Raw genomic sequence first — 136,393 nt, 5'->3', positions numbered from 1 at the left:
ACAGCACCACCATCATCAGGGCCCCGGGCTTGCTCTCAGAGCAGAGTTCTGGCCATGTCACCGCAGAATTTAATGAGCCCTTTCAAATGCTTGCAGAGACCTGAGTGCCACCCAAGTGACTGCGCAGACGCTGCTGCTGTTCCTGCAGAGCACAGTGAGCTTGGAAAGCCTGTGAGTGTGTGGGACTGAGCCCCAGCCGCCAGCACGCCCTGAGTGCTGGGACAAGGGCTCTGCTTGCAAAACAAATCCGTGGGCCACAAAACCAGAACAAGCCCAGTAAGCTCAAGGGTTGCTGTTTCCTTCTGGGAAACTTCTGCCAAATTCACCAGCTCAGAGGCACAATTTCCCCTTCTGGGTGACTTGCTGCAGGTTTTTCAAAGCGGACTTTCAACTCCAGGCGGGTGCACTTGTGTGTCAAGTGGTATTTAGGGAGCAGTTGCATTTTCCAGGATGAAACCCCCTTTTGATGTTTAGGACTGGGAGTGAGGGGACTTTGCCAGAGCTGTGGCACACCGTGAAGCACAGCCCCCACGCGTGGTATCCGTCTGTTCCCTGAGCTGGGCTCGCAGACATGGATTGGGTGGCCGGCTGTTCCTCCAATAATCCCCTCTTGTCTTTAGCCAAGTGCCCAAGGATGTGGCCTGCTGCCTGTGCCAGGAGCGTCCCCTCGCCGAGAGCCCGTGCAGGACCATCCAGTTCCTCTGCGAGAAGCTGTGCAGCACCAGCGCCCCGCAGTGCGGTTGGTGTCCGGAGGGACTTGGGGGGAGCTCACATCTGCCACTTCTCTTGAGCCTGGGGAGGTGCTGCAGCACTGCCCCGTGCTGGGGCTCCTGGCCTCCCCTTGGAGTCCAGGACTTGCACAAAACACCTTGGGTTGAAAAGTTCCTGGGCATTACTCATATCTTGTGCGTCAAATACTGTCTGGAGAAGGAACAGCTCACTGGGCCACCCCACTGCCACGTGCAGGAGAGAGGGCAGGGACCCCGATGTGCTCTGCAGGGTGAACACCGAGCACCGTTATTCCCTCCTTGGCCTGTGCAGGGGGAGCAAAGCACTGTCCTGCTCTAGCTGGGCACAGGGGAGGGAACCTCCTCTCCACAGCAGGGCCAGGCTGGACTTCTGCAAACAGACACAGCCAGGTTTCCAGGCTCCCCAGGAAGCTCCTTTCTCTCACTGCCTCAGCCCCACGTTTCCCACGGCACAGTCCCAGAGCTCCGGTGCCCTTCAGGAAGTTTTTCATGGTGTAACAGCTTGAGCGGCTGCTGTTGGGAACGGCCCTGGAGCAAAGCAATCCCTGGGCTTCTCTCCCGTGCCAGTCTGTGCCTCCGCTGCAGCGCTGATCTTTCCTCTGGGCTCTCTGGCTCTTCACTGGCTCCTGCAGAGCGACCCAAGCCTGGCTCCTCTGGAGCTGTGGGAAACTCTCTGACACCAAACCCATTCCCCCAGCATGTTTCCCTCCCACCCAAACAGAGCCCCGGGAGAGACACCAGCCAAGAACCAGCTCTCTGCTCTGCCCTGAGGGGATAATGGCATGGCTGGAAGGGAATCCTGTCCACGACACATCCCCCACTCTGCTCCCTGGCCTTGAGACGAGCTCCTGCTGCTCGGGGTAACCTCTGAGCCGGGCTTTGTGCCGAGCTCTGATCTGCTCTCTTGGTGTTCTCCAGCTCACACAGCTCGTCTGCTTCAGACACAGGGAGAAATAATGGACACGCAACTGCCCAGAGAGCTGAACACCAGCCCAGTGTTGAGCCTCAAGCCCAAGGAGCCTTCCCTGGGAGATCATGGAACCGTAACATTTGCGGTTGCCCTGACCCTGAGCACTGAGGGTGATGTCAGCAGCCTGGCCAATTCCAGAACAAATTCACATCCCCCTCAGCACCTCTCAGGGCATGAAGGCAAAACAAGCGTTGATGACCTGAGAGCCAAGCTCGAGAAGAAGGTGGACAAGGCTGAAAGCATCAAGACTGTTAAAAGCATTGTCCCACACCAGCCCCAGCCCGCCAGGCTGAAGGATGTGGAGGAAAAGACACCCTCAAGCTGGCATCACAAGCAGCAGGACTCCCGTTTGAACTGGCAAGCATTAAACCCCTGGGATGTAGCTGGTGGGTTAAACCTCAGTGACGATGCCTCTATCGCTGGACACCACAGAGATGAGCAGCAAGATCCAGCTCCAAGGCAGAACTTCATTATGACTCACAATCAGCAACAGGACAGACAGCACAAGGAAATGGACTCAAGGCTGAACTGGCAAGCAATAAACCCCTGGGATGTAGCTGGTGGGTTAAACCCTAATGATGATGACTCCAACTTTAGACAGCACAAAATTGAGTGGGAAGATCCAGCTCCAAGGCAGAACTTCATTAGGGTTCACAAACGGTACAAGAAAGAGGACAGCCAGTATTGGGTTGGACATAATCGGCTTTTCTACCAGGTCATGGGCCCTGTGAAAGCAGAGGGATATCCCAGAGCCCCCACCAACAAAGCCAAGCAGGGTCTAAACAGGAACCTGGATTTTCTCTCTGACCCGTTGGTTCAGAGCCGCCCCGCTGCAAGCAGCAGGGGAGAGGCCACGGCTGAAGAGGGGCAGTCCTCTCTGCGCGGGCACCTCCTGATCATCCCTGACTCCACAGAGACACACTGGAAGCAACAGGAAGAAGGCTCCAGGTTCCTCAATGAACCTTGGAGCCCCCAAGGCCCAGACCTTGCGCTGGTTCCAGGAGAGTGCTTGGAAACCACGGTCGATCGTTTCCTGCGCTTGCTGGTGCCGGACAAAGGCCTGCAGACGTTCATGGCCCACGTGGAGCAAGCCCTGAGGACAGACTGCAGCCTGCCCCAGCTCCAGCTGGCCTGTGCCAAGATGGTCTCAAAGACTGGGCTGCTTCTAAAGGTGCTCAGTGAGAGGCAAGAGAACCAGGGAGCCTCTGAACGCATGGGCCAGTGTCGTCTGCAAGTGAACATCTCCAGACGCACAGCTTTGGAGGAGGATCAGGAGCCCACAGGGAAGGTAGGAGAGCTGCTGGGCACTGCTACATGTGTTCCTCTGGGCAAGAAAGAATGGAAGGAGCGATCCTCATGCTCTTTGTGACCTTTCTTCTAATCCCAGCCAAAGCCAGAGACCATGGATGACACGATCACATTTGTGGTTTTGCTGTCTGTCTTCGTTATCATTGCTGTGATGCTGAAGGGTGTCTTCCACGTAAGCCAATATCTTGTTTGACTCCAGCTGTCTGTCTTGTAGCTGCAGTGCCCAGGTGACGAGCCCCGGGTGCCGCTGCAGATGCCCCTGCACGTGCTGGGTACCACAGGAGATGCTTTTCCAAGCCTGCAGCATGTGGCAGCATCCACAGCACCCAGCTCAGCGGGGTTCAGCCTGCCCGGGGGAAGCTTGGCCTGCCTTCTGTCCCAGCTCTCCACAAAGCTTTGCTTTGCTCTCCTGCCTTCAGCCACGCAGCAATGAGATTGGGAGCTCTGGAATTTTGGAATGTTCTGGAGGGAGAAAGAGGAAATTGGGAAGGAAGGACAGGTTTTTTCTAAAATCGTTGCTGCTGGCACAGACTTGCACGTGTGTAGAACAGACTGGGTTGGATGAAGGATGTTTTGGTCTCCCATGTTCTGTAGAGTATGACAAGAGAACTCTGGCATTACAAGTCTCTCTCCTTCCCCAGGTGTGTTCCCAATGTGCTGCAGTTCTTTGCCGACAGCTACTCAGCAGGAAATCGTGGCTGAGAAGGTAACTGCTCCCTGCCCGTGCCACTGCTGTGCCACCAAGAGTCTTTCCTGTGAAGAGCAACTCCTCCCCGAGCCCCGCGGGTGCCGCTGCCGAGGACTCACCCGGCTGTGTTTCAAACCCGTCGCGTTTAGGGGAGCCCCGGGAAAGGGGCTCCCGAGCGAGAGCGCTGGGCACGCCTGGGAGCTGCCAGCCCTTCCCACGCCACTGCTGGGATGGATGTCTTGGGCTCCAGTGCGGTCCCAACTTTCTGTGAGCGCGAGCAAACGCCTCTCTGTTCCCACAACAGTCTCCTCTGCTGATGGCTCTGCCCTGTTTTTCCCCGCTCCGTCCCCACAGCGGCTGGTGAAAAACTCACTCCCATCCTCTCCAGTTGCCCTTTGCATGCAGGCCTCATTCCCAGCTCCTCCAGGCATTGCCATCCCTGCTGGGGCTCCCCCTCTTCCTTAGGATCTGCTGACACACCCCCCGAGCAGGGAGAGGTGCTGGCACCTGCTGCAGCCCTCCCTGGCCAGACCTCACTGCTGATGGCCCGGGAACAGGGACTTCTGGGGATGTGGTGCCAAAAAGCCTTTTTTCTCCCCATTTACCTTGCACACACTCCATTGGTTTGCAGCGCTGGGAACGCCACTTCCCAACTCCTCCAGCGGCTGCTTCCCAGACAGGGCAGAGCACAGGCAGCGCTGCTGCCCTCAGCCTCCATCACCAGCTGCCTTCTCTTTTTATCCCTATTCTCCCTTTCTGGTTTTTTCAGGTGCGGTGTAAAACTGCCATGGAAAGGGAAGAAGGAGTGCAAGGAGGCACAGGATGTAGAGCAGAAAAGGGCACGGAGCTCCTCCCAGTGTCACCCATCTGCCCAGACTGCCTGCTCATCCTCACCTTTCAGAGTCCTTCTTTTCCTCACCACGTTCAAGTGCTTTTCACTGTTCAGAAAACCTGAATTGGCATTGGTTCAATTCATCCCGGATTCCTCTGAAGCTGACAGAAAAGCAATCCAGGAAGAGACATAATGTGAAGAACCTGCATGACTGGAAGAGGTTCAAGAGGTTGAAGAAGTTAATGGGATTCCAACAACTCTTCGCCTCTTGTTCTACTATAGGAACTGCTGAGGCTCTCCTTGGATGCTGTTTCATTTGCTGTTGTTATTTCCTTGGACGCTTTTTCCTTGACTGTTATTTTCCTTCTGTCACTGCTGAGGGAAGGCCAGAGGGTGCTGTGGGTGCTCGGGACACCCAGAGGAGACATCAGTACCTCAGGGTTCTCCTCATCCCTTGTGGCAACGTTTCCCCCTGCCTTCAATAAAAATTAAGATTGTTCTTGTTCCTCCTGGTGTTGCTGATGTATTTGTAAAAGCCGTTTCTGTTCTCCCCTATGGCATTGGCCAAATTCAGTTCCAGCTGGGCCTTTGCCTTTCTGCCTTTCTCCCTGCATCTCCCAACGACATCCTCGCCGTCCTCCTGCGGTGCTGCCCTTCTTCCAAAGCTGTAAATTCCGTGTTTGCCCTGAGTCCCAGCCAAAGCTTCCTGATCAGCCGCTCTGCTTGCCCGCCAGCTCGTCTTTGGGCACACGGGCACGGCCTGTTCCTGCCTGCGCCTTCAAGGATCTCTCCTTGCACAATGTCCAGCCTCCCTGGACTCCTCTGCCCCTCAGGACAGCGTCCCAGGGGAGCCTCTCGACCAGCGTGGCTGGACTGACTCACCCTGGGCAAGCGCTCCCACCTGGATGGACCTTCGTCCACATCGTCACTGTCCCGTTCCCAGAGGCCCAGAGCCTCCTCCCTGTTGTGTAGAGGGAGCCGGGCAGCTGAGATGGACCAGGAGGGGATTCTCCTGCTTCCCCGAGCAGGGACCTTTCTCCATTCCTCTGTTACCTCTGCCAGCCCCAGTGCCAGTTCTCGGCTCTGGGACTCCCAGCAGCCCAAGAACTACATGAGCTCCCTCTGGGTCACCACGTACCATATTTTGGCTGTGGCTCTCTGAACAGTGGAAACCACAGCTGCATCCTCATCTGGAAGGCTGATGAGAACAAAGCCAAACTCTTGGAGGAGGAAACTCTCTGCCTTCCTGCTTGTTTCCAGCTTGGATATCTCATCTCAATCTGCTTCCCTCGTGCCTCAATTCTTTGGGGTCTTTCCTAGATCCAGAGGTGCATTCCCACAGCTGCTGCTCTCCTTGGCCACATCTGTGCCCTTCTGTCTGCCTGTGCGCAACAGCTGGCCCTGGACTGGTAGTGCAGGTACAACGAGCATCACCCGTCACCATCAGCCACCTCCCCATTCCTCAGCACTTGGGTTTCCCTTCCAGGCCCCTGCTTCAGCTGCAATGCAGTTTCCCATTCCAACGAGGCTTTCCTGGATATCTCTTGGGATATCAAAATAAGAGGCTTTGCAGTAGCGCTTCTAAAGCATCCCCAGGCTGCTGTGATGCTGAAGGGTGTCTTCCACGTAAGCCAATATCTTGTTTGACTCCAGCTGTCTGTCTTGTAGCTGCAGTGCCCAGGTGACGAGCCCCGGGTGCCGCTGCAGATGCCCCTGCACGTGCTGGGTACCATAGGAGATGCTTTTCCAAGCCTGCAGCTTGTGGCAGCATCCACAGCACCCAGCTCAGCGGGGTTCAGCCTGCCCGGGGGAAGCTTGGCCTGCCTTCTGTCCCAGCTCTCCACAAAGCTTTGCTTTGCTCTCCTGCCTTCAGCCACGCAGCAATGAGAGCTTTTGCCCTCTCCTCTTTGGCAGAATATTACAGGAAAACTGATGCTAACAAGTCTCCCATTCTCCATGCCCAGATGCGCTTCCTGTCTCATGAAGCTGGTTCCCAACCCCACCACACCAGGACTCTCTGCCTGAGAAGGTAACTGCTCCCTGCCCGTGCCACTGCTGTGCCGCCAAGAGTCTTTCCTGTGAAGAGCAACTCCTCCCCGAACCCCGCAGCCGCGCGGGTGCTGCTTCCGAGGACTCCCCCGGCTGTGTTTCAAACCCGTCGCGTTTGGGGGAGCCCCGGGAAAGGGGCTCCTGAGCGAGAGCGCTGGGCACGCCTGGGAGCTTCCAGCCCTTCCCACGCCACTGCTGGGATGGATGTCTTGGGCTCCAGTGCGGTCCCAACTTTCTGTGAGCGCGAGCAAACGCCTCTCTGTTCCCACAACAGTCTCCTCTGCTGATGGCTCTGCCCTGTTTTTCCCCGCTCCGTCCCCACAGCGGCTGGTGAAGAACTCACTCCCATCCTCTCCAGGTGCCCTTTGCATGCAGGCCTCATTCCCAGCTCCTCCAGCCACTGCCATCCCTGCTGGGGCTCCCCCTCTTCCTTAGGCTCTGCTGACACACCCCCCAAGCAGGGAGAGGTGCTGGCACCTGCTGCAGCCCTCCCTGGCCAGACCTCACTGCTGATGGCCCGGGAACAGGGACTTCTGGGGATGTGGTGCCAAAAAGCCTTTTTTCTCCCCATTTACCTTGCACACTCCATTGGTTTGCAGCGCTGGGAACGCCACTTCCCAACTCCTCCAGCGGCTGCTTCCCAGACAGGGCAGAGCACAGGCAGCGCTGCTGCCCTCAGCCTCCATCACCAGCTGCCTTCTCTTTTTATCCCTATTCTCCCTTTCTGGTTTTTTCAGGTGCGGTGTAAAACTGCCATGGAAAGGGAAGAAGGAGTGCAAGGAGGCACAGGATGTAGAGCAGAAAAGGGCACAGAGCTCCTCCCAGTGTCACCCATCTGCCCAGACTGCCTGCTCATCCTCACCTTTCAGAGTCCTTCCCTTCCACAGCACGTACAAGTGCTTTTCACTGTTCAGAAAACCTGAATTGGCATTGGTTCAATTCATCCCGGATTCCTCTGAAGCTGACAGAAAAGCAATCCAGGAAGAGACATAATGTGAAGAACCTGCATGACTGGAAGAGGTTCAAGAGGTTGAAGAAGTTAATGGGATTCCAACAACTCTTCGCCTCTTGTTCTACTATAGGAACTGCTGAGGCTCTCCTTGGATGCTGTTTCATTCGCTGTTGTTATTTCCTTGGACGCTTTTTCCTTGACTGTTATTTTCCTTCTGTCACTGCTGAGGGAAGGCCAGAGGGTGCTGTGGGTGCTCGGGACACCCAGAGGAGACATCAGTACCTCAGGGTTCTCCTCATCCCTTGTGGCAACGTTTCCCCCTGCCTTCAATAAAAATTAAGATTGTTCTTGTTCCTCCTGGTGTTGCTGATGTATTTGTAAAAGCCGTTTCTGTTCTCCCCTATGGCATTGGCCAAATTCAGTTCCAGCTGGGCCTTTGCCTTTCTGCCTTTCTCCCTGCATCTCCCAACGACATCCTCGCCGTCCTCCTGCGGTGCTGCCCTTCTTCCAAAGCTGTAAATTCCGTGTTTGCCCTGAGTCCCAGCCAAAGCTTCCTGATCAGCCGCTCTGCTTGCCCGCCAGCTCGTCTTTGGGCACACGGGCACGGCCTGTTCCTGCCTGCGCCTTCAAGGATCTCTCCTTGCACAATGTCCAGCCTCCCTGGACTCCTCTGCCCCTCAGGACAGCGTCCCAGGGGAGCCTCTCGACCAGCGTGGCTGGACTGACTCACCCTGGGCAACCGCTCCCACCTGGATGGACCTTCGTCCACATCGTCACTGTCCCGTTCCCAGAGGCCCAGAGCCTCCTCCCTGTTGTGTAGAGGGAGCCGGGCAGCTGAGATGGACCAGGAGGGGATTCTCCTGCTTCCCCGAGCAGGGACCTTTCTCCATTCCTCTGTTACCTCTGCCAGCCCCAGTGCCAGTTCTCGGCTCTGGGACTCCCAGCAGCCCAAGAACTACATGAGCTCCCTCTGGGTCACCACGTACCATATTTTGGCTGTGGCTCTCTGAACAGTGGAAACCACAGCTGCATCCTCATCTGGAAGGCTGATGAGAACAAAGCCAAACTCTTGGAGGAGGAAACTCTCTGCCTTCCTGCTTGTTTCCAGCTTGGATATCTCATCTCAATCTGCTTCCCTCGTGCCTCAATTCTTTGGGGTCTTTCCTAGATCCAGAGGTGCATTCCCACAGCTGCTGCTCTCCTTGGCCACATCTGTGCCCTTCTGTCTGCCTGTGCGCAACAGCTGGCCCTGGACTGGTAGTGCAGGTACAACGAGCATCACCCGTCACCATCAGCCACCTCCCCATTCCTCAGCACTTGGGTTTCCCTTCCAGGCCCCTGCTTCAGCTGCAATGCAGTTTCTCATTCCAACGAGGCTTTCCTGGATATCTCTTGGGATATCAAAATAAGAGGCTTTGCAGTAGCGCTTCTAAAGCATCCCCAGGCTGCTGTGATGCTGAAGGGTGTCTTCCACGTAAGCCAATATCTTGTTTGACTCCAGCTGTCTGTCTTGTAGCTGCAGTGCCCAGGTGACGAGCCCCGGGTGCCGCTGCAGATGCCCCTGCACGTGCTGGGTACCATAGGAGATGCTTTCCCAAGCCTGCAGCATGTGGCAGCATCCACAGCACCCAGCTCAGCGGGGTTCAGCCTGCCCGGGGGAAGCTTGGCCTGCCTTCTGTCCCAGCTCTCCACAAAGCTTTGCTTTGCTCTCCTGCCTTCAGCCACGCAGCAATGAGAGCTTTTGCCCTCTCCTCTTTGGCAGAATATTACAGGAAAACTGATGCTAACAAGTCTCCCATTCTCCATGCCCAGATGCGCTTCCTGTCTCATGAAGCTGGTTCCCAACCCCACCACACCAGGACTCTCTGCCTGAGAAGGTAACTGCTCCCTGCCCGTGCCACTGCTGTGCCACCAAGAGTCTTTCCTGTGAAGAGCAATTCCTCCCCGAACCCCGCAGCCGCGCGGGTGCTGCTTCCGAGGTCTCCCCCGGCTGTGTTTCAAACCCGTCGCGTTTGGGGGAGCCCCGGGAAAGGGGCTCTCGAGCAAGAGCGCTGGGCACGCCTGGGAGCTGCCAGCCCTTCCCACGCCACTGCTGGGATGGATGTCTTGGGCTCCAGTGCGGTCCCAACTTTCTGTGAGCGCGAGCAAACGCCTCTCTGTTCCCACAACAGTCTCCTCTGCTGATGGCTCTGCCCTGTTTTTCCCTGCTCCCTCCCCACAGCGGCTGGTGAAGAACTCACTCCCATCCTCTCCAGGTGCCCTTTGCATGCAGGCCTCATTCCCAGCTCCTCCAGCCACTGCCATCCCTGCTGGGGCTCCCCCTCTTCCTTGGATCTGCTGACACACCCCGCGAGCAGGGAGAGCTGCTGGCACCTGCTGCAGCCCTCCCTGGCCAGACCTCACTGCTGATGGCCCGGGAACAGGGACTTCTGGGGATGTGGTGCCAAAAAGCCTTTTTTCTCCCCATTTACCTTGCACACTCCATTGGTTTGCAGCGCTGGGAACGCCACTTCCCAACTCCTCCAGCGGCTGCTTCCCAGACAGGGCAGAGCACAGGCAGCCCTGCTGCCCTCAGCCTCCATCACCAGCTGCCTTCTCTTTTTATCCCTATTCTCCCTTTCTGGTTTTTTCAGGTGCGGTGTAAAACTGCCATGGAAAGGGAAGAAGGAGTGCAAGGAGGCACAGGATGTAGAGCAGAAAAGGGCACAGAGCTCCTCCCAGTGTCACCCATCTGCCCAGACTGCCTGCTCATCCTCACCTTTCAGAGTCCTTCTTTTCCTCACCACGTTCAAGTGCTTTTCACTGTTCAGAAAACCTGAATTGGCATTGGTTCAATTCATCCCGGATTCCTCTGAAGCTGACAGAAAAGCAATCCAGGAAGAGACATAATGTGAAGAACCTGCATGACTGGAAGAGGTTCAAGAGGTTGAAGAAGTTAATGGGATTCCAACAACTCTTCGCCTCTTGTTCTACTACAGGAACTGCTGAGGCTCTCCTTGGATGCTGTTTCATTTGCTGTTGTTATTTCCTTGGACGCTTTTCCCTTGACTGTTATTTTCCTTCTGTCACTGCTGAGGGAAGGCCAGAGGGTGCTGTGGGTGCTCGGGACACCCAGAGGAGACATCAGTACCTCAGGGTTCTCCTCATCCCTTGTGGCAACGTTTCCCCCTGCCTTCAATAAAAATTAAGATTGTTCTTGTTCCTCCTGGTGTTGCTGATGTATTTGTAAAAGCCGTTTCTGTTCTCCCCTATGGCATTGGCCAAATTCAGTTCCAGCTGGGCCTTTGCCTTTCTGCCTTTCTCCCTGCATCTCCCAACGACATCCTCGCCGTCCTCCTGCGGTGCTGCCCTTCTTCCAAAGCTGTAAATTCCGTGTTTGCCCTGAGTCCCAGCCAAAGCTTCCTGATCAGCCGCTCTGCTTGCCCGCCAGCTCGTCTTTGGGCACACGGGCACGGCCTGTTCCTGCCTGCGCCTTCAAGGATCTCTCCTTGCACAATGTCCAGCCTCCCTGGACTCCTCTGCCCCTCAGGACAGCGTCCCAGGGGAGCCTCTCGACCAGCGTGGCTGGACTGACTCACCCTGGGCAAGCGCTCCCACCTGGATGGACCTTCGTCCACATTGTCATTGTCCCGTTCCCAGAGGCCCAGAGCCTCCTCCCTGTTGTGTAGAGGGAGCCGGGCAGCTGAGATGGACCAGGAGGGGATTCTCCTGTTGCCCCAAGCAGGGACCTGTCTCCATTCCCCCTGTCTCTTCAGTCCCCTCCTTCTGCCTGCTGGCAACAGCCTTGGAGATCCTCTGCTTCTTGGGACTTGTCCATCTGGGACATTTGTCCAGTGGCTGCTGGAGAGTGACTCCACCAGTCCCTCTCCCTCTCCTACTCCCCCAACACTCCTTAACTTTCCACTTCCCCCTTCAGCTCTGCCACTGGGCTGAGAAGAGCATCCAGCTGGCCATACCTCACACTGGTGTTATTTCTGCCAGCCCAGTGCCAGTGCCCCGCTCCAGCACTCCCTGTAGTGTTTTCCCATGCCAAAGAGGCCTTCCTGGATATCTCTTTGGATATCAAAATAAGAGGCTTTGCAGTAGCGCTTCTAAAACATCCCCAGGCCCCTGCAGCTTTCCAGGATCAACACTTTTCTGTTACAAATGTCTCCTGCGAGCACAAGAGCTCCGGGTGGTGGGTGGGAAGGGGAATGGCCGGTGTCCTCCTGCAGAGGCCACGGCACTGGTGTCCCCGTGGTGCTGGCCTGGAGCTGCACAAGCAGCATTGTCCCCTCTACACCCCTGAGCTTTCCTCCTCCTTCCCTTTGCCCTCCCTCACACCCGCCCGGCTCCCAGGCTGATGGTTGCACTGTTTTCATTCCTGATGCCCCCATGCACCCTTGGGAGCTGAACTGAGTGGTGGCAGAGAGGGAACTCTTGGTGGCTCTGGGAACCCCTGAGACACAAGCAAAGTGTTCGGGGATTCTCTGAAAATCTGTGACAGAGAGGGATGAAGAAGTACAAAAATGTAGAGCAGGTGAAGTCAGGTACCATGTGTGTCCCGCTCTTTCTCACCTGTCCAAATCCTTCCCATCCACTGTTCTTTCCAGGGCCTGCCCGTTTCCAAGCACTTAAGTCAACCCTAGCGTCTTCCCAGCAAGTTGAAGGGTGTAGGAAAATCTCTTCCTCCACATCCCAGTACTCTGCATTGCACAGCTCAGCCAGGGATTCATTTTCCTGGCAGATACTTTTGTACATGCAATGCCTGCTCTTTTTCTTCAGCTCTTGTTCTGATGTAGGAACTGCTGAGGCTTTCCTTGGATGCTGTTACTTTGGTGGCTATTTCCAGGCTATTTCTTTGGATCCCAGTTCTTCAGCTGTTGTTTCCTTGTCATTTACTTGCTCTTATTTCCTTGGATCCTACTTCCTTGGAGGCTACATTCTTGGCTATTTCCTTACTACTGTTTCCTTGACTATTTAATTTAATTTCTTTCACTGTTATTTCCTTGCCTTTATTTCCTCAGATGTTGTTTCCCTGCAGTTATTCTGGATGGAAGTAGCCTGAGGAAACGCTGTTACCCAGAGACAAGATGCACCCCAAGATCTGCACCACTGACTCCATGACCCCTCTCCGCAGAGGAGGATGCTGCTGGTGGGTGCCGTGCTTAGGACACCCCAAAGCTCCTCCCTGACGACTGGGAACAGGGGGAATCCAAGCAGTTACCGCAGCCCAGCCTCCGGAGCCGCAGCCTTCCCAGGGCAGTGACGTTCAGGAAAGCTGCGCGTGTGACAGGGTCCATATGTGTCCAAGTGTCTGTCCATGTGTGTTCATGTGTGCGTCCAGGTGTGTGTCCAGGTGTGCCCATGCGTGTCCATGTACATGTCCAGGTGCGTGTCCATGTGTGTCCCTGTGTGTGTCCGGGTGTGTGTCCATGCGTGAACATGTGTGTCCGAGTGTGTGTCCCGGTGTCTGTCCGCGTGTGTCCAGGTGTGTCCAGCTGCGTCCATGTGTGTGTCCGGCAGTGTCCGGCAGTGTCCGAGTTCCCGCGCGCGCCTCCGCGCGGTGCTCGCGGGGCGCGGCCCGGAGTTACCGATCCGCCTCGCTGCGTGATGACGTCATGCGGGGCGGGGCGTGCGCGCTCCCGGCGCTTCCGGGTTCCCCGGCCGGAGACGCGGAGCCGGTGAGCGGGGGGGGGGGCACCGGGGGCGGTGGGGCCTGACGGGAGGTGCGGGGTGAGGGGGGCCCGTGGGGTGCGGAGGGTGCGGGTCTGACAAGGGGTGCGCGGTGGTGGGGGTGCAGAGTGACGGGGGTCTAGCAAGGGGTGCAGGGCGCCCATGGGGTGCGGGGTGCTGAGGGTCAGCCAGGGGTGCGGGGGATGGGGTCTGGCAGGGGGTGCAGGGTGGTGCAAGCGAGCGCTGCTCCCCCAGCTCCCCACGGCCGCTCACCTCTCCCCAGAGCCGGGCAGGCCCTGATCCCTCCCCAGCCACCCGGATGCCCCCACAGCCACCCCGGGCAGCCCCCGGCCTGCCCGTGCCAGGCCCCACACGCCTGGGCTGGGCTGCGCTGCCCAGCCAGCAGCCTTGGCCCCTCATTCCTCCTCTCCGTGTCCCCCGTGGGGGGGACAGCAGGTCAGATGTGCCTTTCCATGGGGCCCCGCTGGGGGTTGGTGTCTGGTCCTCAATTCACTCTCTCCAGCGCTGACACCCCAAGTCTCTCGGCCTGTTCCTCCCACCAGCCAGAGATCCCAGCACCTGTGGGATCCTTACAGCTTTCCCTGACTTATCATGTGTTACATTCTCGGTAAATCACGTAAAATGAGCAGTTGCAAACAAGCTCTGGGTAACTCTTGTGTAAAACACAGAGATTAAAAAGCCTATTCCTCATTGCCTTCCTCACAGCGACTACTGTCCCCCTGCCAAGGGATGCGAGCCACCCGCCCAGCCGGATGGCACCACAAACATCCACGGGGAAACTCCAGTGCTGGGAATCCAAAGCAACACAAAAAGTGGGAGTATAAACCTGGGAACATCTTGCCTCAACACGCTGGGGCTTTCACAACCTGCTTGGCCCATGCATGGCGGCTCCAGCAGCTGCAGCACCACGGAAAATCAACCCCAGCTCTCCCTGTGGCTCCGGCAAATTGTAGCCTGGTGCAGGAGTAGGTAACAGGCTGAAGGAAATCCCCTGTTTGGAGTGTTTGGAAGGCACAGTCTCACATCCAGGCTGGGAGCCCAGTGGCTGCCCTTCCTCCCCCGGCTGCTCCTGGGCCCCCACGGGGCAGAAGCTGGACGGGTTCATCGTTGGTGATGCTTCTCTGGCCACCACCAGGTTTGTCAGCTGTGACAAATAGGGACGAGGGTGGTGTGATGGTCCCATCCTCACTCCATGCTTGTGTTCCTGCCCTGGGAATCACAGCGCTGCTGCTTCAGGCTGGGCACAGGGAAGGAGCCAAAGTGGGACCATGAGGGTCCTGCTGGGGCTCTGTCCTGTCCTAACCCTCGCCGAGCTGTTCCCAGGGGTTTTATCCTCATAGCAGCCAATCCCCATGCCATGACACTGGCTTTCCTGCTCCTGGGCTGCCTCTGGGCCCAGCTTGCACTCAGCTCTGTGTGGAAAGCAGGAGCTGTGTGGGAGGAAAGTGCTGTCCCCACAGTGGTCCTTGGACCCACTGTGCCACCAGAGCCCCCACGTCCCCAGGTCGGAGGGTGACTGGCACAGCACTCGTGTTTGGAAAATGACTGGCTCCACGTTCAGGCCTTGAGTCACCGCTCACGCTGCCATCGTGGGCTGTTGTTTTCCATCCCAGAGCACGGGCAGTGACCTGCTGTTTATTTATAACTCCCAGAGCGTCACTTCTTGGGAGACCGAGGAGCCGAGCTCTGGGACAGGGGCTCTGTTCTGCTGACAAGAGCCTTGATTCCAGCTGTTCTCAAGGAATCTGGCTGGTTTGCAGCAGTTTGGGAAATCAGCAGCTCTGCCCTTGCACCGTGACTCTCCTCGTGGGTAGGTCGGACTCCCTGCCTGGAGTTGTTCCTCACTTGTTTGCTTTGTGTTGTTTCACCCTGGGAGCTGCTGGGGTGGTGACTGCTGGGAAATCCAGTGCATTTTCTCTGCTGTAGCTGTGCTTGTCTCTGTGTTTGCACATCTGTCCCATCTCTTATCTTCTAAGATCACAAGGATCAGCCGTGGCTTTCCAGGATTTGCCTGGAAGTGCTCCAGAGCCCTCTGGTTCTTTCTAGACCCAGCACCAGGGCTGCTGTTCCGATTTCCCTGTGTTTCACCAAGATTTGTTAGATGAAATCCGCCTCAGAGCTGCTTCCTTGCACTTGTTATTCAGGAAAATGCTATGCCGACAGAAGTGGTGCCATGTGGATTCATGGCGCTGGAACAAACTGGTTGGACTGGTCGTGGTGGGAGTGGAGAGTCCCATGGTGAAGGTGGTGGGTTGTCCTCCTCAGCTCTCGCCTCCTGCAGGCACTGGGAGAGGTCATGCTGGCAAAGGAGAGTGTTTGGGGGGGAGTAACTTTGTAAAACTTAGACCAGGTCTTTGTAAAACTCAGGTGAAGTCTTTGCAAAACCTCTGCTGTCAGCCCTTTCCCTGCAACCAGCTCGGGACTCCAGGGTGGTCCTGGAGCTGGAACACCTGTGCTGCCTTGCTGGGCATGAGAAATGCCACCCTGTGCCCCCCGTTGGGTCTCCCACCCTTGGGTCTCCCCCCTCAGATCTCCCACCCTCAGGTCTCTTACCCTTGAGTCTTCTCCCACACCTGGGTCTCCTCTCACTCCTGGATCTCCTGCCCTTGGATTTCCCACCCTTGACTCTCCCATCCGTGGGTCTCCCACCTGCAGTGTCTCGGGGATGATGTGTCTCTTGTCCTCAGGGAGGTGGTGGGGAAAGGGGCAGAGGCTGCCCAGCCCTGAGGAACCTCCTGGGTGGAGGGCAGAGATGGGAGTGGCTCCCTGTGGTCCTTGTCAACCACTGCTGCCACTTCAGGGGCCCCTCGTTCCCCCAACCACCCAGCAGCCCCTGAGCCAGAGGTTAACTGTCCTGTAGTCCCTGTGCTCCCCCCATTTCTGTGTTGCAACACAAGGAGAGGAAATCTTATGACAAGTCACAGCAAAAACAGTTTCGTTTTCTCTGAAATCATCTGTGAACCCTGGAAACACTGAGGGTCCGTGCTGAATTTGGCCCCAAGGAGCTCTTGTCCTACTGCTCTCAGCAGGGCCAGCTGGGGTGGTACCTGCACAGGATGCTCTGAGTCTGGGATGTTCCAGGTCTGGGATACTCTGGATTTGGGCTGCTCCAGACTTGGGCTACTCAGAGTTTAAACTGTTCCAGATCTGGGCTGCTCCAAACTTGGGCTGCTCTGGGTTTGGGCCACTCCAGAATTGGGCCACTCTGGGTTTAAACTGCTCCTGATTTGGACACTGCTGCCTTCAGGACTGGCTGTGGCCATGCAGGAGCTGCTCAGCAAACCATGGTTCTGCCCAGGCTTGGCAGGAGAGGGGCAGGTTGATACTGTCAGCTCTGCTCAGGGAAAGCTCTGGGGATTTTGTGTTGGCTTGCAAATAAAACCTGAGACATCAATGCCATTCCAAGCCTTTTGGCAGATCCAACCCTGCGGCGAACAGCTGGGCTCTCCTCCTCCATTTGGATGGCGAGTGATTCCAACTTCAGGGAATAGCTCAATAGGACAAGGTGGAATGGTTTCACACTGACAGAGGAGAGGATTAGATGGGATATTAGGAAGAAATTCTTCCCTGGGAGGGTGGGGAGGCCCTGGCACAGGGTGCCAGCTGTGGCTGCCTCTGGATCCCTGGAAGTGTCCAAGGCCAGACTGGACAGGGCTTGGAGCACCCTGGGACAGTGGAAGATGTCCCTGCCCATGGCACGGTGTGGCACTGGGTTGTCCTTAAGGTCCCTTCCAGCCCAAACCATGCTGGAATTCTATAAATAAATTCCTTCTCTAGCCTCTCATATTCTTAGGAAGCTGTGAGCAGTAGCAGATGCTGGAGCAGCTCTCGGACCCCATTCCATGCCAGGCCCTGCTGTGTTTGGTGAGGGATGGGGTGAGGGATCCAGCCATGGGTGAGAGATCCAGATGTGGTTGATGAGGGATCCAGCCGTGCCATGAGTGTCCTGCTGGCACCACACGCTCTGCTCAGAGGCTCCAGGCACAGCTGGGTTTCGCAGACGGCTCCAAGGGAGGAGCAGGGCAGGAAGCCAAGAGTCAGAAGTCAAAGGTCCCTTGTTGTCTGCAGCCCTGCAGTGGCAGGTGACCCGACCAGGCTGCCCAGACTGCTCAGATCAGGTTTTTCCAGGGTTTGCTGTAGCAGGAGGGCACTGATTTTCCTCTGTCTCCCACCAAAGCAGCAGAGCAGCCCTGGCACCCCCCAGCATGGGGAGGTCCTGGGATTCATGGGGTTCATGGAGAACCAGAAGCCTTCCAGTACTTAGAGGGGCTCTTAAAAAATGTGGAGAGGGCTTTACGTGGGCAGACAGTGACAGGACAAGGGAGAATGGGTTTAAACTGAAAGTGGAGATTCAGATGGGAATTCCTCCTGTGAGGGTGGGCAGGCCCTGGCACAGGGTGCCCAGAGAAGCCGTGGCTGCCCCTGGATCCCTGGCAATGTCCAAAGCCAGGTTGGACATTGGGGCTGGGAGCAGCCTGGGACAGTGGAAGGTGTCCCTGCCCATGGCAGGGGTGGCACTGGGTGGGCTTTAAGGTCCTCTCCAACCCAGACCATCCTGGGATTCCATGATTCTTTCCCATCTCCCCAGCCAGTTCTGTGCTGATAGGGTCTGTCCCAGCAGGGTTTGGAGCAGCATCACTCCTCTGGCATGTGACAGAGAGCTGAACTGCTGTCACCTCTCCCCAGGCTCTGTTAGCGGGTCACACCCCTTGTCCAGGCCACCTAATGCCACTCCCATGGTTTTTGAGTGCCTTTTTCAGGCTCAGACATTCCAGGTGGCACAGGGACAAGGGCAGCAGTCCCTGGCCATGCCTGTGGCACTGCTGGCCAGACCTGCCTGGCAGCTGCCCCAGCCTGGGGGCTGCCTGAGGGCCCCTCCCAGGGGTTCATTACTCTCTCCTGGTCTCTTGGCCCTGCTCTTTTTTGCCTGAAACACTCCTGGTCCCTGGGAATTGTCCCTGGGAACCACGGTACCTTTCCAGGTCAGTCACTCCCAGCTCAGATCCCACCGTGCCCTGGCCGTGGGCACCTGCAGAACGCCTCAGGGCAGGATCCATCCCTTTTGGGTGCCACCAGGAGCCCTTTCCCTGGCAGGTGAGTGGCGTGAGACCCCTGGGTGCTCAGCCATGCCCTCCTTGTCCCACAGGTGACATGTGAAGGCAGCGCGGGGAGCGGCAGCAGCGGAGATGCATTCCAGCCACCCCGAGGACCCCAAGGAAGCCATCCAGGTGAGCCAGACCCCCCCCCAGTGCTCCCCAGACAGCTCCCAGGGCAACTCCAGGCACTGCTGGGGTCAGGTAGGACTTGTGAGTGCCGCCAGCTGGGACTGGGATGGTTTATATTGGGATTGGGAAGGGGTCCTTGATGGTTTGTCTGGGTTGGGGGATTAAAGGAAATAAGGGGTGTGTGGGTTAAATCACACCTTGGCCTTTGCAAGACTCCACGTGGGGCAGGGAAGGTGCTCACTCTGATACCTGGATGAAGGAGTGTTGTCCCCCCCAGTTTGGGGTCTCTTCACCCAACCTTGGGAATCTAAACCCGTTCAACAAGCAAAGTTCAACAGCAACAGTTAAACCCAAGTGTTTAATTCATCCCATGGATGAATCTGTGCGTGACTGATAAAATCATCCGCACTCTTTAACCTTCTCAGCCCTCAGTGCTCCTTCCTTGGGGCAGCAGACCTGGGGGGCAGCTGGAAAAGCTGGAAAACAGCACCCCAAATAAGGGACACACTCCCCTGGCTGTTGCCCTTGAGCTACAGCTGCTGGGAATCTTATTTAGATGCTGAAAAAAATATCCCAGGCTGGAAATTTAATATGAGTTTGTACAGCCAACCCAGGCTCGAGTCAAAATCTGCACAGCCCTGCTGAGGGAACATTCAGCATTTGCTGGGAGGTGAAACATGGATGGTTTGGCTGGAATCTGACGAGGAATTTGTGGTGTTTTCCAAGCGCCTGCTGGGAAACACAACTGTGATTTAAAATAAGGTTGGTTGAGACACCCAGGCTCAGCTGCTTTAGGAAAAATCCTCTCCACCGGTGTGAAATTGTTAAATTCACCAAACTTGCTGCTTTCAACTGGTGGAAGAGGAAGTAAAGCTGCTGGAAGGCAAAATTCCGACATCCCAGCTTCAGAACCCATTGAGTCTCTCCGAGGGCAGCAGTTAAACCCCAGTGTCCTTCCAAACCCCGCTGTTTTGGGGGCCCGTCCCTGGAGGGTTTACCCAGCACAGCCGCTGAGGTCGATGACTTTGATTTCTGCTGCTGGCCCCATGTCACATGTCACATGTCACATGCTGCTTGGGCTGACCTGCACGAGCTCAGGGGATGTGTTCCCTCCTCTTGAGTTTCTCCTTTCTCACCCACACTTAATCCTCATGTTTCCCCCAAAGGAGTGCCTGGAAAGAACCAATTCCTTTTTTCCCATCCTGTTAAGCCATTTGCTGTCTGTTGCTCTAAAGGCAACCCCAGTTCTGGAACACCAGCTAAAATTGCATAAGTTATTATTTTTATAACAAAATAAGCCAGATTCCAGGAGTGTGAGTTCCCAGCTTGACCGGTTCAGCCGCTGCAAAGGTTGAGGATGAGGGAGGAGTGGCGTGATGCTTCACTGTGGATAAGCCTGACTGTTTTTTGAGCTCTTTTACATTTAATCCTTCTTAATACTTTCACTTTTATAATCCAAACCTGCACCTCCTGTCTTGCAGCTGATCAAGAAGCAACTGGTGAATGCCATCAAGGCTCTGCAGAAGCAGTACGTGAGCTCGGACGCCGTGGTCACCAGCGATGACAGCAACGCCAACACGCTCTGCAGCGCCCTGGAAGCTGTGTTTGTGCACGGGCTGAAGGCAAAGCACATCAAAGCAGAGAGTGGGGGGAAAGGGAAGAAATCCGGGGGTCGGGGCCCCCTCCCCCAGCCAGTTTTTTGGGGCCTGCTGAAGAGCATCACGCACCGGTGAGTGGGTCTTGCTGCTGACAGGGATTCGCATGCTCAGGTTTATCCCTTCTTTTGGTGCCGTCAGATTCGGGGAATGAGGAGGATGGTTCGATGGACAGATGTGTCTCTACCCCATCTGTGTGCTCAGTCCCTTCAGCTGCAGGGACCGATGCTCTCACAGGGCTTTGGGGGGGCTGCTCAGGACCCTGGGAGATGGAGGGAGTAGAGTGAAGCCCCTGCGGTGCCAAGAGGGGCTGAGCCCCCACATCCCCTCTCAGCATGTGCCAGGGGTGAGCTGATGTCCCCAGAAAGTCAAGGATTGAAACTGAAGGCACACCCCTTTCTTATTTATTTCTGTGTGCGAGGCTGGATGTCTGGGCCCTGTGGAACCCCAGTGACCACACTGGTGTCCGGCAGCAGCTGCTTATGGGATGCACAACACAGGGATCTGGGCTCTCTCCTAACCTGGATCAGCCAGGACTGGTTGGCCCCATTTCCCCCTGCCCCAACCAGCCTTTGAGGAGGTCTCTCCTGAGTCATCACTGTTTACTGGGGTTTTCTGAGCCACTCCCTGAGTCAAGTTCACCCACAGTAAATAACAACCCACACACAAAGTGTTCTGAAAGCCTCATCCAGCTCCATCACCGACTCCTGAATTATGAAAGAGCAGATGAAAATAGCTCTTTCACATGCTGTGGGGGATATTTTTGTGCCCTTTGAAGGCTTTTCTCTTCTGTCTTGAGAGACAGATTAAAAAAGAAATCTTACAAAACCTTTGCTCTGGTTTTTGAGGTGTGTGCAGTGAGCTGGGAGTGAGGAAGATCAGGGAGCGTGGTGTCGCTGTTAGATTTTAGGGAAGAACAGCTGAATTCAGGAGTTTGGGATTGCTTGAGCTCAGCCTCAGCCACATTGTTTCTTGGGGGCTGCCACAACAGTTTTCACTGTGTTTTGGCTGCTTTTAAATTTGAAGTGAGGATTTAGACACATGATTGTAACCAAGGAGGATCCAGCCAGCACAAACCCCACAAATTCACAGGGACAGCAGGAATTCTCCCTCTGCATCCTTGCCCGGTGCAAGCAATGGGTGGGAGATGCCTCTGGTCAAAGAGAGGAGGAGCAGCCAGAGGCACCGCAGAGCTGCCTGGGGTACTTACCAACATGTTTAGTTTGGGGCATTCAGGAGCCATTTCCCTCCATGGAAAACCACACTTTCCATGAAGGAGGGAGATTTTCCACAGCCGGTTTTATCCCAGCTCCTGAACTCCCTGTAGCAGAGCAGGTTGGGCAGTGTCTGATGGAGACTCAGGCCCTCCTGAACCCCACGATGGACCAAAACAGAGCTGCTCACTCCTGTTCTGTTCTTTTTCTTCCTTGCCCAGGAATATTGTCTCGGAGCTGGAACAACTGATGTTTATCAACACAGACGTGGGGCGCTGCCGGGCCTGGCTGCGGCTGGCGCTGAACGACGGCCTCATGGAGTGTTACCTGAAGCTGCTGCTGCGGGACCGGGCCCGGCTGCATGAGTACTACCAAGCACCAGCTCTGCTCCTGGACGCCGAGGAGTGCGAGTTTCTCCTCTGCTACTTGCAGGGTTTATCGTCCTTGACCTTTGAGCTCTCCTACAAGTCAGCAGTTCTGAATGAGTGGACCGTAACCCCGCTGTCCCTGTCGGGTCTGTGTCCCGTGTCTGAGCTGCTGGATCCCCTCACGTCCTCAGCCTCCGAACCCCGCAGGAAAGCATCGCTGGGCTCCATCTCCCAGTCCTCGGGGTCGGATGAGATTGAGATCCAAGCCCCTGTCCTGCCCATCAGCAAAGCCAGCAGCAAGATCAAGCTCACATCGTCCTCGCTGAGCCTGAACACCACGAGCTCGTCCCAGCTCTCGTCCAGCCTGGGCTCCGACAGCCTCCCCCCGGTGCCCTGCACCCGCAGCCCCGAGCGCGGCGAGGAGCCGCTGTCCTGCGACTCCGACCTGGGCACCGCCACCGCCGAGGACCTGGACAGGTCCCTGCAGGAGTGAGTCTCCCCACATCTCCTCTCTGAAGGGATTTTTGATCCTCTCTGGGCTCTGGTTGTTTTCTCTCTGTAGGCAGGAAGGCTTTCTCCCTGCTTGCCTTTAACAAGCTCTTTTTCCCTCCTGGAAGGAGCTTTTGTTCTTTTTGTGAACCGCTCAGCACGGCTTGCTGAGACCCTGCTGCCACTGCAAATGAGCTCACAGCCACTGAAGTGTGTGTGTCCTCTTTACCAGGGCAGAAACGTCAGAAAAATGCTGCTCCCTGGTTTCAGGAATGTCACATCTTCCTGGTGTACACTGGGGGATGCTCCAGGGCTTTCCACAGGGGGAAAGAAATGAGTTTGGTCACAGAGAAGGGTTGTAATTTGCAGCTTTGGCAGATCATTCAGAGAGAGAGGTTGTTGGTTTGTCATCCTTGTGATTTATTCCTGCCAAGCATCCAGCACAAAGATTTCCAGAGTTATGTAAGCTCTGAGTAATCTGTAAATATTTTGCCTGCCACCTTTAGAGTGTGACTCTGAGGGAGCCGAGCCTCGGGGTGATGCCTCTTCCCAGTCTTCAGGAAGAGTTGGAGCTGCAGGCTGTGCTTCCCCATCTATAACAGCATCATTCCCTTCTTCCAGGATTTTGCATCTTCCAATAATCCTGGAAGAACCTGCCTTGACTGGATTAAACTCATGATGGAGATGCTCCTTTGAGTTTTAATCTTGGGCTGGTTTAATTCTGGGGCTGGCAGCGGTCTGCGACCACGGGAACAGCCAATTCTCTGGCCAGGCTCCACTGTTAATTGCTCATTAATGGAAACAATTGGAATTTGGCACATGGTCCAAGGCTGGATTCATGTCCAGGAGCTGTACATGGGGCTGGGGCTGTGGGGAGCACCCAGTGCTGTCCCTCCATCCACCAAATTAAAACCCATTAATGGGTGTAATTGGGAAATGCTCCCTTCGCAGGCAGCGTCCTGCTCCATGCTGTGGGGCTGACGCTGCTCTGTGGGGCACAAATCCCACATTTTTCTGTTGGCATCACTGGGATGATACCGTGCTGCCAGCCCACAGAGGCCAGCGGTGATGCTGAACTCTTTTTACATGGTTACAGTGTGCAATAACAGGGGGGTTTTATAGGTTTTGGTTATTGAGCTGCCTTCAAACCCATCACTTTTCCATTTCAAGGGTGTTGTCCGAGTTCAGCAAGGCCAGGCCAAGCCCAGAGGCCCCAGAGGGACGGCTGCTCCCCAGCGTGCTGGGCTGCTCCCCCCGGCCTCCCCCGGGCCCCCCGGTATCGCCTGCCCGCCCGGCACCGACCCATGGAACACACCAGGAGCCTCCCCCCAGCAGTGCCAGCTCTGCTCGGACAGGAGACCCCACGCCCCCCAGGCAGGGGAATGGAGATGCCAGCGGCACGTCCAGAATTCCGGCCCCTCAGAATGGTCTGGGCAGAGCAGAGAGCAGCGGCAGCGAGGGCAGCCAGGCAGCCCGCAGCCCCACGGCCCAGTACCTGCTCTCACCCCTGCTGGGCTGTCCGGTAGGTGCCACAGCCCCTTCCCTTCCCTTCCCTTCCCTTCCCTTCCCTTCCCTTCCCTTCCCTTCCCTTCCCTTCCCATGCTCAAGGGAAATAAAACTGGGGACAGCTCTGATAGGCACTGCTGTTCTAGAATCAGGGAATCCCAGAATGGTTTGGGTTGGAAGGGACCTTAAAGCCCATCCAGTGCCACACTCCTGCCATGGGCAGGGACACCTTCCACTAGACCAGGGTGCTCCAAGCCCCGTCCACTTGGCCTTGGACACTTCCAGGCACAGATTTCTCCAAACTCCCATCATCTGTGCTGCTCCCACTTGGCTATCAGTGATGGTTCCAACCCCATGGAGCCGTGGTTGTGCAGCTGCTTCAGGAGAAACTGGATCAAAGTCTCTATTCCCTGATGAAAGAGGCACCAAAGCTTTTGAAGCCCTGCCTGGCCTGTCAGTCACCCCTCTCCAGGAGCAGCTGTAGCAGGAAGTTTGGGGTTTCTTAGGGATATCTGGAGAGGGGTGAGCTCTCACACAAATCTGGCCATGGACTGTGTGCAAGCGATAAAACAGCCCCGGAGTCGAGGTTCTCAGGGGGACTTTTCTTCATTTATGGTCCACGTAAGAGGAGGGAAAAGGGTTCACTGGACAGGAAACAAAGTCGTTTCCCAGTGGGAAAATCCCCCTGCAGCACATCTGTTCCCAGAGCAGGATGGCATTCCCAGGTGTTGAGCCTGAGCAGCAGCGGATTTCCCCTGCTGCCAGCAGGAGCTGATCCACATCCATGAGCTTCTCTTTTTAGGAAACTCTTTGAACAGCCCTGTCCTCTGTGTAATTTGTTACTGACTGTTCCATCCTGGTTCCCATTGTTTCCATGCTGGTTCCCATCCTTTCCATGCTGGTTCCCATCCTTTCCATGCTGGTGAGGGTAGGATATACCTCACACCCCCCAGACCATTCCTCCTTTTGCTCTCTGCTCCTCTTAGTTCCCTCCCGCTTATCCCGTTTCCGCTGCTTCCTCGTGGCCTGGAGCCAGTTTGACCTAATCTATGTATAACATACTGTGTCAACAGGAAATTCCCCCTGCTCTCCATGACTCATGGAGCGACCTGCATTCCTGCCCCAGGAGTAATCCAGGAGCCGCCACCCCGTGATCCTCCCCGCAGGGTGGTGACAGCTCTTGTGCTGTCACTTCGGTTGTTATTCAAAATAAAAGGATTTTGGAAGGCCGGGAAGGGGAGTTGAGAGGACATTCCCATTGGGATGCAGCCCAGGAAGGATCTAGGAATGCTGCTCCCTTTTGCCAGGGCACTGAGCTGGATTGTTTTTCCCTCCTGGTGTTTGCTCAGGGACCTTGTCCCAGAACCTTGCTCCTTTCAGGAGGAATTTCTTCACTGAAAGGGTGGTCAGGCCTTGGAAGGGGCTGCCCAGGGAGCTGGTGGAGTCTCCATCCCTGGAGGTGTCCAAGGAACAGCTGGACATGGCACTCAGTGCCTTGGCCTGGCTGCCAAGGTGGGGATTGGGCACAGGATGGACTCAAAGGGCTTTTCTCCCTTAATGATTCTGGGATTCTTGTAGCAAGAAAAGCTCCTGGAGAAGCTACAGCCACATTTTCTTCAGCTCATGGATCTCATCCCCTCCTGGGATGCAGAGAGAGACTTCTTCTGCCTTCCCTGCCTTATTTTCCCCTGCACAGCCCAGGCCCCTGTAGTATCCTCTTGTGAGCCATGGGTCTCTGTTTCACCCTGGACACCTCTGTGCCTCTTCCCATCTCTGTTTTTCCTGGTGCTGCTGCTCCAGCTCGTGCCCCTCCATGGCAGGGCTGGAATTTCACCCCCGTCAGTAAAACTCTGTGGCCCTGTGGTCGGTGCAGGGAATGTGCTCTCCTTCCACAATGACTTTAGGGGGAGAGAATAGATTGATTTGGGGCTTTATTATCCCACCAGAATATGATCCCAGTGTTTTCCAGCTGTGGACACAGTTCCACAGATCGTTCTCTGATTGGAGGGAGCAGGGGAGCCATCACCTGCGAATGGCCAGCAGAAAATCAGTCATGGAATGGTTTGGGGAGGAAGAGACCTTAAAACTCATCTAATTCCCAACCTCCTGCCGTGAGCAGGGACACCTTGCATTAAATCCCACACATCAGTGCCTAGGATTTGGGCTGCGCAGGAGCAGCCCCCGAGGAGGGGTTGCTGTGGATGTGTGTGTTTGAGTGGCACTGGGTGTTTGATGAGCTTAATAATTCATAATATTTCTTTTTTTTAATAGACGAGCTGGATCTCAGAAGATGATTTCTACAGACCTTCCCCAGGAGAGGGCAGTGGGAGCACAGCCAACACCAACGGCTTCGGGCCAGAGGGGGACAGTGAGGAGCCAGCCCTGGGGCTCATCAGTGCTCTGGACTTGGAGAGGCTCTCAGTGCCATCCTCAGACACTGGGAAGCCCAAAATGTCCCCAGAACGGGAGCAGAAGGGCTTCAGCGTGGTGCACCGCAGGCAGATGGGTACGTGCCACCTCCTGCTGCCCTCGTGCTCGGGGGCTGTTCCAGGTGGGGCTGGGCTGTCTGGGGAGAGCTGCTGGCTGGTGTGAGCTGATGGCAGCACTGGGAGCTACAGAGGGCAGTGGAGCAGCTTCCCAAGGCATTGCTGAGCCCAGGGAGGCTCTGGTGGGAAGCAGTTTAGTGGGAGAGTGTCTGTCCACCCTGCATGACACCTTTCCTTTAAATCCCACTTGTTCCCAGCCTCAAAACCCAAATGCAGGTGGACAATGATGGAGACCAAGGTCCTGTCAGCTCCTACCCCAGCCCACCACGTACCAGCACTGGCTCTCACCCCTGCCATGCCTCTGGGTGCTTGGTTTGAGCCCCTCTTGGCTTTTCTCTCCTCACTGGCTTCCCCACTCTCACTTAAACTGAGCCATCTTTTGCCCCAGGTCTTTCCAACCCTTTCCGGGGGCTGCTGAAGCTGGGCAGCCTGGAGCGGCGAGGAGCCATGGGGATATGGAAGGAGTTTTCCTGCGAGCTGTCCCCGCTGGAGCTGCGGCTCTTCCTGGACCATGAGGACCGCATCTGCGTGGAGAGCTACTCCCTGCTGCGCTGCGAGTCCCTGGTGCTGACCCACTCCGACGGCCGCTTTGAGCTGGTTTTCCTGGGGAAAAAGCTCTTCCTCCGAGCCCCTTCCCAGGATGAGGCTGAGGACTGGCTGGACAGGATCCGCGAGGCGCTGCGCAAGTGCCGGCCGCAGCTGGAGGAGGAGGAGGACTGGGAGACTCTGGAGAATACCGAGGATGGAGGCGAAGCCCAGCCTGTCCAGGGCGATTCCAGTGCTCTCCAGTACAGTGACGTGCCTGGGAACAGCTTGGACTGGACTGCAGCTCCAGAACCAGAGCTGGATGCGATCAAAGAGGCTGTTCTGTACATGGATGTGGACAAAACCTGGGTCCCATTTATTTTTTCCCTGTCTCTAGAAACTCTGAAGTGCTTTAAAATCAGGAACAATGAAAAAGTTTTAAGCAACAGTTACGGTATAGGGACCATCCAGGACATCCTTCCAGACACGAGCCTGGGGGGACCCTCCTTCTTCAAGGTGATCACCTCCAAGGCCGTGCTGAAGCTGCAGGCTGAGAATGCAGAGGAGGCGGCCTCATGGAGGGAGCTGGTCCGAGAGGTGCTCATGTCCTACCTGGAGAGCGCCGAGGAGGCGCTGACCCTGGGGGGCAGCTTGGATGGGCACTCCCAGGTCGTCCTGAAGAACATCGTGAAGGAAAACGGCTTCTTGTTGCAGTACTTGGTGGCCATCCCCATGGAGAAGGGCCTGGACTCGCAGAGCTTCATCTGCGCAGGTACAGAACCATGGAATGGTTTGGGTTGGAAGGGACCTTAAAGCCCATCCAGTCCCACCCCTGCCATGGACAGGGACACCTCCCACTGTCCCAGGGTGCTCCAAGCTCTGTCCAAGCTGGTATTGGACACCCAGTGGTCCAGTTGGGTATTGGACCCAATTGGATGGGGATGGGGCAGCCACAGCTTCTCTGGTTTCCCAGGAATCCCAGCAGCACAAGATGCCCTTGGTGGGGCTTCATGTCCCCAGTCAGGGGCACCTTTGGTGTCCTGTGGGCACAGGGTGAGTCCCCCACGCCGAGCCCCCATCCCTCCCCAGCCCAGTCCAACTGGGATGTTACTGGGCTCCCATTTAAGATGCTTTCAGTACAGACAGTGGGGAACTGGGGTTGAAGCAACCAACCTTAGGTGGATCAGGAAGCTCAGGACTCTCTTCCTGGGCATTTTGAGGCCCCAGCCTGTGGGGAAAGTGCAATCTGGAGCAGTTTTTCCAGTAAGGCAGCACGAGAGCAGGGATTGCCATGGGTGTGACGGGCTGATTTTGCAAAACAATAATTTACCCTTCCCCTGACGCCTCTCAGCACGCGGGGAGGTTCTGGTGGCACCTTCACTGACCTCCACAGGAGCTGTAATTTGCTCTTTACCTCACTAAGTTAATTAAATTTCAGATTTCTCTCCTGCTTCAATTATATTTCTTGTACCCTCCAGCAGATTGGGTTTTTTCTTTTAATCTCTCTCCTTTTTTTATATAATATTTTTTCTGGTCTGTTTGGTCTCTGCCTTCCTTCCAGGCTCTGTCCTGCATCTTCCACCTCCCCACAGCTGGAAGCAACAAGGCAAAAAGACAAATTCCCAGTTTTTCTGTGTAGGTTTTATTCAGGGATCTGCCTGCCCTGCTTTCACCCCGCTCCCCAGCCTGACACCTGATGTGTTCCCTTCCATCTCAGGGTAATGAGCAATAAAGGCTGGGTTTTATTATTAATTCAGAAAGCAACACATGATCTCCATGAATATTTTGGGGGAGTGAGCTCCAGCTACTCCAGAGTGCAGTGCATGGGGTAATAAAGCCGAGATGGGTTCCCCACTGCTATAATAAAGGGGTTTTTGGGTTAATCCATCCTTGCAGATGAGGGTTTGGTACCCTGTGACAGCAGCAGAAAAGAAAAGGGCTGAGTGAAGGCAGAATAGTGCAAAGCTACTGGTGCAGGTGATGGGGCAGCAGGTGGGATTGAGGCTCTTCCCCAAACCACTGGGATGCTGCCAGAATTCACTTTTCCTGAAAAAAAAACCACAAACAATTGAACCACTTGATGGATAAGAGTGGGTTCAGGGATAGTTCAGCCTCCTTTTTATGGAGAAAAAGTGAAGCAGCAACTGTTGAACCATCACAGTCCTAAATTCATGAGGAAGGGGCTGGAGGCCTCGCACTGAACGTCCTACAGGTGCTTTAGGTGCTCTCTACCCCTTCCCAAAACTTCCTTGTCCAATTCCATGCTGCCAAAAGTTTCTCCTCATCCCGGCAGAGGTGGGCAGAGGCTGTGGGCAGCACGGTCCCCTCTCACTCCCTGCTCCCGCAGGCTGCTCCCGCCAGATCGGCTTCTCCTTCGCCAGGCCCAAGCTCTGCGCCTTCTCTGGGCTCTACTACTGCGACAGCTGCCACCGGGACGAGGAGACCGTGATCCCCTCCCGCCTCATCCACAACTGGGATCTGACCAAACGAGGGGTGAGTCCTGGGCTGGGTCCCTGCAGGGAGCAGGGAAACGCTCCAGCATCTGCTTCCTGAAGGTCCCTCTGGGCATTCCCTGGGCTGGAAGTGCCCACTCCAAACCTCCCTCCGAGCTCGCTCTGGGGCTGCTCCTTGGTCAGTGTCCACCTGTCCCCTCTGTCTGTGCCCCAGGTGTGCAAGCAGGCCCTGAAGTTCCTCACGCAGATCCGAAACCAGCCGCTGATCGACCTGAAGCTGGTCAACGAGAGCCTCTACGAGCACGTGGAGAGGATGGGGCGGATCCTGCGCAGCCGGGAGCAGCTGAAGCTGCTGGGGGATTATCTCATCATGTGCCGCAGCGGCGCCCTGAAGGAGCTCAGCAAGCGGTGAGGTCCCTCCCGGGGTGACATTCCCCTCTCTTGGCACCCTGGTGGTCTCCTGGTCCTCCTCCTCACTCACCATGGGAGCAGGGAGTGGTGCTGCCAAGGCTCAGGGTGACTTTTCCCTCCATGTCATCTGCTCTAAGGAGTTATCCGTGTGTTGGCTGGGTCAGCACAATGAGCTGTGACTCAGGAAGCACCTTCCTGGCTGAGGAGCTTCTGGCTGGACAGGAAACACCTGGCAAAATAGATGAGATATTTATTTTCTTTTTCCCCCCCGCTTTGAAATGCTCTCACGTGATTTCCAGTGGCAGGATTTGGGATGTGAAAATGGGCTCTGCAGTGATTCACTTCAAGAGGCTGCTTCATCCAGGCTCCTCCTTGCTCCAAAGCTGTTGGAGGTGTGGTGGAAACCATCTACCCCGTTCCTCTCTGTGCTTCTTTGCAGGCTTGATCACAGGCATTACCTCCTGGAGTGTCCCCACAAATACAGTGTGGCTGATCTGAGGCAGGTGAGAGCTGTGCATGGTCACAGAATCCCAGAATGGTTTGGGTTGGAAGGGACCTTAAAGACCACCCAGTCCCACCCCTGCCACCCAGTTCCACCTCCCCCTAGACCAGGTTGCTCCAAGCCCCCTGGCCCAGCTGTAGGGGTTTTCCAGGTGAAAACACCCCGATGTCTCTGTGGGTGCCATGTGCTGCTCCTTCAGCAAGAGGTTCCCAGCAGTTGGGTTTTTCAGTGATTCCCAAGCCGGGAGCCCCATCCTGGCAGGTTGTGGGTGCTGCTCTCAGCCACCCAGGGTCCCACTGCGTGCCAGGCGTGTGGGGGTGGGGTTGTTTTGGGGGGCAGCCTTGCCTTCAGGTGGCAGCCCAAAGAATGGGTGTGACCCAGCAAACCCCGCGGGGCCGGGCTCCAGGAGCGCTGACCCCTGTGTCCCCCAGATCGCCGACGGCGTCTTCGAGACCTTCCTGCAGTCGCTGCTGCAGTTTGCGTCCCACCACGTCTACAGCTGCGACCTGTGCACCCAGCGCGGCTTCATCTGCCAGATCTGCAACAGCAGCAGCATCATCTTCCCCTTCGAGTTCGACACTACCACCAGGTGAGAGAGCCACCTCTGCCCATCCCACCGCAGCCAGGACACCCAAGGGCACAGCCAGGACACCCAAGGGCACAGCCTGGCTCCTCCAGGAGCACCAAACAACCCCTGAGTTCTGCTCGGGGTCTGCATTTCCAAGGCATGTGGGGGATTGAAAATGGCTCTGAGGTGGTTGTGCATCCTCGTGATGCCCATGACCTTGTGGTTTCCGTGTCCTCAGCCATGGGAACCATATTGTGGTGCCCATGTCCTCGTGACAGCTGCATCCTCATGGTGCCCATGTCCTCGTTGGAGCCATGTCCTCATGGTTCCCCCATCCTTGTGAGACTCATCCTCACAGTGCCCACATCCTCATGCCCATATCCTCATGGGACCCATCAGCCCCAAGATGCACCAAACCAAATCCAGGCTGTTTGGGGCAGGAGAGGACTGTCCTCACAGAGCCAAGATGGCACCAAGAGAGGTGGCTTTGCAGACTGAAGATGCAGAGCCACCAGCATCTTGCTGTCAGCCTGCAAAAGCCTTGCTGGGTGCTGGGTGCCAGGGCAGCCAAGGGGCTGGAGGGAGGAGGAGGAAGAGGAGAAGGAGGAGAAAGGTTCTGCGTGTCCCTGTCTTGCTCACCAGGCCAGTGCCTCTCCCATTCAGGGTCGGTTGTGACCCCTTGCAGGGGCTGCAGGACGGAAGGGGAAGCAGCAGTGGGACTGTCCTACATCCCTCTGCAGCCATGGAGGGAAGGATGGACACAGGGACACAGAGTTCATAGAATGCTAGAGTGGTTTGGGTTGCAGGGACCTTAAAGCCCACCCAGTGCCACCCCTGCCATGGCAGGGACACCTTGCACTGTCCCAGGCTGCTCCAAACCCTGTCCAGCCTGGCCTTGGACACTTCCAGGGCTGGGGCAGCCACAGCTGCTCTGGGAGCAGAGATGGAGGGTGGGCAGCACTGTGGGATGTGCTGGGAGAGGCTGAGGATGTTCCCAGCAGGAGAAGGGTGATGCTGGCTCTCACTGAGGTTTTCCCCTGCCCACAGAGCTCCCATCCCTCAGAGGCAGGGACCTGTCCTGCAGTGAGGTCAGCTGTGGGTCAGGATGCAGCAGCTGGACAGAAGTTGCAATCAGGATGGGGATGGTGCTAGAGGGGAGCTCTTATCCCCACCACCATCAGGGTTTCCTGAAGAAATCAAACCCTTCCAGCCCAGGAGCCTGCTCCCCTGTAGGTGGAGAGATCCACATCTCCATGGTTATGTCATTGAATCGTGGAATCATTCAGGCTGGAAAAGCCCTGTCAGATCATCAAGTCCAACTGTTCCCCCAGCACTGCCAAGGCCACCACTGACCCATGTCCCCAAGTGCCACATCCACATGGCTTTTAGATCTCTGCAGGGATGGTGACTCCATCACTGCCCTTGGCAGCTGTGCCAGAGTTGGACAACTCTTTCAGTGAAGAAATTTTCCATAATACCCAACCTAAACCTCCCCTGGGGCAACTTGAGGCTATTTCCTCTTGTGCTGTCTTATCCTATTTGGCATTGAGCACAGTCCTGGCAGAGAGATTTCACAGGCTGATGAGCTGCGTGGCCTCGCTTTGCCTGGCAATCCATAAAAGTGAGCAGCAACACCCAGAACCTGCAGAAAATATCGAGGATCCGTGGGTGCTCCATGTGTTACAGAGCTGCGAGTGTTTCCGTGGAGGAGGAGCAGCGCTGGTCGCTCCCCTCCCTGCCACGGGGACAGCGCTGAGCTCATTATCGAGGACAACAACATCCCCGGGGGACCGATTTTCCCTGGAAAAAGAGCAGCCGGACTCTGGAAAGTGCTGGCACGCAGGGCTGAGCTGGCTGGCGGCCAGCCGGGGGTCTCGTGTCCCGTGGAGCCGAGCTCTGAAGTTTGTTGACGTCTTTCTTTTTCACACTGACGGAGGAGGCTGTGCAGCAGGAAAGCGGCTCAGCCGACATCCTCGCGGAGCTAAACGCGGCTTCCTGCCCCTCTGCCCGCCCCGGGGCCGCCGGGTCACAGCGGCACTCGCTGCAGGATGTGTCTGCAGCGCCTCAAACAATGACCCCGCCAGCGCAGGACCCTCTCCTGCTCCGGCAGCTCGGGGGGAGGTGGAGGCAGGAGATGCCACTTCTCACTCGGAACCACACTGGGTAAAACCCGGCTTCCCAAATCTCCCCACACCTGGGGAGCAGCCACAGATCTGGAGAGGCCACGTGGAAGTGTGTTCCACCGGGGAAATGCTTATTTTCCATCCCAAATCCCGCCTGTCCATGCACGAGCCTTTCCCTCTCCTGAGTCCTTCAGGGTTTGCAAGCTCCTCTCCGGAGCAGGATTTGGCCCCAGCTGTGATGCCGTGGTCCCTTTCCTGGCACTGCCAGCTGTTTCTCCACCCCTCTCCCACGTATCCTTTGGGGAATTAAGGTGTTCGGTGCTGTTCACACATGGATTGTGCACAGGTATTTGCACAGGGAAGGTAAATCTGGCTGCCCCAGTGGCATGTGGCTCAGCCACCTTTTGCTGCCACCGAGGAGCTGGGGATCACAACCCAAAAATTGACCTCAGCCCTCATATCAGGGACGTTTCTGCTGGTGACTGAGCAGTGAAACCCCTGCTCGAGCTGGGGTCCTCCACAGGGTGTCACATTCCTGCTGCTGCTGAGCCAGATCAGGGAGCTCCAGCACCTCCGCAGAGTGACCTGCTCAAGGGCAGCTTCCTCCTGGCTGTCCATCCCTTCCCTGCAGCTCCACTGTCCCCACAGTGTCCCTGCCACGTGCGGGTCCTGCTGTCAGGGTGGGGGTCCCCCACCCTAGCCATGGCCAGCAGAGGGTCCCCAACAGCGATGCTGTCACAGGGGTCGGTGTTGAGGGATCAGCGTCAGGTGCCAAGTGGTCTCTGTCACAAGAGTCGATGTCCAGGGTTTGGTGTCTCAGGGTTCGTTGTTGCCGGGGTTGTTGTCACGCCCTCGAAGCTGCGCTCGGCGCTGGGAGAGCAGGGCACAAACCTCAGCTCAAACCTCACTCTCGTCTCTCTCTCACACATTGGCAGCGCCCACCATGCTCCTTCCGGCCGAGCCGCTGCGCTCGGAGCTGCCGGGGGGGATGAGGAGCTGCTGGGGTGGATCTTCCGCTCGAGCAGCTGCTGCTCCTGCGCTCGAGGCTCGTCCTGAGCCGGAGCCGCGGCTGGGGCTCTGCTCAGCGAGTGCTCAAAACATACCAGGACAGGGAAGTGTCTCCTGGTTCAGTGGGGGAAGTTTGGTCTTTGCTCTGACGTTACCAACACAGTGGGTTTGTTTTTTTCCCTCTTTTCCCAGGTGCAGCGAATGCAAAACGGTCTTCCACCGGGACTGCCACGCCCGGGCCCCGTCGTGCCCGCGCTGCGAGCGGCGGCAGCGGTACCAGCGGCGGCTGGAGGCCGGCACAGAGCCCAGCCTGTAGCCTGGCACTGCCCTCGACACTGCCCGCGGGATGGGGATGGCGGGAGGGACAGAGCAGAGCCCCCCTGCCTGAGAGCCCGTCAGGTGCCTGGCCCTGCCCTGGGGACAGGGACAGTGTGGGGTGGGTGCACCTGCCCCACAGAGGGACCCTCTGCCCACCCAGGGCCGAACAAGGGGGGGTGGAAAACTCCATCCCCCTTCACACTAACCGGGTGCTGTTCCCTGTCACCCTCCGGGTGCCAATGTCCCCTCCCAGTGGAACCCAGCGGCTCTCCACGGTGTCATCCCAGAATTCCAATCAAGGGTGTGGAGAACTGACATTGATCAAAGCTCTAGATTTTTAGGATGTTCGATACTGAAAACTGGTATTTTTTTACATGGGGGTTTTGCACAACTGGGCTGCTCTGGGTGATGGAGCCGCGCAGGGAGGGGACAAATTGACACTTGTGCCTTTAGGGACCTGCGCGCCCCCGGGGGACCGTGGGTGCCCCGAGCATCTCCCGCTCCGAGCCCAGCCAGCGCCGTGGCCGCTGAGAAGAGCCAGGGAGAGCCGGGCCGCTCCTCCCTGCCTGCTGCTTCTCATCCTCGGGAGAAATTTTATTTTCCTTTAACCCCTCCCCACGCAAAAATAATTAAAGTCTATTTAACAACAAGTGAAGTGATTTCTGGGTTTGCTTCTCTGCAGTGGGACCAAATCACAGGTTGAACCTGACACGGTGTCTCTGTGGGAAGAGGGTAGGGAATGGGTATGCTGCCTGTCCCTTATCCTCTGTCCTCCATCCTCCCTGCCCATCCTCCAGGGTTTTGCTTGGGAAACTGGTTGGGGGACCCTTCCCCATTTTCCTTCCCGTCTGCTCCCCACTGGTGTCAGCCTCTCCCATCGTTATTTTCCCTGCGCCCATGTGCCAGGAGGACTTCGGGTGTGCCCACCAACACAGCAGAACTCCCTGGGGTGTGTGGGGACAAAACCCGGGACAGAACAGCTCCCATGGGGCCCCCCTAATCGGGTCCCCAACCCACTGCCCAGGGAGGCCGTGCCAGATCCGGGAGCAGCGCAGATCCCGGCTGAGCCGCGGGGCTGGGCCCTTCCTGCGGCAGGAACCTCCCGAGGAGCCGTTTCCTCGTCGGGCGGCAGCGGGTCCCCTCCGCCAGCGTCCCTTCCCGCCCGCCGAGGGGAGGAAACGCGCCCCACAACCCCGTGCTGCAGCCGGGGGCCGGGCACCCACCCCGCCGCGGAGCCCGGCCCCGTCTCTCGTCGAGGCGGCGGCGGAAACCGGGCGAGTCGGGACCAGCCCGGCGCGGGCACGAGCGGCACCCGCGGGCGCGCACCCGCCCCAGCGCCGGCCGCAGGTGAGAGCGGGGCCCGGGGGCCCGGGGGCTTCGGGGGCTCAGCAGCTTGGGGCTCAGCGGCTTTGGGGTCTCGGGCATGGTGGTAAGGATGGTGGCGGTGACCCCAGGGCTGTTCCAGCAGGTTCGGGCGGTTTGCGGAGCTGCCGCATAGGGCTGGAGCTCAGCGGGGACCCCGAGGGAGCTGAGCTGGGGGGTCCTCGCCCCAGGACGGGTTGGGCGCTGCCGTCACCTTTTCCCTGCCCCGTGTCCCGCAGGCGGAGGCGCCGGGAGGCCATGGAGGCGGCGGGGCCGGCGGAGGAGGCGCTGGTGCTGGTGGAGTACGGCTTCGAGTACCGCGCCAAGGACGGCACCTTGGTGTCCATCAAACCCAACGAGCGCTATGTCCTGCTCAAACGCACCAACCCGCACTGGTGGCACGTCCGCAGGAGCGGGGACGCCCGACCCTTCTACATCCCGGCCCAGTACGTCAAGGAGCTGCCACCCATCGCCGCCCCAGCCCCGCTTGACCCCCCGCCACCAGGACATGCTGCGACAGAGCCGGCCACGCTCGTCCCTCAGCCCCCGCCAGCCTACGAGTATCGGTTCATCGGCGCCGCCGAGCCGGGCGAGCCGGCAGGAGGGTGCCCGGTGCCCCGCAGGGACTCGATGCTCCAGAGGGACTCGGTGCCCAGGAGGGACTCGGTGTTTCAGAGGGACTCGGTGCCCAGGAGGGACTCGGTGCCCAGGAGGGACTCACCGCCATCACTCAGCTCTTTTCGGGTCCTCCCGGGGCTGACCCCGCACCCCGCTGAGCCTGTGAGACCTTCGCAGTCCCTGGATGACCTGGCGCGGGTGACACCAGCACCACGCGGTGCCACTGCCATGGGGGCACGGGGGGACCCCCCAGGACACGCTCGCCCGCTCGGGAAGAGCCGCTCCGAGACCCTCTGCGCCTCCGGCAAGGACAGGGACGTGGCCAGGAGGCGGCCGGGGGCCGGCCCCGCGGCTCAGGTACGGTGACATCCCCACTGCTGTCCCCAGAAGCTGCGCTGGGGGGGGGGGAGTAGCGGGTAGGGGTGTTGAGCCTGAGCCCCTCGGCTGATTCAGTGGCCGTGTTCCCCCACTGAGACCTCCAGCACAGGGTGAGGTGACACCCTGGCACCGCAGCCACCGCTGGGACCCCCCAAGTCCCCCCACCGAGCTGACCCCGTGGGACAAACCTGCATGTGACCCCCCCGTACGGGTTTACCAGAATTGACCGTCTCGGGGCTGTGAGTGACCGCCTGCACTGGGGCCCCCCCGCACACTCTTCACCCTCAGCCCCCTGCCCCGTGCCTCAGTTCCCCCCTCATGGGCACCCCTGGGCTCTCCCAGCCCCAGAGCCCCGTGGTCCCCGGGACAGGGGGACTCGGTGCCACCCAGAGGGGCTTTGGGGTGTCCCCCTCAGGTTCCCGGAGCGTTCCGGGATCAGAGGAGGCAGAAAGGGGTTAACAGGGAAGCGCGGCAGCTCCTCCCTGCCGGGGCGGGTGCCTCACCTGGGCGCAGCACCCAGGGACCGAGGTGGGTGCTGGGTGCACCCCGGCACAGCCCAGCGCCCCAACACCCCAAAGCCACGCTCACCCCACACCAGTAAGTAGCAAAGGGCCCTGCCCAGAGCCCCCTGGGCTGCCCCTCCCCCGGGGTCACCCGAGGGTGGGGCTCCCCCCCGGCTGCTCACCTGCTGCCAACACGGGCTGGGGTACACGGGGTGAGACAGTGACGGCACAGAGGTGGGTCCCACGACCTTGTCCCCTCCTCACTTGTCCCCGAGCACCTCACTTTGGAGTAACCCCAAGCACCTGGAGCACCCCAAGTCTGAGTGTCCTCCACTTCTAGAGGGGCTGGAGGGATTGTGCCACCTGGGGGAGTTGCTGGAGGAAATGGGGTGTTGGTGGTGGGGGGCTATGTTTTACACCCCATTTTCACCCCATTTCCCCCCATTTCCCACCCAATTTTTACCCCATTTTACACCTTGTGCCCCCAGCTGTGCCCTTTGCACACCCAAAGCCTCCGACCCCCCTCTGGGGGTGAGCCAGCATAGTCCCCAGCCCGAGTGCCACTACGGGGGCATTCCCCTTCCCTGCCCAAATCCAACCGGTGCCAAAACCATCCGGCATCGGGCATGGCAGGACCATGATCCTGCCACCATGTGCACCCGCCGGGATGGGATGGGATGGAACGATCCCGGTGTTGCGGGGACACAGCAGCCCCAGATCAGCCTTCGGTGGAGCAATGTGACACCAGACGGGGCACCCAAAATTTTCGGGGATCATCCCAGTGCAATTCCTGCTTGCTTGACCTTGGCTTTGCCGGAGGGGATGGCGAGTGGAAGGTTGTGGGGGACGGGTGACAACAACCCCCAGAGAAGCCAATTCCGCCCTGGGCGTCTCTTCCGCTCCCCAAACCCGGCAGGAAGCGGCGGGTGCAGGGCCCGGCTCAGGGCGCCAGCGGTGTTACCGGAGCCTCTCGGTGTCCCCACGGCTGTCCCCACCCCGGTGCCCCCAGTGCTGCCCCAGTGTCACCGCGATGGGTGACCGGGCGCCGGGGGGTCCGCAGCGGGCCCGGAGCAGGGTGCTGCAGCTGCTGCACTTGGGGAAGGTAGGCAGCACCCGAGGGTGCACCCAGCCGGGGGACAGGGGGGTGTTTTGGGGTCAGCCCTCCCCATGCTTCCCCTTGGGTTTCCCTGGGGGTTTATGGGCACCGGCGGGTGTCACCATGCCCATCCCAAAGCAGGGAGGGGTACCCGGCCCCCCCAGGGATGAGAACCACCCCAGGGATGCACCCATGGGGAGGAGAGAGGTGCTGGGGGGGCTCCGTGCCAGGGATCCCCCATTGCCACCCCCATGTCCCTCATCCCCAGGAGGAGGGTGACCCCCCCCCCAGTGGCTTCTGGCCCTGCTCACCATGGGGGGGTCGTGGGGTGATGGGGGGAGGATGAGGGGGTTTCATCGAGCTGCTGTCCCCCTCTGATCCAGGGTGTCCCCAAGGACACTGCACCCGCTGTCACCTCCTTCAGGGTGATGGGCAGGGCTGGAGCTGGGACCTTTGTCCCCACAGCCATTAGTGAGAGACTCAGGCTGTAAAACTGGGGAGATCAAAGGGTGCCAGGAGGGGGTTCCCTGCTGGCAGCACCCTCCTGGTCCCAGGGGACACATCCCCCACCCCAAGCAGCCCCACAGTGGGGAGTCAGCCAGGCTGGTGCTGGGGATGTTATTTTGGGATACAGTGGTGGGACTGTCTGGTTCAGCATCCGGCTCTGAGGGGGAGGCCAGGGCTGTGGGTGCTGGAAGTGTCCCAGGGCACAGGTGATGAGGATGCAGGTAATGTGGGTGCTGGTATCGGTGATGTGGGGGCAGGAGGTGTCCTGGGGGGCTGGTGTTGAGGGTGCTGGGGTGCAAGCGTGGGTGAGATGAGTGTGAGTTTTGGGGTGCTTGTGCTGGGGAGGTGGGAGCAGAGTCTGGGGGTGCAGGGGACGATCAGGCTGGAGGTCTTGGGGCCGCAGATATCAGTGCAGAGGTTGTGGGTGTTCATGGTTTGGGTGCCAATGATGTGGGTGCTGCACACAGCAGGTGATGCAGGTACCAGTGATGTGGCTGTGGATGGTGCAGGTGGTGCATGAGTGGGTACCCATGACACGGCTGTTGATGATGTGGGTGACATGGGTACCAGTGATGGCAGTGCTGATGATGTGGGTGCTGCTGCTGCAGGTGCTGATGATGCAGTGACACGGGCACCGGCGGTGCGGGTGCTGCTGCAGGTGCTGCCCGCAGTGGGTGATGCAGGTGCCAGTGACGTGGTGCTGGCTGTGAGGGTGCCGCCAGCACAGGTGACACGGACAGCAGTGACACAGGTGCTGGCACTGGGGACACCGATGTCTCTCCATGGCCAGTGGGTGCTCCCTGCCCCACTCTGGGTGCTGTGGGTGCCCCTCTCCACCTCCTAGCCACCTACACCCCATCGTCAGCACCTCCTGCCCCATGCTCTGGGGGGCCCGGGCAGGGGGGTGACCCAGCAGCCAGGGCAGGATCCGGCTCCTCAGCCCCTCACCCAGCTGCCACCCTGACACCACAGTGGGGACATCCCAGGAACACCGTCCCAGCTGCCGTAGTGACACATCCGTGTCCCCCCAGGCACGCAAGGAGTCAGAGGAGACACCCGATCCCATCTACCTCAACATCCAGGAGCTGCGGGAAGAGGCCGCAGCCGCCAGCTCGGCCCCAGAGGAGCCCGGCGGCTCCGTGTCGGACTGGGAAACCCACACGGACACGGACAGTGGACATTTGTTTTATTATAACCCGGTGACGGGCGAGACCACGTGGGATTGTCCCTTTGGGCAGGCGGCCGATGGAGTGAGTCCCGCCGCCTCTCCCGCCTCCTCACTCGCACACAGCCCGGAGCTTCCCGAGTGGGAACAGCACGTGGACCAAGGAAGCGGACAGACTTTTTTCTATAATTCGGTGACAGGTGAGACGTCGTGGGACCCCCCCACTGCGGGAGACACAGGCAGCCCCCGGGAGATGCACCCTGGGGGGACGCGGTACGGCCCCATGGAGCAGAGGGTGAGCACCCAGCGAGGCGCGGGGATGGGCTTGGGATGGGGGGAGACAGGGATGGGAATGGAGATGAAAAAGGGATGGGATGAAAACGGAGACAGAGGCAGAGATCGGGATTGAGAAAGGGATGGGAGATGCAGTGGAAATGGAGACTGAGATGGAGATGGAAACGGAGACAGATGGGAAAGGAGATGAAGACAGATGAAGATGGACAAGGGTATGGATACAGGGGTGTAGGAAGGGATGAGAATGCAGATGGAAACGGGGTGGGATGAAAATGGAGGCAGAGATGAAGATTGAGAAAGGATGGGAGATGCAATGGAGATGAAGATGGAGACAAAGGTGGAGATGGGAATGGAGATGAAGACAGAAGAAGACTGAGATGGGAACAGATCCAGGGATGTAAAAAGAGAGGGGAATGGAGATGGAAACAGGGATGGGATGGGATGGAGATGGAGACAGGGATGAAGCTGGAGATGGGAGACAGGGATGGGAATGGAGATGAAGGTGCAGATGGAGATGGGAATGGATACTGGGATTGAGATGGAGATAGAAACAGGAATGGGAATGGAGATGGAGACAAGGATTGAGATGGAGATGGGAATGGAGATGGAGATGATGGAGATGGGGCAGCCCCCACCTGGGCAAGCCACACAGGGATGCAGGTCTCTTGGTAGGGCACAAGATCTTGACCAGTCTCTTCTCTCCAGCCACCCACTCCAGAAACGGATTATCCCGACCTGTCTCCAGATGAGCTGGAGTGTTATCCCGAGGAAGACTATTCACCCGTGGGCTCCTATGATCAGGGGGCCTCTCTCTGCCTGTCCCCGAGGCGCCCTGAGGAGCTGGGCTCACCTCCAGGCTGGTATGGGCACAGCCACCCCGAGGGAATCGTGTTCTACCCCGAGCACTTCGCCCCTGACACGGTACGGGATAGGGATGGGAAAGGATGGGAACAGGGATTGGGACAGGACTGAGGATGGGCATGGGGACAGGGAAAGGGACAGGGAATGGAAGAGGAATGAGCACAGGGATAGGAACTGGGATAGGGACAGGGATGGGTTATGGACAAGGACGGGTTATGGACAAGGACAGGGACAGCAATGGGGATGGGGACAGGGCCAAAGATGCAGACAGGGGTAACTGCCAGGGATAAACGTCCTCACAAGCCCCCGGAGCAGGGGCTGCAGGGGCTCTGGGGTGCCGTGGGTGCACAGCACAGCCCCCTCCTGGCAGGGGCACCTTGGGCCTCACCTGACCCCTCCCTGCCCAGGTGCCATCGGGCGGCCGCCATGAGCGGGCCAGCAGCGGCTCCAGCCAGGACAGCGGGCTCTTGGCCTGGCACGCCACCGGGTCACCGGCAGCGGGCACCAAGGAGGAGAAGGTGAGCACGCAGCGAGGGGCACCCAGCCTGCCCCCACCCTGGCACCGGGGAGAGCAGGGGGCAAATTTGACACCCCCACCTTTACTTTCCAGTTTAAAAGCCTCGAAAAAGCTGGGGTGCTCAACCGGACCAAGACGCTGGACAGAGGGAAGCGGCTCCGGTAAGAACATCCCGGTGTCCCCTGCAACTGGCGACAGGAGTCCAGCAGGGTGGAGGGGCTGTGCTATCCCACTGTATGACCCCTGCTCTGCTCCCCAGGAAGAACTGGAGCTCCTCCTGGACAGTGCTGGAAGGGGGAATCCTCACCTTCTTCAAGGATTCCAAGCACTCAGCTGCCAGCGCCTTGGTGAGAGCCCCAATGGCCTCGGGGCAGGGCAGCTCCTGTGGGGTGGGACCAGAACCCATGGGACTGGGACAGAACCCATGGGACAGGGCCAGAACCCATGGGACTGGGCCAGAACCCCTGGGACTGGGACAGAACCCATGGGACAGGGCCAGAACCCATGGGACTGGGCAAGGACTCACAGGATGTGGCCAACACTTGTAGGACAGGGACAGGCACCCATGGGGAACATGGCACTGGCCTCACCTCTGGGGTGGGGGTTCAGGGCTCTGTCTAGGGAGTGCAGGAGCTCTTAGGGGAGGGGGACCATGGCCAGCACCCACAGAATGCAGCCAGCATCCACAGGATAGGACCAACATCTGTAGGACAGGGCAAGGATCCACAGGATGGGGTCGAAGCCTGCGGGATGGAACCAGCACCCATAGGATGAGGCCAACATCCAGGGCACAGGGCCAGCACCCATGAAACAGGACCGCTGGCACTGTGAGGGGATCAGCACTTGAAGGATGGGACCAGGACCCCCAGGCCGGGGCAGGTGCCATGAACAGGGACCCCTGGCACTGGGACATGTCCCCTCGCCCCCCCGCACACACACACACACGCTCTCCCCACAGGGGTGCCAGTTGTGGGGCACCTGGAGCTGGTGGGAGCCAGCAGGAGGAAGCAGTGCCAGCCCCAGTCCCCCCCCGGGCCCAGTTCCCCCTCCAGTGCCCAGCAGCCACCGGATGCAGAAGTTGTCGTGGGTCTTGCAACACCCTGCGGTGACAGCAGAGAAGGGGGAGACAGGGGACCCACAGCTGGGGGAGACGCAGTGCTGGCCTCACCTCGGGGGTCCAGGGCTCTGTCTGGGGGTGCAGAGGCTCTTGGGGGAGGGGGCCGTGGCCAAAGTACCCTGAAACCCAGGGCACGAGGAGAACCAGTGGGTCTGATGCTCTCCCCCTGCAAAATCCCCTCCTTGGGGGCAACCACTCTCTCCCTTCCCGCAGTGTCACTGAGAGGGACCCCAAAGCTGGAGCCCCCCGGGGTCCCTGGGAAAGGCTGGGAATGTCCCTTGAGGTGATGGCAGGCCTAGGGTCTGGCTGTCCCCAAGCTGGTGGCCGTGACACTCACCCCACCACGCAGCCCCACGTCCTAGTCCTGAGAGACCACAGGAGGGGACAGAGGGGTCCCATGGAGGACATCTGGCAATCTTGCCTTTCTGGAGGAGGGCAGCCCACACCCCCCAGCAGGATCCTGGTGTCCCTGTCCCCTCTGGGCAGGTGCCACCCTCATCCCCTTGTCCCCACAGAGGCACCCCAGCACCCTGACCACCCCCGAGCACACGGTGGAGTTGCGTGGGGCCACCCTCACCTGGGCCGGCAGGGACAAGTCCAGCAAGAAGAATGTTCTGGAGGTGAGCAGGTGACAGCAGGAGGGAACCTGGTCACACCACAGGGCAATGCCACACCTGCCCGGCTCATCCCAGCAGGGGTGCAGGGGATGGAACTGGGGACACCGGGGATGTGGGGACACCGGGGTGGGAGCACAGGGACACACTGCACTGCTGGCCACTGTCCCGTCCTGATGGGCACCGAGAGGTTACCAAGGGACATCCTGGCCCCCAGAGGAGTTTTTCCACTCGGGCTTTGCACAGGAATGAGGTTTCCAGCCGTTCCAGCTCCCCGGCACCGTTTGGTGTCACCAGAGTTGGCGTCGGGCTCAGCCACATCCTGGTTCCCAAATCCGCGTGGTTGTGGCAGCCCCGTGCCCTTTCCCTGACCTTTGCCTGTTGCTCCGGCAGCTGAGGACGCGGGAGGGCTCGGAATTCCTCATCCAGCACGACTCGGAACAGATCATCACCGCCTGGCACCGGGCCATCGCCGACAGCATCGGCCGGAGGGTGAGCAGGGCCCCCCGCCCCGCGGCCACCCCGGGGACGGGCCCCGGCGTCTCACGGTGCCCCTTCCTTAGGGCTCCTACATCCTCGGAGAGGAGGATGCCGAAATTCGGGCTGAATTCGGCTCCCGGGAGAAGCTGGGGGGCGGCGAGGAGAGGAGGGCAGGTGAGCAGCGGCACCCGGGGCGGGCCCGGGGGCCCGGCAGAACCGCCCACCCTGCGGGGTCCCCGGCGCGGGACAAGCCGGGAGCCCCAGTCGGTCCCTCGGGATGGTGCTGACCTGTGCCATGTCCCCGCCAGCCGCCGGGCAGGTGACGGGCAGTGCCGAGAGTGACACCAGCAGAGTCCGGAACAAACTCCGCAAATTCCTGCAGAGGCGGCCGACGCTGCAATCCCTGCGGGAGAGGGGCTACATCAAGGGTGGGTGTGGGGGGGCGCTGGGCCGAGGGATGCTGGGATGAGGGGCTGGGATGGGGGTGGATCGGGCGTGGGTGTCAGGATGGGGATACATCAAGGGGATTGCTGGGATGAGACTGGATCAGGATGGGGTGCTGGGATGGGGCTGGATCAAGGATACGTGCTGAGATGAGGGTAAAGCCAGAGTGAGCGCTGGGATGGGGTATCGGGATAGGGCACATCAGGGGTGGGTGCTGGAATGGGGCTGAGTCCCTCTGGATGTCTTCTGGCTGGAGGGTGGGTGGGGACAGCCAGGGGGATGGAGTTGGGACACCAGGCTGAGTGACCAAGCCCAGCCCTGACCCAACATCTTGGTGGTGGGTTCGGGCATGTCCCATCACCTCCAGCCACCCCGATGGCATACTCCTATGGGAACAGAACCCTCTCTCCCCAACCCTATCCTGCACTAGCCACCCTCCTGGTGTCCCCTGGCCGTGCTCATGTCCCCGCTGTGTTCCCAGACCAGGTTTTTGGCTGCTCACTGCTGGCGCTGTGTGAGCGGGAGCGGGGGACGGTGCCGCACTTCGTCCTGCAGTGCATCCAGACCGTGGAGAGGAGAGGTACCACCCTGGGGACAGGGACAGCCTGGGGCACCAGCACGGGGACAGCCTACATGGGATGCTCAGGTTTTCCTTGGAATCCTGGTGCTGGCTGCTGTACTGGGTGCTGTCACTGTGTACCACCTCGCTGTGGGCATCCTGCAGGGGACAGCAAGGACACATGGGGACCTGGAGTTCCCTCAAGAGTGTCTAATGTCCCATCCCAGGGTGGGTTGTTTAACTGGGAGCTTTCCCCCATCTCCATCTGCCCAGGTCTGGACATTGACGGGCTGTACCGGGTCAGTGGTAACCTGGCCACCATCCAGAAACTGCGCTACAAGGTGGAGCACGGTACGGTCACCTGCGGTGACAGTGGGGGACAATGGGGTATAACCCCCCTCGAGGGGCAGAGGGACAGGGCTGTGGTTGGGGAGGGGGCAGCCGGGGACCTCCACCCATCCCCGGGGGCTCTGGACACAGCTGAGGTGCTGCCCCACCCCCAGATGAGCAGCTGGACCTGGATGATGGGCGCTGGGAGGACATCCACGTTGTCACCGGGGCACTGAAGCTCTTCCTGCGGGAGCTGCCAGAGCCACTCATCCCCTTCAGCCACTTCGACAAGTTCATCGCTGCCATCAGTGAGGGACAGGGGACGGGATGGGATGGGATGGGATGGGACAGGACGGGACGGGATGGGATGGGATGGGATGGGATGGGATGGGGTGGGATGGGGTGGGATGGGGTGGGGACAAGGATGGGGTTGTAATGGGATGGGATGGAGACAAGGATGGGAACTGGGATGGAATGGCGATGGGATGGGGAAGGGTATAAGGATGGGGTTGGGGACAAGAATGAGATTGAAATGGGATGGGAATGGAGAAAGAACTGGGACAGGGGGTGGTGATGGAGATGGGATGAGGATGGGGATGGAGGTGGGGACAGGGATGCTGTGGCCACCGGAGCCAGCCCCCACTGTGCCCTCCCTCCCTGGCAGAGATACAGGACCCGTCCCTGCGGGGCCGCTGCATCCGGGACCTGGTGCTGTCCCTGCCACCCGCCCACCATGACACCATGAAGGTCCTTTTCCGCCACCTCTGCAGGTGACCCCCCCTTGTTCTCCAAACCCTGCCTGGTGCAGGAAGGCAGAACACGACTCTGGGGACAGGTCCCGGGGTCAGGGCCATGCCGGTGACACATGCCCTGTCCTCACAGGGTGGTGGAGCACAAGGAGGAGAACCGCATGTCGGTGCAGAGCGTGGCCATCGTCTTCGGCCCCACGCTGCTGCGGCCAGCCAGTGAGGAGGCCAGCATGGCCATGCACATGGTCTTCCAGAACCAGGTGGTGGAGCACATCCTCAACCACTATGGATACATCTTCCCGGACGGATAAACCCTGGGGACACATGCGGGGACAAGCCCGGCAGCAGGGACTTGATGGAGCGGCGTCTCCAGGAAGGACTTGGCCATGTGTCACCTCGGTGGTGGCGGTCGTGGCTCCATGAAGGGCAGTGCGGGGACCCGGCTCAAGGGATGGGCACCCCGGTGGGTCCTCCTTGGCCAGCCCCTCCCACCGGGACCGGACGCGCGGGGGTTGAGCCCCAGGGGGTGTGCGGGGCTCGGGGGGTCCCCACGGGCAGTGGAGCGCTGCAGTGCCCAGCTCGCCGAGCCGGCGTTCCCAGGAGGGGAGGGAGGGTCCGGGCAGGCAGTGCCTGCTGGACGGTGGCACCGGCGGGCGGGCAGGGAGGAGCCGGGCAGTGCCGTGGCTGGAGCCCCCTGCTCCATGCCCGAATAAAGAGCCCGTTCAGACACCAGGGTGAGGTGTTGCTGGCAGGACATGGGGACGTCCCAGGGACATCCCAGGGACATTGGTGGTACAGCAGGGGCTCCTGGTGACCCTTGGGGACACCACGTGCCCTCTGTACCCCATGAGGATGAGGGGACCTGAGACTGCAGGGCACGGCAGTGACCTGGGACACCATTCCTGGCTGGCATCACCAAACACTGTCACCACAAATGTCACCACAGACAGTGAGACACGTGGTGAGAGCCACACGGTCAGAGCACACGAGTTCCCATCACCCAGAGCCACCTCCTGGGGTGGGGACACCTTGGGTCACGGTGGTGACAAGCTGGGACACAACCAGGACTGGGTGGGACACAAAAAGGACGGCAAGGGACATGACTGAAGTGCTCTGGGACATAATGGGGACAAAAAAGGGCATGGCGGGGACAAAAAAGGGCATGGCAGGGACACGAGGAGGGGGTGTGGGGACATGGGACACATGTCCCTTGCTTTGGGACACAGCAAGGACAGCACATGGCAGCAGGGACACGGGGATGGCTGGGGTACAGAGGGGACACTTGGGGACACAGCAAGGGCACTTTGGGGTGTGGTGGGGATGTGTGGGGATGTAGTGGGGCCAAGCTGGGCTGCAATGGGGACACTTTGGGACAAGACAGAGACACTTTGGGGTGCACTGCGGTCATTTTGGGGCACGAGGATTCTTGGGACACAAAGGAGAACTTGCAGGGCTGGTGGTTTGGGACACAACGGGGACAGTTTGGGATGCAACTGGGACACTTTGGGACACAAGGGGACACAGCTGGGGATGGGACAGGGACTGTTTGGAATGCAGGGGGGAAGTTTGGGGGCACAAGGGGGCACCGTGGGGGACAAGATGGTGTTTGGAGGGTGCAGCAGGGGCACTTTGAGACACAATGGAGCCACTTTGGGATGCAGTGAGGCCACTTTGAGGCACAAGAAAGTACTTTGTGACAAGAGGGGATTCCTCAGGAGTGCAGTGGGGGTTCTTTGGGACATTTGGGGACACTATTGGATGCATGGGACGCACTTCAGGAACTTTGAGAGGCGTAGGGGACCCTCGGGCCCCCTCGGAGCGCTGCGGGGCGGGAGGAGGGCGGTGCCGGGGGCAGAGCCCGGCCGATCCCCGCTCCCTCTCTGCTCCCTCCCCGCTCCCATCCCGATCCCACCCCGCTCCCGGCCCCGCTCCGCGCCCCCCGCCCGGCTCCATCTTGTTCGCGGCCGCCGCAGAGCCGCTCCAGGTGCGGGGGGCCGGGAGGGATCGGGGGGCCCGGGAGGTTCGCAGGGACCCGCCGAGGGAGCCGGGAGGGGACCTCGGGTCGACCCCCGCTCAGGACCCCCCCGGCCATCCCCCAACCCCCCCCACGGGAGCCCAGGCGTTGTAGGGGACCCCTGGGAACGATCCCCCCCCCATAGACCCGTGCCGGGGCCCCCCCAGAGACCTCCAGCCCCACCTCCGGACCCCCGGAACGACCCCCAGGGCCAAGCGGGACCCCCTATCAGCCCCGTGCCCCCCGCAACCAAGGCTGTGCGGGACCGGGAACCGCCAGCAGCGACCCCCGCAGACCCCCCAGACAAACACCCCCGGCTCCCCCCTACAGCAGCGACCCCCCCTCCCCCAGATACTCAGAGTCCCCCGGACCCCCTAAACAGCAAAGCCCCCCCCCCCCCCCAGATCCTCACAGGACCCCCCCAGCAGCTCAACCTCCCTCACGGAACTTCCCGGGACCCCCAGCACCCCCCAGCAGCTCACCCCCCCCCCCCCAGACCCTCACAGGGACACCGCCCCAGCAGCTCCCCCCCAACATCCTCATAGGGCCCTCCCAGCGGCACCCCCCACTCCCAGGACCCCCCCAGCCCCCCCCAGCAGTGCCCCCCTCTCTCGGTCCCCCCGGACCCCCCTTTCCCCTTGGTGCCAGGTCCCACCTTCCCTGGTGCTGCACAGGCAGGGTCCGACCCCAGCCGGGACAGGGACACCCCCCGGGGCTGGGGGCGGCGCTGGGGACACTTTGGGGGCCCTGGGGACACCCCCGGGGCTGTGCCCCCCCCCCCAGGGCCAGGCACCAGGGGGTTACAGCCCAAGCAGCTTTGGCAGCCAAAATCCCTCTTAAGGCTTTAATCGCAGTGAGAAAGTGGTGGAGGGGGGCGGGGGGGGGGGGGGCACGCTGTCCCCCCCCTCGCTGTCCCCAACCTTGTGCGGTTGCAGGGACAACTGCAGCCGGGCTGGAAATTTAAGCCAAATCCCTAAACCTGGCTTAAAATTCAATGGGATTTAGGGGAGAAAGAAAAAAGGGCGGGGGGAGGGGGGAAGCAGTGAGGAGAGGGGCCGAAGGGTTTGGGGGGCCCCTCCTGCACCCCCCCTTTGTGGGGGGCCCGGGTGTGAGTCAGGGGGCAAAGGTCGGCGCTGGCCGTGTTTGCACACCCGGCACGGAAGTGGCACCGTCCCCGCGTGTCCCCGTGTCCTGCCCGGCGCTGCCTCCCGGCCGCAGCAGGTAGGGAGGGCAGGGATGGAGCCCCCGGCCCGCGGGATGGGCAGAGGGGGGTCCCCCCGCAGGGTGGGGACCCCACGGGGATCCCCAGTCCGTCCGTGTGGGGCCGTGGGGTCCCCTGGGTCTGGTATGGCCGGTGTCCTGCTGTCCGTGGGGACAGGACACACAGGCCCTGCTGCTGCAGCAGGGGTGTCTTGGGGGGTCCCCATGGCCCAACTGGGATCAGATTTGGGGGGTCCCCACGGAAAGTGGGCTCTGGAGGTCCCCTTGACCCCATAGGGATAGGGGGACTCCTTAGGGACCAGGCATTGGGGGTCACCGTGATCCCACGGGGACAGAACTCTGGGGGTCCCCATGGCCCCATTGGGATCAGGATCAGGGGGTGCCTATGGCCCCATCGGGATTGGGACTGAGGGCTCCCATAAAGATGGGGCTTTGGAGGTCCCCATAACCCCACAGGGATTGGAATAGGGGGACCGTAGGGACCAGGTAGTGGGGGTCCCCATGGTCCCATAGGGACAGGGCTCTGGGGGTCCCCATAGAAACGGGGCTCTGAGGGTCCACATGGCCTCATAGGAATCAGAACTGGGGGGTCTTCCTAGGGACCAGGCTCTGAGAGTCCCCACGGCCCCTTAGCAACAGGGCTCTGGGGGTCCCTGTGGTCCCACAGGGACAGGGACTCTGGGCTCTCTATAGGGATCAGTCTCTGGGCTCCCCATGGTCCCATAGGGAAAGGCTCGGGGGGTCCCATCAGGGTCAGGCTCTGGGGGTCTCCATGTTCCCACAGGGAGAGGGCTGTGGGTGGGGGTCCCCAGAAGGACACACTCTGGGTGTCCCCACACCCCACTGTGGCCCAGGCCTTGCTCTCCTGACCCCAGCCCCTGTCCCCATGTCCCCATAGCCCCCCAAATCCTGCTGCACCCCACACCCAGAGTGACCCCATCGCCCAGGTGACACTGCCTCTAGAAAGCCCCCGGGGACAGGGATCCATCTGGGGATGACACCAGGTCCTGGCCGGGTGTTTTGGGGTGCGGGAGGGAGAGGAGAACATCTGTGGAGTTCCAACCCCCCCGGTCCCCCTGTCACCTCAGCCCCCAGTGCGCTGTGATGGCACCGGACGCCTGAGCCCCTGCGGTGGGGACCAGCCATGGAGACCGTAGTCATCGTGGCCATCGGGGTGCTGGCCACCATCTTCCTGGCGTCCTTCGTGGCGCTGGTGGTGGTGTGCAGGCAGCGCTACTGTCACCCCAAGGACCTGCGCCACCACTATGACACCAAGTGAGTGACCCCGCGGGGCTGGCAGCGTCTCTGTCCCCACCAGGGAGGGACCCCAACCCCCGTGGGCCGGGGACAGTGGTGGGGATATGTCCAGCATCATCAAGGGGACAATGTGGGAGACGTGTCCACAGTCATCAGGGGGACAGAGATGGGGACACACCCGCCATCATCAAAGGGATGAAGTTGGGGATGTGTCCAACATCATCCAGGGAACAAAGATGGGGACATATCCACTGTGACAAGGGGGATGATGCAGGGGACATGTCCAGCATCATCAGAGGGAAGAAGTTTGGGGCACAGCCACATCACCAGGGGGACAAAGATGGGGACACGTCCACCATCACCAGGGGGATGAAGCTGGGGATATGTCCACCATCATCAAGGCCATGGGGGCTGTGGGCAGCCTGAGGAGGTTGCCCTTGGTGGGATGTCCCCCATGTCCCTGACAGACCCATCGTGGACCTGATGGGGACCGCGGAGACACCGTCGGAGCCCTCAGAGCTGGAGCTGGACGATGTGGTCATCACCAACCCCCACATTGAGGCCATCCTGGAGAATGAGGACTGGGTCGAAGATGCCTCGTGAGTGTCCCCCATGTCCCCCCAGTGCTGGGGACCCCTGTGCAGTGCCAGCCCCCCATCATGGGATGCAGGGGATGGATTTGGAGGTCACCAAGCCGTGGGGATGGTCCTCAAGATGGTCTTGGGGTGGGAATATCCCCACTGGTCTGGGGGACACGGGGTGTGGGCTGGCAGGAGAGGGGGGACACGCAGGGGACAAGGACAGAGCAGGGGGGACACAGCTGGATTCACACCATCCTCCCTCTCCACAGGGGTCTGGTGTCCCACTGCATCGCCATCCTGAAGGTGAGTCAGGGCGTGGCACTGGTGGCAGTGGTGACACTGGTGGTACCGGTGACTCGGGTGGCAATGGCAGCACTGGTGGTACTGGTAGAGCTGGTGGCAATGGTGGCACTGGTGGCAATGGTGGCAGTGGTGCTACCAGTGACGCTAGTGGCAGTAGTGACATTGGTGTCAACAGTGGGTGGCACTTGTGGTAATGGTGGCAGGGGAGACATTGCTGCTACTGGTGGCACTGGTGCTGATGGTAGGTGGCACTTGTGGCACTGGTGGTGATGGTGGCACTGAGTGCCCACTGCTGTCCCCCAGATCTGTCACACACTGACAGAGAAGTTGGTGGCCATGACCATGGGCTCGGGCGCACGCGTGAAGTCCCCGGCCAGCCTGGGTGACATCATCGTGGTGGCCAAGCGCATCAGCCCCAGGTGACAGGGGACATCTGGGGGGTCCCAGGGCCCTCGGCTGGGGTCCCGTGGCTCTGGGGTGTCCCCAGGGACTGGGGGGAAAATTCCAGGGCTCTGGAGGGTCCCCAGGGCTTTGGGACAGGGTGGGTCTGGAGGGGTCATGGGGGCTCTGGGGATGTCCCAGGGCACTGGGGGGGTCCTGAGGCGCTGGAGGGAACCCTGGGGACTCTGGAGGGAAACCTGGGGACTGTAGGGAGGTCCAGGGACTCTGGGAGGAGTCCTGGGGCTCTGGGAAGTTCCTGGGGCTCAGGGGGGTCCTGGGGCTCTGGGGGGGTCCCAGGGCTCCAAGAGGCCTCTTGAGGCTCAGGGTGGGTGTGCTGGAGGTGTCACCGCAGTGTCCCTTGGGGTTAACACTGTCCCCACCACAGGGTGGACGATGTGGTGAGATCCATGTACCCCCCGCTGGACCCCAAACTGCTGGATGCGAGGTGACAGGGATGGAAGGACAGGGACACTCCTGGGTGGGGGGATACCTGTGGGTGGGGACACCCTCCCCATCCCATACCACACCTCTGGGGACACCTCCAGCAGGACGGGGAGGCCCCTTGGTGTGAGCAGATCATGGAATATCCCAGAATATCCCAGGCTGGGAGGGACCCCCAGGATCATCCCAGCCCCTGGCCCTGCACAGACACCCCAACAACCCCACCCTGGGCATCCCTGGCAGCGCTGTCCCAGCGCTCCTGCAGCTCTGGCAGCCTCGGGGCCGGGACCATTCCCTGGGGAGCCTGGGCAGTGCCCAGCACCCTCTGGGGGATGAAACTTCCCCAGTACCCACCCCAAACCCCCTGTGACACCACCTCAGGCCGTTCCCTGGGTGCTGTCCCTGATCACCACGGACAGGCGAACTGGGGCCACACTGCTGGTGACGAAGCCACCATGGGGCAGGGCGGTGTCAGGGAGGTGACAGGGCGGTGACAGGGCGGTGACAGCTCCGTGTCCCCGCAGGGCCGCGGCGTTGCTGCTGTCGGTCAGTCACCTGGTGCTGGTGACCCGCAGCGCCTGCCGCCAGCCGGCCGCCCGCCACTGGGTCGAGCGGTCACTGGCGGCCGCCGAGGAGCACATGGCCGTGCTGCGCCAGGCCGCCATGGCCACCGAGCCCGAGCGGCCCCCGGCCCCCTCCGAGCCCCCCCGCCAGGAGCAGTCGGCCATCTGACCCCAATAAAGTCCCCGTGTGCCCCCGACCCCACACGGGCCGCTCTGGGATGGGCTGGTGATGTGGTGTCTGCATGGAGAGGAGATGGGGAGGGGGCTGGGGGGGAAAAGGGGGGTAATGAAGGGGAGGTTGGGGGTCTGGGAGGGGGGTTGGGGAGCTTGGGAGGGAGTGTGGAGGGGGTTTGAGGGGTTTGGAGGGGATTTGTGGGGTTGGAGGGGGATTTGAAGGAACTGGGGGTCTGTGGAGGGGTTGAGGGACTTGGAAGGGAGTGTGGAGAAAGGTCGGAAGGGGGGTTTAAAGGATTTGGAAAGGTTTGGAAGGTTGGAGGTGGTTTGGGGGGTTTAGAGGGGATTTTGGGGGGTTGGAGGGGGATTTGGAGGAATTTGGGGGGCTTGGAAGGGAGTGTGGAGGGGGTTGGGAAGGCTGGAGGTGGTTTAGGAGGTTGGAGGCAGATTTTGGGGTTTGGAGGCGGATTTTTGGGGTTGAGTGTCTAGGGATGGTTTTGGGGGGCTCGGGAGGAAGTTTGGAGGGGGTTTTAGGGGTTTAGAGAGGATTTCGGAGCATCAGAGGGGGGATTGGAGGAGTTGGGGGTCTAGGGAGAAGCTGGGGGCCTGGGAAAGGAGTACGGGGGGAGGTTGGAATGGGGGCTAAAGGGGATTTGGAAGGGTTGGGAAGGTCAGGGGTGGTTTTGGGGGGGTTTCAGGGGATTTGGGGTGCTTGAGGGGGAAGTTTGGAGTTTAGGGAGGGTTTGGAGGGAGTTGAGGGGGTTTGAAGGGAGGTTGAGGCGGTGTTGGACTGGTTGGAAGAAGGTTTGGAGTGGATTTCCTGGGACTGGGGAGGTTGGGAGGTGATTTGGGGGAGTTGAAGGAGAATGAGGGAGCTGGTGCAAGGTGGGAAGTTGTGAGTTTAGGGAATGTTTGGGGTAGTTGGAGGAGGGGCTTGGGGAGGTGGAGGGGGGTTCAGAGGGGCGTTGGCACTGGAGGGGATTTAGGGGAGCTTGGAGGGGGTGGGAAGGGCTTGGAGAGAGGTTGGAAGTTTTGGGAAGGGTTGGCGAGGTTGAAGTGATCTTTGGGGTATGGGGGGTTCAAAGGGATTTGGAGAGGATTTAGGGGCACTTGTGGGCATTGGGAGGGAGGATGGGGGAGTTGGGGGACAAAGGTTGGAGTTTGGGGGGGTCGGGGAGATTGGGGAGGATTTGGGGGGGCTGTGGGGGCTGAGGGAGGTTGGAGGAGGTTGGGGAGGATTTGGGGGGCTGTGGGGGCTGAGGGAGGTTGGAGGGGGTTGGGGAGGATTTTGGGGGGCTGTGGGGGCTGAGGGAGGTTGGAGGGGGTTGGGGAGGATTTGGGGGGACTGGGGCGGTCTGGGGGTGCTGCCTGCCCTGGGAGTGAGGTCTGGAGGACTCAGCAGCACCGAGAAGTGAAACCCTGTGACCCGGGCAGCAGGGTCTGTGCCTCGGACGGGGGGTCTCTGTCCAGAACAGAGGGGTCTCTGCCCGGAGGAGGGGGTCCAGGGCCGCACAGGGGGCTCAGGGCTGCAGGCAGAGGGGTCACGGCCTCGGGCAGGGGGGTCTGTGTGCGCCCCGGGCAGAGGGGTCAGTGCCCCGGGCAGAGGGTCAGTGCCCCGGTCCGTGCCCGGTCAGTCCCGGCCCGAGGGTCCGGCCGAGCCCCCCCCCGATTTCACCGCCCGGAGCCCCGGGGGGAGTGGGGGGCTGCGGTCACGTGACCGCCCGTCACGTGACGGGGTGCGGAGGGCACTGTGCCCGCCCCCTCTCCCCTGGCTGGCCAATGGGAGCGCGGCGGGCGGGGCGGGCGGCCAATGGGCGGCGGGGGGCGGGGCTTACGGCCAGGGAGCAGCGGGGCTTGCGGCCGGGGCCGGGCAGGGACCGGGAGAGGGAACTGGGAGCGCTGGTGGGTACTGGGAGGCACCGAGGGCCACGGGGTGACTCGGAGTCCTGGGAGCTACGGGGAGACACGGGCGTAACTGGGACGTGCTGGTAGTCACGGGGGTAACTGGGAGGCACTGGGAGCTGCTGGGAGCACTGGGAGCTGCTAGGAGGAACCGGGAGTCACGGGAGGAACTGGGAGTCACGAGAGGAACTGGGAGTCACGGGGGCCACTGGGAGGTGCTGGAGCGAGCTGGGAGCCATGGGGATGGCTGGGAGGTGCCGGGAGCATTGGGAGGTCCTGGGAATCATGGGGGAGCACTGGGAGATACTGGGACTCATGTGGGCCACTGGGATTCCCCGGGAGGTCCCGGGAGTCTTGCGGGAACACTGGGCGGTACTGGGAGTCCCTGCTGGGAGGCGTGCTGGGTCTGGGAACACTGGGTCTGGTGCTGGGGGCTGTCGGGGCGTCCTGCCCTGCTCTGGGGGTGTCGCAGCGGTGGGGGGGGTGCAGTGACACCAGGGTCCCCCCGAGCCGTCCCGGCAGCGAGGGGAGCAGAGCCGCCCCCGTAGCACATAACCCCACCGTGACACCCTGGGCGGGGAAGGCGGTGGCACCACCGGGAGAGGGAAGTGAAAGTGATTGTGGAAGAGGGATGGGAGGGGGAGCAGCGGGGGGGCCCGTCCGCGCCGCGGGGAGATGGTATCGGGGTGCGGTTGGGGTGCCACACACCGCAGTGCCTCCCCAGCACCCTGAGCTGCGCCCCCAGCACCCCGGGGTGGGGGCAGCTGGGTGAAATGGGGGGGCTGGGTAAAGTGGGGGGCTGGGGCTTTCCCGACATGTGGCTGAAAGAAGAAGTGAGATTTAGGGGGCAGAGCTGCCCGCCCACTCAGTGAGAAGGGAAACTGAGGCCGGGGGGTTCGGGGGGGTCCCGCAGGTGCCCCCAGAGCCATGAGGACCCTCCTGCTGCTGTGGGTCGCCCTGGCCGGCGTGGGGGCTCAACTGCCCTGTCCCCATGGGGCACCCTGCCCTGTCACCCCGGTGAGTGTGCCGGGTTTGGGGAGGGGTTGGGGGGGGCCTCAGCAGGGGATGATAACCCCCCCTGTGCCCCCGCAGGCCCTGCCTGCCCGCAGTGCAGTGGGGTGCCAGGACAGCTCATCCTGCCCTGCCAGCTGCCAGCTGCCAGAGGTGAGCCGCCTCCCCCTCCCCTGTGCCTCAGTTTCCCCCTTCTCCCTGCCATTTTGGGGGCACTCCCTGACCCCCCTGCCCTCCCACCCTCTTCTCTCTCCCCAGAGTGTCCCCTGTGCCAGGGGCCACCAGTGCTGTCCCCAAGGGTCCCACTGCGGCGCTGATGGGCAGTCCTGTGTCCCAGACCTGGGTATGGGGACACGGCTGGGTGGCTGGGGGACAGGGGTGGGCTTCGAGGGGACTGGATGGACACGGGGATCCCTCACCTGTCTCCGCAGCCCCCCGTGCTGTCCCCTGTCCCGATGGCCAGTCCGAGTGTCCCGATGATGCCACATGCTGTGTGACAAGCAGCGGCGCGTGGGGGTGCTGCCCCATGCCCCAGGTACGGGGTGTGGGGACGCGGGGACACTGAGGGGGGACGTAGCGTGGCCATCGCTGTGACGAGTGTGGCTGGCACCCGCAGGCCTCGTGCTGCGCTGACAAGCTGCACTGCTGTCCCCATGGCACCGTCTGCGACCTGACCCGCGGGCGCTGCGTGTCCCCCGCTGGTGACACCGATGTCCCCCTGAGCACGGCCTTCCCCGCCTGGAAGCGCCAGCCCCCCGCCCCAGGTAAGGGGTGTCCCCTCGGGGTGCCCTCGCTGTCCGCACGGAGGGGACGTGGTGACACCGCGTGTCCCCTCAGTGGCGCTGCGCCAGGTGCTGTGTCCCGATGGCCGCTCGGCATGTCCCGATGGGGCGACCTGCTGCCAGCTGTCCCCAACACGCTACGGCTGCTGTCCCCTGCAGAACGTGAGTGCTGGCACAGCCGTGGGCACCCGGGGATGGGCACAGCTGTGCCAAACCTCCTGTGCCCAGCACCCCAAATCAGCCACCCTCACTGAGCACCTCAAACCAAGCACCCCATACCAGACACCCAAATTCTGGGCACCCTCCACCAAGCACCCCTGGCCAGGCAGCCTGTGCCAGGTACCCCAAACCAGCCACCCCTCACTGGGCACTAAACCAGGCACCCCACACCCCCAACACACACCACTCACCCCATACCATGCAGGCGCCCCATCCTGGGCATCTTGTCCCGATCATCCCACACCAGACACCTCTTGCTGGGCATCCTGTGGTGGACACTGGGCCCTGGACACCCCACCCTGTGCCATGTCCCCCATACCAGGCACCCTGCACTGCACCCTAGGCACCCTGTGCCATGCTTCCCCCATGCCATGTCCCCCATACTGTGCACACCCTGTCCCCAGGGTCCCTCTCACTCTATATCTCTGCCCCCAGGCCATGTCCTGCAGTGATGGGCAGCACTGCTGTCCGCAGGGCACCTCCATGCCATGCCCCCCATGCTGTGCACTCCCTGTCCCAATCCCCAGGGTCCCTTGTCACCCCGTGTCTCCCCCCAGGCTGTGTGCTGCAGTGACGGGCAGCACTGCTGTCCCCAGGGCACCACCTGTGACCTGATCCACTCCACCTGCACCTCCCTGGGGGGCTCTGCACCCCTGGCAGCACTGCCCACAGGTGAGACCCCCCCCCAGGGGGCAACCAGCCCCTGTCCTGTCCCGGGGAGGGGATACCAGCCCTGAGTGTCCCCTGTCCCCAGCGCATGACGTCAAGTGTGACGAGGAGACGAGCTGCCCCAATGGGAACACGTGCTGCCGGCTCAGCTCAGGGGCCTGGGGGTGCTGCCCCCTCGAGCAGGTACAGGGGGTCCCCTGTGCCCCCCAGGACAAGCAGATGTCCCGTGTTCCCCTGGGTGGGATGAGGGCAGCTGTGTCCCGTTCCCCTGAGAAGGACACAAGGGTGGGGGTTCCTTGTACTCGCCCAGGACAGGATTTGATGTCCCCTGTCCGTCTTGGGAGGGACAAGGAGGGGGGGTCCCCTGTGCCCCTCTGGGACTGGAAGATGTCCCCTGTCCCCCAGGAGGGCTCCCACTCCTTGGTGTCCCACAGGGATGGGGGTGACAGCGAGACCCTTTGACATCCCCCAGTCAGACCCCCTGTCCTAACTGGGACCACTTTGGGGCTCCAGTGGCAGGAGATGGTGAAGGGACCTTCCCGAGTCCCACTGAGGGGGGAGGTCAAGAGTGATGACGGGGTCCCCATATCCCCCGTTCTCCCTGCTGGGGCGGGGAATGGGCAGGAGGGGACACATTTGTCCCCCATCCTGTGGAGCTGGTGGTCCCTGGGGGGGTCCCCTGTGCTCAGCCCCCCCTCTTTGCCCCCCAGGCCGTCTGCTGCCCCGACCACGTGCACTGCTGCCCCCAGGGCTACACCTGCGACCCCGAGGGGGGCAGCTGCCTGCGGGAGGGGGGCACCCGGCTGCCCTGGGTGCGCAAGACCCCAGCGCTGGCCCGGGGGGGACAGGTGACATCGGGGAACGTCCAGTGTGACGAAGAGACGAGCTGTCCTGATGGGAGCACGTGCTGCCGGCTGAGCCTCGGCACCTGGGGGTGCTGCCCCTTCGAGCAGGTGGGGGGGGCTCTGCCCATGGCCGTGTGGGGTGGGGGGCCCAGGGGGTGCACCCAGGGGAGCTGGGAGTCCTGGACTGAGCAGAGATTCTAGGGGGTCTTGAGGTGTCCTTGGAGGGGGGACGTGGCTCAAGGGACCCGAGTGGAGCACCCGACTGGGGGACACAGGGGCGTTGAGCAGGGCACAGCGATGACCTGTCCCCCACCACAGCCCCAGGGCCTGGGGGTCTCCTGTGCCCTGAGGGGACAAAGGCCAACGTTCCCTGTTCCCCAGGAGGGACAAGGCCAGATGTCCCCGTTTGCTGCTTGAAGGATGAGGCCAGATGTCCCCTGTCCCCTGGGCAGGGTGAGGACAGGTGTCCCTTGTCCTCCAGGAGGGACAGGGCAGGCTCCAAACCACTGATGGGACGCAGGGCCCCTTGGGTGCCCCCCCACCCCAGTCAGACCCCCTCTGCTAACTGGGACCAGTTTGGGGCTCCAGTGGCAGGAGGTGGCAGAGGCACACAAGGCCACCGGGGTGCTCAGGGACCTTCGTGTGTCCCACAGAGGGGCACAAGTGTCACAAGGGGGTCTCCATACCTGCCACCCTCAAAGTGGGGATGGAGCCGGGCTGGGTCTGGGGGGACACGGGACAGGGGAGGGCAGGAACAGGCAGGAGGGGATGTGTCCCCTGGAGGTTCCCAGCCGTGGTTCTGGGGGTCCCCTGTGCTCAGCCCCCCCTCTTTGTCCCCCAGGCCGTCTGCTGCTCCGACCACGTGCACTGCTGCCCCCAGGGCTACACCTGCGACCCCGAGGGGGGCAGCTGCCTGCGGGGGGGGGGCACCCGGCTGCCCTGGGTGCGCAAGACCCCAGCGCTGGCCCGGGGGGGACAGGTGACATCGGGGAACGTCCAGTGTGACGAAGAGACGAGCTGTCCTGATGGGAGCACGTGCTGCCGGCTGAGCCTCGGCACCTGGGGGTGCTGCCCCTTCGAGCAGGTGGGGGGGGGTCCCTGGGGTTTGGGGTCCTGGGGGTGGAGGCACCCCAGGGGCGGGGGGCTGTCCCGGGAAATGAGGATTTGGGAATGGAATGGGGGGGTTGGGACAGAGCATGACTCTGGGGGTGGCCCTTTGGGGACAAGCAGGGTGGGGACATGGGACACTCCCATATTTGTCACTTCCATGGAGGCTCTGTGGGCACCCTGGGGACAGGGCTTGGCACAGTCCCTGGGGCTCTGCTGGGGACACCCAGGTACCTGGGTCCCTGGTACCTGGACGCCTGTGTCCCCTACTGACCCCATCCTGTGTGTGTCCCCCAGGCCGTTTGCTGCAGGGACCACCAGCACTGCTGTCCCCAGGGCTACACCTGCAACGTGGCCACCGAGAGCTGCGAGAAGCTGCTGGCACCCACCCCGCTACTGCCAACCCCCGCAGCCCCCCGGTGGGCACCCCCTGTCCCACTGCGAGCCACTGGCTCCCACGCGCGTGGCCTCGTGCCTTGCGGTGCCACTGGCTCCTGCCGCGGGGGCCGGCGGTGCTGCCGGGCCCGGGGGGGCTCCTGGGGGTGCTGCCCCTTTGCCCAGGTGAGTGGGGGGACATCAGGGTGGGGGTGCGGGTGGCATCACCCCCTCTCACCCCATCTCTCTCCGCAGGGCTCGTGCTGCTCCGACGGCCGCCACTGCTGCCCTGCGGGGTCCCGCTGCACCGGGGGGGGCTGGGGGTGCAGCCCCCAGCGCTGGGACCTGCTCTGATGTCACTGGGGACACCACCAGCACCACCCCCACCCACCGAGTGCCACTGCCCCAATAAACGGTTTCTAGGAGAAATTCCATCCATGGCTCCTGGCGAGGGGAACACTGAGGCAAGAGGCGGAGGTTTGGGGGGGATTTTGTGTGTTTAATATATTAATGCCTCTAAGGAGCAGGCAGGACGTGCAGGCAGCAACTCCCTGCCCAGCCTGGCACCTGGGGGGGTCCCCATGGCCCCCCCTCTGCCAGCCTGGCCCCAATGACCCCTCTTCCTCCTCACCACGTAGAAAACGTTTAGAAACACAATTAAAATCCAAAGGGGGATGAGGGTGGGGGGACAGGGGCCCCCCAGGTCCTACGGCAGCTTGGAGGCACCGCTGGCTCGGGGGGCAGTGCCAGCCCCCCCTGTCCTGCAGGGACACAAGCGGGGACATGGCTCAGGGTTGGGGGAACATGGAGCATGCAGTTCCCACCCCCAAAAGACAGGGAGGTGGATGGGGGATGTTGGGGGGGACACAGAGGGGACAAGGACAGCAGGATCCCTCGTGGCAGAGTCTGGTGGCACAGGTGGGGGGTCCCAAGCAGATGGGGACACGGGTGGCCTGGGGGTGGTCCTTCTGGCCCCTCCCCTGGCAGGACACTGGGTGGGGCTGGGCATGGGACAGGGGCAGGGAGGAATGAGAGGGGTGGCTGAATGGGATTGTGATGGGGTGGGACAGTGATGGGACACGATGGTGGCAGGAGAGGATGGTGGTGGGCTGGGACGGGGGTGGGAGAGGACAGTGACAAGGCACGATGGTGGCAGGATGTTGGTGTGGGGAGGGTGGTGGGATGGCGTGGCAGTAGGATGGGACAGTGACAGACAGGACAGGGTGGTGGGAGGGTGGGATGGGGATGACAGCAGTGGGATAAGATGATGGCTGTGTGGGATTGCGGTGGGATGGGACTGATGGGACAGGATGACAGTGGGAGGGGATGGCAGTGGGCTGGCACAGCGGTGGGACAGTGACAACACAGGACGGTGGTGGGCTGAGACGGGTGACAGCAGCGGTGTCCCTGCCACCCCAGCACCCCCCAGCCCCCGAGGCTTGCCCCCACCCCGGGACCCGGGGCCCGCCCTTCGCACACTCACTTGACATTGAAGACCATCAGTGGCCGCTCCTCCCGCTTCTGCCAGGGGCTCTTGCGGTCGCCCCCCTCGTCCCCGCCGTCGCCCGCCTCGGCCAGCCCCTCCTCCTCGGGGCTGGTCAGGGAGTCTCGGGGGGCTTCGCTGGCGCTGCTGCGCCCGCTGCCCCCTCCCCGCCGCCCCCCGCTGCCCGCCTCCAGCAAGGGGGCCAGCGAGCTGTCCTCGGGGGAGGCTGCGGGCAGGGCAGGCCGGGGCCCCCCGTCCTCTCCCCCGCCTCCGGCGGCCCGGGGGAGGCGGGGAGGGGGCGCGGGGCCGGGGCCGGGGCCCCTCTCGCTGCCCTGCAGGTCGATGTAGGAATGCCGAACCTGGGAGGAGCGCCCGTCCAGGGACACGAACCAGGCTCTCGGGGGTGGCGGCCCCCCCAGTTCCAGGAGCTGCTGCCCTGCCAGCGCCTGCAGCTCCCCGTTGAGCTGGGCCACCGCCGACCCGTCCAGCAGCACCGGGATGGCCACCGAGCCACTCACCGGCTGGGGGGCCCGAGCCCCGCCCCAGTTTTCCCCCTCCTCGAAGGGCTGCCCGGAGGAGGGGGCGGGCGGGGGCGCGGCCGTCGCCGCCGTCGAGCCGGGTCCCCCATCGGCTTCGGGGGGACCCTCGGGCTCGCCGGGGGCCAGGCGCATGTAGCGGGCGGGGATGAGGAGGGTGGGCATCACCCCCCGGTAAACATCCTCGGGCCCCCCGCCGCGGTCCAGGGGCCCGCAGAGGAGCAGGGGGCCGGGGGGGGCCAGCGAGGGCGGGCGCGGGGGCGGCTCAGGCAGCGGGTGCTCGGTGGGCTGCGCCCCGTAACGGGAGAACGAGGGCGAGGGGGGCCGCGGGGGGAAGGCGGGGGTGCCCCGGGGGTGCTCGTCGGGCGGCTGCAGCCCGTCCACCGAGCGGGCGGCCCGGAGGCCGAAGGCTTCGCCGGGGCGCCCATAGTCCTCGTGGGCGGGGGGCTGGCGGCGGCGGGGGCCCAGCGTGGCGGCCGGGGGCCGGGGGCCGGCGCGGAGCGGGGCGGGGGCCGGCGGCTGGAAGAAGTCCGGCCGGGCGGGGGTCAGCTCGCGGGTCGAGGGGGGCAGGCTGGGGGTGGGCAGGTCCGTGTCCCCCCCCGAGGAGGCGGTCTCCAGATGGCTGCCCCCGCACAGGAGGTCCAGCTGGGACACCGAGGTGGCCTGGTCCCGGCGCGCCGCGTCCAGCGGCCCCGGCAGCGGCAGCTTGCGGTGCTGCGCCCGCGGCTTCAGGCACCGCCGCCTGCGGGGACACGGGGGCGATGGGGGCGGGGGTCCCCCTGCTTCCCCCCCTCCCTCGCCTGCTGGAGGGAGCTACAGGAGGGGGCTACAGGGCACCCAGGGGTGCTGGGGAGTGGTGTGTGCCCCCCCAAATCCAGCTAAAGAGCACCCAGGGGTGCCACAGGCTGGTGCCTCCTCCCCATAGCCAACTATAAGGCACTTGGGGGTTCCAAGGGGTAGTGACCCCCTATAAGTGGCTACAGAGCACTCAAGGGTGCCAGGAGGGTGGTGCCCCTTCCCCATAGTCAGGTCTAGGGCACCTGGGGGTGCCATGGGGTGGTGCCCCCCTTCCCAAAGCCAGATATAGGGCACCCAGGGGTACCAGGAGGATGGTGCCCCCTCCCCATACCCAGTTATAGGGTGCCAGGGAATGCTCCCCCCAGCTATGGGGCACGCAGGGATTACAGGTGGGTGCTGCCCCCCATTCCCACATGGAATGTTGGGTGGGGGGTATGTTCAGTTCCCACCCCCCACCATGGTCAGGATGCAGCGGGTGCTGACCTGCAGTAGTAGATGAGGAGGCAGAGGAGGATGAGCACGAGCAGGGCGAGGGCACCCAGGATGGTGAGGAGGAAGATGGTGTGGTAGGTGGTGATGTCTGTCACACCCGCTGCCATCGCCACCAGCCCTGGGGACAACAGGCTCAGAGGGGGAACCCCCCCCCCCCCCCCAAATAGTACCCTGGGGGCTGCCCCCTGCCCCCGGACAGCCCTGGGACAGAGAGGCAAAGGGAACCCCCACCAGAGCACCCCAGGGGGCTGTGATGTCCCCCCAGCCTCAGCCCTGGGGACAATGGGATCAGGGGGGAACCCCCACCCCACCAGGAGCACCCCAGAGTGGTCCCACCCCCTTCAGGCAGCCCTGGGACAGGGGGTTCAGAGAGGGAAGCACCCCAGGGTGCTGCCACCTCCTCCCCAGCCAGCCTGTCCCCAGGGACCCAGGCTGGGGGGACACCCACAGGTGTCACCTTACCTGTGCTGGGGGAGGGCAGAGCTGCTGCCCAGTATCCCAACTGGGAGGAGACAAACGTCCAGTACAGCTGCCGGCCTTCCCTTCGGATCAGCCCTGTCCCGTTACGGACCCACAGCCCTGCAGGGACACGCCGGCCTGAGACCCCTCCAACTCATCACACCCCCCGCCACCCACAGCAGGAGCTGTGTCCTCTTCTGCCACCCCCAGCCAGCACTCACCGCTCTTGGGGTCAAACCTCCAGGCTGGCACACTGGTGGCCACCACGGCCGCGGCGTCGGGGGCCAAAGGGATGGACAGGTGGACGGGGCCGGCCAGCGGCACCTCAGTCCCGTTCCCGGTGAACAGGTGGACGCTGACAGCCGCCACCGGTGCCAGCTCCAGCCAGGTGCCATTGGCTGCGGGGACAAGGACGGGGACATCCTTAAGGGGGGCCACATGGGGTGTATCCCTCCCCCCCCCCCCCCCAAGTCCTCGGTGTCCCCCATACCGCTGCCGTCCTGCTCGGCCCCGAGGAAGGCGGGGAAGGCGCGGGCCAGGCTGGGGCCGGAGGCAGCGGTGAGGGACGCGGCGAGCTGGCTGTAGGTGGAACTGCGGGGCAGGCGGGCTGCCCGCCGTGGGAACTGCGCCCACGGCTGCCCACGGCCACCTGCGGGGACACGGCAGGTGGCATCACCCGGGGGGACTGATGGTGTCACCCACTGCCATCCCCATGGCTCAGCCGCGGGGCACAGGGTGGGTGGCAGCACTCGGGGGGGCTGGTGGTGTCACCCACCGCCATCCCTGTGGCTCACCTGGGGATCCCAGGAGGATCTGGACCAGGTCCTCGTACAGGATGAGGGTGGCCGGGCGCTCCGGGAGCAGGTAGAGGCTGATGGAGGCGTAGACTGCAAGGGGAGCAGGGGGTGATGGGGGACCCCAAAAATACACACACCTGGACCCCAAAAATACACACACACACTCCTCCCAGGCTTGGGGGAGGACTGAGGACTGAGGACTGATGGGGGAGATGGGCTCTGCAGAGAGGGTGGGGGAGACAGCAAGGGGTGAGATGCATGTGGGGATGGGGACAGGAGGGATGGCTGGGGGCAGGGTGGGGCACCCCCTCCACAACCCCATCCATGCCCCCTCCATCCCCATCCCTGTACCACTTCATCCTCGTACCCCCCATCCCCACAGCCCCATCCCCATCCTGTACCCCACAATCCCTGTACCCACATCCCCACCCCCCCAGATGAGTGCTCCCACGTGTCCCAACCCCTCCCCAGGTGACCCCATTGATGCCACCCCCACTCGCCCCTGCCCTGGGGAGAAGGGCTGGAGCCCATCCCAGGGGACACCCCCAACATCCCCTGCCCTGGGATGGGGGGACTTTGAGGCCACCAGGACATGCTTTTCCCCTCCCAAAGGGGCCAGACCCCTCCCAAACACCCTTCTGTAAGGGACCCCTACATCAAAACCTCTTAGAGGTCCCCTGTAAGGAAGGGACTGAGGTCCCAGGAAGGGACTAAGGACCCCACACCAGGCTCAGAGCCCCCCAGTCCAGTACAGAGCCACCCTCAAAGAATTTAGGACTCCAATCAGACCCAGAACCCTCAGAAGGGATTGGGGATCCCCCATAAGGGCTCAGATCCCCACAGGAAGGATTGTGTCCCCCAGTCAGACTCAGAGACCCCAGCAAGGGATTGGGGACCCCCAAGCAGAGCCCCCCAGGAAGGCACTGGGGTCCCCCCCAGGTTGGGGGTCCCGGTGACTCACGTGGCAGTTTGGTGACACGCCAGGGCACGGAGGCGGTGACGTATCCGCGGCGTGCGGCGGTGACGAGCAGCCAGGAGCCCAGGCGGTAGGGCACGGGCAGGACCCCGGTGCCCGTGTGGTCGGTGGTCCCGGCTGCCAGCGCGCTGCGGGCGCCGAACACGTCGAGGGCCGCCTGCGCCAGCGGGGCCAGCGTCCCGCTCTCGAACACCTGCACCCGCAGCAGCACCTCTGGGGGACACGGGGAGGACACCGGCGTGGGCACGGGCACCGCACCCCCACAGCACCAGCGGCACAGGGGACAGGGTGGGGGGACACTGTGGGGGTGGGGGGACACATCCCGGGAGTCACAGCCACTAACCCAGGGGATACGGCCACCATCCCAGGGGGCATGACCACCATCCCAGTGGTTCATGGCCACCATCCCAGGAGGTCATGGGCACCATCCTGATGGATGATGGGCACCACCCCAACAGGTGGTGGGACCTGTCCTGCTGGGTCATGGCCACCATCCCCATCACAGGGGTCCATGGCCAACAGCACAGGGGGTCCAGCCACCATTGCAGCAGGTGGTGGGACACACCCTGCCAGGTCATGGCCACTATCCCAGGGGGGTCATGGTCACCATCACAGCCACCATCCTGGTGGGTGATGGCCACCATCCTAGAAGGGGTGGGACTCATCCCAGTGCCCACCATCCCCAGCAGGTCACAGCCACCACCCAGGTGGGTCACAGCCACCACCCTGGCAGGTCACAGGTGATCCCCCCAGACAGCAGGCACTGTCCTGAGGGGGTGTGAGCATCACTGCTGTGCCCACCCTGTGCCCCCTCGAGGGGGCTCCTGGCCCCAGGGTGCCGTGCCCACCCGGGTGGGTGCACCCAGTCCCTCACTGCCAACCCCTCCACCAGAGGCCACCCCCAGGGTGCTGCTCACCCCTGTCCCAAGGTCAGGGACCTTGGGGATGTCTCCACCCCAGCAGCTCCCACCGGCAGCAGAGGGAGAGATCCCCCCCGGATCCCCTCCGCCAGTCCCCGCTGCAGGACAGGGGAGGGCCCGGCTCGAGGGAGGGGGGGACCCTAAACCCCCGTGTGCCCCCGGCCCCCCCGAGCCAGCGCCATCCTGCGCATGATCCGCAGCCCTTGGCAGCTGTCCCGGCTCCGGCGCCGTCACCCAGGCAACGACCTCCTTCATCCCGCGCCCCGGGGCTCCCGCCCGGCCCCCCGCAGCCCCGGAACCCCCCCACTCCACCGGGCACCCACCCCGCCCCGGCCCCGGCCCAGATGCGGCAATGGGCGAGGGGGGGAAATTCGCAGCAGCTGCTTCAGCGATGCACAGGGGCGGGGGGCGGGTGCCAGGCATGGAGGGGCTGGGGGTGTCCCCCCGCATGGCCGGCACCCGCGGGCAGGAATGTCCCTGCGGCCACACGCCGGCCACCCGCAGCTGCCGGGGGACAGCTGGCACCAACGGCGACCCCGGCGTCCCCCGGAGAGAGGGAGCCATCCCCAGCACGGGGGCACAGGCACGGCCGTCCCCTTCCCCAGTCCCTGTCCCCCTACCGTCATCAAAGGTCCCCAGAGGGGGGTACGGCCACCGCGAGGCACGCTGCCCCCCCGCTGGCTCCCCAGTGCCTCCCCGTCTGACCCCACGGTCCCATGAGGCGGGGCGGGGGGTGCCAGGCCCTGGGGTGGCAGTGACGAGCCCTGTCATGTCTGTCACCCCGCGGGGATGGGGATGGGCAGGGGTGACGCCAGCGGGGAGCTGAGCCAGCACAGACAAGACGGGCCAGGGACCCCCCCTCACCCCACAGACCCCCTCGCACGCCCGGGCACGTCTCACCCTGGCACACGGGCTCTGTCAGGAGGGTTTGGGGTGCAGGAGGGGGTCACAGGGAACCGCGGGGACCCCAAGGCCCACCCTGCCTGCCGGGTGCACCCCCACCATCCTGCACCCCCGGGTGCTGCTCAAGGACCCCCCTATCATCATGCACCCCCTGGCCTGGGACCCCCACCCACTATCAGACACCCTCAATCTCTGCTCAGGACCCCCACCCACCCTCTTGCACCCCCAAGCTCTGTCCATGATCCCCACCCAACTTCCTTCACTCCCTGGTTTGTGACCCCCACCCACCATCACCAGCCCTTGGCGCTGCCCGGGACCCACCCCCCCACCCTGTACCGCAAGGTCTGGGACCACCCCCACACTCTCGTCCCCCCCCAGCTCTGTCCGTGACCCCCACCCACCCAGCTGCACCCCCTGGCACTGCCCAGGCCCCCCACCCACCACCCTCTGCTCGCCGGTGGCCAGAACCGCCCGGGGAGGGGGAGCCAGACGGACAGACGGGGGTGCGGCCGGACAGACAGAGCTGGGGACGGACGGAGGATGGACAAGGGGGGTGGACGGGGGGAATGGAAGGCGGGCGCGGGCGCGGTGGGGGGCGGGTGGGCAGGGATGGAGGTGTCGGAGCCGGGGGGGCCGGGGAATGTCGGGTCCGGGGGACCCGGGTGGCCGGGAGGGGATGGGGGTGTCGGGACCGGGGGGATTCGGGGCGGGGGGTGGGCGGGGATGGGGCTGTGGGGGCCGGGGGATGCCGGGGAGCGTCGGGGCGGGGGTCGGGCGGGGGCTGGTGCTGCCGAGGGGGTGTCGGGGCCAGAGGATGCCGGGGGGAAGTCGTGGCGGGGGTCGGGCGGGGATGGGGGGGCCGGTGCTGGGATCGATCGGGGGGGTGGTGCCGGGGGGGGGGGGGGATCGGGTTCAAAGGATGCCGGAGGGATGTCGGTGCGGGGCTCGGGCGGGGATGGGGAGTGGGGGCGTTGGTCGGGCTGGGGTGGTGCGGGGCAGGGGGGTGGGGGCCAAGGGATGCCGGGGGGATGTGGGCGCGGGGATCGGGCGGGGAGGGCGGCGGGGGGTGTTGCCGGCGGCGCCCCCCGCCCCGCACACAAAGGCCGCTCTCACCGTGCGCTCCCGGCTCCGCCGCGCCCCGCGCCCGCCGCCCGCCCGCGGCCGCCAGCAGCAGCAGCACCGGCAGCGGCGGCAGCGGCGGCAGGAGGCGGCGGGGCCGCATGGTGGCTCCGCGCCGTTACCCCGCCATGCCCGGCCCGCCCGGCCCGTCCGCCCGCCCGCCGCGGGGACCGGGCTCCACCTGCCGGAGCCGCCGGGCACGGCCGCCCAGTGCCCACCCCCGGAGCGGCACCGCCCCGTCACCGGGACCACCCCCGGCACCGCCCCGAGACCCCCAGACCCACCCCCGGTACCGCCCCAGACCCCCGGCACCGCCCCCTGCACTGCCCTGGGAGGGAGGGCCGGGACCCATCGCCGGTACCGCAACTGCCTCCGCAGCCCCTCCCCGGGACCGCTGCGGGACCTGGACCGGGACTCGGTACCGGCATCGGCATCCCGGGACTGACCCTGGTATTGGCAGCGGCATCTTAGGACCCGCCCCCGACATCGGCACCGACCCCCGGATCCACCTCTGACACTGCCTCGAGCCCCGGCACTGCCCCCGGTACCGATCCCGACCCCTGTACCCACCCCCGGTACAACCCCGGGACCAGGACTGGGACCCGCACTGCGGGACTCACTCCGATACTGGCACCGGCAGCCTCGCACTGCCCGCGGTACCGCACAGGCCTCCCGGGACCCATTCCTGGCTCCGCTCCAAGCCCCGGGACAAGGACATGGTACCGGCACCGGCATCCCCGGACTGACCCAGTACCGGCACCAGCACCCCAGGACCCACTCCCGGTACTTCCTTGAGCCTCACTGTCGACCCCCGGTACCGCAGCGGCATTTCGGGACTGGCCCTTGGCACTGCCCCGACCCCCCGGACTCATCCTCGGGACTGACCCCAGTACCGTGACCCACCCACGGTACCAGCACCAGCCCCGGTACGGATTCCAAAGCGCTGCACAAGCCCCCAGGACTGACCCCGGCACCAACCCCCACCGCCCTCCCGGGGCACCCCACAAGGGCACACGGGGGTCCCCAAAAGCCTCCCTGCCCCCCTGCTGCGCCGTGTCCCCTGCGGGACCCCCCCGGTGCGGGTCCGGGGGGGCACAACCACATCGCCATGGGCAGCACCCGAGGGCCAGGCGGGGATTTATTGTCCGGGGGGAGCAGAGGGGGGCTGGGGTCCCACGGGCACTCGGGGGGGCTGCGCGGGGGTGGGGCACAGGGGGACCCCGGGGACACCGCTAGTCCTGGGCATCCCCCGGCTCCTGGGCGTCCCCCGGCTCCTGGGCCTGGACGGGCTCCTGCGTGTCCCCCTCGGTGGGCGGGCGCGTCCTCTTGAAGAAACCCGTCTGGAAGGGGACACGGTGACAGTCGGACCCCGGGGAACCCCGCGGCACCAACCCCGGGGATCCCACAGCATCAGCCCCCCAGAGATGCCACAGGGACCCCATGACAGCTCCTGAGGGACCCCCTGGCACCAGCCTCTGGGGACCCCACGGTGTCACCCGCCTGGGACCTCACGGCATCACCTGTGCTGCTGTCCCCCCATCCTGCCCCACATCCCCCGCCCCCAGCACTATGTCCCGTGTTTCATGGTCCCTCTGGTGTCGGTGAGGCCCCACAACCATGGTGGATGTCACCAGCGTCCCCAGTGTCCCCCTGGGCCCACTCACCTTCCACATGAGGAGGACGAGGAGGGTGAGGAGCAGGAGCCCGGCCAGGACCCCCAGCACCACCCACCACACTGGCACAGGGCCCTCGCCCCCGGGGCTGGCACGCACCACGTGGGTGTCGGTCTGCAGAGGGACAGGTGGGTGACACCACTGCCACCACGGCCTGTCCCTGTGTCCCCACACCCACGCCAGCCCTACCTCGGCCTTGCCAGTGGGCAGGACCCGGGGCTGGACGCGGTAGGGCATGGCCGAGGTGTTGAACCATGCTTGTGACTGGATGCAGAACTGCGTCAGGAGGTGCTCCCGCTAGGGACGGACGAGGTGACACACGAGGGACACATGGGGACACATGGGAACACATGGGGACACATGGGAACCTGGCGTCAGGGGTGCTGGCAGCTAACAGGGCACCCATGACCCCACACATGGTATCCCCAGGGTGCTCTCTGGGGACCACCATGCAGGAAGGGCCATGGCAGGGATGCCCTGTGGCCACAGTGCCACCCCAACCCCTCTGCCCCCAGGAGGGGACAGTACCTGCTGCAGGGTGTCCATCCAGAGCAGGGCGTGGACGCTGACCAGTGCCCGCTGGTCCTTGCCCAGGCTGGGCACGTGGCAGGTGATGTCCACGCACGTGGCATTGTCACAGTCCTGAGGGACAGCGGTGGGTGCTGGGGGTGCTGGGGGGCCCCCAGCCCCGGGGACACTCCCAGCCCTGTACCCACCATGGGCTGCAGTCCCCAGGGTCACCCAAGGGATGCGGTCCCCCGCCCTGGCACCCCCCAGCCCCGCACCCATCACAGCCCGCAGCTCCCCGGGGTCACCCGCTCACCACACGGACGAGGTCCCCCAGGCCGGCTCCCGGGGGCGGCTCCGCCTCCCGGCGCTCCCGCTGGTGGGTGCCGTTCCCGGGCGCTGCGGCGGTCGGGCGGGGGATCTCCAGCTGGAAGGGGACACAGAGGTGGCACCCACTGCCCTGACTCGCCCCAGCGCCCGCGGGTGGGCAGCGGCCCCGCAGCCCCTACCTGGGCGGGGTTGAGGGCGGGGTGGTGGGAGCAGTTCATGCCCCCCTCGGTGCCCAGCTCCAGCAGGTAGAGCAGGACGTGGTCGCCCAGCTGGTGGGGGACGGCGAGGCTCAGGGTGACCCCGCTGACGGTGCCGGGACCTTTGTTGTGGAGCTGCAGGAGGACGGTGGGGTGATGCCCAGCGCAGGGGGTGACGCCGGGGAGGGGACAGAGGGGGACATCCCCTGAGCACCCGCGGGTGCAGTGTCCCACCTCATAGACGTGCTCCACCTTGATGCCGTGGTCCTCGAGCCGCCGACTGCCCTCCACCCGGTGCCAGCTCGTGGGCAGCACCGTGGTGGCAGGCAGGGAGGTGCTGGTGGGAGAGGAGGGTCAGTGTCCCGCTCTGTCCCCCCCATTGTCCCCATGTCCCCCCAGACCCTCACCCTCGCAGCTCCATCTCTGCCTCTGCCTCCACGGGCACTGTCACCGTCACCGACGCGTTGCTGGGGCTGGGGCTGTTCTTGCTGTGGGGACACAGAGACATGAGGGATGGACTCTGAGTTTGGGCACCGTGTCCCAGCAGTGGGTGGGGGGCAGGGGGACAGCAGGGCGTCACCTCCGCAGCTGGAGGTGGAAGGTGATGGCGTCCCCCATGTCCTCCAGCCCGGACACGCTCAGCTCCAAGTCCACGGTGATCTGGGGGACAGCACAGGAGAGGGGCAGGTGGGTGACCAGCCCCAATGGGTGACGGGCACAGCAGGGACCCCCTGTCTCCTTACCTGGGCTCCCGCTTTCATGGGGTTGCCCAACTCACAGAGTACCACACGAGTCCCATTCTCCTTCTTGGGGTTGCAGCTGAGCTTCTCCTGCCCCTGTGGGGTGGGGACATGGGACAGGGACACATCATGGACCCCCCCATGAGCCAACCACCCTGGGGACCTGCACGAGCTGAGGGCAGGGCTTGAGCCCCACACTCCAGACACCCCTGAACGCCCATCACCAGTGGGCACGCCATGGAGGGTGATGGCCACCAAGGGCAGGACATGAGCCCCCCAGCCCAGGGTCCCTGGGCACCCATCCCCACCAGGCGCAGCCATGGAAGATGATGGAGATGGAGGATACAGTGTAAGCCTCCCGATGTGGGTCACCCCCTGTGCTGGGCATCCCCCAGCACCCATCGCCACTGGGCACCCCCAAAAACGGTGATGGCTACCAAGGACAGGACATGACCCCTCCCTCCCCCCATCACCCCCCTTACCCCCCACTCGACACCCACCGGGATGGTGCTGCGGGCAGCCTGGTAGTGGGTGCCGGGAGGCAGCTGCACCCTCAGCTCAGCCTCGAAGGCGCCTTCGCCCGCGTTGGTGGCGTTGGCGCGCAGGGAGAGCGCGGCCTCCGCCCCGATCAGCAGGCGTTGGCTGGGGCTGGGGACATGGGGACAGGGCTCAGCACCCCGAGGGGACACCGAGCACTCCCTCACTCCCCCCGCGGTGCTCACGTGTCAGCGGCCAGGTGGAGGTCGGGGACACAGAGGTTGTCATCGCCACAGTCCTCCAGGATGATGTGGGTCTGGGAGGGGACAGGGAGGGGACAGGGAATTCCCCATCCAGGGTGAGGTGCGGGAGGGGGAGTCATTGGGGACAGCAGGGGACACGGGGGGACATCCTGGGGAGGGATTGGGTTGGTCGGGGGACCAGAGGGGACATCCCAGAGGGAAGATTTGGGACAGGACAGGGTAGAGAGGGGACGTTTCAGGGAGAGACTGGGGATGGTGGAGCGGAGGGAGGTGACGTCTCCGGGAGGGAAGAATGGGGACAGCAGAGGGGACATCCAGGGGACGACTGGGGACACACCAAGGAGGGAGCAGGGACAGCAGGGGGAGATCCTGGGGAGGGATTGGGGATGGCAGAGGGGACATTCTCGGGGTGGGAATGGGGACAGTGCTGGGTACAGAAGGGATATCCCAGGGGACTGCAGATTGGGGACTGCAGGGTGAGCACAGAGGGCAGAACAGGAGGGATATGCCAGGGAGTGGCAGGGACAGTGGGGGGGCACATTCCAGGGGGAATGAGGGACAGTGGGGGGGTAGGAGCCACATCCCGGTGGAAACTGGGGACAGTGGGGGGGACAGGGGCAATGTCCCAGGGGGATGTTGGGGACACTGGTACAGGCTGGGAACCCCGGAGCTGAGCACACCCGGGCTGGGGGTACCCACACGTGCCCTGGCCCAGGCGTGGGGATGAGCCCACCCCGTGTCACCATGGTGACGTCCCCCCACAGCCACGTCCCCCCTACCTGTGCCTGCACCAGGGTGTCCCCGTAGAGCACCAGCCCCGGGGCCTCTCTGGGCAGCGTCAGGGCCACGCTCAGGGCCACCGGGCTCAGCTTGTCCTTGAACTCGGCCTTGTCCTGGGGACATCCGTGGGCAGAGCACTCTGGAGGGCATCCCGTGCCCACCCCACCCTAGGGCCCCCACCCATCACTGTCCCCATCCCTGTTACCCACCCTTCTGGGACACGGGGACACCGTTATCCCCAATCCCTGTCCCCATCCTGGCTGGGGATGCCACATCCCCTTTCCTGTCCCCCACCCTCTGCCGCGCTGTCGCTGTGCCCGTACCCGCAGGTAGGCGGTGAGGTTGCTGCACACAGGGGGTGTCCCCGGTGCCACCACCAGCTGTTCCTGCCAGGACGATTGGTGTCCCTGCAGCAGCAGGACCCTGCGCGACGACCGGGGCTTCAGCCGGTCCAGCTGCAGCTCGGCCTCCAGGTCTGGTGGGGAATGGGAGGGTGACACTGGTGACACCCCCGCAGTGCCCGTGTGCCCCCCGGGTGACACTGGCACTCACCGATGCTCTGAGGGATGCGCTGGCCCGTCACGCTGACACAAAACACCACGTGGAAGCTGCGGGTGGACAACACCAACAGGTGCTCAGGGACCTGTCCCATCCCCACGGTGGGGTCCCCATGGTCCCCACAGTGGGGTCCCCATAGTGTTCCCGCGGCAGTGCCCCCTCACCAGCTGACACGGACACTGGAGCCGGGCAGGACACAGTCAAGGACCTCAGGGTTCAGCCCGTCGGGGACACTCAGCTGGGTCTGGACCACCACCACAGGTAGTCCCCTGGGGCACGGGGATATTGCTGAGGTGCCAGGGGACCCAGCAGGGGACCCAGCAGGACCCGGGCCACCGCAGGGACGGGCACTCACTGGTACACGGCCACCTTGGCCGCCCCGTAAGCCCCCACGAGCAGATCTGCGGGGACAAGCGGAGGGTCGGCGCCGGGGTGGTGACACCGGGGTGGCAGGGCGGTGGCAGGGCGGTGGCAGGGCGGTGTCGTGCCAGGGCTGTACCCGCGTAGCCGTTGCCGTCCAGGTCGGTGGCACCACGCAGGGCGAAGCCGAAGGCGGCGGGGCCGGGGAAGGGGCTGTTGAGGCGCTGCGTGGGCACCGGAGCCAGCCCCTCGCTCTGCCCGCGGAAGATGAAGACCTGCCCGCTGCCACTGTCACCCCCCTGCGGGGCACCCACGGCCACGTCTGGGGACAGAAGGGACGTGAGCGCCCGCCCAGGCTGTTCTGCCTCAGTTTCCCCAGGGCGCGGCACCGGGGGTGGCACGGCCCCCGCCCCACCCCGCCGCGGTGTTACCGCCGAAGCCGTCCTTGTCCAGGTCCCCGAGGCTGGCGATGGCGGCGGCGAAGCGGCCGTAGGGGTGGGTGCCCGTCAGGGTCTGGGGGGGCCCAGCGAGGGGCTGCTGTCCCCGCCCCAGGTAGAGGTAGAGGCGCCCCAGTTCACTGCGCTGCCCATCGGGGCGCCGGGCCATGTACAGGGGGGCACCCACCAGCAGGTCGTCCCGCCTGTGCCCGGCGCGGGGTCAGGGTGAGGGTCCCCAGATTTGGGGGCCGGGGGCACCCAGCGGTGTGCCAGGCACGCGGCAGCACCCCTGGGTGTCCCCGTGGAGGGGGGGGGACGACTGTCCCTACTCTCACCCGTCCCCATCGACATCGGCCACTGCCACCGTGTGCCCGAAGTACGAAGCCACCTGGAAAGGGTCCGGGCAGAGGGTGCCACCGGGGGGTGCCAGGGTCCCCCCCCAGGTCGGGGGGGCTGGGGGAGCAAGGGGGTGCTGGGATGGGGGACAGGAGTGCTGTGGAGCACCGGGGGTGCTGGGGGTGGCACAGGGCAGGGGTACCTGCTGGCTGGCGATGCCTCGCAGCCAGCGCAGAGTGTCCCCCGCAGAGAAGATCTCCACCTGCCCAGGGCAGTGTCAGACGCCAGCCCCAGCCCGGGGTGACACATGGTGGCGTCCCCTGGTGTCCCCTCGGCCAGGCACCGGCACCGGGCACTCCGCAGCACTCACCTCACCCCTCGTGTTGCTCTTGTTGGGGACCCCCACCACGTACTCTGCGAGGGATGAGAGCCCTGAGTGCCCCCCCCCCCCACACTGGGACATTGAGGGGAGCACGGGGACACCCCCGGCACTGGGGTGGGCACAGGGATACCCCTGGTGCGACATGGGGGCATGAGGGCACAGAGATGGATGGGACCCCTGTCCTGGCACAACCTCTGTGCAGCCCCCTCGGGAAGGGAAGCAGGGTCACTCTGGAGCCCTGGGAATGCCCCAGGCCCACCAACCCCTGTCCCCTGCACCCCCCAGCCCTACCTTTGGTTTTGGGGTTGCCATCAAACTCGCCCACAGCCACCGAGTACCCTGCAGGGAGATGGGCACTGGTGACCCCGGGAGCAGGAGCTGGCAGTGGGGCAGGGTGCCCGTGCCCCCTGCTCACCCCGGTACCCGTCCTCGTAGTCGCTGGACATCGGCGCCGTGGGGCGCCCGGGGCTCCCCGGCCACAGCAGGGACGTGCCGAGGAAGCGCCTGAGGATCTTGTCCAGCTCCACCGAGTATACGAGCCCTGGGGGACACCGCGGGGGGAGCACCGGCACTGCCGGGGCACCCGCTGCCACGCGCCCTGGGCTGCCAGTGCCACTGCGGGTGGCACTTACGGGGTACCCCATCCGGGGTGCCCTCCTCCCGCCGTGCCCACTCAAAGGGAGCAGCCCGGGAACACCAGCCGGGGTGGCAACGCCGGCGGGAAGGACTCACCCGAGAAGTAGTACCCGCCGGGGGCACCCAGCACCAGCGTCCCGTCCTGAGGGAGGAGCTGGCTCAGCATCACCCCGGGGCACCCTGGCATCTCCCCCAGGCATCCTCACCCAAGTATCCCCCACCCAAGCATCCCCCCCACTCCTAGGATCTCTCCTCCTGGAATTCCCACTCCAGCATCCCCCATCTCAGCATCCCCACCCCAACGTCCCCCACCGTTACACCCAGGTACCATCCTGGCCACACCCTCTGCATCTCTATCAGCACCCCATGGGCATCCCGGGGGGCACCCCGGCCACGCAGCCCCCTGACCCCCCCCAAGGTTCCCGAGTCGCCCAAGTCCCCCGAGCCCCTCAGGTCCCCTTCTCACCGGGGTGACAGCGGCGCTGAAGCCGATCTCGCAGTAGCGCTTGTCGTGCACTGAGGGCACAGGGCAGGGTCAGACCGACGCCGGCTTGGGGCACCCCCCGCCCCCGATCCCCGCTCACCGTAGTTCGTCTGGCGGTAGGTGCCGGCCATGGTCCGGTCGCGGCAGGGCGAGTACCACACCGCGCGCCGCTGCCCCGGGCTGTGCACGAAGCAGGCGCCCGTCGGGGTGCGGAACGCCTCGTGCTGTCCCTCCATCGCGTTCCAGTGCTGCAGCGGGGCACAGACCTGGGCACGGCGGTGGGACAGGCTGGGTGCCCACCCCGCCGCCACCCAAGGCTGCCCACATCCCCCCCCCGGATGCACTCACCACCAGTTTCCCGTCCCAGCTGGTGACGGACGCTCCCAGCCACTGGTGCGACTTGTAGGTGTGGAGCTTCAAGGTGCCCTGGCTCTCGATCTCGTCCCCTGGGGGAGCGGGAGAAGGGGAATGTGCGGAGCTGGCACCCCCCCGGCGCCCACCCCCCGCCCCACGGCGCCCACTCACCCGTAGTGTCGATGGGGAGGGGGTGGCAGGGGGACTTGTTGGGGGGCCAGGAGCAGAGGAAGACGGCGCCGGGCTGAGCCACTCCGGGCTGGGAGGTGTTGGCACGGGGGGCCCCCACCGCCACGGTGGGCCTGGGGAGGCAGAGCGGGTGTCAGGGTCGGGGGGCGGGTGCCGTGCCCGACCTCGACACCCCGGTGCCTCTCTACCTTCCCCCGCTCGTGTGGAAATCCAGGGCGAAGCCGAAATAGCTGCCGGGGGGTCCATCGAAGGTGGTGGGGGGGTCCTGGAGAAGCCCCAGGGTGGGGGGCAGGCGCAGCCCCCCGAGGAGCAGCAGCACCCGCAGCAGCCCCATCGTCGCCCCAAAATGTGGCCACAGCCCCGGCACAGCCCGTCCCGGGGCGTCCCTGGCTTATCTCGGGGGACGCAGCTGGGGACGGGGCCAGCGGGAACGGGGAACACAGGAAGGACCCCCCCGGAGGCACATCCGCTCCTGCAGGGAGCCAGAGAGGTGCGGGGGAGATGGATGGGAGCAGGGCGGGGGACAGGAGGTGGCAGTGCCACCGGAAGACACGGTGACAGGCTGGGGACACGGCCACAGCAGCCTGAGCCTACCGCCCGCCGGGGCCGCACCCAGCCCGCCGCGGGGTGCCGGTCTTAGGGTGGCTATTTTGGGATGTCCATCTTGGGGTGGCTATTTCGGGGTGCGGGCAGTCCCTACCAGCGGAAATGCGGCGAGGAGGGGGGAGGACAGCAGGGCACAGGGCCCCTCTATCGCCCTCGATATCCCCTCCGCAGCCGGATGGAGCTGACAGCACCGAGCCCGCCAGCGCTGGGCATCACCCCCACACTGTGTCCCCTTCCCCGGGGCAGGGACACCCCAAAACCCTGCCAGGGGAGAGGGGGGCCGGCAGCACCAGCGCTGTGCAGGGCTCTGGCAAGGGACGAGGGGCACGGTAGGGACAGCCCACAGCCAAATGAGCGAGGCGTGTCCCTGTCCCCGCGGAACAGCCGGGGCCCCGCAGCCAAGCCAGGCCTGCGGCAGCCGCGGGGGCTCAGCCCTGCCCGGACAGCGCCGGCAGCCCCCGAACGCCCCTGCGGAATTAATTTAAACTCTATTAATTAAGGACTCTCGGGCAGCTCCTCGTGCCAACCCAGAGCCGGGGGCCGGGAGAGGCCCCGGAGCATCTCCCCGGGAGCCAGCCCGTGTGAAAAGCAGCTTTCCTCCTCTCCATCTCTGAAGTTGCAGGTGGGAAGCAGGACAGGGGAGTCGGGGGGTCTCGAGGGGCACAGGGGGGTCCCCGCAGAGCCAAGCGGCACCTTGGCCCCTGATGGGGGACACAGCCCCCAGAGCCGGGGCTGCTCCAGCCCTTCGGAGCAGCTGGAGCCTCTCGGCCACCCTGGAGCAGCTGCAGTTGGAAGAGAGTGGGATTTGTCCAAAGCCGTGGCAGAGCTACGCGGGGTGGGAAGGGTTCAGCTGAGCCCGGATCAGCTCTGTGCCCCGGGAGAGGAGGACACCGGACTCAGGGACAGCTGCTCCTCCTTGGGAGGTCTCATCCCCGGCTGGCAGCAGCATCTGAACCCAGCTGGAGCCCACACCAGACCCCTTCAGGGCAGTTCGAATTCTTTCTTCTATCCAATTACTTAATTTCCTGTTTCTTTCAGCACTTCCGCACCATCCCTCATCAGCAACCTCCTTCCAGGGCTACCGCCAGGGAAGGGCAGGTGGCACCCTGGACCCCGACGACCCTGCTGGCATGCAGGGGTTTGGATTTTTTCACTGTAACCAAACCAGGGCCTTTGGTTAGCAAAGGAGGGGCTGGTGCTCTACACAGCAACTCCACACCACCACAAACCATCCCATTTTTTTCCACAAATCATTGGTTTATTAGAAAGGTTTTTTCCCCTCATTTTACAGCATATATATATATTTATATATATATCTTATGTGACAAAGTTAAATACAGTCTGTTTATGCTCGTTAAGTAATGACAGGTTAATTATTTTAGCGCTATCCTGAAGTCCAAAAACAATCCCTGCCCACAGCGTGACAGGGCTGGGACACGGAGCCCTACGAAGCTCAGCTCTGACAGTAACACTGAATTGTTCGGTATTTACAGGAAATTGAGTCCCTTTTTTGTGACTGCTGTCACTCTGACCTGCTCCAATTTCTCGTTTACACAGTGAGGGAGCTCAGGGGGTTTTGAGCCTTTGACTCTGCCTGGTCTCATGCTGTGCTCCAGGAGGGGACAGGGAAGATGAGGATGGGGAAGGGGACAAGGAAAGGGACACGGATGTCACCATGTCCCCCCACTGCTCTGAAATCCCTCCCTCCAGCGGTGGTGCCCCAAGGGCTGTGACAGCCACAGTGCCCGGTGAGAGGGGACAGCAGCAGCTCAGCCCCTGCGCTGGGAGGGGGCAGCTCCCACGGGCAGCGCCACCTGCAGCCGGGGCCATGCTGGGAGAACAGGGAAATCCCTTATGGAGTAACTCGGGGTGACCCTGTGTGTGGGATGGGAACAGTCCCAAGGCTCCCCCTGCACCAGCCTCCTCCAAAGGGGAGGAAAAGGAAAGGAAAAACGGGTAAAAAGGGCAATGTGTACTCTGGGAGCAGCCCGAATTCCTGCTGCTCCCCAGGCTGCTCCAGTGCCCATTCCTATGGCAGGGAGGAACGCAGCATTACCTGCAGAGTCACTGCTACCCCCACACCCTTCACCTTGCCCAAGTCTCACCTGTTGGGTTTTTTTCTTCTGCAAAATTCTAAATGAGGAATTTTTTTTTTGTTTTTACATTTTATAGTACATAAAAACTTCAAAAATACATGAGCTTGATAAAATATACATGCTTAGTTGTTCTGCATCTAGCTGAAACTATAAATTGAACCTTTACAAGTGTCTTGGGTCACCTACAGCAAACATATTTACACAGAAGCCACCAGAACAGGTACCACTAAGAACTGGCTGTAAAAAATATTATTGCGATATACTACAAATGTAACCTTTGATAGGAGCTACAAAAAGCAGCATCTTTGTTTACAGAGTTCAGTGCAATTCTTTACATAAAAAAAAAAATCCTATAAATTAATAAGGAAACCATCAGTGTTACAGAGGAAAGAACACGCTTTACACCCCGGCCACACTCCCCTGTCCTCTGTATTGCTTCAATTCCTAACAGGATTTTCCTCCTCTCTCCCATCCCAGTGCTTCTTTCCCAACACCACAGAAGATGGAATTCAGAGTGAGTTTTTCCCCCTTTCAGGAGAAGACTGGTCAAAGCCCAGACTGGAATCCCAACCCCTACCCAGAGAACACCTCTCCAGTCTGGGATATCCAGGCATGTCCTGGCACGGGAGAACGCGGATGCAGGATGGAGAAGGATGGGAGCTCTGGGCACACACACAGAGCTCCTCCTCCTCTTTACACCAAGATCTTACTTCCACCTTTGCTGCTCTCACCAAGAAAAACCCACGTGTGCAGTGACGGGGGCCAAGGAACCTCCTGCAATGCCTGAAAACTGAGGCCTCCAGCCCCTCCACAGCCGACAGCTCCCGATGTTCCATCGCCGATTACAAGCCGGATTCAATCATGCTATCTTAATTAGATGACCTCATTAAAAGGATTTTTAGAGAACCTATTAGTGTGTATGAAACTTCATTTATCATATACAAGGTGGCAGAAGGAAGATGACCAAGTGTAAGAATCCAGGGGAAAAAAGCTTTTCCAAGTGTCTCGCTGTTCCAAAGGTGAAATGGTTCTTCTGGAGCGGTGCTGCTGCGTGCACGGAGGCGTCAGAGCGAGACATCCCTGGGCGTGGATACAGCCAACAGCCCAGCCCTCGAGCCTCGGCTTCTTTGGCTGCTCAAGAGTGAAAGGAAGTGCTCAGGCCTCACCTGCCCACTGGCTCGACTCCAACCCCTTCCCAAAACACCAAATATTCTCCTTCCTCCGAGGTTCCTTCATTTTGTCCTTCATGTGCCATGGCTGGGTGGATGCTGCAAGTCCTGTCCTGAGAAAATGGGGTGCAGCAGGGGGTGGAGGTGCAGGGCTGTGGCAGCAGCAGCTGCCGCAGGCCTGGGAGCCAGGAGGGTCGGGTAGAGAGCGTGAGGGACCGGGTGGAAGGTGAAGGGGCCCGGGTGGATGGCGGACGCCGGAATGATGTGGATGGGATGGCTGGCCAGGAACGTGGCGGGGTGCCCCGGAATAATCGAGTGGGTCAGGTGGGACAAGGAAATGGGTGTCAGGTGTGGCTGGGGGATGTGGTGGACCTGAGCGAGGGGCTGCGGGTGCGGGTGGGGGTGGATGCCGATGGCGGCGGCGGCGGCAGCAGCGTGGTGCTGCAGGATGGCGTGCTGCACCGTCGTGATGGACGTGGCTGACGCCGCCGCCGGCTGCTGGATGTGGATGGGCTGGAGCGCGGGTGCGGCCGGCGCCAGGGCGGCTGAGGCGGGGAAGGCCTTGACTTGCTTGGCCAGCAGCTGCTGCTGGATGTGCTGCTGGGCTGCCTGCTGCAGCTTGCTGTACTTCTCCATCTCCTCGGGGGTGAAGGTGATGGGCTGGCTCTCCAGCGGGGCTAGAGAGGAATCTTCTGCCCCTTCCCGATCCCCTTCCATGCTCGGCTCCCCACTCTGAGGCACGTAGCCAGGAAAGTGCTCAACATCTGGAACTAAGGGCATCATACTGGTTTCCACTGGGACTGGCTGGTTGCCCCCGTCCATAGGCTCCGGCCCGTCACCATCGCTCGGATCCGAGAGGAAGTTGTGTGGCACGACCAGGTCTCCGGAGCCAAAGCACTCGGGGAGCGCTGGCGCGTCCAGGGGAAGGGACGGCATCTCCACGGCAGCTTCATCACGTTTCTGCTCATCCAGAGGTTTGTCCTGAATTACCATCACCACATCTTCCAGGAGAGACTGGCCAGCCAGCTGACCCTCCTCCATGCCTTGGGAACCATCCTCAGCATCCGACAGCTCCTGCTCCTCGCCCCTCTCCAAGCCAGACTCCTCGTATCTTTTGGAATTTGGCTTCCGAATGGTTGGCAGCTTCCCAATTAAAGGGAGAACTGGTTTGTTGCCTAAGGAAGGAGGCAGTTTGGGGCCAAAGTAGCCCTGGGGAGGATCTTTGAGCTTTATGCCCACCTTGTTTGCCCCTGACAGCATCTCATCAGTGACACAGGGCTTCTTCTCAACCTTCCTGGACTGCACCTTTTCCAGGAGCAGCTTTGCAGTGACGGAGTTCCTCTCCTCAGGACTGCAGTCTCCTTCCGAGGCCCGCCCCATGCCAGAGCCGCTGCTGTTCTGGGAGAGGGAGCCAGATCCTTTCAGATCCTCTCCTTTGCCATCCTCTTTCTTCAGCAGTGACCCTTCACCTCGGCCTGTCCGGAAATAGTGGGGAGATTGGGAGCGGTAGATCTTGGACCTGATGAAGTCCCTTCTGCCAGACCTTCGCTCCTCGGGGCTCTCGTGGCCCCGCGAGCCCTTCCGGGACAGGGACCTCTGCGAGTGGCTGCGGGTGCTGCGGCTGCGGTCCCGGCTGTAGCTGCGGCTGCGCTTCCAGCTCCGGCCCGTCACGCTGCGGCTCCTCCTCTTGCTGCGACTGCGGCTGCAGCTGCTGCTGCGGCTCCTGCCCCGGCTCCTCGATCTCGACCTGCCTCGAGGGTGGGTTCGGCTCCTGCTCCGGCTCCTGGACCTGCTCCTGCTCGAGCTGTAGTCATCTTCCGACGAGGAGTATTTGCGCCGCTTCGAGCGGTGGTTTGAGCTGTTGTAGTCGGAGTCATCCTCCGAGTCCTGGGAGCGCTTGGAGTGGCAGCGGGAGCGGTCGCTGTAGTCGCTGTAGCTGTCTTCCGAGTAGCTCCTGCGGCGGCTGTAGCGGCTGTGCTCCGAGGACGCGTCCGAGCTGCTGGAGTAGGACCTGTGCGAGGAGTGCCTGTGGCCTGAGCGGGAGCGGCTGCGCGAGTGCTCGCTGCCCGAGTCGTAGTCGTCGCTGTACTGCGATGGGGACTTCTGGCGGCAGTGCTTGCCGGGGGAGCCCTCGTCGCTGTCGTCGTCGCCGCTGCTCTGCCGGCTCCGGCGGCCGCTCCGGGCCTGGGACAGAGCCGGGCAGCGCCTCCTCACACCAGGCACCTGTTGAAGCTCAGCCTTGTGTTTTTTGCTGCCATGCTCTTGGCAGGAGTTACCTCCGTCCTCTTTTTTACTGCTGCTCCCCTCCTCAGCAGACAGGGATTTTCTCTGGAACTCCTGGGAGCATCGCTTTTTCTTCTGGAAATGGCTGCAGTCTTCGGAGAGTTCAGGTTTCAGTGCCCGGTCTGACTCTGTTGAAAGGGAGGATTTACCTTTTTTGTGCCTGTGCCTTTTCCGTTTCTTGGGTTTCTCTTCCCCCAGCTCAGCTTTCCGGGCCTTCTCCTCAGCTTCCTCCTTGTGTTTGCGTTTGTGTCTGCTGGACTTTTTGTGCTTCTTTTTCTTTTTGTGTTTATGGGACCTTCCAGATTTACTCTTACCTGTTATGCTCTTACTGCTGTCCTCCCCCTCTCCCTTACCGACACCTCCCAGACCGGACTCCTGCTTGCCCTGGGATTTGTTCTCCATTTTTTGAGCAGAACTGTTCCCTACACTTTCAGCCTCCTTGGCTTTGCTCACCTCACCAGGTTCTGTGCTCTGAGTGTTGTCTTTACAAAGCCCCCCTGGATCCTTGGATTTCTCTGCCCCTTTCCCTTTTGCATCCTTGTTCCGGGAGAGCTTGAAGTCGAAGTACAGGGGGTTGCAGCTGTAGGACACAGAGGGCTCAGCTTTGGTGAAGATAAGCAGCTCTGAAGGCCACTGCAGCGTCGTGCTTTCATCCTTACTCAGAACAGGGAAAAAAGGTCCTGTGGGGTGCTTTGGTCCCTCAGAGCCATCTCTGCAGCCCAAGGCAGGAGGAGGAGCTTCTTTAGCAGTGTCTGGCTCAGGGGGGCTGCTCTCTGGAAGGTGTTTGCTCTCCTGTGTATTTTCATTCTCTGGGATGTCTTTTCGTTCCGTTTTGCCCTGCTGAGCTGCACTTTCAGTAGTACTTTGCTCCTTCTGCTGCCCCGTGCTCTCAGCAGCCTTTTCCGTGTGCTTGCCTGGTTTGGGTTTGGGGGAACTCCCCTTTTTCACTTCGTGCGCGTTTTTTCTGTTCACATTTTCAGCTTCTGTTTGCTCAGTAGCCTTCATGAAAAGCAGGAATTGAAAGTTGGGCTTTACTTTACAGTGGGCTGGGGGGATGTAGTGGTAATATTCGGGTTCCACGGCCATTGGTCCATCTTCTCGCCTCATCTTCTTCAGTTTGGATAAGGTGCTTGCCAGAGCCCCGCTGTCCTTGTCGTGCTGGTCATCGTCCTCCGCCTTGCCATCAGAATTATTGGTGCCTTCACCCTCCCCGGATTTCTGCAGGCTGCCAGCCTCCGAGGAGCCCCTCTCATCACCTTTTGCCCCATCTGCAGAATTGGACTCCTCCCCGTGGTCCTTGAAAACAGAAGCGATGGTCTCCAGCTTCACTGGGGTCTTCTTGGCGAAGGAAAAGGACACCCCGATCTTCTGCAGGGGAGCTCCCAGAGAGCTCTTAATGCCGAAGCTGATGGCCTGTGCCCCCTGGGCGGGCGTCTGGCCTGGCATCACAGTGCCTTGTCCAGTGTTCAGGAAGCCTCTGTCCGTGGTCATCTCCGTAGCCTGGCCGGAGCTCGTCTGGACGAAGGAGCCGCTGTTGGCTGCAGAATCATCGTCGTCTCCACCTTCCTCATCCACAGCCACCGTGGTGGTCCTGAACATGGGCCCACTTCCAGGAGCACTGTGGAACAGGGAGAGAGAGAACACAGCTGACTGGTGTCCCTGTCCCTCTGAAGGAGGATCCAGCCCTCAGCTGAGACAATCTCACACAGTTCAAGCGCTCTTGTACCCAGATACATGTATTAAAATATCATTATACAGCCACTCAAAGTTTTTAATAATATTAAATTCCTGAAGAAAATGTATTGCTGGATAAAGAAATTTGGGGATGCTCTGCATGATCGGTTTAGTGAATTTGCTCCTACCAAAACCACAGGATGAGCCCCAAACACCAGTGTGAAGCTTTGCTCTCAAAACCTGTGCAGTATCCCAGAGCAGGAATGCCAGCCCAGCCCAGGGCTGCAGCCCCTGGGCTCCAGGGGTGCTGGGGACCACCCAGACTCACCACTCAGGCTGCCTCCTCTGCTCAGCCAGCTCATGTAGGCGCCGCAGGGCTTTCTCCTGCTTCCTCTCATCTTTCCGGGATCTCGACGAGACATTGCGAGCAAATTCCCTTTGCTTGAGATCTTTCAACCTCTGAGGCAAAAGAAAGCAGGGACGGATCAGATCAAAGCTGTTTGTGGTTTATCCAAGAGCAGCTCTTTGCTGTAGCACTGGAAACTGCGGTGTCAAGCCCCTCCCCAGGGACATTTATTGAGCCAGGATGGAGCAACAGCATCTTAGCTCAACAAACCCCATGGAGCACATTGCCATCCTCCCAGCAGCTGAAGGAAAAGACAACTGGTGGTCACTTTTGGCTATGACTTCAAGTTCTGTGTATACCCCTTTCCAATCAACATTACCGATTTTCTTTTGCATGGACAACAAAGCTGATTTCGAAGCAACAAGCAAATTCTGGAAGGAAAAGGGGAAAAGAAGAAGGATTGTTTACTTTGCTGCTCTTGCAGGGTGCAGATGTACTTGACAAACAGTGCATGACACGAGTCAAGAGCACGGGCCAAAGGACAGGAGGGATTAGCCGGTTGATAGCCAGAGGTACCCAGGAATGACATCTGACAAAAGCAATGTACCATTACATTGGAGAAGGAGCCAAAAATCCCATGCAAATGATTTCATGAGCAAATCCAGAATACAACATACACCACAACCAGTTACTTGTTTTCCTGATAGTAGTTCTGAGGGTCTCTAAGAAACAAACTGCTCTAAAGGCAGGAGGGACTCTTGGGGTTGAATACTTTGGGGGGCAGAAGCACCAAGTTCCCCAGAATCTTATCATGAGGGAGCAAACCCGAACCCAAGGAATTTCAAACATCCTAACATCACTGATGAAGTCTAGGTAGCCAATTCTAATAGAAAATAAACATCCAAGACTTCAGAACATTTTGGAAAGTCCTTGTCTCAGAGCACTAGGAGAAGAGGCTGCTGGTTTTCCTTGGAATATATGTGGATATTCGCAACATTTTTTTAGAGTGCTCTACAGAAGTTTAAGTAACAGAAAGCAACAAAGACAGACCTCCACCATCCTAAAGGGACTCATTGTTCTTTTCTAGTGCACAATTCAAAACCCTTTCAAAGGGCCCAGTTCCAGAACGCATCCTGTACTCAGCTTTTGGAAAAAGTTTCATGTTTTTCAGGCATTTCGTGAAGGGCCTGAGAGACTAATGGGACTCAGAGCAGGAGTCACTTTGGAACAATTCTTGTACAGGATGTACAAATCACTGGTGAATTCTAAATACTTCTGGCTGGCTGACTCTGCCTCTTTCCTGGAGCACAGTCAGACTGCCACACACAGAAACAGTGGATCTGGAAACCAACCCAAAGCTCAAATTAGAGGAATTAAGCTGGCCCAATGTAAAGAGAACATTGCTTTGTGAAAAAGGGGGAGATTGGACAAGACAGAGGATTCTCTTACCTAATTGTATTTACTAAATGTGGTTGATTGTTACCAAAATCAGAGGGGAGGACACACAAAAAAGATACAAGTACAGACACCAGTAGAAAGAAACTCACTCTTGTGATCTGGACTCCCAAATTAGAAGGGTTTGCTTTCAATACATCAGCTGAAAACGTCACATCACAAAGAAAAAAAGAAAGTAAAAATATAACAAGAGTGGAAGAGAGAAAAAAAAAAACCAAGCAAGCATTACTAGAGAGCTGTGGGGGAGTGTGGCAGCTATTCTACAGAGCGGGAGCGGAGCCAGCGGAGCCACGGGACCGAGCTGGGGGCTGGAGCAGGGGGACACACACAGACACGCACGGACACAGCAATGATCCCACCTGGAACAGCAGAGCTACTTTCACCAGGACAAGTAAAGGGCTCAAGGGTTTTGTGGTGTATGTTAAATGTTGAAGAGTCAATTTTTTTCCAAGAGGAAGGAAAGAAAATAAAATAGATGGATGGAGCAATGCTATCAGCTTTTTCATGCTGATTTCGAAAGCGTGTCTGAAATGCTCCAGGAAGTTACAGCCACCAACAGCTGACAAAACTATTTAATGGGGGCTGATGCCAAGTCTCGAGATCACTCATCCATTTGGAAAAAAGCATGACCCAGCTATTTACACCAGACGTGAACTGTGACCTTTTCCTCTCCAGAGGAAGGTGCAACTGGTGCACTCAGAGCCCCTTGCGCCCCCAGGCATGGTCCTGATCACCCCCGGGACACAAATTGGGCTCAGAGCTGTTAGGAACAATGCAGCTGCCCCCAAGCTCTCCTGCCTCCATTACGTGGCAATTTGAATGCAGACAGAATTAAACGCCCATTATTAAACGCTGACCTTTGTGTGTCTCTGTTCCCCCAAACCTCCCACTCTCAACACTTCCAATTTAGAGGTGTGAAGCAAATGAACTACCCCAAAGCACTGTAAGTCCAGAATATGCACCAGAGCAACTCCCAGCTGCACCCAAACCCGGGCCCTTTAGGATGACAAACCACTGGCCCTGGTGTCAAGACTGCTGAGAATTTGGTACTTCCAAAACTGGGGAAGAGTTGGTCCGGTTTTACAAAGGACCAAGAGATCTCAAGGCTGAGTTTCTTTTTGTCACACAGGAGTCAGGAGGAAAAAGGGTCTTGCTGGGGAAGTACAGGACAGAAAAGCTCCACAAATGCACCATGCCAGCTCCTCGGGAATGTAAAATACCGAACAGAACATGGCTCAGCTTCTTAGACTGACCTAAACCAACACACCTTTCACCAGAAACGACTCAAAGTCTGCAAGAGACCTGGCTGGACTGCATTATCTTCCCTAAATACATCCTGGGGTAGGGAAAGGGGGGAAAACAGGAGCCCACACTGTTCATCTGTAAAAACAACCTGCTGCAGGAATGAAAAATACCCAGAACTTTTCAAAATAACCTCTAACTCTGCCCTCACTTATTGTTTCAAATATGTCACCGAATCCAGTGATTCATCCCCTCAAAGAGTGGATAACCAGTTCACTACAGCCATGCCCATCCTGCTCCCCAGTCCTGACTGGGAGGAAGCAATCCAAAGCCTGAAGTACAAGTTCACAGGGTGAAGGGAGCATGTGGAGCACTGAGATGCTGCTCACACACTCCAGGTCTCAGCCTGCTCAGGAAATCATTTGAACTAAACAGATATTTAAGCTCAGTTTACACTAAAGAAATTTCCATCTAATCCTGAGGAGAGTGTTTGTTATTCTAATCCCCCAAAATCTCTAAATGACTTTTTGGACCGCACCATATGTGTGGGTGTGAGCGAGGCTGGATGGGCACGGAACTGCCCTTTCCCCAGCACCACGGAGAAATTCCAGCAAGGATTTAACACAGCCACTCAACCATCCTCAGGGAGCTTCTCCCCTCTAAAAGGAGCCCTGGGAACTCATAATTTTGGGGTGAACCCTCCCTTTTTAATTCTTCCCACTGTGCTTAGCAAGACAATGATTTTTTCAACAGGATTAGAGCCACCAAACCTGTATGAAATCAAATACATGCTTCATGCTACCACAGGATTTCAAAATTAAGGGGCATTTTTTTCCTCCATGGGCAGTGTGTTTTCTGAGGAAGCAGCACTTTATCTAAGCAGCAATGTCTTTTCAGACTGGAGGATCACGGGGACCATAAAGCCAAGGAATATTCTGCTGGTTTATTACTTCAGCTGCCAAAAGGGCCACGCTGCAGTGACCAGCAGTGACACAAATCACCAGCACTTACATAAAATTTCTCCAGATTTCCACATGCTGTAGGCAGTGCTTTGCTACCTCCAGCCTTCCTGGGGTTTATTAATAGCCACCACCCCCCTCAGCTTTGGAACAAAGAATGGTATTTTAAGTTTCCAGCCTTGTTTCTACCAAAATTCTGAACTCGTCTCCACATTTCCACAGGAGTGCAAGTCGAGCTCCTAAAGAGCAGGTGCGGTATCAAATCTGCAGCTACCTCTGGACTCCAGCACAAAGAGGCTGGAGTGCTGGATTATTTCCCAGTCCTGCACGGCTCAGGAGGGGCCAAAGTGGCAACCACCACCAGTACCTTCCAATTCTCACAAATCACCTTAAACCCGCTGCGCCACAGCACCGCTGAAAAGCTCCTGAGAGCCCATCCCAGGCACAGCAAAGTGGGGAAATCAAGGAGGGGGAATCAGGAGCTGATGCAACAGGAAAACCACTGATCATCATGGAATGTCCTAAGTAGGAAGGAACCCCCAAGGATCATCCAGTCCAACTCCTGGCCCTGCACAGACACCCCAACAATCTCACCCTGTGCCTGAGAGTGTTGTCCAAATGCTCCTGGAGCTCTGGCAGCCTTGGGGCCATGAAAAAACTCAGCACACACCAGATTCTGCTGATGAGATGGTACCAGCTAAGACCTCCCCAGTACCCAGCTGGGCTGCAGAGCTTTACAGGCTCAGGACCAGCAGTAAACGGATTTTCTCTGTTTAAGGTGAAAAAGCCAAACAGCATCACTGAACTGAGGCCCATTGAGAGACATTCTTTGCCCAGAAGTGCAGAGCAGAAAGAGCCTCTGTTGTTCTCACAAGACAAAAGCACTGTCACACCGTGTCACCAGACCTGGAGATGTGAGACTTTCATGCCAAACCTCATATTGGGATGGGTCAGAGCAGATCCATCTCTGGGGCTCGAGACAGGAGGCAGCTCCCATGACATCAGAGCCCCCTCCTCCCCTGCCATTGTTCTCATGTCTCTCTTTCAACCCACATAAAATAAAATAATAATCATGTACTTTTCATTCTGAGCCAGCAGATTTCTGGCTTTTTGAACTTTTGATGTCTGCTCGATTCTTTGCCCCAAAAGCTTCTGGGAGTGAACGACACCATTAAACACAAGCTCAAAGGATGGCAACCTCGATCGTTTTATTGAAGTGAGAACACAAGCCTGGCTTATCTTTGGTCATCAACATTCTTTGCACGCTCATAAATGAAGTGAAAAGAACAGAGGGGAAATGGCTTGCAAATGCTGTTTTATTTCATCTTAATTTCCTCCCTGGAAGGAATCAATATTTTTTCTTAGCTGGGTTAAGAAAAATATAGAATGGGTTGGGTTGGAAGGGACCTTAAAGCCCACCCAATGCCACCCCCTGCCATGGCAGGGACACCTCCCACTGTCCTGGGTGCTCCAAGCCCCATCCAACCTGGCCTGGGACGCTGCCAGAGATCCAGGGGCAGCCCCAGCTGCTCTGGGCACTCTGTGCCAGGGCTTCCCCACCCTCACTGGGGAGAATTTCCTCATCATCTCTAATCCAAACCTACTCCCTTTTTAGTTAAATCCATTCCCCTTTGTTTATCACTCCATGCCCTTGCCCAAAGTCCCTCCTCAGTTCTCTTGTAGCCCCTTTATTGTTAATTGATGGGTTTTCTGAGGGTAAAGCATCTCTGGAGTAGAAGAACCTCCCATGTAACACCAAGTACCTCAGAGATTCCCTCCTCAGTCTTCTCCACTCAAGCTGTGCTTGGAGGCCCAAAGTTTTGGAAATCCCAAGTCTCCCCAAAACATAAAGTTCAGGGTTTGCATTCAGAGTATTCCTCAACCCCGGCAGTGACTGTTTTGGTAATTTTATTGTGCTTGAACAGATCCCTCCCCCTCGGGCAGGAGAAGCAAAGATGCAGCTAATTAGGGCACAAAGAGAACTGTTCACCTATACTTTCAGTTCTTAGTTCCACCCTCTTTCCCAAAGAACTTCTTTATGGAATACATTCCCTTTGTCCTTTTACAAAGAGAATCTACGCAGAATTAATCACCTGCACCTCCCAAACACCACACACTTAGGGGAAAAAAGCAGCTACATAAAAGCCTGCATTTCAATGCTGGTTTGTGTTCTCCCAGGGAACCTGGCACAGGTTCACTCAGGAACGCTTTTGTTTTTCACAGGGAATGCAGAGGGGAATGTTTTCATTCTGTTGGGTCACTGACTCAGTAAACAGCTCGAGCCCTCAGCAGGCACAGGAGCAGAACGAGGTGATGGTGTGAGATTCTCCAAGCTCTTGGATTGTTAAAACCCCCCCCAGAGTAAAAGCTGACTGTAAATGCTACATAACTGACACACAAGGTAATTCCAACCATAACAACTCCTGCAGGCTGCTCCAGGTGCTGGGCCCTGCACATCTAGGTTTGATATGAATACACAGACTGGGCACAACCCAGATAAGGGGCTCGCACTCATCTTCACACAGATCTAACACGGGGTTTTTATCTTGATGTCAAAACCCCAAACCAAATAAAGAGCCCTCACAGGTGTAATGCCTTAAGGACACATTCCCACTGAGGCCAGAGTGTTCTAGGACTGTGGGTGCTCCCAAGGATCAGGACACTGTGGATCTGCAGGAAAGCAGCACAAAAATCACAGAATCACAGACTGGTTTGGCTTGGAAAAGATCTTTAAGATCACCTCGTTCCACCCCCTGCCATGGGCAGGGACACCCTGCACTATCCCAGGTTGCTCCAAGCCCCTGGCCCTGGGGCTGAACCCTCCCAGGGATATACACTGGGTCCATCCCCACTACCCAAGCTCCTTGTTAGCTGCAGAAGTTTTCTTTCTACATTTGCCACCTTTTGTCTGTTAATTATTACTTATTATTACGCTGTTGACTGTCAGGACTGGGCACCATCACAAGTGGGGCCCTTCATAACCTAGCAGGCCTTCAAGATCAAAATCCTACAGCTAAAAAAAAAACACCACTAAAGACACCAGCAGCTGTACAAGGAGTTATGAGATCCAGCCTTTTGCAGTTGCTCCCTGAAGGGTATGTGAGAGAACTGAGCTTATTGTCCCTCCTGCAGGGCCACCTGCACCCACTCCAGCTGCTTTCAGCCCCCTGACAAGGACAGGCCATGTGCTGACCAGAGGGCGACTGGTCCTTAAAACAGCTGCACTTCTCATCTCAAGTGCCAACCTAATTAAAAACAGCTCCAGAACAACACTGCACACCTCCAACACCATGGCTAAAACAGAGTGACTGGAACAGGCCAACGGTTTGGGAGAATAAATGGAAGGTTCTTTTCCCAGATAAGGAAATGCTGCCTTTCGGAGAGAACCTTGGTGTTGAGGTTGATTGAGACATAGTCAAAGGCTCTATGAAACCAGGACAGGCAGGAAATAAAGAGAATAAACCTCCCCTTTAATTGTTTGGTGTTGACACAATTTTGGTGGGTCCAAAATTTATCCGGTTGGGATCAATACACTTACCTATCATCCCTGTTGGGCAATAATCCCGAGTTCCTTCCTGGAATACAAGACAGTGTCTTTATAACTCGGGAGTGGAAAGGGATCTGAGGATGGAACATCTATTTACAGGGACAGCCTAATGCTCGCTGAGCCACAGAGGGATAAGCAAACACTTCAACGTCAGGGGGATGTGGAACTAAAAATACTTAAAAAGCAAAAATGCTGTGGAAACTGAGCCAAGAAAAAGGCAAAACCGAGCTCTGTTGCCTCAAAAATTACCACTGAGACAACAAAATATTGCAGATAATGTATACCAAGCTGGGTTGCTGTAACTAAGATAGTGTAGTGGCCTTTCTTTCCAAGAAAGCCAACTGATGGCCTACTTTTAGGAGAAGTTCACATTTTTCCTCAAAAACTTTAGGCTCACCTTTCTACAACCTCGCCTTCTTGTCCAAAGAGACAAACTATAAAACATCAACGTGCAACATATCAAAAGCACAGCTTTTTTTCTTTTAACTTCTTTAAAATTTAGCCTGGACTGCTCGAAATGAGCCTCCCTTGAGCAGAAGGGAGCAGAGCAGTGAGATAATGTTACTTATGCAAATTCACCTTCATTCAGTCTCGGGGGTTTCAAGTTCACTCCCTGTACGCTGACCCAGCGAGGTCACACACATTTCAGCCCGACAAAGCTGGACAAGCAATTTTTTCCCTAAGCAAAGCATGATTGCTTCTTTGTTTAAATCCCTCTGTAACTAGAAATTAATGCTGGGTGATGCAGCTAGAGTTTGGAGGTTCATTTTCTCCAAAGCCTGCCTGAAGTGACTGCAATGGATGGAATTATCCAAGAACGTAATTCCTCTCAAAATAATCAGCAGTACCAAGCAACCTCCAAATTCTTTCTCCTGATGAGATGACCCCACCCTGTGTGTGCACAAGACATTTTTCTCTCAGGCCACTCCTGCTGATGACTCCTTTTATTGCTTTCCACAGGTTGGTTTCCTCCTCCACAGCATCTCCAGCTGCTGGAAGAGCTCTGAGCCTGGCCAGCCTCACGTCAGTGCCCCATTAGTCACTGAGGGTTGGAGCAGGAGTTCACGGAATCCCACGGCATCAGCACACCAAGAATGTGACACAAACAGGTCCTTCCACCTCCCAGATAAATGCAGGTCAGTGCGCTCGGGTTTCAGCCAAGCTGACGGAAACCTTCCAAGGAAGTTCTCTGCTCTCAGGTGTCACGACTGAGGTTGGCCAAAACCACCCCTCTGCCCAACAACCAAGGGAATAAATGAATTTCTGCTCTTCAGTCTTTTCTTTTTTACAGAGCCCAACTGCCCTACCATGAGAATTCCTGGCAAGACTCCCTTAGTTCGAAGCAGAGTCTCTGTCATATCCTACACTTAATACACACACACACAAAAATCGTAACTCTTCCTGTTTTTAAGCTATTTTGTTCACTGCTATTTTGCAAGCTCTACAGCACATCCTCCCTCGAGTTACCAGCATTTTGATGATTGTGTTGTTAGAATTTATGACTAGGAACATCAAACCCCTCCTCTGAGCCCTTTCAGCCCTGGAGGAGCCCAACACTGCTATGTGCTGTGCAGTTACATCTCATTTAGCAGCTTAAATGGTCAAACAGATCAGGCTAACACACGAACTTCCATTATTTACTGTGCAGCATGAAGCACCCTGCAGACACTACAGTACATCCCTACCTTGGGAAAAAAGCCAGCTCCACAGAGACTCTGAATCCACCTTCTCCCAAAAATTACAGAATTTGGGAAGTGCTCCTTTCTTCCGACTCCTTTGACACAGTCCATTATTTCCTAGTCCGTTTTCAGTAACTCGACAGAACACAGACTCAGGTACTAAAATGTTCACATGTGGGGAATCATCACTCCTCAAAGCTGTACTAAACTAAAGCAAGCTGGGAGCCATCCACATCCATGTGCACTCTCCCCAGTTTAACACCAGCACATTCCTGCCTGTGGGTCTTTCAGAATTGGGGCTCCTTGATGCCAGCCATGGAGCAGGGTTTGGGGTTTTTGTGTTGCTTTGTGTTTTTAAATGGATGATGGACATAAAAATCTTATCCAGCAACATAAAACCTATTCCTGGACCAGTAAGGAAAACAGATACACCAGGGAAACTCCAAGTATTAACCACAAACAAAACCACCACGATGAACATCAAAATGATGAACTGTGCTGTCAACACTTGGTTACCTGCTTGTGAGCATGGTCATAAGAGTTGATGTGGTTGTCAAACTCTTGGTGCTTCTGATACTGCTTGTCACAGAGCTCACAGTAGAAATTTGCTCTGAGGTCTTCCAAAGCCTTGGCAATGGCCTTTTCTTTATCAACATAATCCTGGGAAATTAACAAAAAAATGTTTCTGTTAAGTGTCCTGTAGAACAGGCTGGAAGATGATGAGTTAGTACTGTAAGGAAAAATAGTGCTAAGAAAAACTTAGTGTACATTGATTGTATTTATTACAGGATCACTGAGGTTGGAAAAGACTTCCAAGATCATCGGGTCCAACCTGTGCCCGATGCCCACCTTGTCCCCAGCCCAGAGCACTCAGTGCCATGCCCAGGCCTTCCTTGGACACCAAACCTCCCTGGGCAGCCCCTGCCAAGGCCTGAGCACCCTTCCCATGGGGAAATTCCTGCTGATGTCCAGGAGCCTCCCCTGGCCCAGCCTGAGGCCGTTCCCTCTCCTCCTGTCCCTGCTCCTTGGCAGCAGAGCCCGACCCCCCGGCTGCCCCCTCCTGTCAGGGACTTGTGCAGAACCACAAGGTCCCCCCTGAGCCTCCTTTGCTCCAGCCTGAGCCCCTTCCCAGCTCCCTCAGCCGCTCCTGGGGCTCCGGCCCCTTCCCAGCTCCGTTCCCTTCCCTGGACATGCTCCAGCCCCTCAATGTCCTTCCTGTCATGAGGTGCCCAGAACTGGACAAAGCACCTGAGGTCCCTCAGCAGTGCCAGCTCAGGGGACAGGCACTGCCCTGGTCCTGCTGCCACCCCAGTCCTGGGACAGCCCAGGTGCCACTGGCTTCCTGCACACCTGGACACACCTGGGCTCATGTCCAGCCACTGCTGACCAACACCTCCAGGTCCTTTTCCAGCTTTCCAGTCACTTTGCCCCCACCTGGAACAACCCATGGGGTTGTTGTGACCCAAATGCAGGTCCCTGCACTTGGCCTTACTGAACCCAGCTTACTGAGCTGAGCAGCCTTTGCAAATTCACAGGTGGGATTCCAGAATTTCACAATGCTACAGACCTTGACTCTGTTTTTTACCCAGAATCACAGAATATTCTGAGTTGGAGGGGACCCACAAGGACTGAACATCCCCTGGTCACAGCAGAGGTATCACTAAAAGGAGACTGCTTAAAACAAGGCCTTCAGTGCTGACGGGGGAAGGCAGCTCTGCCTCACGGAGCCTCCTGGACTGTCTGTGCTCCAAGGAGAGGTTCAAAGCCTCGAGCTAACCCAGAGACACACTGGCATCAAACCCAGGAGGATGCCTGCCTTTGGAACAGAACCTTACGACTCTAAAGCTGACACTGCTCCATTCTGAGTGCTAAGTGATGTCTGCTTGATCTTGGTTTGGCTGCCTGAGTTCAGGAGGGAGGAACATGGCTCTGGCTGGGAATCACAGCTCAGAGCCCGCCGAGCCCAATCCACTCCAGTGAAACATTCCCAGGAGCAAAACTGTCCCTCAGGCTGGGCCACAGCACAGTGACCACACTGGCACTGGGCACAGGGGGCTGCATTTAATGGACAGGGGAGGGGCACAGCCTTTTCCCTTCTATAATTGAACATTTGCACAGGTGGAAAACCAAACCTGCAGGCACAGATGAGGTGTCTCACCTGGCAACAGCGACATCCTTCCCTCTTTTGCTACAGGTCTGGAATATGCACCAAGCTCCGGGACTGGGGAAATCCCAGACCCTCAGGTGGCTGTACTGGCTGGAAATCCAGATGTGGAAGGAGCCTGTGCTGTCCCCAGGGCTGCTGCACACCTGGGGGGCTCTGAAACGCACCTGATGCCAGGGCACAGGAACCTCAGGGCTGAGCAGCTGCTCCCTCTTGCCAGGCTGGATCAATTACAACCCCACCAGCAGAATTAATAAAACATCACCACTCTTCACGAGCTCTCTGGGGGAGGTTTACCCTGAGGAGGTGGAAGCTTTTACTCAAAATGAGCTACAAATGCTGCATCACAAAGCCCACTGTACTCACAGCAGCACTCCCCATATAGCCATTGACCACAGGCATTTCAACTGGAATATAGAGAAATTATATAAAAAAACAGCCTAACATTAGAGAAAAAGCACTTAAGGATCTTTTTTCCATCTTCAATAAAAAGTTCCTATGGGAAGCTTCCTTCCTCAGCAAGAGGAGGCAGCAAACATTTAAGACAGAAAACTATGAAAGGTTTTTCCTTTGAATTTCAGATCTTGTTCAAGGCAATACGGTTTATCTCCTAGTTACCACATCAAAATGGCATTAAAATAACATTATTGAGCATGTTTTCTATGATATAAAATTTATATAAAATTTTAAACACCCGAGGAGAAGAAAAAAATATCTAAAAAATTGTAGTGCTCATGGTTGGGGTTGTTTTCAATTTAAAGCACTGTTCACTTCTACATAAAAAAGGAAGCAACTTCCTGCTTCCATCTATTACCAGATGCCCTTGTTAAGAAGAAAAAAGAAAAAAATCAACAAATTTGGAGTTTTGAGCCTGAAGCAGGTCCCCAGGAAGACAAGAAAGGAAAACAGAGCAGCGTGAACTCCACAGAACACGGACGTTTAAAGTTCCTCTGAATCCCAGACAAGCTTCCTGCACCATGTGTAGGTTTTTTTGAGCAAGCATCCTGTGGCTAAACAATGAAACCCAGCCATTTGAGTGATCAGAATCTATACAAAAGAAGGGAATTAAAAACCAGTTCTTGGCTGCAGAGTTATCCAAAACTCCTCTGAGGCTCCCTGAACGGCTAATCAGGATGCACCGCCACCAGCAGTTACATAATGGACTCCTGTGGAGCAGCAAAAAGTAATGGCTGCAGAGATTTTTCACAGATTAATACCAAAATGCAAGGGGTAAGGATGAACTGAGCTAATAAAAACCCACTGGAGCTGGGAGAGACTGCTACTGCTCCAGAGCTCCTGAAAAAAATCCGTGCTGGATGAGGGCAGGAAGAGAAAAGTCTCAGAGCAACACAGGTTTGGTTGTGTTTGCAAAGACAATTGTAAACCCCAAGAACTTCAGGATCACAGAACGGTTTTGGTTGGGAGGGACCTTAAAGTGCACCCAGCCCCACCCCCTGCCACAGGCAGGGACACCTTCCACTAGAGCAGGTTGCTCCAAGCCCTGTCCAACCTTCCCAGGGATGGGGAGTCCACAGCCCCTCTGGGTACCCAAACACCTGCAGTTCACTTACCAAGCAAGTTAAGGTCTCAAGGGAGAGGAGAGGAGAGGAGAGGAGAGGAGAGGAGAGGAGAGGAGAGGAGAGGAGAGGAGAGGAGAGGAGAGGAGAGGAGAGGAGAGGAGAGGAGAGGAGAGGAGAGGAGAGGAGAGGAGAGGAGAGGAGAGGAGAGGAGAGGAGAGGAGAGGAGAGGAGAGGAGAGGAGAGGAGAGGAGAGGAGAGGAGAGGAGAGGAGAGGAGAGGAGAGGAGAGGAGAGGAGAGGAGAGGAGAGGAGAGGAGAGGAGAGGAGAGGAGAGGAGAGGAGAGGAGAGGAGAGGAGAGGAGAGGAGAGGAGAGGAGAGGAGAGGAGAGGAGAGGAGAGGAGAGGAGAGGAGAGGAGAGGAGAGGAGAGGAGAGGAGAGGAGAGGAGAGGAGAGGAGAGGAGAGGAGAGGAGAGGAGAGGAGAGGAGAGGAGAGGAGAGGAGAGGAGAGGAGAGGAGAGGAGAGGAGAGGAGAGGAGAGGAGAGGAGAGGAGAGGAGAGGAGAGGAGAGGAGAGGAGAGGAGAGGAGAGGAGAGGAGAGGAGAGGAGAGGAGAGGAGAGGAGAGGAGAGGAGAGGAGAGGAGAGGAGAGGAGAGGAGAGGAGAGGAGAGGAGAGGAGAGGAGAGGAGAGGAGAGGAGAGGAGAGGAGAGGAGAGGAGAGGAGAGGAGAGGAGAGGAGAGGAGAGGAGAGGAGAGGCTATAAATTTTCATAGCTGAACAAACTGCCTGAAGAATTAACTGTTCAACTGGGGAAATGGAATTTTAGATTTGCCGAGGTTATGTTTAATTTTAATGGCATTGGAACTACTTTCCCATTATTTCTCAAGTAATTAAAATTTATGCAAGACTGACACTTCATTTGGATGTCTTGGGCTCTTCCTCAACCCTGGTACTCCCCAAATCTCCGGACAATTGAACAAGCAGGCTTTCCTAAGACCTGATGGACTGTAGGGGCTGGGAAGCGGAAGAGTGGATTAAAGGATGAGCAGAGGCCATGTCTCCGCAGAGAACCCGGTTACAGCTAATCCAAGAATGCTCCAGCACGTCACGCTCAATCCCAACACAACAGCTCATTTTTATCAGCCCAAGGCTTACAAAATAACCCCACAGGTTTTGTAAATCCCATGGAAATACAGAATTTATCTTTTTTTTAATGCTGCCTGAGCAATTCCTCCAAAGAGCTCCAGCCCATTGATTTCTCCGAGCTGGAGCTGTGTCCTACCTTTCCAAATCAAGCAGGATTTATGCAACAACATCATCATGTACTGCTCACTCCTCACTCAGCACAACACAAGATCTCCTCCCCTCCCAGCTGGTACCTGCCCCTCTACCACCTTCAGGTTTTGTACAGGCATGGCAGGCTCACCAGAAAAATCCAGCAGCCCTGTGTGTAGGGAAGGAAATGTCCTGCTCACCCCAGGACTGTTCCTTCCAGAACAGGAGCAAAGCACACGGAGAAACCCCCACAGCTGTCCTGGGGCTCTTCAGCAGCTAAACAAACATGAAGGCTGATGCCAGGAAGTGAATAACCAGTGTGTTAAAATGTAAATCATCTCCACAATGACCAAACCCAAGAACAGTGAATTCCTACAGCCATCACTGCGGCAGAACGAGGAGAACTCAGCCCCATCAGAACAAATCTTTTCCCACCCAGCCCACGGACACTCTGATGTTGATGCCCTTCTCTCTGTACCTTGTACTTCTGCCTCAGCTCCTCGGTGTCTTCCTTCTCCACCTCCAGCACTCGCCTCCGCTCTGTGGCATCCTCGGCGTAGTCGAGCTGTTTAAAAAAAAAATAGAGAAAAGAAGAGATGCAATTTGGCCCATAAATACACTGCATTATCAAATCTGCTGAAAGCACAACTTAACAATTTTAACTGAAACAGAATCTATGCATGTTGTACTTTACCTTCCCTCTTTTGTCACCCCAAGTGTAAAACAGGTCATTAATCCCCCTGATGTGGAGGGTCCTGGCAGGCCCATAGCAGCTTTGGGGAGGGGAAATCTCACAGCCCAGGGATTTTGGGGAGCATCCAGACCCCAGAACTCAGCCTCACAAGGATAAACAGAGGATGCATTTTGAGAAGTGTTTTCTTACTGCGCTGATTTAAGAGCAAGTTGTTCTTGGGTGCACAAACTCTCACTTTTAAATGTCTCTCCCACCCACTCCCCAGAAGCCCTGCAGGGGTGAGGGGCCAGGGGAGCTCACCTCCATCTCCATCCGGCCCATGCCCATGACATCGTACTTGACGACAATAGGGATGGGATCTGTCCTCCCTGGAAGAGGAACACACAGAGAGGGGTCAGCAGAAGCCCAGCACGACAGCTCGCTGTACACATTGGGTTTGGGTGGTTAGAGATCTTGCCTTGGAGTGCAGAGACCAGAAAGCTACAGTGAACCAAACACGAGCCATTCTCACAGCTTACAGCCAACCCTGCGCCAGCTCCGACCGGCACCCAGCATGACAAATGCATTTTCTGAACATTAACTGCTCATGTAAAAGCTCCTTGTGGCTCATGTTCCCCCACGAAAGCCCAGGGCAGGGCTGATAACAGGACTTGAACCTTTTCCTCAAGGCTTCCACATCAGGCTCCTCATCCTCCCATAGGAGTGAAGAAGCTGCTAAATACATTTCACTGTTGGAGCTCATGAATAATCAATTAGAACATCCCTGCACGGGATGTGGAAGCCTCCCTCCCACCAGCTTTTGTCCCTCCCCAGGAGTAAGGAATGCTGAGGAGAAGGATGGCACAGAAGCCAAACTTCTCCCATCCCAATCACCCAGTCTAGGCCAGGTGGTCGGTCCCTGGTCCCCCAGCCCCCAGAGTGATGCTCTGGCCCCGCTGTGTCACCTGTAAGCTGTGAAAAGGACTGGTTGCGAAGAAAATTGACTTTGAACTAATCAAACTATGCTGGAGATTTATATTTTTTTTAAAAATCGTATCTTTAATCCACTCATAACCAGCCAAACAAAGCAAAATGGGGCAGACAAGCACTTTACTACCACAGCTTTTTATTTTTTTATTTTATTTTAAATTATTATTTTGATTTTTACATCACAACTGGCACTGGTGGTTGTGATGTAACCCACTGACAAAGTACTTACCTTCTCCGGTGCAAACCTTGAGTGAGAAAACAGAATGTTTACTTCCCTTATTATTGCTCTTGTTTGGTGTAAACAACTCTTTTGTTATACACACATACACAGGCATTATACCTTTGGGCTAAAAGATCGACACGTTGGAGTCATGCCAAAATAGTCCATTGCCATCCACATGTGCAAAAGGTTAAAGTCTTTAAAACTGCCTCAGAAAACCTGGATAGGTGTGAACTCTTTGCCAGCATCAGCCATAATTCCTGCCAAAGCTACAGCCCCAGAGGGGCTTTTGAACCTTACAGACATGTGTTTTTATTCAGAAATAAATCCATTTAATTAATTGCTTCACGGTTTTGTTGACATGCCCAGGAATTTGACAGGCAGGTATCCAGCAGGTCCAAAAGTAGTGATCACATTGATCTGAAATGGTTTGGATTGAGCTTTCCTTTGGGTATTTAATGCTCAATCTTTGACAAGGTTCTCTTACGCCCAATGGTATAATACAGTAAGCAGTGACTGCAATTTTTAGCAAAAGGACCAAATTAAAGACAGGTTATAAAAATGACTTCCTAGGTGCAATATCACTTTCATAACGTCTCAGCCAGGGATTTACTGGTAAGTGGTGAACCCAAATGGAATGGCTGGCACCAAGTGCCAACAATTTATTATGTAAATTTTTTTTCCAAGCTTTTTCTTTTTGTTTTGGTTTGGTTTTGGGTATTTTTGGTTTGTTTTTGTTTTGTTTCTCCAGCAATTGAGATCTTTTGATGCAGCCTCATTGCCCTGGTAAACCCCTGTATACAAACAATGCATCAGTACTTTTGCCTTCTAAGGCAGTCAAAGTTTTTTGGGTTGGTTTTTTAAATTCAAAATCTATTTGGAAATTGCAGTAGCAAGTGCTAGTGCCCATCGTGTTGGGGGGAAAAAAAAAAATCAAGTTTGGACAGTATTAAAATTTTATGTTTAAACTGATTTTGGCAGTTCTAACACAAACAGAAACATCCCTTCTTAGCAATACCCTTTAATGAACAAGGATCAGACAAGTGTGCATAAAGAAAGGAAAGGAAAGGAAAATGAAAGACCAAGCAGAAGGATGATGGCTACAACAGAGAAAGTAAGCCTAACATTGGTGCACTGATGACAAAAGGAGTAATTCAGTCTGAAAATAAAAAATTACCACTGCTAAGTTTACCATCACCACAACAAGTCCAGGATCATAACGCTGTAAAAAAGAAACACCATTTGTTAGGCAGAAACCATTAGGGGCAGAAAATAGGCCGTTTGGCAGGGAGGATGGGTTAAAAAAAATAACAGGAGGCTTCTTGCTCACCCCTCCACCCCATGACCGTGCTCTGCCCTGCGGAACCAGGGAGCCATCGGAGCAGCTCTGATTCCTTTTGGGTGTTGGGAGAGCTCCTGGTGACGGCCCCGCTCCAAGGAGGCACTGAGGCACACGTAAGCAGGCAATTTAAAAAGGAAACAAATCAGAATCTTAAGGAAATAACAAATTCTGGGCCAAAAGGAGCTCTGCTTGCAGCTAAGAGGAGAATATTCCATTGAAAAGCGATGCCTTTGTTTTAAACGGAACCATCATTTCACTATGAATGGAACACCCTGTGTGACACCCAGGTGACAAGTGGCATGTCCAGACACACAGCACAGCTATGGCAGTAGTGCCAGCCCCACATGGATCCCCCTGGAGCCAGCTGGGGCAGCAGGACACACTGCTGGGCACTGGGGTGGCCTCGCTCCGTGTCCAAGGAGAGCCAAGATGGTGAAGGCACACGGACAGGCTCAGGGCCACCCCTCGCCCGCTGGCTGCCAGGTGGGACATGGGGAGCAACCAAAGGGGAAGATGGGACTCTGCAAGTTAAGCTCGTTACTTCTCCTTTGAAGGAACTTCCTCGAGGAAAGTTTATCCTACTGCTGGCCATGACAACGGGACCTTTCCCAGCACGTAAACCTGGCTCGGACATTGGGAGCCTCCCAGGTTTGGGGTCCCTGCTGAGCCTTTCCTGTGCACCAGCATGCTTTGAAGGGAACATAAGCTTCCAAGGCCCAGAATTCCCACACTTCCTGCCACTCAGCAGGGCTGCAAGCAGTGCCACATGGACAGCTAATTCCCAGGTTGGATCCTGCTGTGTCCCTGCCCCAGCCCCCTGCACCCCGCAACATTTATTTTCTTTTTGAGGCAGGTCACAAACTCCTTCACAGACTGGTCACTGCACAGGCCGCAGAACCCAAAGCAGAGAGGGTTATTGCATCAAACACTTCCACACACAGGGATAATCTTGTGGAGGACAGAGCAGGAAGCTCCAGCGGGATGGGAAAAATAACCAGCTCACATAAGCGTCACACCTTAAAAAACCCGATCTCAAAGTGAATTAGGTTAGTAATGATGCCCTGGACTCAGAAATGAAATGAGATTCCCAAACTGACCAGCTGTACTTGTTTTGCTTTCCTCTCCCCAAGAAATACAAAAACCTTTCTCCCAGCTTGTGAAAAATTGCTCAGCCCCAAACAAAGCCCGACAGCCGCCCCCTTCCCAGAGCCCTGCAGTGGCAGGGAGCAGGCAGCACGTGGCCAGGCAGGCTTCTCCAAATTCCCTCCTTTTTAATTGCATAAAGTTACTGGATACAACCAAATACTTCCCCCCCCCCCAGTGCTATAAATTAATAAATCTTGGGAAAATTCATCCTAAGGCTTCAGGGCTTTGGTATCAGACAGGTCATACTGCACATGGACGACTGTGGCTCCAGGGCCATGCTCTGGCTCTGGACATGGCACGGGTGCTGCTCTGCCCTTTGGAATGGGAATATCCCAGCCGGAGCTGCCATCTGAGCCCATCTGGAAACACCGGCATTGGCAACACCAACCCATGTTTTATCCTGTTTTTAACAAGTCAAAACAGAACACAGTTTTCATCAGATTTGCAGATTCAGGGGAACTCCTCCCTCCAAAAACAGCATCATGGCAACAGAATCCCAGAATGGTCCGAGTTGGAAGGGAACTTAAAAACTAGTTCCTCCCCCTGCCACGAGCAGGGACACCTTCCACTATCCCAGGCTGCTCCAAGCCCCATCCAACCTGGCCCTGGACACATCCAGGGATCCAGGGCAGCCACAGCTTCTCTGGGCACCCTGTGCCAGGGCCTCCCCACCCTCACAGAGAAGAGTTTCTTCCCAGTATCTGATGTAAATTGATCCTTATTAAAATTTCTAACACCAACTCCTTGTCCTATCCCAACAGGTAAGTTTCTCCGCTAAAGAGACATTCAGACAGGAATAAAAAAAAAAATTACCCCAAAAATTCAGTGTTAACATAATTCCATCAAATCTCTTTCAGTGTGTCCCTTATGCACAGTGTGTAAGCACCACAGAAGGAACACAACTGTAATCCTGCTTGTTTTGTTGACATCTTCATAGAAATTCCCCCCAGGTACGAGCTTTGTAGGATGCAATCCTAGAGGACTGATTGATATCATACTTGTCACCAGAGGAGAATTTCATAAACTCAGCGTTTCCAGAGGACACAGACAACAGGATCTGATCTTGTTGGACATGGAGGATTTCTCCTTATTCATTATCTTTATGCTGCAACTGAAACCCACAGTCAGACACAACTTTGCAGGGAGTTTTAGCTGCTCCTGGAAAGGGACTATCCCTCAGCTGTGTGCAGGGCAGTTTCATGACCACAGCACTGGGTTTCTCTGGTGGATAAAGGTTGGTGTGTTCAGTCAGTACAAACCCCACTGCAGGCTCTGGAAGGGAAACAGGTGTCTGGAGTCAGCAACGAACACCTGCAGGAATGGATCCATAGGGACACAGGGCTCACCTTCAGCTGCACTGTCTGGGAAGGGGGAGATGGGGAGGAGTCCCTGTGCTCATGAATGAGCCGCATTTTCAAAGACGAGGATTTTACAACACTCAACACTCCTGGGACCATTTCGATACAGCCAGGGGAGTTGGGCTCTGCTTCCAGGAAACAAGTGACAGGACAAGAGGAAACAGCCTCAAATGGTGCCAGGGAAGGTTTAGGTTGGATACTGGGGACATTTCTTCATGGAAAGGGTTGTCCAGCCCAGGCAGAGGTTGCCCAGGGCAGTGGTGGAGTCCCCACCCCTGGAGGGATTTAAAAGCTGTGTAGATGTGACACTTGGGGACATGGGTTAGTGGTGGCCTTGGCAGCACGGGGCTCCCTAAGAGTCTATGAGGAAGCAAGACCTGTCCTGTTGAAAATTCAGCCTCCTCATTCAGTACCTCAGAAGGGGAGAGGAGAGAAAATCCACTCATTTTCACTGGTGCACAAGCCTGGGGTGCTCCTCACTGGCTAAAAATGACACCACATTACCAAACTCATTCCAATTGCTGCAAGAAGCAAATAAGCAAACAAGGGCAAGCTTTAATCCTGGTCCCCTTTGGGAATTAGATTTGTGAGATCATCCTGTTTATGTCAGATTTCTGGAAGGGGTATAAACAATCAAGAGATTCAAACAAAGGTCCATCATCCTCAGTGGCAAACAAAGTTCCAGAGAGAAGAAAGTGTTTTCCAAGAACACAGAAACTGCACTGTGAATTTAATCCTTACTAAGCAGAGGAGAAATGATGAGAGAAAGTCAAGTTGTAAACACCCCAATCACATGGAAAACTTCCAATGGGAGCTCAAAACTTTGCAGACACACAAACCAAGGGTGACACTTGCAGAAAACCAAGCTGAGGTTTGACACTGAGGCACCAAGCAGAGCTCCTTGAACTTTTGCAGGGGAAGGAACATAGTGAAGTCTGGGTCAAAAAACATTCCTAGCCAAATGCTGGGCAATGGATTAAAGAGCAACACAGAAAGTGTTGGAGCAAGAACACAATTACTGGTTGATTTAGGACAGGAATTCGAGGCAAGAGTTGCTGTCTGTGTACATCTTGGTAACCAGACAGGGCTGAAGGGTCTGGTCTGATTCAGGGCTGCACTGAGGAGCGAGGCAGGTTGTGCATGGCCACGGCCTCTCCCTTCCCCACACTCATCTCTCCCACTTTAATAAAACTGCTCTTCCATTGCACCAGCACAAAGGGCCAGAAGGCCTCGTTCCGAGCCAGGCGAAGGCCGTCTGTCACAGTTAACACGTGGCACTGACAGCACAAGGATTTCAGATCTCACCGGCTACACCCACTCAAGCAACACAAACTCACCACCTGGAATCAAGGGAAGGATCTTGCACCTCCAAAAGCAAACAACAGGGCAACTGCATCCTCCAAAGGACACTGAGGCATTGAGCAAACCCTCCCTTTCAGTCTGTGGTCTGCTGGGGTTTAACACAGCAGTGAAGATGGGTATGATGACAGCAGCCACAGCACCCAGGTTTCTCAACCTGAGTTCGCATGAGAATATCCCTCTTAAAACCACTGCAGTGATTTGTGTTGCAAACACAAGCATGGAAACGTTCCTCCATGCCAGGATTGAGGTTCCCGTGATGACATGTGAAGATATAAGAAGATAAGAGAGTGTTCACAGCTATTTCTTGGGTAAGGTTGCCAAACCAACCCATAACTAATGAATAAAGGCACTGTTAAGCATTTTTATCTGCCTCTCCTGTATTTTCTTGTATTTATTACAAGGCTCCAAAACCCAGAAAGAAATCTAACACCCCTCAGATGCTCATTGTTCCATGTTCACAGGCCTGACACACATTCACCGTCTGCCTCCACGAGATCAGAGGACCCAACAAATGGAAAACACATTAATAGCTGAGCTGAAGCCATTTGGCGAGCGGGTGACAGCACCAGGATTCAAGACCTTGGAATTCAAACCCTGAGCTCATTTCTCCAAGCTGCAGCTGCCAAGCGATCACATTTGTGACTGATCTCAGTTGCTTGAGTGGTCAGAGCTGTTTATTGCTCCCCACAGCCCGAGGAACATCCAGCAAAGGCAGCGCCCGCAGCCACCTGGCACTGCCTTGGAACAGGGACTCAGATCCGGCTTCATCCCACAGCCAGGGATCACCCCAGGGGCTGCCAGGGAGAGGATATTTCCTGCCTGAGCCGTGGGATCACGGCTTCACCTGCAGCCCTGAGCAGCTTCCAGCACTCGTCAGACGTTTCTGCTCTTCCACCCTGCTCAGCCCTTGGACCAAGAGGGAATGTTTTCCCTTTTCTGAACAGATTTAGGGAGGAATGTGCCAAAGAAGAACTGCACCATAGTGATGCTGAGGGGAGGAGTGCTGACTATATTTATCCTCACAGAATTTGCAAGTCAGAGCACAAATCCACTTGTGCTTTTTCTTTTAATTGAAAACCACGCAACAATAATACAGCTTGATGGAGGAACTGAATTTTAGCATTTGCTAACACATTTGCTATACCTGACTTTGCTACCTAGCTAGATGTACTCACAAAAGGATAAAAGAAACCCAAAGCACTTTTTATTAACTGCTGCTCCCCGTATCACCAGGATGATTTATACAATCAGTGCGGGGCACACCTTGATCAACAGGAACAGCACTGCCCTGACAGTCTGTGCAGCTTCACTGCTTTCAGTCTGAGTGGAAGGGAACAAGGATGCAGGAGGGGTTCCCAGCTCCACATGGCACTGCCAAGAGCTCCTGGGGACACAGGCACGGCCCTGCCCTCTCCTCGCGCGTTACATCAGCAGAGCTGCTCCCCAGGGAGATCAAAGCAGCTCTTCCAGAACAGTTACACTGAAATGATGCCAAAACTTGGCTAAAAACGTAAGCAAACATGAAGGAAGTTATTACTAAATAGGAAGATGAATTGGGACAGAAGGCATTTCTTCAGGACCAAAGGCTACAGGGGAAGTTCCTGCCACTGCAAGGACCTGCCCAAAAAGGGACATCCCTGCCCTAAACAGAACTACCTGCTGCTTCTATTTCCTGAGTACTGGAGATAATCCAAGTCCCAGTACAGACCAGCAGCCACCCACCTTGAAACTCCTTTTCGTTTCACTCTGAGCATTTTCATGACAATAACCAAGTGCTGAATGAGCTGCGGCAGTTCTTGAGGAGCAAACACACAGAAATTCCAGAGCTGTACTGAGCCCCCACATTACCTGAGCTGTTTGATTCACAACTGAGACACTGAGGAGCAGCTCTGCCATGACAAATCGTGTGATTTCTGTTGCCATAGCAAAGTACTAGATTGGGATTCACCTCTCAGAGATACCACAAAAGATCAGGATAATCCTGGTCTTCGGAATACTGTGGGAATGTGAAGTAAATCAATACTTTTAAACATATCAAATTAATCATATAAGGCACAGCTTGTGGTGTGGGGGAACTTGTAACTGCTTCTGTACAGGCAGTGGGGCTGTTTTTAAAGGGTCAAGGCTGCAATCAGGCAAGAATATTTACTTAATAGAGAACTTTAGAGAGGCAAATCTGTGTTGAATAATTACAGTTGCTACCCAGACTGGCTAAGGATGAGCTGGACCTGAGCTGGTCAATCCTTCCTCAGAGTAACCTCCATATAGCCAGTAAACAACAAACCTTCCTCCTGCCCTCTCCAAACCCTTCCTGCAGAGCTGCCCACCCTCCCCAGGCCCTGCAATGACCCAGGAAACAGCAGGATAACCTACTCAGTTTCCCCTGGTCTAATTAAATGAAATTAAACTACTGGCTTTAGTCTCACAGATACACCTCTAGAGTACTATTACTTCATCTTAAACACACAAGTCCAAAAGAAAAAAAAAACCCGTAAGTTCTCAGCACAATTATTTTTTTAAACAAGACTCGTCAAAAAATTTGACGGAAAATAGGCAAAGAGCTTATAAAAATATTTTCAAATGTACGATTCAAATTATCCCACTTCCGCACGTCAGTCTCCTGGCTTTTCATAATACTACTTTAACTTAATGGGGAATACTCATTCCAAGAGAAATCATTAGAGTGTGGTTGAATTCAGATTTCCCTCAGCCCTCTCATTCCCCTCCTGACTTACGTAACTCCTGATTTATTCAAAATCCTTGGGCTCATTTAGCACAGGACTTCACACGAAGGTCAGGCAATGTTTTTAACCAATCTTTTCTCGTTTCATTTTTTCAGGAGACCACAAAATTCTGGATTATCAACTACAGGTGTTCCCCCAAAGATAAAACAGGCTACAATCACCATTTTCTCACTTGTCAGAGCACAACCATCATACATCTCCATGGAAGTGTCTCCCTAAGCCATACTTTCCAAATTAAAAAATATCCCTGTCAACTGGCAACTCCTGCTTTTTCATATTCACTGGCTGTTAGCAAGCTGAAGCACCATGTCCAAATATAACACAAGTTGTTTGTAGGGAAAAAATGATGAAAAACATCAGGGAAAGAGACGAGCTGAAGGATGATTCTGCTGAATTTCTTATGAGTGTCTCTGAACCAGGATTCCAGCACTGGTGTGGTCAGAGGCCCCTGCCTGATGCTCCACTCAGCACACATCCCAAATTCAGTGAAAGATGAAGATGTTTTGGCCAGAACACAGCTGCCCTGGTGACAGCCACGTCACACAGGGCATGGGCTGAGGGCTTCCCTACCCAAGGGCTCAGCTCTTCTCAGTAACAAGATTTACACCACAAGGTAGCTGCCCCGGGGGGTACAAAACACCTCTGCCTCTGGAATTTTCCTGAGAAGCAGCCACGCTGTACCAGCAGATTTTTACCACCAGCAATTGGCAAGTGTGGATTTTAGGCTGTTGCAGGTACCACCCAGAGACAGCTCAGCACTGTCACCACTGGGTCCCATCCACCAGTGGGGAGTCAGGATGAAGGAACCCACCACAGGGTACGGTCCTGCAGCGTGAGGTTCTCATTGATCAACACCACAAGGGCCTGACTACAAGAAAGAAACATTTCTGCCTGGCAAATATAACACTGCATCACTTTGGGATTCACAGAACTAAAGAGGGAGCCCCAGCTCAGATGAACATCTAGAATTTAAAAGCTGTATCACAAAACTCAGCATGCTGAACTCATCCACTTCCTTCTAAGCCAAAGTGCACAGAAAGTAGATGAATGCAGTACCAATTCCATACATGTAACCCAAACTTTTTGGGAGTTTGATGTAAGGACCTTGTGCAGGAGGTCAGACACCACACCTACAGCTCCAGGCTGCTTGAAGGGGTTCTTTCGGCTGCACCTCCTCACCACAGGCTGCGTAAGATTTTAGGCTCAAGCACAGTGTGAAGCAAGAAGAGTTTAACAGGAACACATCTGCATCTCTTTAGAAACCTCTCCTGGTCTTTCCTGAACAAGGGAATGTGGAAGAGGGGAAGAACTTCTGTTCTGCTCCTCCCTTCTCACTGCACATCAAATGACTTCACTCTTCAAGCTCCTAGAGTTAAGATTAAAATTGGATGCAAATGTTTCCTTCCTGACATTTTATATTTGGATTTTTGGGCCAATCTGAGATTCATGCAGAAAGGTCACCGGATAATGAATTAAACACTCCAAACACTATCATCACCAATGCCACAGGCAACAGGCACAGGCTCTAGCTGCTGAGAACTCTGAGGAGAAAAGCTGGAGCAGCAGCAGCATCCCTTCCACATCCTCTGCCTGCCCAGACCTCTGGAGAAGTTGGTTGCCAGCTGGACAGGGCACTTTTCCCTTCCAAAAGCGCTGAAATTCCTGCACACACTCCAAAGCCTACATTAGGATGGTTTCACCACTGAACTGGGTTAAACTGGGTGGGTTATTTTTACTCCTGTGTTTCTGTGACCATGCAGGAGGCACAGGAAACCCTCACAGCCCAAATCCATGATTTGCGTGTAGCTTCCACACAGTCCAAATCACCAGAGCTCCAATGATTCGTGAGAGATCTGGAACAGCTCCAGCGTAGCGAGAGGCACAGTGGGAACATCTAAATCTGGACAAGTCTCAAAGTGCAAATTCCTGCTCAGCCCATGGGACACGGCAATAGCACCAACCCCTACCCCAACTCCAGACCTATAATCAGTCCCATAATCCACGTTCACCTCATCACATCAGAGCCTGCAGCACCCTGGGCCCTTGGGCTGTACCTTGGGATTCACCCAGGGCCAGGACAAGGCTTTTCCTTCTTTCAAGTCTCTGTGTTTCCACACTGGTGACACACAGAGCAATACAGGGCACCCAAAAGAGAGAACACACCGAGTTCCACCCATGATGTACATCCCACATGCCACAGGAAAGGCCCAGAGGTGACAACTACAACCCCACCCTGAGGTCTGGCCCCAGCAGGAACATGAAAGGACTGGAGAGTGCCATGCATTAACCAGAGAACTCCAACAAAACCGAGTTAGAGGAAGCCAGAAGCATTAACCAGCAAGGCAATCCTGCCTGAGAGGTTAGAGAGCCTTAGTCTGAGGGATTAATAGGCATTCCCAGAGTTTGGAGAACTCGTTACCTCTGCACAGTCCTCCACAGCACAGACACCCCCATCTCTAACGGGCTCCCTCATGAAGACGGATTACAAGCTCCCAGGTCTTCAGACTACGGGCATGGGAACACGAGTGAGTTATTCTGAGGGCTCAGGGCACACCTGAGCTTCAAACACTTCCACAGGTTTCTACAGAAATGGGGTTTAGTGTCACAGGAAGAATTTAGGCTCAAGACAGCAAGGGGACCAGGTGTGCTGGTTCAACCAGCACTTTAGTGTGCCAGTGAGATTTGCTAAATCCCTGGCAAACTGCTGGGAACAGAAATAAGTCCAACTCGTGACAATCCTGTGGAGAAACCAGGAGTGAGCCTCTCCCATCCAGAGAACCTCTGCCACCACTTTCCATCTTCAGTGGCCTTTTACTGGCCTTCTAATGGCTTCTGACCCCTGTGAGCACTGACAGATCATGGGAACTACCTCAAATCTTTGATTCTTTTAATACCAAAGCATCAGCACAGTTTGAAGCTGCACCACTCCCTGTCAGTGTGGAGGAAGTGAATCCTCCTCCCTCCACGATGACTCTCACACATCCACCACACACACACCTCTAACCTGTACCAACAAGTGAGGCAGCAGCTTCCACTTGCAAAATGCCAGATCTGAAACTCAACAGTGCACTCGTTTGGATATATTAATAACGGAAAGAAAATCTAATCTAGGAACAAAACGCAGAAATAATTTTGTTAAAGACCAAGGCTGGAGTTGAAGGTTTCAGACACAAGGGACTGGACTTACCCTGCAGTGACTTTCCCAATCCCTGGCCCAGCTTCCACCCATGTTTCTGGAGTAAGCGGTGTCCAATATTATCCTGACAGACAGAACAGAGAAAACAAACCAAAAATATTCCAATAATATATTCTTCCCTTCCCGCTGACATTTAAACATGTGATGAGCAAGAGATTTTTCTACATATATATGCATGCAAAAAAATGCTACTGGAAAGGCAATATATGCCCAATAAAGGGAAAGACAAATGTCAAAAATTGCTGGCTAGAATTTTTCCAGGGGGATGGGTATTGGGGACGGTCACTTTCTGATGGTGTGCTGGGCAACTTTTGTGCATCACATTTAAAAGAAATAAAAAAATAATAAAAATAGAAAGCAATGTGGGAGAAAATAAAGTGTACCAATAAAAATTGACAGTAAAAAGCATAAAATCAAGCTATTTATACAATAATATCCATCACCTAGACAGCACCACTTAAGATTTTTTTTTTGTAAAGAAAATCTACAATGTGTTTAGTCATTTTGTTTGTGTGTCAGGCTTTTATAATACTGAGTAAGTTGTAAGTGCAAGACTGCCCCACCACTAGAAACCAAAACACAATCAGAGCAAAATCCAGGCTAGACTTGATTGGGTTTTTTTTTTATATATGTATATATATATAAACTAGCATGCAGCCAATATTAAACTGAAAAAACAGTGAGGTTAGTAAAACAAAACAAAAAAAAAATCAATTAAATAAAATGAGCTCAAGCACAGACTGGGTGATGCATTTCACATGTAAACTAACAAAAATACTAAGATGTTAGAATGAAACAGGCCTAGCAATAAGTTAACAGCAAGGAACCATTAGTGCATGTAGGGGAAACAATAAGCATAATGTCTCATCTTCCTAAAAAAAAAAAAGCTATTTTAGAATAAGTGGAAAAGTACTGACGCAGCAATTAAGTGTCAGCTTTTGGCAATGGGGCTGAGCAGGGCTCAGTGTGGAAATTGTTGTGTTTTATGCAAGGTTTCTGCCCCCAGACAAAGAGCAGAGCACTCACAGCACCCTCGAACCATCTCAATCTGCCAGCTCGCCCTCAGTGACCAGTTCACCCAGTTACAAGCAGTGACCAGATCCTCAAAGAAGGAGTCTTGGCTGGGACCATGTTCACCTTCTAATCACAAAAAATAAAAATCAAAATCAGATATGAACTTGTTGATTATTAATTATCATCAGGCAAACCACAACCCGAGATACCACAGAAATATCCTGAATTATAACGGGACGTGACTCCAGAACACTGAGTGGTACACGGAATCCTAAATAATAATTATATCTATATGCTGAAGGTTTCTTTAATTAAATAATGAAGTCATCAACAGAAACCAGAGTAGGTTTTGTCACTCCACAGTGAAGAAAATGACCACAGGGTTTACACAACTTTGGTGAATCAGCTCAAAAGGCACAACCTTCCCAAAGATATTGGCTGCATGGATACATTTTTCCTCAAAAAGATGTTATCAAGTACAAATTTTGGATTTTTTTCTGATATCCTAGTAAAGTAAGACATTTCGTATTCCTGTATTTCCCAAGAAATAATGTACATTTTCCCCACACTACCGGCTCTGCCCCAGGACATAATTAGAACTACATGGAAAAAAAAATTAAACCAGGAGAAGTAAGGAAACTTCTGGGGACAAAAGGTTAAATGGAAAAAAAAAAAAAAAGAAAGAAAAAGAAAAAAAAAGAAAAAAACAAAAAAGGAAAAAGAAACAAGGATGGATCCCCACTACAAGCACCATGGAGAGGCTGTCTGTTGGGAAGACAGGAAAACTTACCTGCAGGCACACCTGGTCAGGCCAATTCCAATGGCCATAGAGTGCCCCGTCCTGGCAGAGAGGGGCTGGAGCCTGGGATATGTTTGGGAAAAGGCACTAATTGTCCTACCCTGACAAAGGATCATTGAATCTAAAAGCCGGTGCTGACAAAAATGGCTGCGTTTTCCAAAAAGAAAAAAAAAAAAAAAAAAGAGAAAAAAAATCCAAAGGACAAGGAGTACTCTGCAGTCTTGGCCAAGTGGAGATGAGACATTGTGCTGACTGCGTGTGTTATGAATGCACTAAAATAAAGACAGATGAAGCAGAACGCTATTCCAAAAGCAGTGCAAGTGGAGTGAAAGCATTTCCATACGAACCTGGCTTTAAAAACTGGGCTGTCAAAAGAACAGTTAAATGTAACACAAAGTAAGAAACTGTCCAATCACTAATGGTAGTTTTTTCTTTTGCTTTGTTTTCAATTCACTGCTTGCAAGTAATGTATTTATTAAAGAAGAGTGAAAGCATAAAATAAATTCAACAAGTCAAGACCAGCTGGGAGATTCAAGAGCGGTGTGTTGTGACTGACACAGTGAAGGGGGAAACAAATGTTAAAGGGAAAAAGAAAAATTTAGAAAGGTTATACACATTAGCACCACTTTTACAGACCCACTCAAGAGGATGGTCCCAAGTTGTTTGACATAAATTGGAATTATGCCTGAGCATTGCCCTGTGTCAGTTCCCAGGAAGGGGTTGTCTCCCCACCCCAATCTTTTCCATTTGTCTGTTTATGCAGTGGAACTACTCCCTAATTTTAGATCCTATTCAATTGAAATGGAGCATCTTCCGTTGCACTCAATAAGGAGAACAACTTTAATAATTTAAAATTAACATGTGAGTTAGGACCTGGCCATCATTTTGCTCCTTTCTGGCCATGTTCAGCTCCTCCCTCCTTTTCCAATGGCTATCCCAGACCTCTGATGGAGGGAGACTGACAGAACTGCTCTTCAGTGCAAATGCTGCCCTAAAAATTAAATTATGGAAGGCCAGGCTTGCTTGGTTGCCACGTGAGAGCCTGTCTGCAGAGCCTGGGGAATAGCCAGGGATACTGGGACCAAAACGTGACATGGGACAGCAACTGCTGCAACAGCTGACAGCTTTTTTTTAATTGCATTTTTAAGTGAAAGTTCTGTAAAAGTACAGCTACTTTCACACAGAAAAGATGGGGGTTTTCACAGCAAGCTTCCTGTCCATGTCAAGAGCTGTCATTCCTTTTGAACAGACTATCCTCACACTGCAGCAGTTTTCCTACAGAAGAGCTGCAGTGATCCACAGAAACACCCCAGCCCTAGGAGGACACCCCTCATTTCTCAGCAGAGGGCTGGCACAAATCTCCTCACTTTCTTCCTCTGCCATTTGGGAGCTCCTTGTGTTACAGCCACAAGAAAAATTATTGAGGCAGCCAAAATAAGTCTCCCAATAGGTGTTTGGGTGAGCAAAGGAGCTCTCCTGGACCCTGTGGGCACAGGCTGTGGGATGCTCCTTGCAGGGAGAATGGCTTGGCAGCTCTGAGTTGAACAACCCCAGCTCTAGAGCTGGGCAGCCCTGATGGAGAGCCCTGCTTTAATGACAAAGCATAATTTTTCCAAAGGTGTAGGAAATGTAAGGACTTGGGTCCACCAAAACTTCAGAGAGCTGGGTGAGCTACTCTGGAAAAACCTCATCCAAAGTGACCTGGCTCCACCAGCTCAAACTGGCCTCCCCAGTTCCCCATCCTGTGCCCTGACAAGAGGCCCTTGGTTGCTTTCCATGGGGATCAGTGATTCCTGAGCGGGATATCCCCAGCACAAATTTCTGAAAAAGATCCTGGCCAATAGAAAAGAAAATAGCTTACAATTGAAAGATGGGTAGAAGAAGCCCAAGGTTTTGATGATGCCTGTGGGACATAACCCACACCACCAGTTTTGCCTAGCACAGGTTTTCCATGAGATCCCCGTGATCCCATCGTTCATCCCGGCACAGGCAGGAACCATTCCTCTCTTGAGTGGATTGTAAGCTGTGCTGACTGTGTATGGAGGAATCTATAAGCAAGGATCAGATGCTACTGGGTGAACCCATGCAAACAAGAGGTTGAAAAGATTCCCAAAACAAAACCTAGAGCTCACTACAGATGACACAATGAAGACCAGAGAGAAAAGCCAAATAGTAATGCTACACCATTCAGCTTCCAGAAGCACATTATTTATAGCGCTGTCCACATATGGCTGCTGCTAAATGTCAAATCAGCAGCCTCATCAAATGACACTTTGGAACTAGTGGAGTCCACAGATCCGTACAGATTTCCAGTGCGACAACCCCGGCTCCGGCTCGGCCAGGCTGCAACAGCCCCTGGTGTCAAAGCACCACCGACTGCAGCCTGACACGGGGGGGCTCAAGGAGCTCCTCGTGGCACCGAGCAGCATTAGAGAGAGGGGGAAAGGACATTTGTTAGTTAGGACGAGGACAAACTAACAAGCTCCAGGATAAGTGGGTGATTCCCAGTCTGGCCTCCAACCTGCAGCGGTGACGGCGTGCGTCGACCCCTGACACTGCCTGCACGGGGCCAGGGCTGCTCCTTGGGGGTTCTAAGGGTCTATCGCTGTCTCCTACTCCATCTGCACTGCTGGGATGAGGAAAACCAGGAATTCACAGCAAAGAGACTCAATAAACAAGTAGAGATAAGGAATTAACGTGAAGAAAATCTGGATTCTATTAAAGCTGCAATAATTTGTGACTTCCCGTTCGAGTACCTGAACTCAGTGCACTCAAAATGCCCCAAAACAAATGCATGCAGCTTCTTGAATTTAAAAAAAAGGGTGAAGTGCTCTGATTTTTCAAGGATACCAGACACCAGTGATTGCACTGACATGAACAGCCAGTCTAAGTGCAGCATCTTTCAAAGCACAACAAGAAAAAAATGTTACTTGTGGGGGGAAAAAAATAACAGGATTTGCAGCTCTGAAGAGTCCATTGGTTATGAAATATTTTCTGCAATTTAGTAATGGAAAACAGCTGGCACTCGTTCAGGCCACGTCCATCCCTAGCTCCTGGCAGCTCTGTTTTCCATAAATGTGCTCTGGTTAGAGTTGCATGTTTCAGTCCAGACATCTTTGGCCTAAACAAGCTGTACACAGCAGGATTTCCACAGGAACAACACCACCAGTAGGCTAATTGAGGACACGTTTCAACATTGTAATGATCTGTAGACTCCCAAACCTATTTTTCCAGCCACCTTTGAGTTGCATGCTGTAGCAGTACAGTCAGCACCTCTCAACAGATAATGCTGCAGAGATGGATGTCACTCACATCAGTGGGGACTGTCACAGGGACATGGCACAGGAAACCCTCCCCCCATCTCCAAACACCTGCAGGCTTTGGAGCACCTTCGTATCACTAAGATGCGGGAAACTGCAAGGAGCACAGTTAAGAGAATATACTTCATCCACTCCCCACTCTGAAGAATGACATTTTAACTGGGAAGTGCTTTGATCTGCCATGGTTATAAACACAGGATGTTCATCATCCAAACTGCTTCCATACCATGAAGCACAGGCTCACTCATGACTCGGAGCAGATTCCACAGAAAAGGCCAGTTGGATTGCTAACAGAGAACTGGTTAAGCATTAAACACCAATTCGTTAATATTGAAAATACTTAGATGTGTGGTAGTTCTAAAATACAGATTTGCCTTTCCTCCTTCCCTCTCAATTTTGGTTCTGGGTGAGCAAACAGCATAAAATAGAAGGAAAAAAAAAAAAAGCCAAAAAGGCAGAATGAACACTCCTTGCCTGGTGAAATATCTTGCAGGAGAGGTGCCCCACTGAATTCTGCCAAGGAAACTGTTCCTTCTGTTAATGCATGTAATTTGCCAACTCAAAGAGCACATTGATCATTAATAGTGTGGAAGCAAAATCACATCCACAGGTGTCAGGAAACTCAACAAAGTAATTCCTGCTTCCCAGATGGAGAATTTAAGAATCAACAAAGTATTTTACAAAGACCATGTGAAACCTCAAAAGTGACCAGCAGTTTGTTCCTGACTGCAGTTTCTGACACTATGCTTGTTCAGGAGGCCAAAAACCCACCCTGTGCAGCAGCCGCAGCTTTGAAATCCTGGGATGAGCACTGGCACAGCTGCCCTGGGAAGTGGCGGAGTCTCCATCCCTGGAAGGGTTCAAAGGCTGCAGGGATGTGGCATTTGGGGACATGGGTGAGGGGTGGCCTTGGCAGTGCTGGGGGAACGGTTGGACTCGATGAGCTCAGAATCAACCTTAATGATTCTGTGATTCTCTTCTTTCAGACAAAAGAAGAGCGGAACAAACTTTATTTTGAAGAACAATTTGAGGTTTTAACTCCTTCTCCTCCCAAAATAAGCCATTCTCTTGTCCTCCTCATCCAACTGTTTTCAATTAGGTTGAACTGTACCTACCAAGGAGTTGTAAAGATTAAAAATGTCCTGACATTTGGATGGTGAGAGATATACATGAATAAAATATTAAAGCCATAATTTAACTTATTTTTTTCTGCTGCAGTTCAGCATTAATCAAACTGCACAAAGCATTACTCCTGTGGATGATGAGAGCTGCACAGTGAGCCCACGTGGGCCCAGGGTACCTGCTCATGCTTTACACACTTCCATAGGCATCGTTCCCTCTGGAACACCAGAGATGTGATCTGTGACCTCTTCTATTCCTCTGTTTGGGAAAGCACTTTTGGAAATCAGGTAACCAGTCTAGTCTGTAAGCAGCATTTGAATTATTTTGAAATGCTAATTTCCAGTGTGGCCCAGAACAGGCTACCAACACGTACTTCCCATTACATTTCCATCCAGCTTGGCATTTTAATTCAAATCCCCGTGTCCCAAGGTAAGACTGAAGTATTCAGGAGAACAGTGAATACCAATTCCCATCTCTGCAGCATTATCTCATGCGTCATCAATTACTGCCATGCCTAAATCTAGCATCATGCCAGCACATTAAGACAGTAGGTACTATATGCAGTGTTCACTGGACCAGAAGAACAGAAATAAGAAGGGGGAAAGGAAACCCTAGAGAAGAAATTAAAAAAGGCAGACCGTGCAATACAAACCAGATCATGGCTGCTTAGCTAATATGGGCCAACTGCTGCGGAAGAAAAACGTCGAACACCCCAAGTTGTGTAAATTTTTGGTAAACATCTAACACGCACACAAACACACACAACACCAACCTACACACCAACAAAAATATATAGTGGGCTTTGGCTAACACTGGCTCTTCTAGGGGCTAAGGTGGAGAAATTTTAACAGAACTTGAATTAATAGGGAAAAGAAACACTTGACAAGTACTTTCTTAACAAAAATTCTAGCTAGACTTAATCAGAACACCACTAAGTGTCCCTTGATTATTCACTACAAGTTTTCTTGTTTCTGAAGGAAACTGAAAATGAAAACTTAAATGCCAAATATGGGTCCAGTTTACGCTGAACAAGCTGTTGTGTCTAAAACCAGCAGGAGGTGCTTTGCAAAGATAAAAATTAAAAAGCTCCAAAAAGCTTAAAAAATTTAAACTACACAAAACCTACTTTTTCCCCATCTTACAGCAGGAATCTCCACACCTAACTCAAGGTAAAGCAACTTTAGAGAAAGGCTCAGAGCAATTTCAGCTCCCTGGGGAAGGACTGCTGGACTAACACTGATCCCTCTCTCCATACTGCCAGGTGTCATTTTAACACTTTAAACACACCAGTAGTTTTCCAAAAATATAAACTAAAAAGGATCAAAATATATTTTACTATACTACTCCATCAGGTTCACATATAAATTAAACTGATTCTTCAAAGAAAAATATAAAAACTTAAAATAAATATCTATGAATGAATGTATTATTTTAAATAATTCCTGAAATATCGTGTTGAACTCAAATTTCAAGTTTTACTTTTAGGACTACTTCAAGATTAAATCCCAGGCCCACTTAAGGTCAGCATGCAGTTTACCACCAATTACCCCTCACTGACAACAAGGTGCCCACTGCTATCAGATTTGACTGCATTCACATCAAGTACCATCCGAGCACGGCCTAATTCCAGGGGGAATGATGCTGATAAGGGGGGGCCTTACCGATTCGATGGGCTTGTCTAGAGACGCCTGCTCTATCTCCAGGTGCCCCTCTTCATACTGATCAAAGTGATTGCCCTGCAAGAGAAAACAAGGGTCAGCTCCACAGCACAGCCCACGCCTCCAACAGTTCAGTGTCCAGACAGCTTTGGTTACAGTGTTATATTTGATACAATTTTGCTAACAAATGAACTTATTAAATACAGGCTCAAATCAGTGTATCAGCTGCAAGGACAAAAAACCCCTAAAAACTAAGTCAATTTGATGACAATCATAAACTATTTAAGTTGAGAAAATACCAAACATTTACAATAACAATACTTCTGGATTTTTTTCTTTATAAAGTCCATGAAAACACTGAGCATAAGCACCAGTGCCAGCATGGAAACCACACAGGACAAGGAACAGCAGGAATGGATATCCCCACCACTAGAAGGCTTTCCCTGCACCAGGAATTTGCTTGAAGGATACATGTGATTTTACAGACCTTAAACCAACAAAACCCCACAGTGGTACCAAAGGAAACCCGTCCCTGTGCCCACAGTGTTTGTCCATGGTGTGGAGCAGCCCTTCCCACAAACCTGAACAGTGATTTGTCCATGGAAGCAATCCTCCAACACACCACACAGCCTTTAGTCCTGACCCGAAGCAGCCCCTCTGCCAGCTGACCACCATCCCCCTTGGAAAAATTGCATCTTCTCACGTTTTGGGGTGGATACTGAGCATGCAGGCTCCTGAGCTAGGGAGGCAATGACAAGCTCTGCTCTCCAGAACAAGTGTTGTGCTGGAACACCAGTGAAGGGCCATTTCAGGAAAAACAAACACCTCTACTGCAGCTCTGCCATAATTTTAGAGGTTTCTGAAACCTCAAATTCCTGAGATTGGAAACATGGTGAACCATTTTTGGCTGTTCAATAGGTCCATGATGCAACACATCCACTGTCACTAGCACAGACCTGGAAAGGAAACACTCAGACTTTCCAGCTGCAAACTCAGAAGCAAAAGAGGTGAGATTCCTGCAGCTGGGATGAGCCCAAAAGCCACTGAAGGGGGTGGTTTCAGTGGGCTCTCCTACATTTTCAGGCACTGCTCAGTGTCACAGGAACTCCAGGAGGTGCCGAGCCTTGGCTGTCACCCCCCACTTCCCCCTCAGGCCCTGCAGTGCCACTGGAACCTCTGGCTGCTCCGTGCACACCAAACCCCGGCAGGTTTCATTTGCATCCCAGCTCCACAATCCCTTGGAGCAGGAACACACAGCACTGCTGCCAAGAGAAACATGTTGTCACCCTCCTTCTTCCACTAATACCAACTCTTTCTTCTGCAAGAATTTTAATGGAAGCCAGCACGCGAAAGAGCAAACTGCAGTTGTAACAGACTGACGGTTGGAATATTACAAGCCAGGCACCAGCCTCCAAAAATCCTCTGGAAGGAGTGTTCCTATGCAGCAATGCAAATCTGCAAGGGAACATCTTGGCTAAAACCTGGTGCCAAGAGAAGCTGCTTTGATGCTGGTGCCCCAACTTCCAGCCCATCCATCATCTGCAGGCCCTGGTGGTAAATTCACTCTGGCCACGCTCTGCTCTTGGGCATCGTCTTTCCCATGGCCTCTCCAGAGTGAATTTGGGGTTTAATCTGCAGGCAGAAATCCACTCCCACTCTTTTTTTTTTTTTCTGGACAGCCTTCAAGGAGGAAGCTGAAGGCAAACTTACTATGCACAAGCAGTCGTTGAGCTGCTTTGGAAAGCTAATAATGCTCAGAGATAGCATGGTGTGGATGCACAGACTGCACGTGTGAGGAGTCCAGGAGCCCACACCAAAACACACCAAAAACCTGCCTCAGTGGCTGGGGGCAGCCCAGCTTCCTGAAAAATACTGCCCAAGAGAACCAGAGCAGTCAGGGGTGCCCACGCTGCCAACACTGGCAAAAACACATTGCTAAACTTCATCTATTAAAACATTAAACCCACGTAACATTCCATTAACCAACACTTGAAACCCTCTCAGCACAAACCCAGACACATCCCTGAGCCTCCTTTCACTCGCTGCCTGCAGGTAGCTCAGCACACACCACTAAATTACCTGCAACAGGCTAAATATTCCTGCCCACTCCCCAGCTCCTCTGGTGTGCTGCCAAGGCACTGAAAGCTGTTTTTACTGAGGCAAGGGTCAATCCCAGTTCGAGGGCAGCACGCCTTGCTGCTCTGAGGCTTCACAACTCGCTTTTTCCATGCTTAAAACAACATCTCCCTGAAACTATGCAAACGGCTGAGCACTCCCTGTGCCACAGCCAGAGAATCAGAGAGCAAACAAAGCCATTATCCCTAAGTTCTGGTGACCCCACCACTACCCACTCCATGTATTTTGGGGTTATTTTATATATTCATATTCTTTGGGGTTTATTATGTACTTGATCTCTACTTGTTCCTGGTCCAAACAGCTGCTAACAATACTAAAACTGGAGCTTCCCAGAGAGGCAGGTGCTGCCTGTCAGCTGGAAGTCCTGGGCATAAAAAGGCCATGGAGCACAGGGAACAGGCCCCGTGGGAATACTGCCAGCCTCCTCCTGTGTCAGGAAGGTGTTCCAGGCTTGGAAATTCAAGGCTTCAGAATAACAAAGTGTCCAAACAGAGCTGAAATCAATACTCATCACACAGACTGCTCTTTATTTATCAATATTTAGAATAAATGATAAAGGAAAAATTCTCTTCTGCCATAAAGCAGCTCATCCTGGAGAAAGGCAAGCAGACAATCCAATGGTCATTGTTAGGTGGGATTTATTGGGGGTTCAGGCCAGTGATGCCTAATCAGGGAAGAGAAAAATGGTTCTATGGCTATGGCCACAACAATGCTCCTTGCCATCACGGTGATCCCAGGCACTTTGGAGCTTCTCCATCCCTGGAACTGGCTAAGGAACAAGCTGGGGGGAATTCCAGCTGATTTTCCACTTTTCCAATCCTACAACCTGGTGCATTGAATGGATCCATAAAACATTCCTGTTTTGCTGTACCTTAAGACAATGAATCAGAAGAACACAAAATACTTTAACACTTAAATGCAACAATTAATTAAACCCTAAATACTGGATCTGTTTGGAATACATTTCTGGCAAATATGAACCCCAAGCACAGACCACGTTTTAGTACAATTTTGAAGTGTGTCTTCTGCAGACTTGAGGGATGCTTCCCACTTCAAGGAAACCTTCACGTGAAAAGAAGGATTCAATCCCTTGGATTCAACCCCATGGATACCAGGACATGAAATAACAGCTGCATTAAACCCAGCACTATTCAAAATCTATTCCCAAACCTTCTTCCTGTATGACTGTTTCAGAGATGCAGTAAGTTCCCAGCCCTGGGAGCTAATGGCAAAGCTTCCACCTGCTCCTGTGGACAAGGATTTTGGGGCTAACTGCAGCACCCTCCTCCTCCTCATCCTCTGCCCCTCCATTTTACAGCTGCCTGTACCAGGGTCTCTCACTTCTGCTTTGTGAAACAAGATGTGTTGCACTGTCCCTTTCTCACAGACACTTCTCCATCCACCCTGGAACAGCAGAGCAAGTAAGATGAGAGGTTTCCACTTAAGCAGCATTTATTGCTCTCCCTTTGTGCTGCATCGAGCACACTGGTGCTTCCCTATAACCACACTGCAATTCCATATATTTTCCTACTTCATGAGAAGCAAGGACAAGCCTCCAGCATGCAAACACTCCTCATTACACACCACACACACCACTTGGCTTCCTTGTGCATTCATCTCCAGGAGCCAACATGTTTGCGCCCTGTAATTTTTGTGTAATATCATCTGAACTTTGGCTCTCTACCCACTCTGGTTACTCACAGTCACATGTTCTCTGCTCTCTCCTACACTTTCCCATTGTTTGATCTTTGCTCGAAGCTCTTGGCCAAACCTTGTCTTGTTGCCCTAACACACTGAATATGGCATTTGAAAAATCAACCAACAAAAGCTGCCTCCATGCAGGATTTCAACTCTTGTTCTCCCTTCTTTGGACTGTAAATACTTAGGAGTCCTGGCTCAACAAATGCCATTTTGTCCCAGATCATATCCAGTGGAGTCACTGCATTTCCTGGGACAATTCAAGTTAATAGCTCAGGGGAAGAGCATTGCTGCTTCTTTCCTACTTACAAGGCCCCAAACACTCTGACACTGAGACCCAGTCAACATCATAAAAAAAAAAAGTAAGAACTTAATTACCCTTTCATCCCAAAATCCTTAGTGGTAAGAACTGTTGCCAATAAATCACTCGATGCAAGTGAAATTAATTGTTGATTAAAGCCCATTTATCACCGTTTAGTACCACAGAATTCACTCTCTCCTCTACATGAGGCACCTTTTCAGGAAGGTGGGGTAATACAAAGCACATACATAGGACACACAGAAATCACTGGGAGGGGGAACCCTTTAAAAGCATCTTCACAATGACAAGCAGAAGAAAACAGGCTCTTTCCTTCCCTCCCGCACCCCAAGGGGTGTATCCAAACCAGAGCCGGGTCATGAGCACTGCCTGAGTTTCTAAGTCACCTAAAGCCCCCAACACAATGAGGAAATAAGGATGCGTCACTTTAACTGCTTTAGGGCCATTAGACCTCCCTGGGTATTAACTACTGGACTGCTCTGTGCAATCTGCCTGAGCACAGAGCATATTAAGATGTCAGCATGCAGAACATATTCCATATAGCATCCATTCCTGACAGGAATGAGTGGTTTCTTTGATGGACAGCCCTAAGTTATCCATGCATTATTTCCAAAGAAAATGTGGCAGCCTCCAGCCCCGCAGCTGGGCCGGAGCCGGGAGCAGGACACAAAGGAGCAGGATAATGGAGCCGGGAGAGCAGGGGATCCTTTCAGGACGCCTCTGTTCAGCTGTCCTTGGGCTCCTGCTCCAGCAGAGCCCAGTCACACCAGCCTGGTGGTTAATAACACCAGAGATAAGGTGAGTTATAAGCCCAACACAAGTCAGATAGCAAGAGCCTAGAATCGGAAAACGCTGCCTGCTCTACCAACCACAGGGACAATGCCTTCAACGCTGTGAATGGAGCAAAATAGGAAAGGATTCTGGCATAAAACCCTGTGGCTCTGCCTGGGAGCATTAAAGCAGGGACGGCTGGGGAGGGAACAGGCAGAATGCAGCTGCTGAGACGTCACAGCAGAAACAATCTATTTATGTCCCTACTGGATTTCAGGACTGGCTCAGGAAGGCACTCAGAAATGCTGCTTCGTGAGACCACGCCAATAACAATCTAAAGAAAGCAATTTTGCAGAAAAGCCTTACTATACTCACTGTTATTATTTCTTAAATGCACTGGAAAAGAGCACAGCATGATCATGACTGCTTAACTGCACTTGAAAAGAGCTCAGTGTGCTCCTTAGATATTCAAAAATTAGTTTTACGCTAGGAGAGTACCAGAAAAAGACTCAAAAAAATCACATTTATATTGCATTTACCTTAGAAAATGGAATTTTAAAACACTAAAGCAAATCAGCACCACTTCTGCATATTCTATTTATCCATCAATTCAATCAATAAATCTTAAACTCTAAAAACATTAAGTCAAGCCATAAAATTCAGGGTTGTTACCCACAAGCATCACTTGAAAATATTTAACCAAGCCCACTGCCCATTCCCAAAAGCCTTGCAGGCATTAGGCTGAGAACAGCAGCTGAGACACAGGAATATCCAAAACCAGAAATGAGTGCCCCCAAAAAAGGCCATTTTCTAGTGTGGATAAAGCCAGGGCAGGCTGCGTGAGCTGCAGATCCCGGAATGTTTTGCTCCCACGGCTGGGAAGCACAGCTGACATTTCCTGCAGCCCTCCCGAGACGGGTCAGCACAGATGCAAGGTTGGAGCACAGGGAACTGGAGCGGCATCTGAGCACAAGGGAGCAAATGCCATCTTGCCAAAATCCTCTCTCCCTGCACGCACACCGCACCTCCACAGAACAGGGAAAAAAACCCTCCGATTCCAGAAGCAAATATCCTGTTAAACTTGCAATTTTCTTTTTTAAAGGATATGGAGCAGTTACAAAACCTTTAGATGGATAAGACACCCTCACATCCATCCACTTTTCCCAAAGCTGGCTCCCAGCACTCTTGCAAACATCCCACATCCAGGACACCTGGGTGAATGCTGCCTGTCCAGCACCAGCACAGTGGCCAAGAGGCTCAGGAATCAGTCTGCAAAGCCCTGATGGAGTACCAGCCTCTTGCCTGATCCAAAGACCAGGAATTTCAACAAACCACCATCGACACTCATCTCATTTTGTATTTAGTTCTCTTCTGACAAACCTTTCCAGTTTGGGCAGCTGTTTCCAAACATGCTGGTTTCACTTCTCTGCACATGGCCTGAGGGAGAGACACCCACCACCTGCAGCTGCAGTGGCACATGTGGGACAGGCAGGATAAAAAGCCACCCCAGGCATGGGTGAGATACAAGGGGTACAAGGGACAAGGTCTGCCAGTGCTCTGATTTGGTTTATTTGTGGGGCTTTATCACCAACATCACCACTGACCTCACAGCAAGTTCCAGCCAACACCAGCGGGGGAAGGAAGGTGTTAAACCCAAATGCAGCTCCCCACGACAGATCGTTGAGTTTATTACACACAATCAAAATGTAACGGGTTTCTAATACCTCTGCAAGATCCACACCTCCCTACGCAGGCTGACTACAGATCACAGCAGTAATTCATGCTGCCCTTTGCAGCTCGGCAGGGCCTGATGACTCTATACCATGGAAGGGCTCCAAAACGTAATTGATGCAGACAACCATGTTGATGTTTAGAAATCCATCCAAAGAACGCAAAAACAACTCCAGGAAAGTGTAGCTTACAGTGTTTTTTGAATATTCGTTATGCAGCCAGAAAAAAACCATATTTTTAAGACCTACATGCACCTAGGAGGTGGCTCCTTCCAATCCTGGAAACTTTCTTGGGTCATTTTAAAGGCCACATGGCTTCTCAAGCTATAAAAAGCAATACAAAAGCAACTTTGTATTGGCACCTGAAAAGCCTTTGTTAATGCTTCCCAGAACAAAATCATCCTTTTTCCTGTTGTTCCCTGTAGTGTCTGTAAAGACACAAAAACCCCACAGATTCTTTCCTAGCAACACAGAGGTGAAGCATTCCCAAACAACACATTCTCACCACCCTCCACACATTAGGAATTGCTTTCCCAGACCTTTCCCTGCAATACAAGTGGGAAGTACGGACACAGCACATCTGCACACCCCCAGAAACAGCTGAATATTTACAGTCAACATCTTGTGAAAGCTGCAGCAAAACCTCATTTTCAGCAGACACACACATCAATTATTCTGAGAGTACTTAACAGGAAAATCCTCTCAAGTCAATACAACAAAAGCAATCACTTGAGACTCAGAGATTAATTTAAATTGGCAAGGTTTGAAAGAAGCACCTTGGAACTGCACGTTGAGAAGCTGATGGAACCTTTTGTTTACTGGACTAAAAATTAGTTTTGATAAAACTCTTCCTGCTAAGTCCAAAAACACTGAAAACCCACTCAGCAGAACACATTTAAGACTAGTCACAGGTCAAGAGGTTTAAACCAGGAAAACGTGCATATAAATACCCATTTAGAGCTGTCCAAATAAAAACATGTTCTACAGTTCCGAGATAAACAGCTTGTACCACACAAGGAGTGGGAGCCAGAGGCAGGTCCCTGCTTTGCATACTTTGGCACCAAACAACAATAATTTTGTGTCTTTCAGATTCCTTCTGCTGCACCAACACCAGCTGTGGATCTGTTCCAGCACACGAGGGATGCTCTGCAGTCCTTCAGCAAGCTCTACCCAAGAGCCAGCACTGGCCTCACTCACCCAATTTTCTTTTTGCCATTTTTAACATGCCATGATGCAGAAGCTGCTGCAGCTTCCAGCACCCACATCTTCATGGCTAACCAGGACCTTCAAACAATCACAGAACCATGGAGGGGGTTGGATGGGGAAGGACCTTCAAGACGATCTTGTTCCATCCCCTGCCATGGGCAGGACACCTTCCACTAGCCCAGGTCGCTCCACCTGGCCTTGGACACTGCCAGGGATAGAGCAGCTACAGCTTCTCTAGGCAACCTGCGCCAGCCCCTCCCCACCCTCCCAGGGAACAATTCCTTCCCAATATCCCATCCAGCCCTGCCCTCTGGCACTGGGAAGCCATTCCCTGTGCCCTGTCCCTCCATCCCTTGTCCCAAGTCCTCTCCAGCTCTCCTGGAGGCCCTGCAAGGGGCTCTGAGCTCTCCCTGGAGCCTTCTCTTCTCCAGGTGAGCACCCCCAGCTCTCCCAGCCTGGCTCCATGGCAGAGGGGCTCCAGCCCTCGCAGCATCTCCGTGGCCTCCTCTGGACTCTCCAGCAGCTCCACATCCTTCCTGTGCTGGGGACCCCAGGGCTGGAGGCAGCTCTGCAGGTGGGGGCCCACCTGAGCAGGGCAGAATTCCCCCCTCACCTGCTGCCCATGGTTGGTTCCTGAGCTGCCAGCACACATGGCTGAGTCACTGAACTTCTCATCAAACAGTATCCCCAAGTCCTTCTCCCCAAGGCTGCTTTCAATCCATTGTCCCCCAGCCTGGATTTGTGCTTGGAATTGACCTGACCCAGGTGCAGGACCTTGCACTTGCCCTTACTGAACTTCACACACACCCACCCCTCCAGCCTGTCCAGGTGCCTCTGGATGCCACCCCTTCTCTCCAGTGTGTGACCACACTGGACAGTACAAAACACAGGGAAACCAGCCTGGTGGGACAGGATGCTAATCATGTAATATTTAGGGTTTAATCAATTTACCACTACAAACTTCCAAGCTTTCACAGTATTATCTACCTTTTCTTTCTTACTACGGTGTCCGACTTGATAAAGAGCTGTTGCTAAACCAGAATCTCACAGAAAATCTCTCTCAGGAGCATGTTAACAGGATTCAAACTTCATTCAATATTTTTATCGATGACCAGAGGGAACAGAGCACCTGCCAGCTCAGTTTGCAGATCAGGCAGCCCAACAAAGAGTGAGCAACAGTGAGGACATGTTTGTACAGAGCAACCTGACCCATGTAAGAGTGGCTTCAGCTCCCTAACACCACGTCTGCTTTCACAGAGCCCTGTACAAACACAGCCACAGCACAGGGCTGCACCCAGCAGGCTGAGAAATCCCAGTTAAAACCTCCTCACGCAACACGGTAGCAGAAAGGATAAAAATACAGTCCAAGGGTGTGCAACAAAGGAACAGCAAACACAAAAAAAGCAGTAAATAGATGTTTATCTCGGTATATTATAAAGGTAAGAGTCTGCTCTAGACTCCTCTAAGCAAGTTTTCCAGTCACAAGTGTGGAGAATTTAGGATGCAGAAAGGTGTAACAACACAAAGGGAGAACAGTGAGAGAATTCAGAGCCATTAAGGCTCTCAGAAGAAGATAAATTGAGCAGAAATGTTGTATATGCCTTCACATAAGAGGACACAGCACAGTAATGTGTGCTTTGGCATAGCAGAGAAGATCAGCTAACAGCTGAAAATAAAAAAACCTAGAAGAAATATTAAGGAAAATGCAGCTTAAAATGGCTAAACTACCAGAACAATCTACAAAGGAAAATGTTCCCTATCACCAGTTGTCTTCAAGGGAGAGATACGGCAGCCAAACACAAACTCCTGGACTCAGAACTGGGCCAAACAATGGGAATTGAAAGTGATACCTGGATATTTAAAGCCATCATCCTAATATTAACTTCTGGCTTTAAAACTCTGAATGGCAAAAATCTCAAATTAACTGCCCATGGAGCTGCTTGAAAGGAGAAAGTAGCAAGAATTACTACAGGTTTAAAACCATGTGGTAGGAGAAGAGCTTCTGTCAACTGAGGAAGTGCTGCCCTAGAACTGTAGCAGTGCTTTTTATCAGATGAGCGCCTGAAGCTCCACATTCCCACACAGCGGGTGGCAGGAGCCTGGTTGGAGGGGTGGGTTTTATCTCAGAGGGGGTGACTCAGAAGAAGCTGAGGTAGCTCAGCCATGGCTTGTGGGACTGCAGGATAAAGTGTTTCCTTTCCCATTCACTCGGCCTCAGCAATGGAGAACACTGGTGTAGGAGAGGAGTGACAACACAGACCGCAGGAAGGTCTGTATAAAATTACCTCACCACCTGAGTCCCAGAAATCCACACTGAAGTTCAGATCCTCCTGTGATGTTCTAAAACTGGAACCAATACTATTTGATCTACTTTAGAACACACTTCCCCCCAGTCTTCTCTGCCCCTCCTTGCTCACACAGGGAGGTTAAAAAAAATCAGTCACAGTTCTGCTGTTCCTGCTTTGCTCAACTGAGAGGTCAGAACGTCCTGCCAAGGAGGTAAGAGCTGTATTCTTCCTGTGCTGGGCCCACACCGGAAATATAACCTGAATCGAATGATAAACTGAGATCTCTAAACTATACTAAGAGATCTTTTAAAATCTCAGATTAATCCTTCAGTTAGGAAACACTCCATGGAAAAGGCAAAGGCTGCCTCCTGACTGCTTGCAGCTACTCCCGCCAAAGGCAAATTCACACTCCAGGATCTTGGATCAGTTGAAAGCTCAGCGTAACAGATTTTGCAGAGATTCCAACCCTCATTCCCCCGCATTAAGTTTTTCTTTTCCCAATTAGTAAAGGCAGGCAGAGAAAATGACCCTCTTTATCTCTCTGCAGCGCAGACATCAGCTCCCTGTGCCACATCGCCCTGAGCAGCTGGGCCTGCTGAAGGACATGAAAATCAAATGCACTTCCCTGAGGCAGCACCTGGGAAGTGAATTGAAGCTGCAGCCATGGCCACACTCATTAAGGATGGATTCTAAACCTCCTTGCTGCCGGCCCAGCTGTCCGGTAAAGCGCTGCCTAAGCTGCTTGGGAACAGAACTTATCCCTGACATTCTGCCAATTAAAAAGCATAAAATCCCCCTGCCAGCAGTGCTCAGCTCAACCTGCTGGAAGCAACAGGGCCAGAAGCACAGTGATGTGCTGGCTTAGCTCTTCAAATCCTTTGTGGAGGGAAAAAAAAAAAAACACCTACCTTCTTGGAATTAGCAGGAATACCCAAGCTGAGGTTCAGAATGGCCACACTTCGACCCAGCAGAGAAAACCAAGCACAGTTCTTCCTGCTGGGTGGAAGTGTTATGCCATTGTACAGACTACACAACACCAAAAAACCAAGAGACAGAACAGCCTGTGTTCCGTCTGGCTAATGATGCCAGTAAGTGCAATGTACGTAGGAAGAGGAAATTATTGTACACATAGACACATACGGCTGGTAATATTTCTGCTTCAACAATGAAAAGGAGAAAAATGCAGCAAGAAAACATTTTCTCAACATCTGGGAATAAGTGGGCACCACTGGATTTCAGCGAGGGAGACATCCACAATATTTATTCTTTGAGTTTGCATAGCTGATCTGAAGAATAAAATCATTGCAAATGCATAGACAGCACTAAAAATATATATTTACTTACTGCAGCAGTTTCATACGTTCATACAGATTTCATGAATGCTCCTACAATATTCTGTTAGCACCATTTACAGCTATTGTTTGGAACTCCTCAAAGTTACAGTGGTTCCCATTTGTCTCTGCCAGGGAAGCCCATCAGTCCAGGAGACAGTGGCACAGACAAATGACAGAGCCTGTGACAGACAAGCTCCCCAATCCTTTGCCCAAACGACTAAGCTTGTCAGGAGCCCAAAAATAACAGTTCTTGTATGGAAAATGGAAAAAGCTTGGGATTTAATTGGATGAGCCACTCAAGAGTTCACTCGTCACTGCAGAGCATAGAAGAGAGGATATCCCTGACCTTCCTTCTCTTGCCTTTCTCCTCCACTAATCCATTTCCCTGTCCAAGGCTCCCAAATGAAGCCGTGTGCTGGCCTGGTAAGGGAAAGATCCCCATCATAGGCAGAGCACAGCTCAAGGCCTTTCTCTGGAGCTGCCATCAGGTTCAGCACCTGCAAAATACACCAGGGGCTTTCCGACTTTCTCTAAGGTTTCAGAGCTTAAAGCAAAAGAGGAAGAGGCTCTAAGCCTTTAGTGTGGCTTCTAAAGCTACAGAGCACACCAACAGCACAACAATCCTGTGAGGAAAAACCCAAGGGCTGCCTAATCAGCTCACTGCAGTGATATCCTCCAGTGCCATTCCTGCTTCTTTGGCAACTTCAACTTGCAAACCATCCTTAGCTTCGAGGTTCCTTCCACCAAAACACAGAGGAGTCACAATAATTTCAGTGTATACAAGCTTTCTCCTCTCCCTCCACACCATGACCTTTATCCTTAGGGATATGTATGACTTTCTTATCCTTACACAAGCCACTCTTTTCCATAGGGCTCCTCCTTATAACTCCCTGGGAGGAGCATCACTCCCTCTGCAGCTCTCTTCATGCCCACCACATCACTCTGGCTGCAGCTATGGGAAGATCCCTCACTCCCACTTATATCTGCAGTTCTCGGCTGACCTCTCTGCCCAACAACCCTTCTCTCCTCAGCACTTTTCCATGAACTTCAGACCATGGATACCTTCTCTTTCTCAGCTGATTTAGGTCCTTCCTTCCTGATTTTCCTGCAGTGCTGTATGTTTCCATTCCTGTCTCTCCTGATGGCACTGATCTTCCTTCAGTCAGGCACAGGGGAGGGAAGAACAGCTCCCAGCAGCTCTCACCTTTAATCCACTTTTCTCCAGCATATCAGAAGCTCAGAAATCCGAGGATCACCTCTGCTAACCCTGTGCTGCCAGCTCTCCCTTGCCTACAGTGCTCAACTTGCACTCCTGCCAAACTGATCCTCCCAACCCAGACTCTTTCCAGCTTCTCTCCAGAAAGGCAGCTGATAACAATAATGAGAACTCTGAAATGCTTTTTTTTCATCCAGTGACTTTTCCATTAGCCACATCACTAATCCCAAGATATTTGCCTTTCTTCCAAACAGCTAAAAGCGTAGGTTTGACCTACGCCCTTTACTCCTGACCTTTTGTTTCTCTCCCTCTCTCCAAACTGTTACACATCCCTTCACTCTGAGGAGATCACAAATACATCACCCCATAACAAAACCCAAGAGATCTCCACAGCCTCCCTCCCCATACTGCATCCATCCCTGCTCAAACTGTAATTTTAGAGCCTGTCTCCCTCTGGCCATGCTCCCTGGGACTCACCAGCCTGGCAGGGACACAGGGTCACATCTAGAGTCATCTGCTCCAAGGACAGAAATTTCACCTGCCAAAGAACTACAACTGTGTGAAAAGGGCATCCCTAACACCAACAGAAACACTCCTGGTTTTGCTGTATTTGCAGACCGGGATTTTCTAGACAGGCACAAGCAGGTATATTCTTACCTATGGCCACAGCAGCCCTGCAAATACCCAGCACAGCGAGCATTTCCTGTATTCCACAGGAATTCCTGTATTCCTCTTATAGCTCAAGCAATCTCTGTCCAAATACAGAGAAGAAAATTCAAAAGTCTTCTCTGGAAGTGACTTCAAACCTTATTTTCCCTTCTTCTTCATCTAAAAGCTTTCCTTCATCAAGAGACTATGGAAAAACTGTTAGATTGCCTAGCTGTGACGGTAGGTGCACAGACCCTTGAGCTCCCAAAATTCAGCGTGACCTTGTCCCAGTCCCCCTCGGATCATCTCTTCCACAGCTCACTCTTTTCACCTTCAGTCCTCCACAAGCCTCAACCAGCTCCAAACTGCTCTTCCCAGGGGACTGATTCCACTTTTCCCTCACAGGAAGCTTTAACACGAAATAAAATGTCTCTCTTCTCCCTGGCATATTTTCAGGCAGGGAAGAACAGAGCAGTGACCCCTCCATAAAACCAAATCCTACCTTTTTATTTTTCACTCTAGTCTATGGGAAAGACAATAAAAGCCTGGTACTTAGCACAGAGAAATTCCAATTTAGAACAGTGCCCTTTTTTAAAGTCAAGGGGACACAGGGTTGTGACTTGAGTTATTGTCCCCTGGCACACTCAGCAGCTTCCAAGATCTCGGGATCGGGTAATGGAGCCGAGTTTCCTCCCTGACATCACCACACGTTCCCCCCGCGTGCCCAGAGCCACGACACAGTAACAGGTTTTGTCACTACAATTAGTTTTCTTGCCATGGGGTTTCCCCATAAAGGGGCAGGAACAAGGACATCCAAAGGCAAATGTGGACACGACTGCAGAGCTCGTCCATTCCCGGGGCACAACCACAGTACTCAACCTGGTTTAGGTTCCCCCTCTCTCCCTTACCAAAGGATTACAAGAAATGTGTTTTCAAGCCCAAGATCTGGCTCGCTCCACTTCCTGAAACACAAACTTCAAAGCCAAATCAGATCATTTCAGTGTTAATTATGGCTCATTTCTTCATTTAAGGAAATGAAGGATGCAAACGAGCCTATGTTTGGGGCTGTGGCAGGAGCCAAACCTCCATCCTCAGAGCAGGCGATGCCAATAGTGCACACAACCACGCTGGTATTTATTTTCTTATGTGTTCTAAAACAGTTTAATAACAATTTTTGAAGTCTGCACCCCTTATAACACCCAGAACCAACATAAGTTAGTCACTCCTGGATGTCCTGACTGCTTCCAAGACTGCACCTTAATGCCAGATTAAGCAGAATTACGCAAGCTCCACATTATAAAAACCCTCCCAGGTCTTTGGGTGAAAGGCCCAAGTGAGGATGAACAGCACCATTCCAACTCCAAGCTTCCGAAACAAGGACCCACAGAACAGCTCATCCACGGCTCTCCTCGAGCAGCGTTATCCTCGCTCCTTTTGTCTTCCTTTCTAACCCCGAGACTCTCTCGGGCTGAAGTCAGAGAACAACATGTCATTGTTCAAGCTTAATGAGTCAACGTTAATTTTCCCATTGTTTATTTAAACCCCCTTTAAAACAGCATCAGTGGCGTTAATTACGTTGAAATACTGATGTTTTGTTGGGGGGCCGGTTGTGAGAAGGAAGAGGCGTTTTCCACAGAGAAGCGGGTCGCTGGCAGATGTTCGGACGGCGCGGTGCGGATCTCGGGGGGAGTGATCCGACCCCTCACGGGGAAGTGCGTGATCCCCTCATCAGGGGGCTGGTTCCCTCACCGGGAAGGGGCCCAACCCCTCACGGGGGTGGTCGGTCCCATCGCAGGTGGAGGGTTGATCCCCTCACCGTTCTCCCCCGCCGGGTCGGCCCCTCGCCGCCGCCGTCGCAACACGCCACCCGCTGTCCCCCGCCCCCGGGCCGCTCTCCCCTGCCGCGGGTCACCTTGACAGCCAGCCCCGGCCCCCCGCACTCCCCTCTGTGCCGCTCCCCGCCGCGGCGCAGCGCCGGGCCCGCGCACAAAGCCCCGGCCGGGGGGGGGGAGGGCGACCAAGCCCGGCCTGAGAGACCGCAGTCGCGCGGGGCGGCGCGAGGGAAGTACCTGGAAGTCCCTGTCCTCGTTGAAGCGGGAGAACCTGTCCGCCATTTCGCGCCGGCCCAACCTGGCCCGGCCCCGCTCCGGCCGCCGCCGCCGCCGCCTCCGCCCTCAGCGCCGCCCGCCTGCACCGCCCCCGCCGCACCGCGCATGCGCCGCCCGCCGATCACGTGCGCAGCAAAGCCGGTCACGTGATCGGCAACGAGGGATTCCCTCAACACGGCGCCACCGTGCGGAGCGGCGGAGAAGAGCGGCTACTGGAGCTGGGCCCGGTGGGGCGGCGGCGGCAAGACCGGCCCGGAGACAGCGACACGCCGGGGGTTGGCACACCGAGGGGACGGAACCGGCTTGCACGGCCGGCCGCGCCCTCAAGGCTGCGCCGCGACAGGCCACGTCCCGCCGAGCCGCGCTGCGCGTCTGGCTGCAGATAGCGACGCGCATGCGCACCCCGGCGGCCAATGACAGCGCGAGCGACGACACGCGCGCGCCCGACAACCAATGAGGGCGCGGGCAGCGCACGCGCGTGCCTAGCAGCCAATTAGGGCGCGAGCTGCCGCGCAGCGCGGGGCTCCCTTTCCCGCCCCCTGTTGCGCGCATGTGCAAAGCCGTCGCACGGCGAGGGCTCGACCCGGGGAACGGAGAGCGCGAGCCCCGCTTCAGCGTTCCCGCCCTCCCGGCTCTAGCCAATGGGAGCTGCCCCAGTCGCTTGAATGATGGTCGTGCGAGCCAATGGGACCGCGGGCTCTCCACCGCCCCCCGGTGTGCGCCTCGGGCCGTGCCGCCTGCCGGGGCGGCGCATGCGCAGAGCCGGTTCGGCGGGGCCCGCGCGGGGGTGGCTGAGGGCGGTCCGGAGCCCTCGGCGCTGGGAGCGGCCCCGGGCCTGGGGCGAGCCCTGACGGGGGTAACAGTGCCCGCGCCCAGCCCTGAGGTGGGGGCCAGCACAAATCCTGAGGCGGATCGCGGTACTCAGAGCCAGCCCCGCGGTGCAGCCCAGGGCCCGGCGGAGCCGTGCTCGTGTCCCTGGCTCGTGCCCCGGCCCTCCGGCCGGGCTGCAGGAGCCTCTTCTCGTCCCTTGGTGGGAAGTGTGTGCCCGGCTCGTGCAGCCACAGCCGTCCTTCTCTGCAGTGGCACAGCAGCAGTGCCGTGGGCAATACCGGGGTGCTGGGGGCCGATGCTAGGTTAGGGGCTGGAGTCTCCGTCTGGTTTTG

General features: G+C 56.5%; 7 protein-coding genes and 1 long non-coding RNA gene across 25 annotated transcripts in view; 5 read left to right on the top strand and 3 right to left on the bottom strand.

The window, feature by feature from the left end:
- LOC116435411 overlaps positions 1-5,053 on the top strand; it is a 12,637-nt gene extending 7,584 nt beyond the window's left edge. Inside the window, exon 2 of the long non-coding RNA XR_004236774.1 lies at positions 4,485-5,053. This is a non-coding gene — a long non-coding RNA (uncharacterized LOC116435411). The remainder of the gene's footprint in view (positions 1-4,484) is intronic.
- An 8,067-nt stretch (positions 5,054-13,120) lies between these two features.
- On the top strand, positions 13,121-34,794 carry LOC116435339 (pleckstrin homology domain-containing family M member 1-like). 3 transcript variants are annotated; one of them, XM_032091616.1, is made up of 13 exons: positions 13,121-13,211; positions 13,930-14,359; positions 18,371-18,452; positions 19,931-20,178; positions 21,540-22,175; positions 23,346-23,697; positions 25,953-26,187; positions 26,616-27,524; positions 29,100-29,245; positions 29,420-29,613; positions 30,056-30,119; positions 30,550-30,707; positions 34,010-34,794. In XM_032091616.1, exons 3-13 carry the CDS (start codon positions 18,411-18,413, stop codon positions 34,131-34,133), a joined length of 3,108 nt encoding a protein of 1,035 aa, XP_031947507.1. In that variant the 5' UTR covers positions 13,121-13,211; positions 13,930-14,359; positions 18,371-18,410; the 3' UTR covers positions 34,134-34,794. The 3 variants fall into 3 exon arrangements, with proteins under 3 accessions (XP_031947507.1, XP_031947509.1, XP_031947508.1); XM_032091618.1 differs by lacking the exon at positions 34,010-34,794 and having other exon boundaries at positions 30,525-30,609; XM_032091617.1 differs by lacking the exons at positions 13,121-13,211; positions 13,930-14,359 and adding an exon at positions 14,938-15,034.
- Positions 34,795-35,462: 668 nt separating this feature from the next.
- On the top strand, positions 35,463-46,322 carry ARHGAP27 (Rho GTPase activating protein 27). Of its 2 annotated transcripts, XM_032091675.1 has the most exons (16): positions 35,463-35,482; positions 35,737-36,472; positions 39,631-40,059; positions 40,764-40,979; positions 41,327-41,437; positions 41,530-41,597; positions 41,696-41,783; positions 43,069-43,173; positions 43,561-43,659; positions 43,731-43,821; positions 43,956-44,075; positions 44,573-44,671; positions 44,924-45,001; positions 45,154-45,288; positions 45,645-45,750; positions 45,863-46,322. In XM_032091675.1, the coding sequence occupies exons 2-16, from the start codon at positions 35,756-35,758 to the stop codon at positions 46,038-46,040; spliced, it is 2,640 nt and encodes an 879-aa protein (XP_031947566.1). In that variant the 5' UTR covers positions 35,463-35,482; positions 35,737-35,755; the 3' UTR covers positions 46,041-46,322. The 2 variants fall into 2 exon arrangements, with proteins under 2 accessions (XP_031947566.1, XP_031947567.1); XM_032091676.1 differs by lacking the exons at positions 35,463-35,482; positions 35,737-36,472 and adding an exon at positions 37,438-38,098 and having other exon boundaries at positions 45,863-46,321.
- A 1,289-nt stretch (positions 46,323-47,611) lies between these two features.
- On the top strand, positions 47,612-52,769 carry TMEM98 (transmembrane protein 98). 2 transcript variants are annotated; one of them, XM_032091677.1, is made up of 7 exons: positions 47,612-47,713; positions 50,053-50,239; positions 50,689-50,820; positions 51,072-51,105; positions 51,409-51,524; positions 51,932-51,991; positions 52,512-52,769. In XM_032091677.1, exons 2-7 carry the CDS (start codon positions 50,109-50,111, stop codon positions 52,717-52,719), a joined length of 681 nt encoding a protein of 226 aa, XP_031947568.1. In that variant the 5' UTR covers positions 47,612-47,713; positions 50,053-50,108; the 3' UTR covers positions 52,720-52,769. The 2 variants fall into 2 exon arrangements, with proteins under 2 accessions (XP_031947568.1, XP_031947569.1); XM_032091678.1 differs by lacking the exon at positions 47,612-47,713 and adding an exon at positions 48,870-48,964.
- Positions 52,770-54,524: 1,755 nt separating this feature from the next.
- Positions 54,525-60,068, top strand: GRN (granulin precursor). Of its 3 annotated transcripts, none has more exons than XM_032091589.1 (13): positions 54,525-54,626; positions 55,540-55,643; positions 55,719-55,790; positions 55,896-55,980; positions 56,069-56,172; positions 56,254-56,401; positions 56,475-56,581; positions 57,196-57,310; positions 57,393-57,490; positions 58,018-58,260; positions 58,994-59,236; positions 59,557-59,820; positions 59,890-60,068. In XM_032091589.1, the coding sequence occupies exons 2-13, from the start codon at positions 55,554-55,556 to the stop codon at positions 59,986-59,988; spliced, it is 1,668 nt and encodes a 555-aa protein (XP_031947480.1). In that variant the 5' UTR covers positions 54,525-54,626; positions 55,540-55,553; the 3' UTR covers positions 59,989-60,068. The 3 variants fall into 3 exon arrangements, with proteins under 3 accessions (XP_031947480.1, XP_031947482.1, XP_031947481.1); XM_032091590.1 differs by lacking the exon at positions 54,525-54,626 and adding an exon at positions 54,634-54,712; XM_032091591.1 differs by lacking the exon at positions 58,994-59,236.
- A 44-nt stretch (positions 60,069-60,112) lies between these two features.
- On the bottom strand, positions 60,113-68,235 carry FAM171A2 (family with sequence similarity 171 member A2). Of its 3 annotated transcripts, XM_032091588.1 has the most exons (9): positions 68,112-68,235; positions 65,161-65,388; positions 64,197-64,289; positions 63,893-64,051; positions 63,624-63,800; positions 63,406-63,522; positions 62,935-63,061; positions 61,118-62,395; positions 60,113-60,395 (listed from the first exon to the last, which is right to left on the bottom strand). In XM_032091588.1, the coding sequence occupies exons 1-9, from the start codon at positions 68,218-68,220 to the stop codon at positions 60,341-60,343; spliced, it is 2,343 nt and encodes a 780-aa protein (XP_031947479.1). In that variant the 5' UTR covers positions 68,221-68,235; the 3' UTR covers positions 60,113-60,340. The 3 variants fall into 3 exon arrangements, with proteins under 3 accessions (XP_031947479.1, XP_031947476.1, XP_031947478.1); XM_032091585.1 differs by lacking the exon at positions 68,112-68,235 and having other exon boundaries at positions 65,161-65,605; XM_032091587.1 differs by lacking the exons at positions 60,113-60,395; positions 68,112-68,235 and having other exon boundaries at positions 61,114-62,395; positions 65,161-65,605.
- Positions 68,236-69,227: 992 nt separating this feature from the next.
- On the bottom strand, positions 69,228-77,304 carry ITGA2B (integrin subunit alpha 2b). Its single transcript, XM_032091714.1, has 30 exons — positions 77,009-77,304; positions 76,803-76,933; positions 76,626-76,723; positions 76,378-76,543; positions 76,260-76,309; positions 75,890-75,935; positions 75,573-75,698; positions 75,449-75,496; positions 75,146-75,189; positions 74,978-75,037; positions 74,775-74,827; positions 74,434-74,642; positions 74,142-74,324; positions 73,998-74,043; positions 73,807-73,911; positions 73,637-73,692; positions 73,408-73,559; positions 73,084-73,197; positions 72,287-72,357; positions 72,065-72,212; positions 71,568-71,660; positions 71,405-71,484; positions 71,232-71,312; positions 71,059-71,161; positions 70,807-70,959; positions 70,614-70,724; positions 70,319-70,432; positions 69,980-70,087; positions 69,782-69,904; positions 69,228-69,457 (listed from the first exon to the last, which is right to left on the bottom strand). The coding sequence occupies exons 1-30, from the start codon at positions 77,152-77,154 to the stop codon at positions 69,350-69,352; spliced, it is 3,126 nt and encodes a 1,041-aa protein (XP_031947605.1). The 5' UTR covers positions 77,155-77,304; the 3' UTR covers positions 69,228-69,349.
- A 1,358-nt stretch (positions 77,305-78,662) lies between these two features.
- Positions 78,663-135,298, bottom strand: GPATCH8 (G-patch domain containing 8). Of its 10 annotated transcripts, none has more exons than XM_032134063.1 (14): positions 135,192-135,211; positions 119,780-119,854; positions 114,024-114,041; positions 111,855-111,927; positions 102,046-102,159; positions 101,893-101,937; positions 100,725-100,740; positions 99,827-99,894; positions 99,311-99,397; positions 94,393-94,536; positions 92,189-92,225; positions 86,542-86,591; positions 84,977-85,107; positions 78,663-84,592 (listed from the first exon to the last, which is right to left on the bottom strand). In XM_032134063.1, exons 4-14 carry the CDS (start codon positions 111,894-111,896, stop codon positions 80,767-80,769), a joined length of 4,560 nt encoding a protein of 1,519 aa, XP_031989954.1. In that variant the 5' UTR covers positions 111,897-111,927; positions 114,024-114,041; positions 119,780-119,854; positions 135,192-135,211; the 3' UTR covers positions 78,663-80,766. The 10 variants fall into 10 exon arrangements, with proteins under 10 accessions (XP_031989954.1, XP_031989952.1, XP_031989959.1 ...); XM_032134061.1 differs by lacking the exon at positions 135,192-135,211 and adding an exon at positions 118,771-118,805 and having other exon boundaries at positions 119,780-119,829; XM_032134068.1 differs by lacking the exons at positions 102,046-102,159; positions 135,192-135,211 and adding an exon at positions 118,771-118,805 and having other exon boundaries at positions 119,780-119,828.
- Positions 135,299-136,393: the final 1,095 nt, after the last annotated feature.

This window comes from Corvus moneduloides, chromosome 26 (genome assembly GCF_009650955.1).
Source record: "Corvus moneduloides isolate bCorMon1 chromosome 26, bCorMon1.pri, whole genome shotgun sequence".
Lineage (NCBI taxonomy): Eukaryota > Metazoa > Chordata > Aves > Passeriformes > Corvidae > Corvus > Corvus moneduloides.
Note: the sequence above shows the minus strand (reverse complement) of the source record. Positions and strands in the feature narration are given on the sequence as shown.

Excerpts from the sequence above, each read along its gene's own strand:
- LOC116435339 (XM_032091616.1), top strand. The coding sequence starts at position 18,411 with ATGCATTCCAGCCACCCCGAGGACCCCAAGGAAGCCATCCAG. Across the intron at positions 18,453-19,930 it reads ACCCCAAGGAAGCCATCCAG|CTGATCAAGAAGCAACTGGT; the intron begins GTGAGCCAGACC and ends CCTGTCTTGCAG. Across the intron at positions 29,614-30,055 it reads CTGAAGGAGCTCAGCAAGCG|GCTTGATCACAGGCATTACC; the intron begins GTGAGGTCCCTC and ends GCTTCTTTGCAG.
- ARHGAP27 (XM_032091675.1), top strand. The coding sequence starts at position 35,756 with ATGGAGGCGGCGGGGCCGGCGGAGGAGGCGCTGGTGCTGGTGGAGTAC. Across the intron at positions 43,174-43,560 it reads GCAAGAAGAATGTTCTGGAG|CTGAGGACGCGGGAGGGCTC; the intron begins GTGAGCAGGTGA and ends TTGCTCCGGCAG. Across the intron at positions 43,660-43,730 it reads CCGACAGCATCGGCCGGAGG|GGCTCCTACATCCTCGGAGA; the intron begins GTGAGCAGGGCC and ends CCCCTTCCTTAG.
- TMEM98 (XM_032091677.1), top strand. The coding sequence starts at position 50,109 with ATGGAGACCGTAGTCATCGTGGCCATCGGGGTGCTGGCCACCATCTTC. Across the intron at positions 50,821-51,071 it reads GACTGGGTCGAAGATGCCTC|GGGTCTGGTGTCCCACTGCA; the intron begins GTGAGTGTCCCC and ends CCCTCTCCACAG. Across the intron at positions 51,106-51,408 it reads ACTGCATCGCCATCCTGAAG|ATCTGTCACACACTGACAGA; the intron begins GTGAGTCAGGGC and ends GCTGTCCCCCAG.
- GRN (XM_032091589.1), top strand. The coding sequence starts at position 55,554 with ATGAGGACCCTCCTGCTGCTGTGGGTCGCCCTGGCCGGCGTGGGGGCT. Across the intron at positions 55,644-55,718 it reads CACCCTGCCCTGTCACCCCG|GCCCTGCCTGCCCGCAGTGC; the intron begins GTGAGTGTGCCG and ends GTGCCCCCGCAG. Across the intron at positions 59,237-59,556 it reads GGTGCTGCCCCTTCGAGCAG|GCCGTTTGCTGCAGGGACCA; the intron begins GTGGGGGGGGGT and ends TGTGTCCCCCAG.
- FAM171A2 (XM_032091585.1), bottom strand. The coding sequence starts at position 65,581 with ATGGTGGCCATGAACCACTGGGATGGTGGTCATGCCCCCTGGGATGGT. Across the intron at positions 64,290-65,160 it reads GCGTGTCACCAAACTGCCAC|TCTACGCCTCCATCAGCCTC; the intron begins GTGAGTCACCGG and ends CTCCCCTTGCAG. Across the intron at positions 60,396-61,117 it reads CTGATGGTCTTCAATGTCAA|GACAGGGGGGGCTGGCACTG; the intron begins GTGAGTGTGCGA and ends GTGTCCCTGCAG.
- ITGA2B (XM_032091714.1), bottom strand. The coding sequence starts at position 77,154 with ATGGGGCTGCTGCGGGTGCTGCTGCTCCTCGGGGGGCTGCGCCTGCCC. Across the intron at positions 70,088-70,318 it reads GGATGGACACCCTGCAGCAG|CGGGAGCACCTCCTGACGCA; the intron begins GTACTGTCCCCT and ends GTCCGTCCCTAG. Across the intron at positions 69,905-69,979 it reads TGCCCACTGGCAAGGCCGAG|ACCGACACCCACGTGGTGCG; the intron begins GTAGGGCTGGCG and ends GTCCCTCTGCAG.
- GPATCH8 (XM_032134061.1), bottom strand. Across the intron at positions 101,938-102,045 it reads CACGGTCATGGGGTGGAGGG|CGTTATGATCCTGGACTTGT; the intron begins GTGAGCAAGAAG and ends TCTTTTTTACAG. Across the intron at positions 85,108-86,541 it reads TGGGAGTCCAGATCACAAGA|AGGTTGAAAGATCTCAAGCA; the intron begins GTGAGTTTCTTT and ends CTTTTGCCTCAG.